This window comes from Acipenser ruthenus, chromosome 9 (assembly GCF_902713425.1).
Source record: "Acipenser ruthenus chromosome 9, fAciRut3.2 maternal haplotype, whole genome shotgun sequence".
NCBI lineage: Eukaryota > Metazoa > Chordata > Actinopteri > Acipenseriformes > Acipenseridae > Acipenser > Acipenser ruthenus.
Window position 1 is genome coordinate 21,571,941 of NC_081197.1, and position 144,179 is coordinate 21,716,119.

Sequence of the window (144,179 nt, forward strand, 5' to 3'; positions counted from 1 at the left end):
AACCTGGGGATAAGGTGTGGGTCTACTCACCACGCAGGATCAGGGGCAGGAGCCCAAAGCTCACCAGCGCCTGGGAGGGCCCCTGTGCCGTGCTGGAAAGGCTCTCAGACGTTGTCTACTGGGTGCAGCTTAAGGGAAGACGGCGAAAGGTCATCCTTCATCAGGAGGGGCTGGCACCCTATCGTCCTGGAGAGCCTAAAGAGAATGAGACGCAGGTGCCCCTGTCTGAGAGGGAAGATCCCCCTCTTGACCTGCCTGTCCTTTTCCAGGAGCCTGTCACTGTTCCTCTTTCTCCCAGGGCTACGGTTTCAGACCCGTGACCCCCACCCGGAGTGTACACCGAACACTGCTCCAGGGAAGGAGGCCAACGAACCAGACCTGCTGCCCACAACAGAAGAGTGGCCCCACTCTCCAGTGGGTGAGCCTCAACCGCCGAGGGTTCCTGCTGCCCCACACAGACCGAGGAGGGCCACAAGGGCCCACACGGACTGCCCATTCTGCTGTCGGCTGGGTTTCCCAGCCACCACGGTTACCCAGGACGAGGTTGACAACCTCAGCGGTGGAGGACCTGGGGAGTTAGGGGAAGTTGTCATTGTAAATAGTTAGGTTAAGACCAGGTGGATTCGGGAGTCACAGGGTGGTTTATTTTGGAGACCCCCCCTCTGGCTAGGGATGTCATTTTAACATATTCGGGGACGAATGTGTCTGAGAGGGGGGCAGTGTAACGTGCTATCACCTCCATTGTAGAAACAGGGGAAGCAGGATTAGGGACCGCCTGCCTATAGCACATTAGGGGGGTCTTGATTGACAAGTGGGGGTCCCATGAGTGTTTTTGCGGGTTTAATATGGGATTATGATAGGGGATTGACTCTCGTGGGCGGGATAAGAGAATGATTATATAGGGGTGTGCGGGGTTAGCCCCGGCGGAGTTGAGCTAATCGTAACTTTCCGGTACACTGTTAGAGTGGGCTGGCACAGTGTAAACAGTTAAAGGGCAATAAATATTTCTTTGTACCTGAACAATGTGGTCCGGAGTGCCTCTGTGGGGTCAGTCAATGGGGAACGCTACAATATATATATATATATATATATATATATATATATATATATATATATATATATATATACAGTGCCTTGCGAAAGTATTCGGCCCCCTTGAACTTTGCGACCTTTTGCCACATTTCAGGCTTCAAACATAAAGATATGAAACTGTAATTTTTTGTGAAGAATCAACAAGAAGTGGGACACAATCATGAAGTGGAACGAAATTTATTGGATATTTCAAACTTTTTTAACAAATAAAAAACTGAAAAATTGGGCGTGCAAAATTATTCAGCCCCCTTAAGTTAATACTTTGTAGCGCCACCTTTTGCTGCGATTACAGCTGTAAGTCGCTTGGGGTATGTCTCTATCAGTTTTGCACATCGAGAGACTGTAATTTTTGCCCATTCCTCCTTGCAAAACAGCTCGAGCTCAGTGAGGTTGGATGGAGAGCATTTGTGAACAGCAGTTTTCAGTTCTTTCCACAGATTCTCGATTGGATTCAGGTCTGGACTTTGACTTGGCCATTCTAACACCTGGATATGTTTATTTGTGAACCATTCCATTGTAGATTTTGCTTTATGTTTTGGATCATTGTCTTGTTGGAAGACAAATCTCCGTCCCAGTCTCAGGTCTTTTGCAGACTCCATCAGGTTTTCTTCCAGAATGGTCCTGTATTTGGCTCCATCCATCTTCCCACCAATTTTAACCATCTTCCCTGTCCCTGCTGAAGAAAAGCAGGCCCAAACCATGATGCTGCCACCACCATGTTTGACAGTGGGGATGGTGTGTTCAGGGTGATGAGCTGTGTTGCTTTTACGCCAAACATAACGTTTTGCATTGTTGCCAAAAAGTTCGATTTTGGTTTCATCTGACCAGAGCACCTTCTTCCACATGTTTGGTGTGTCTCCCAGGTGGCTTGTGGCAAACTGTAAACGACACTTTTTATGGATATCTTTAAGAAATGGCTTTCTTCTTGCCACTCTTCCATAAAGGCCAGATTTGTGCAGTATACGACTGATTGTTGTCCTATGGACAGAGTCTCCCACCTCAGCTGTAGATCTCTGCAGTTCATCCAGAGTGATCATGGGCCTCTTGGCTGCATCTCTGATCAGTCTTCTCCTTGTATGAGCTGAAAGTTTAGAGGGAAGGCCAGGTCTTGGTAGATTTGCAGTGGTCTGATACTCCTTCCATTTCAATATTATCGCTTGCACAGTGCTCCTTGGGATGTTTAAAGCTTAGGAAATCTTTTTGTATCCAAATCCGGCTTTAAACTTCTCCACAACAGTATCTCGGACCTGCCTGGTGTGTTCCTTGTTCTTCATGATGCTCTCTGCGCTTTAAACGGACCTCTGAGACTATCACAGTGCAGGTGCATTTATACGGAGACTTGATTACACACAGGTGGATTCTATTTATCATCATTAGTCATTTAGGTCAACATTGGATCATTCAGAGATCCTCACTGAACTTCTGGAGAGAGTTTGCTGCACTGAAAGTAAAGGGGCTGAATAATTTTGCACGCCCAATTTTTCAGTTTTTTATTTGTTAAAAAAGTTTGAAATATCCAATAAATTTCGTTCCACTTCATGATTGTGTCCCACTTGTTGTTGATTCTTCACAAAAAATTACAGTTTCATATCTTTATGTTTGAAGCCTGAAATGTGGCAAAAGGTCGCAAAGTTCAAGGGGGCCGAATACTTTCGCAAGGCACTGTATATATATATATATATATATATATATATATAAAGCAGCAAAGAGGAGCAGCAACTGGCTATGGTTGAGACAGAAAGATTCTGGTTGGGGATCTCATGCACAATAGAAAGAAACGCCGATGTACGGGTAAGTAAGCTGGGCTGACTTTAGTGGGGGACAGAGGGGGGTGATGCTGGGACGCCAGAATCACCGTCGAGCCCACTTGAGGTGTCGTGGGCTAGTCGACAAAATACCGAGGATGGAAGGTGCCCACTTGAAGACCCGAGCGATATACCCTACTTAGCTCAATCCAGACGGTTGTCATGCTGATGCGCTGGGGAAACCGCACTGTGGTTGATCCCCGGAGCCAGCATCACAGCCGTTGTGTGCGCTGATGCTCTAGGGAGGCAATAAGCTGATCCCTGGAGCCAGCATTACATTTCAGCCATCAACACCAGGCAGAAGGATATCTACATCATCATATGGAAGGAAATGCAAATAGATGGAGACACAGATGGATCACATTAGTTTACTGTAAAGCTGAGTCTTATTTGGTGCTTATCTTGGCGAGAGCCGAGTTCAAATCAGCATGAAGTTTTAACATCTACTCTCATGTAATGGAAATCATTATTTGGAACATACTGAGTTTTGGACATCACTGCTTGTATGCAGACAGTTTAATAAAATAAACTGCCTGTCCTTCCATTAAAAGTTAATTCTTCTATTTATGCAACTACCCTTTTTTACAATAGCAACGCCATGGGAACAGATATTTACGAGGGTTCTGATCACACGCTTATTTTTCTCCATGCGGTGCATAGGCTGCGGTATAGTACTCATGTCTTTACTGTAGTTTAAAATAAAGCATTAATTTTACGTAAAAATAAATCCTGTGTCAAAATGTTTAATAGTCAAAAGTTCCACTTTTCTACAGTAATTTTACAGTGAGCTTGCGTTTTTATTTTATAAACAATATTTGTGTTATGTTAGAAAACCAGTCATGCTTTGCCAGTGTACAACTTTTATTACCAAAACGAAACCATGAAAGTTAGAATCATATTGTTTAAAATCAGTACTTGACTTCCAAAGTACACAGTGCTCAGTCACAGTTCAGTGTCGCTTCCTGCTCAATGCAGAGCTGCTTCCTGCTTCACTGGGTCACGCACGATAATTATGATTATCGATAACTTTTCACGTGATAAATTTATGATTACTGATAGTATCGATTATTGTTCCAACCCTAATTGACAACATTTTTTAGAAAACGCTGAGTTTGCCGTCCTTGCTTGCAAAAAAAAGACCATCCAGAGTTCCTCGTTGGAAACCATTTGCAGTAATGTAGCTTGCCTGTACTGTACTTGTTTGCACTTTATTACATTCATAGGTTTAATACATTTTTTTCAGTGTCTTAATAAAAGATTTTTAACGGCATGCACGCTTGTTTGTTTTGATTACTGTGACCATATGAAATAGTAAAAGCAGTCTTTTACTGGTTTAAAAACTTGTTCCATTGCAATTGCAAATATGGGTAGGAGTCTGAGGTCTTTGTGCAGATTTCACATGGGTCATTCTAATGTTTTGTCCAACCCTTGAAAACCTTTAAGAGCAAGTAGTTTCATATGTTAATTTCCATTACTATTTGATGGTGTGTTAAACATGTGTGATTATTGGTTCTGGATAATAATGATTTAACACCAAATTACAATTTCCTCATCTTTCTTTAACCAATATTGGAGCAACAGAACCACTCAAAGGCTGAATACACCGTAAGCTAGGGGGATGTAAAAAAGCATTTAACATGGCATTCAAATAAAGAAGCATGGCTCTGGAATATTTATATAAAAAAAATTGCTGCAAAAACTTGTGGGCTCAAGTGCATTTTTATTGAACGAAAAAAGTTAAACTGCTAGTTTCTCAAGCTTGCTTTTAAAGATGCAATTTGTTTCTACAAATACAAAATAGCACAGTTTTAAATGATTACATTTAAATACATGAGAAGACAGACTTTATATATTCGGACAAAACAAAAGGGTTATGAAGTTCATTCTTGGTCTTCATCCCAGTCTTTCTTCGCTTGTGGTGCTTTGGGTCCTCCTGCTGGTTTTGCCATAATTATCTGTAAAAAAAAAAAAAAAAAAGACAAAATCATACAATAGTTCATATCTGGGACAATACACCTCCATGCGAACACATTGTGCACACACATTTTATTGATTTATGTAAACAATAAACTACTTTAGTCAACTTAATAAAATTTATAAACATGTTCTGCTTCCATTTTTCCCATGCATTTAACTGTCAATGAAAACAAGGGCACATGTTTTTAGAAATTCATTACAAAAATACAATTTAAACTAAATTGCAAAAAAAGGACTGATATGTGGCAGCAGCTACCGTTTTGCAGAAAAAAGTTGTGACGTTAAGTATACACAAAACATGCTGTCATAAACCAGTGGCTATGGATTAGCTGTAATAATTATTTGATTTCTATCAAAACACACACACACACATCCAGACCATTTTCAGAAATGACTGTAAACTTGTTTTACTCTCCGTCTCAATGTTAGTATCTATATGCAAACTGTGGTAAACAACCAAAGCTGGTGCTGGTTATTTTCATGCGGTTTTATTACTCCTGTTCATTATGGCACCTTAATAAATTAATAATGGCTGTCAAATTTATCAGGTTCATCCTCCCAACTGTCTTTATCCCAGTGTCCTTGTTGTTTAGGGGCTTTGGGTCCACCTGCTGGCTTAGCCATAATAATCTGACAGGGAAAGTTTAAAATCATGAACAAGCAGTAAAAGACAATGCCTTCACCAGTAGTGTATATTTACTAGTACATTTAATTCACATTATAAAATGTTGTAGAGCTACATTTAGCAAGGGTACATTTTTATACTTCATGCTGCAAAAAAAAAAAAAAAAAAATTAAATATGCATCTCTTATTCCTTACCTGATCAACTCGAAGTACCGTGACAGCAGAATTTGTGGCCAGTTTGATTCCCCAGTGTTTCACAAGGTATGGGTCTAAGATACCAGCTTCCAGCATGTCTTTCACAGCTGCACCTTCACCCTGTAACCAAAGCAGAAATTATTATAAAGCTTCAACACATTAGGAACTACTAGACCACAAAATAAGTTTACTTTAACCAGATACTGACAATTCAACCACTTCATTTGAAGTCTAAGTTAAAAGTAAAATTAAACATTGGTTTGTTTTTTAACTCTCTGCGGTCCTATGTCGGACCTGGTCCAACATTGCAATTATTCCCATCGGGACGCAAAAAACGTGTTTCTAGTCATTTTTTCTGCGGAAAAAGCCGAGAAAACCATTCAATGGCCGAGTGGGAGCGACAGGAGCCAAGACAAGCCGAAAAAAAAAAGAAAAAAAAATAGTTTCTCACGATTAGTCATACTTGCCCCTGGCATCAGATAACGGCGGCTATAAGGAAACAAGCTGGCTGTTACTGCATCAGCGCTCAGAGAATATCAGGGACATTTGCAGAGCTTTTTTCAGATGTTATAGTAATAAAATAATGACTTGGATTGCATTATTGAGGCATTTGGTGATAAAACGAGTGATCAGGAGATGATTGATCAGTATGTACGACTGTTATTATTATTTATTTATTAGCATATGTGAAAGCTATAGCGAACGAAAGGGTGGGGCGGGGCTGGAGATGCCTAGCGAGTGCTTTGTTGATATGCAGGGCCTTTTAAACCCGTTTGACTGTGGAAAAAACAGCACGTATAAAATTAACTGCGCGTGTGAAAATAAATTGGACCTGACGCGCCTGACACGCACTTAATAAATGGACTGCAAAGGGTTAAACAAATATATTTGTGTACATCTCTTTCCTCATTCTCACTAGTGTGGCAGTTAGTCAGGATTTACTTAGTTTTCAGAGGGCACATGCAGTTAACTTGTTAAAATTGTGAAAGTGTGTTGTGCTTATGCCTACCTCAATATCAAATCCAATATTTTTGTTCCCTTCTTGATGGACAGCATACAGTTTGGAGATAAGTTCATTGCCCTTGACACCAGAGTTCTCTGCAAGAGCACGTGGAATGGCTTCAAAAGCCTCTGCAAACTTCTTGATAGCATATTGTTCAAGACCTGGGCAAGACTAAAGCAAGACAGAGCAAAATGATACATTTCAATGCTGCAAACTGAAGGTAGTATTTCTAGATTTCAAGGTTTGTATGGCTTACCTCTCCATAAGAAGTAATGTGCTTAGCCAGTTCAATCTCAGTTGCACCAGCTCCAGGAAGAAGACGCTTGTCCTAGTTTAAAAAAAAGTTATTCAAATAAAGCATTACATTACTTTAAGCTTAACTATATATATATATATATATATATATATATATATATATATATTGTAATATAGCGGGTTGTGAGAGACGGCAGGGAGGGGGTTAAAACCTCCCTGCAAAAGAAAAAACATGTGGGAATGCACCTTTTTGTTTGATTTGTATTGCTTTATTGTTTCAATTGATTTGCTTATTGTTTAGTTTAATTGTTTTATTATTAATTATTATCCGCACCTGGGCGTTATTAAAAATTAGGCCCAGGTGCGGGGTTTAAAAGGAGAGCAGGCAGTCTGCTCGGGGCTGCTAAGGAGAAGGAGGCAGAAGGGAGTGCTCTGCTTCCTGGCAGTCCCGAGGAAAAAGGTATAGTGCAAACCTGTGTGGTTAAGTTTTGGGACAGGGAAATGGCGTAGCCGTCCTGTGGTAGTTAGGTTCCTGCGTGTGTAGTTAGTGCTCAGAAAGAGCTAGGTGTTTATTTTGTGTTTTGTTTTATTGTGTGTTATTAAAAAAATTGCGCGTCAGCGCTGAAAATCCAATTTCTGTGTGCTGGGTCAAGTTCTTAAAGGGGCAACGAACGCAAGTGAGTGCAATCGTTTCACAATATATATATATATACACACACATACATACATACATACATACATACATACATACATACATATATTTTAAACTTGAGGTATTGGACAGCTATTTTCCGCTTTACAAATTGTCACTCTACTGAATGGTACCACATTTGTAGGGACCTACCTAAATCGCGATTTCGCGGAAATCGTGAAATTGAGGGGTCACCGCGAAATTCACCTCTTAGGGGCCAATGCAAGTACGGAGAGGAGAAAAAAAAGAAAACTTGTTTAAATGAACTACTGCACAACGCAAGTGACGCAAACTACGTGTCTTCCTTCTGCAGATAGCCCTTTTTTATTCCTTTGCAGTCCCGTGAGCATTGCACTTAAGCAAAAAACAAACAAACCAAAAATGTCCACAAGTAACATTTACAAAATAAATTCTCCAAAGCAGTTAACGTTCTTGTTTACTATTCAAATGACAAAGTTTTAATCAGCCTATTTGAGTCTTTACTGCTTTTATGTGACCTGTTACGGACAAAGTTGGTGCTGCATTGTTTTGATTTAAGTTGCTAAAAATCTAGTTTTCAGCATTGGAGGTAAAATAGTAGAAATGGACGACAAAAAAAGCAAAGTATATTTCGGCTGATGATCGTTTTAAGATATTTCCTGAAGAAACTACATGCAGACTGAGGTCATTGTTTTCCATCTTAATGTGTATTTGGAGAAAATACGATCGATCGCTATTTAGCTTCAGAATCACACATTAAACAAAAGGCTACTACAGAGGCTGCTGAACAGAACTAAAATAAACAGCTTTCAGAAACCAAACTGGAAAGTCAGCCCAGACAAGTATTCCTGTCTGCAAGTTAAATCAGTACTAAACGATCCAGCACAGCCACCTCGCTTCAACCTGCTGCTTACAGTTGGAATTTTAGACCCGAATAGCCACGTCTTCTTTGTTTTGACTCAGTACTAATAAAATAAATTATTGGAAGGGACAAATAACATGACAACGAACGTGCTGCATACATTGACTTTATTAAAGTATGCCAAATGCCCTTGTGTAAATGAGTTTTTGGGCTGTTTCTAATCAATTTCCACATCTGTATAACTTGGCAAAGCTTTGCCTTAACCTCCAACCAATTCAGTGGATGCAAACGTGCAGTCTCAGTGTATGGGCAAGTCAACTGCAGGGGGATGCTGCATACTCGTCTTTAACAAATGACAGCACTCGGTTTTAGAAATGAAGCAAGTACCACTATTTTTATGCTTTATAGTGTTCTGAAATACTGTCTACTCAGGTTTATTTAATGTTTAAACATGTCTGCGAAATCCTAATTTTATTCCGCAACATACCCGTGAAAATTACGTAAATTTACCGCGATTTAAGTAGACCCCTACACATTTGCAATAAAAGGCAGGATAAACTGATTTTGAAATGCCTCGCTTAAACAGTTTCCAACTTGCTGGAAATGTTGTATAGTGATTTTTATATAGATTGTATACATTATATATATTTTGTTTAGACTTTGTTATGTGGAATGTAATAAACGAGAACCAAATCGGTGAGTTTTTCCCCTTCACTTTACAACACCATTTCCATGTTTGTTTTATTTGAAGTGTTTAAAGTTAAATTTCAGTTTTCATTTGCTTGTTCAGCTACAAAAAGGCACAAGTAAACCTCATGTTATTACTTTATGAAAACATGTCTATGGCCACTGTTTACTGCAAAGAAACGACAATGGCAAGGAATGAAAATAAATAAAACGTGGTGTCAACTTTATGTACTATTTCTTTTCGGGAATAAACAAAACAACATTTAACTTGAACTGCTATTTGGCATCCTTTGTTTTGTAGTTAATTCAGTGGGGTAAAGTAAGGCCTACACAACTTATTCTTTACTCCTGGGATATTTTTCTATTTTAACATGTTACATATTGCTATGCCCCCCTGCTCCTGCTGCTATGCTTGTGTCTGCCTGCGTTCTGAGCAATATAAAGGCTTTTATTACTTTTTGAAAACGAACGAATATTTAAATGATGAGTGAATATCCGAACATGAAAATCCTGTGTTTGTCCCAGCACTAATTAATAACCAACAAAGATAAACTTTTTATTAAAGCCAACATAAAAATGACACAAAAGGACTTTTCCTTCATTTTTATTATGCAAGTGAGAAATGTATCTTGTCATCTTAAGTCAAAATACAACCCTTTCAGGATTGGGTCGACCTCATCGGCTAGGGGTTAATGGACATTTTTAAAAACCCTACCCAGAAGCTATTTTGATAGTTTTATTTAAAAGCATAGGCTTGCAATGTATTTATTACCGCATTAATGTTTTATTTTATTTCCAAAGTAGCCTAGTTTGACACATTTCGGGCTACCCCGAGAATAATTCAAAGTAGTCTCACTTTGACACGACGGGCCGATTGGATCCTTCTAGTATCAGATCTTCTTCAGATCGGCTTTGGGTAAAGTGAATGTTCTGCAGTTCTGCATCGCGATGGGGCCATTCGCAAGACAATCCCAAGCCAAGTAGAAAAGATTTGGGGTTTCTAAAAATGTCAATTAACCCCAAGCCGATGGGGTCAACCCAATCCCGACTGTGTTGTTTTTCGGACTGGTGCAATAACATATTTGTGTTTGTCTCAAGAAACAATTCACAGAATAATCTAGATTTACTCTATCAAACACCGAAAACAAATTCAACCAGCTACTAGTGCGGTCACTAAAATGCAGCCGTGCCCAACATCAGATTGGAAACCTGCTCAATCGAAATCACGAATGCGTACAGGTGAATGAAACTATAGTCAGACTAAACTTTGAGCTGCTAAACAAAAATGAAATATTTATGCACAGTGGTTTAGACATAATACCATTAAATTAAAAATTCAATTCAAGATCGTTATTTTCTTTAACTTATTTTGGCAGTCGTCCTGTGTACCTCGTATGACCCTTAGAAGTACCCCCGGTTGAAAACCCCTGGTAGAGGACAAGGAAATCCTTGCATATCCTTACCCTTACAAGAACTTTGAATGTGTTTACTCCATCATCAACTGCCCTTTCAATGTCATCCATTAAGTTATTTGTAGACCCACGGATTACAAGTGTGGAAATTGCACCTTCCTCTTTTTCTGAGAAGAAAAAAAACACTTACACTTAGGTTGCTGTATATATTGCATTTATAAATACATTCCCTTTACCACCAAATCCCTACAAAATCCTACAACTTCTAATCATACATGAATTAAAATTAAATTACAAGTGTTAATAATGAAGTTCCTCTTAGCCAACCAATGCATAGGATTCCCCTTTAATTACATATCCCCCATGTCATCACATGAATGGAAAATAATTAACTGACAAATTCTAAGAAAGGACCAACCCATATATATATTTTTTTATTATTATTTTAAAAGAGTCAACCATAATAAAACATGCATTTCCTGCAAAATTTTTATGCAAGACATTCTTCTTGCTCTGCTTTATAGTGCTCCTGCTGACCCAGAGAACAGGTCAAACGTATCTATCTTCTGAAAGGCATTTATAGTTTATACACAGAAGTTTACCTTCTCAAATGGTTGTTAACCAGTCTATTCTAGTAACTACTTGGATATTGAAAAATAACTTACCATGCTTGAAGACCACCACTTGCGTGTCACCAACTTCTGTCAGGTAAACACTATCACAATGTCCCATCTCTTCTGGAGTAGGTGGTGTCTAAATAAACAGAATGACGTTAAGGTACAATCATGCACTGTTAAATGTCTCAGTGTTAGTACTTTATTTGTTAAGTTTACACACACATACAAAAGCACCACCCCAAAACTACAGGATATACAAAAAAATTCTTGAATTTGAACAAATACTACAACTTACCAGTCTGGGAAGAGCCACGGCACCCACTGTTTTGCATAACCTTCTTAAATCCCATTTGGAGTTCATCCTGTAGCAAAGACAACCAAATGCTAAATCAGGTTTACAAGGTAGATACTGCATGATTCATTAACTTCTATTACAACAGTTAGGATGGCCTGATAGCCCCTTGTTAGGTTCTCATTAGCAGTGACAACTGTGATATTAGATACTTCAATACTTAAATAAAGTAGGTTTTTTAAACCGTTATTTTTTACCTGACTACCATAAGTTGGTACTTATTGGCATAGTGAAGAGCCATATCAGCCACTTTGCCCCCTGTTACCACTACAGTTGCACCAGCATCTGCAATGGCTTTTACTTGAGATTCCATCATATTTTCCTCTCCCCTGCTGAAGCTCATCAGTTCCTCTGCATTCTTTATCAATACTGTCCCCTATGAGATACAAAAAATAATCGTTTTTAGTTAAAAACATCACTAATAAAATGTCCTTCTAAAAAATCTACTTGCCCTAATTACAAAACTATTTGTCCAATGGGCAATGTATAACAGCACATCTTGTTGTCTCGGGCATCAGGCGATATGAATTCCACACCCCTACAGTATACACAATGCTTCTTTTTATTGCCCATTAAATTGAAAATGCCAGTAAAAACAGAATTGACACCCAGAAAAGAATGTGCAGAATCCTTATAGTGGTATATCATCATTTTTGTTTTCAGAACAGTGGTAGTGTAACATCTTTAGCTGCATCTTTACCTTGGTCTCTGTTACCATGCAGTCAAATGGACAGGAAAACACAGCGATTTTTGCATCTTTGATAGAGGTGACATCTCCTTCAGTTTCTCTTTTAAAGACCATTCCATGCAACACTGAAGAAGCAGTCAGTCCAGAACCCTTCCAGGAAACACAATACAAGTTATTATACATAACTTTATATAAAAAACAAAAATTACTTTTTGTGATTCAAAAATACATACCACGATCTTACACACTCGGACTCCATCCACATTGAAATTACCAGATTCAGGGAAAATAGACACTAAAAGGAAAAACACACAGGTTAACAAAAAACACATTTAAGTCTAGGTAGCACATGCAGGCATTCTTGCATTAACTATTGAGCAAATGTTAACACCATCCACCATCACGTTGATGTAAATACCAAAATTACCCATTTTAAATAAAATACATCACTCTTTATTCCTGCTGAAAATGCAAATGACTGTTTAATACGTGTAAAGGTGGTGGATCGCTTTTAACAAGAACCACAAAAAGAAATACATCAGTGAGTGAAAATACACTTAACGTTACACTTTGCTTATGCTTAAAACAAACAAACAAACAAACAGCAAGCTTACCACAGGCCTGTGCAATGAGCTTGGACAGAAAATCTTCATTGCCATATTGTTTGCTCATTACTGCAGTGCGGATCAGAGAAGACGCCTCTTCAACATCAGAGAGGTTCTTTGCAGAAGAACACACACAGTCCGGGAGAATCTCCAGAGCTTTTTTGCAAGCCATTTCATAGCCTTCAATCACCTAGAAGAAATGCAACATGCAGTGTTATAAGTGTGACATACCGAAGGATACCTCCAGATACCCCTGCATTCTGATTCTGACTCAATAACCTGGGCTAAAGAATGTCCTAGTCAAGTTTAATTAATGTAAAATGTATGTGTGACATACATACAAAGACTGTCGGACACACAGACCACCTCCATAAAACAAGGAATACAATGCTATAAAAAACTAAAGACCAGACTGCTACAATATACTTTGGTTCCTCACCTCTGAGACGGAAAGCCCCATTCTAAGAAGCTCTTCTGCAAGTTCAAGAAGGGCTCCTGCAAACACCAGAACAAAGTTTGTTCCATCCCCAACCTCTTGTTCTTGCATGTGTGATGCCATAACGATCATTCTAGCTGCAGGGTGCTGAACCTGGAACACAAAAATATTTATCACTCAGCAACGATGATGAAGAGGATGTGGAGCCAAGAACAGTACAAACTGTACAAACAAAACAGCATGCAGCTACTTTACAGCTAAGCCAGCTACAAACGGGAAGCTGTTTGTGACGAAATACTATCATAACACAGCACTGGGTACAAGGCAATAAAGCAGGTGTCTGCAGCAGCCAGAGTAGCTGTGTACACGCATTTCAGACTATCCCTCCAACACAAGGGAAGCAGAGACCACAAAAAAGGTGCAGGGTCTGCTACGAAAATGTAAACAAAAAAAAGAACACAAGAAAAATGTGCAGTGGTTGTGAAGGCAACCCTGGGTTCTGTTGTATTGAACATTTCAATAAATGGCACAATGCAAGGTCGGTAATGTATTGTGTGGGAGGCGTTTTCTACTAAAATGAGTGCATGTGGCTAAAACGGTGAGCAGTCAGCGATTTCTATTGGACAACACTGTACTACAGTCGCAGACAAACAGTATCGGCGCTCTACACTTAATATAAGATCATTCAAGAAAACAAGTTCAATACAAGCATTTAGTGAACATTAGCCACTAATTCATTTGGCAAAGATTAAAATACACAATTACTGATAGTTTAACTGGAAAATAGACTTGAAAATTATGGCGAAATGTAAAAAAATGCCCGTGACCATAAGGATTTCGTTGTGGAAGACATCAAAGGAAAGAAAGTATAACTGAAATGTGCAAGTACTGTCAAGTTAATAGTATCACAGAAAAAATAAAAACGCTTACGAATTTTGGAATGTAATCGAAAACAATAATTTCAAACAGTACAGAAAAAGCTAAAAATAAGCGCCAAAAAATTAAATTAATAAAAAATGAAAAACAGACATCCTAATTATAAAGCAGCCATTATTTCCATCATCAATTGAAGATTGTTTTGGCAATACAGCAGATGATGGTCAAGACAAAGCACTTGTAGCAAATTACAAAAAGGGAAATGGTTACAGAACAGCATCAAAAGAAACGTGGAATACGAAAATCCCCAATCAGATCAGTAATCAGGAAGTACCACAGAACCAATTCCAATGAAACACTGAAAAGAAGTTGACGTCCATAGAAAATTACGGGTACAGCAGGTTAGAGAAACGTCTGAGCAGGAAAAAAAACAAAAAAATGACCAACAGCCAAGGATTTAGAAGCATCAGGCATAATAGGGCATGAAAGAACTGTACAAAGTCACCTGTACACAGAAGAGCTGCATGCATGTAGACCTTGCTGCAAAAAATTCATAAAACAAACCATCTAAAATTTGCCAAGAAATATGAACAGGAATCTGAAGCATTCAACAAAATGTATCTTCCAACATGACAACGACCCAAAGCATACAGCGAAGTCAACTCTGGAATTCTTGGAAGAAAACCCAGGTAAAAGTTCTGGAATGGCTTTCACCATCACCAACTCACAATCCAATAGAAGTGCTTTACACTGATCTGAAAAAGCTGTAGACAAGCTTTATGTAGCCAATCTGTCTGAGCTGACGGAAATATACAAGACAGAATTGGACCAGATTTCACCAACAAGATGCAACATACTGGTTAAGAATTATTTTAAACGTCAAAGACGTAATACAAGCAAAAGGAAGAAACACGAAATACTAAAGCAGGGGTGCCAATACCTGTCATGAACGAATACTTTAAATGTTTATTTTTTCTTGATAAAGATCACCTGTTAAATTCCAAGAAAGTGTATTTTGCTTTTTGTTTTATTAACACTAGAACTGCCACGGTAGTCATTTTGACGGTTTTCACTTTTAAAATTCAAAATACTCTGTGTGTGTTAAAGATATACTTGCCTTGGCATCAGAAATTTGGAACGACTTCACTCAAAACAGCATTGCCTGTTTCAAGCTAAACATAAAACACTACATGGACAAGCAGCTGTTTCCGACAAAAGCACGGTGTCGCTGGACAAACAAACCTGTCAAATTTGGGATCAAGTTTTGGCTGGCAGCGGACCCTACCCCTACCTGTGCAAAGATGAAACTCACCCCCCTGGTCAGAGACTGGTGTGTTGTCAAGTTGAAGAAAAAAAGAAAACAGCCAGGTTGCAACAGTAAACAAAGAAGAGCGTTTCCACCATCTGTGCAAAACGTAGTACTCAGTGAAAGCAATCACTGGTGTCCAGTTGCTGTATTTTACATTGTACTGGACATGGCAGCTATCAATTCCTTAGTTTTGTACAATGAATGCACCTGGGAAAATATCAGTAGGGGAGATCTCTTATGATGCTAGCCACGGAGCTCTGGCAGAAACATTTCGATCAGAAAACTGCAAAGCGGCAGGGAAATACAGCTCAACCTGGATACAGTGCGCATCAAGTGATACATGCAACAGAAAACATTGCCAGGTAACTAAATGCAGTAAAAATAAAACTTCTGATATCTGTGCCCAGTGTGAAAGAGCAGTATGTGGTAAATGCACACGACAAGTTGATAAGCGTTACATCTGTGTGGATTGTGCGAATATGGGGGCTACTTTGAAGTATGTTTCCCTGAATGAGCATTCCCGTTGCACAATGGGAACTGAGTTATTTTCTTTATGTTATTTTTTATAAATAATTATTTCGATTTTACAATTGTGTATGTAGGCCTACATATAACCAGTTTACAGCTGGTTACACACTATTTTGTTTTGAAATGTTTATTTTATTATAGGTTTTTCATTTTTTGAAGTCGTGCTATGCAGTAGAGTGATGTGAAAAAAGCCTTTTGTTATTTTTGTAAATAATGACTTCATTTTCACAATTTTATATGTATATATAGCAGTTTACACCTGTTTACACAATCTTCTTTTGAAATGTTTATTTTATTATAGCTTTTCATTTTTTTTCCTCATGCATTATATGCGCTAATTTTGAAAATAAAACCTTTTATATTTATCATTTAAATACGATGTTTCTGCTATGCAAATGTTAGATATGATGTTCATAAATAAAACTTGAGTTGTATCTGATAGTTTGTGTTTCATTTTTATATCAAAGCTGTTTAAAATGTTCCCGTCAAAATGACTACTGCTGGCGGTTCTAGGTAGTAACATAAACCCAGCGGTTCTAGTGTTAAAGTGGTAAAATGTTTACTAAATGCTTGTCCTTAATCTGTTACCTTGAACTAAGGTATAATAAACATAGGGTGCCAATACTTTTGTCTGCAACTGTAGATCAGTCATGTGTAGTGTATGCATCTTAGACATCAGTCATTTGAAGATATACAGTACGTTAATGTAGTTAAAATTATTTTTACATAACAGCCATTTTATGACAGTATTATTTTATGTATAAAACATTGATTGTGATTTATTTTTGGTTTAAGATTTTTTTAAAACACTTCACAGGAAATCCGCAGTGCTACACCAATGTAATGGTTATCTCGGTGTTAGACTGTGAAACTTAAAACATCTCACCTCCAATTCTCGTAGAATAGTGGCTGCATCATTTGTGACAAAGAGTTTTTCCAAGTGGTTGATGACCATTTTATTCATGCCTGAAAAAATAAATAAGATCATAAATCACTTTAGCACAGACAATTGAGTCCTTTAGACCATAAAAATCAGATCACATTTTGAGTGACCACTTTGGTTAACATGTATGACTACAAGCTAAGAGAACACCCCTCAGGAAGCTAGCAAAGTGTTCTCTTAGCCAAAGTATTCTTTAAGACAGAGTTGACCACAGACAATATGAAATCAATCAATAAATTACTTCATGGCATCAGTGCATCAACATAAGAAATGAACAGAATACATAACTTTCCCTTCACAGACATCGCTTATTTGTGCTGTTGTATCACCAAGGCTGTATTTTTTCATGGTGAGCATGGATTTCATGATTTCCATGAATTAGAACCAGTGCCATGTAATAATAATATCCAATTCTCAGTGAAAATCTCAATTTCAGAAAGAATACTATTTTTAGCATTTAAAAATGCATTGATTAAATGTTCGCTTCACCAGCGGACAACTTGTTATATGAAATCCAGTTGAATTTGCTTACCCTAAATTATGAAAATACATGGCATAGAGGGTTTTAAAAAAGCTTTAATTATAGGACACAGACAAGCGCTATATTTAACTCTTGTTAACAGGGTGAGACTAGTAAAAATACCCTGAATACTTATTTTTTGCCAAATTACGCTTGCATTTTTTTCATTATGAAAGTGTTTTTAAATTGGATATTTTTATACCATTTTATTTTTACAAACGTGACCTATTTTATTTTTGTAACAATTATTGTGTGAATCATCCAGAAAACATTGTTTTTTGTTTGTCTGAATTAACTTTTTATCAACATAATAGACATGAAATTGCCTTGATGCCCTTGGATTGGATTTGTATTTTGCCTTTCTGCCCTAGAACTACCTTGGTGCCCCTGAATTTTCATGCCCAATGAAGGCAACATTGCCTTGCCCTTCATGACCTTAACTTCATGCCCTGATAAACTAACAGAAAAACTAACGTTAATATTACTGTCAAACTAAATTAACACAGCACCCCTACACACGTTAGAAAATGCAACAGCAGCTCTAGGATTAATTATGAACACATGTACAGGAGCAGTATTCAAGACACACAATTACTTAACAGAATGGTGTATCAACTCACCAGAACGGGAAACTAATTATTGCTTGCAGACTTGTCCGATTCTATTTTTTTTTCCAAGAGCTCGAACAATTTCCAACTTTTCGTAGCAAGAGAAGCAGCGGCACGTTTCACCGTTTGTTTACATGTTATTTTACAGCGACGTGCAGTCGTGGATATCAGAATACACAACGAGCCAATGATAAATTGAAAGACTGAATTAACCAATCAGTGTTCCTCAAGACTCTCGCAATGACAAGTCAGTTTTGAAAAAATTGAATAAACCATTTTAATTTAAGTCTGATGATGTTGAGTTGTCAGGTTCTAAAACAGCACTTTATCAGTTGTGAACGAATAGCTATCAGTGCCAGAAGGTGTTCTTTACAGCAAGGTTCCTGTTCCTTTAGGTGGAGCATTTACAATGGGGAAAATCAATTTCGCCACAAGGTTGTTCTCTTAGCCGAAGTGTTCTCTTAGGAGTTCCTATACGCGGAGACTACTGTACAAGGAATTTTGCCATTGTTATAAATCCCTCTGTAGGAGTATTATTTCTACTACACTGAAAAGGATACTGGTTTTAGGCAAATGTTTACAGTTAAAATTAAGTAATTATCTGGAGTCATTGATCTGGATTCATTAATTTGCAATATAACAATATTTTACTTTATGGAGTTGGTTAGCAAAAAAAATGTCCTTTTAGCTTTTTAAATGATCACTGATCTAAAAAACACATACCATTTGGTCCATAGGCTGTGCGTGTGGTCTGGGCCAGTTCTTTACAGGCTTGGATATTTCTGAAGACTGCCTCTTCAAGTCCAGAGTAATGCTAGAACAAAAGTGAGAAACAGAATTAAGAAACATGACAGTCACTAAAATTGAATATCATATTTGTATTAATCCAGATACACATTTCCTTCCTGTATATGAGCACTAGGGTAAAATGTTTTGTCAGATGGATGTCATTAAGCAAAGCAATTTAAATCACATCAGCAACATCTTCTCATTCTAAATATTCTAAGTACATATGACTCTACCATTAGCCATACAGTATTTTTTAAATTTACTTGTAGCCAAGAACAAAAATGTTAAATCCATTCTTAGCATGCTCTAACTGACGTTATGTGAATTAATCTTGATCTTTAGATACAGTTTACCCCTTTACCATCACAAGTGCAACGGCTACTGCATTAGACCAGGTCACCGGCAGCCACAACCTTTAAGCATAAATCCTACCTAGATCTGTAGATTTATTTGTGTTTATTTTTGTATGTCAGACACTGTCATAATGGTTTTGTGCTGCCAACTAAGCACATTTTCGACAAATGAGAAAAATAAAAAGGTGCTGCAACCCTTATGCTTTAGGCATCTATAGTCAAAAAATATAAAAAAAAAGTATTTAAAGCATTTTAAATACTTGCTGGAATCTGCAACAATTATAGATTTTAATGAATCAGTGAAGAATAGCTCACAGTGTGATACTACTTTGTAATTTAATTAACATTTTAATTTAATAATTGGTGCATCCGTATCCTCACAAGTCGCTGCCGGGTTGACTACCGCCGTTCAAACTGACTGCAAGAAGCCCCGCCCTGTGGCTGTAAACACTAGAGTACCCAGGGCTCTAAAAAAAAAAAAAAACCATACCAATGGGATGAATCATAGAATTTTATAATAAAAGGTGACATTTACACAGTAATATTTTGTTCATTTTGGTGTTTTCACAAGGTTAAAAAAAACACACAATAAATACTGTTACGTCTTAAATTTCATAATCACAATCAGTTGTACTTTTTACTAGAGATGTCTTGCGTATATTCCCGATTGCCTATATATATATATATATATATATATATATATATATATATATATATATATATATTGTTTTGTTTTAACACAGGGTCTAACATAACATCCCCATATATGGAGAGCAACGGTTAAAGTGAATCAACAATGGATAGCACATGGGCACATCGCAATTAAGGGCGAAGTGAAAATATACACATATACGACCTTGGCTTTACTGGATACGAAACTGTGATTCCAGTTGAAGATAACAAGCGTACTAAACTAAACAGTGAGTTACGGAGTAAATGACCACGACTGAATTAATTCTGATTTGTGGCCTGTATCAGCCGGCTTTATTCTAGAAGCTTCCCGCATGACACAGCGTCTTGGTAATAATGGGTCTGTTTCTTTCCAGCTAAATTCGAATCTTCGCAGGTGTCGAGTACCAGTTTATCATTGTGCAAAACAAAACATAATTCTGGATCTTACCTTAGCGCCATCCTTTAACATTTGGGCAAACCCCGGTGCCTTAGGTACGTGAAGAGCCATGTCTGCGCTGTTTCTGCAACCCGGCGTGGAGAGGAAAGGGAATCAGCAGTCAATCGAGTGCAGAGCAAAGAAAAGACAGGCTGAATTAATCAACCACTGAATCATTGCTCTACAGCAGGAGAGATTGTCGATCACCGGCCCAAAATTCAGACTATTGCTGTTTTCAACTTTTCAGTAGCACGCTACATAAATTATTACATATACAAATGCTTATTATGATATATTTTGTATTTTTTATATAGAGGTGCAGCAGTAGGTTGTTTTTTTTAAGAAGGTAGTTAATTGATAGACAGGGGAAGCAGCATGTAACCCATGCATTTCACTACAGTATAAATGAAAAGCAGCAAGTAACCCATGCATTTCACTACAGTATTAATGAAAAGCAGCAAGAAGCCCATGTATTTCATTACAGTATTAACAAATAAGACATTGTGGCCCAGATATTCGAAGCGATGGGCAATCTCCTCGCAAAATTTGTGCTTAGCAAAAATTTGTGCCTTTGCACAAAATTTTATATTTTCCAACACGGCGCAAAACAGCGAAGTTGGAAAATAGCAGTTCCCTTTCAATTCAAAGATGACCACCAACAACATTATGGGATATGCCTGCCCATTGGGTAGGTCTCTATACCAGAGCTGCCGATAGGCCCCTTCCTGGGATGACGCACTCGGTCCCGCCCACCGAGGGATTAAAACCGTCATCCTGAGGGAGCCATTTTTCTTTTTCCTACTCAAGATGGTAAAGTAAGACCTCTGTGTTGAGCTGAGCGTGTTGAATTGAGTCAATTGTACTTCCCTTGCATTCATGCTGAAAGCTGGCTTGCCGCTTTCCCGGAATCAAATTGACACCGAAAAAGACAAGCCTTTCTGTCTTTCAGCGGCCTCCTTGCTTGTGTGGTAGGTTGCTCTTTGTTATCTCTCTGTCGTGTGTGAGCGACTGCCTGTGCAGTCACCCTCGTGAGTGGTTGTCTATTTCCTTCTTGAGAGTGCAGTTCCTCCACGGAGCTAGGCCTTGCCGCATCCCCTCTGTCGAGTGACTCCGCCCGCCATGCTCTCCTCCACGGCGCTAGGCCTTTCCGCATCCCCACTGTCGAGTAGTCACCGGTTGCGTAGGCCAGCCCACCTCAGTGAGTCGGGCCTTGTAGACAAAGTGTGCTCTCCCCTATCTATTCTACTACGGTTTTCTATATCCGCTCTGACTTGCCTACCGTGGCTTTGGCTCTTGTGTCCCCCTGGTGCATGCTATGCGCTGACCAGGTGTGTGACCGTGCAGTTAGGGTAGGCACAATTGCATAGCTGCCCCCTGGTGCTTCGGTACCACAGCGCACGCATAGCCCTTGGTACTTTGGTATCTTGGTGCGCAAGGTGCTCATTGCAGATGGCACACGGTGCCCAGCGCTACAGCGTCAGTGCGCAGACACGGTGCTGCACGGTACGCATGCGGTGCACACGGTGCTTGGTGCCCACTACTACAGCGCTAGTGCACAAACGCACAATACTCGGTATGCATGGTGCACACAGTGCTTGTTGCCCACGGCTACAGTGCTAGTGCAAGAGCGCATGGTGCTTGGTATGCTCGGTTTGCACGGTGCACACGGTGATCAGCCGATTGAGACAGCGTCAGTGCACGAACGCATGGTGCTGCACGGTACACGGTGCACACAGTGCCCACAGTACTCGGTGTGCAAGGTGCTCAGTACGCATAGTGTTAGGTGTCCTCCGTTACAACCAGTGCAAGCGGTGTTCGGTGCACAGCCGATGCAGAACACCAAACGCATGTTCTACCCCTGCACGGCCTGCAATGCAAAGATCCCGCAGGAGAATAAGCATACCCTGTGTGCTCGGTGCACCCCCCAGTGCTGTTAACAGTAGTCTAGTTAACTTAATTCACTTTACAAATTAAAGCACAGGTCATTCAATTTCAAAGTGTGGTGTCCTCTTTATTTTCTGTACCCCCAGTGTGTCTACATTACATTCCACCCCACTTTCATTGATGCACAATCTGTAGTTTTGTCAGGAGTGGGTCTTAAGTGTGCCCAGCACCTGAAAATGAAGGTAAAGTGGCTGTTTTAACTAGACACCTGACATAAAAAGTAGTGTTGCTATTACAGTGACTTACTTAAGTAGCTTTTATCATAACAACGGTGACAAAATAATGATGTGCAGATTTTGCAACTGTTGGCAGGAATGCGAGTCGAAAGATTCCGTCATTAAGCTGTTTATTCCTTTGGGGGAAAGTATGGCTGTTTGCTTGTATTTGTATGCTAATTCTTTATTTTATTTCAAGTGTTGCAAACTTTGCACTGGAGCAAATGCTGTTTTGGTTTTGAATGAATGAATCTGGTCTTCTAGTGTAAACAAAGGAGACTCGCACAGCAGCAACAACCTTTCTTATTACTATCAGCTATGTTGATTCACCAAACTGTTAAATTCTCCGCACTGCTGAGCACCATGTGATGTCTCTTCCGACTCAGCGAGCACTGATGAATTTAACAACGCACCCTACCTGTCTGGAAACGTATGGTATCCCGGGAAATGTAATTCAGGGTTCTATGATAACTTATATACTTGTATACCTAGGTTGTTTTTTTTTAATGGGAAGATTGCTGTATGTGCAATTATTATGACAGCCCCACAATAGTAGGGCTGTGTGTGTGTGTGTATATATTTTACAGGGCTCTGTTTATTTTCCATTTTCTTCAACAGCTTTCCAAGAACAGTAAGTAGGGAGCGGTTTATACACAGATTGTCTCTAAAAGTATTATTTAAGTGCACATAAGAGGGTGACAATACCCTTCCAAAGATCTCTCACATTTATAAATGAAATGACCCAGGAAGTGGATGTGCAAACATAACCAAAGAATAAGGTTTATAAACTGAGAGCTTCCTTTAACTTTTAGTACCAGATATGTTTTAAAATGAAAATGAGTGATATAACATTAGTTTTCTCAAAACTGCACATTTAAGACCTTTTGATTATTTTAAATGGTCAATTCACTTATTTAGAACCTGACTGAAACAAAGATACACTGGCATGGCCATGTCGTACAAGTAGAATACCTCAGGTATATGTTAACAGTTTCCTGTGCAAGGGTAAGAATCTTTTTTTGAGAATAAGCATAACCTTGATGAGGCAGCATGCCCCCTTTGGCTACTGCACAAACAAAACATTTTGAAGACAGCTGAAGAAGATTGTTAAAATGGCCTTGCATGATTTCCATTACACGAGAGTAGATGTTAAAACTTCATGCTGATTTGAACTCGGCTCTCGCCAAGATAAGCACACACCATAGGAGGCTGTGTGGTCCAGTGGTTAAAGAAAAGGGCTTGTAACCAGGAGGTCACCAGTTCAAATCCCACCTCAGCCACTGACTCATTGTGACCCTGAGCAAGTCACTTAACCTCCTTGTGCTCCATCTTTCGGGTGAGATGTAGTTGTAAGTGACTCTGCAGCTGATGCATAGTTCACACACCCTAGTCTCTGTAAGTCGCCTTGGATAAAGGCATCTGCTAAATAAACAAATAATAATAATAACTAAGACGTAGCTTTACAGTAAACGAATGTGATCCATTTGTGTCTCCATCCATTTGTGTTTCCTTCCATATGATGTAGTTATCCTTCTGCCTGGTGTTGATGGCTGAAGTGTAATGATGGCTCCAAGGATCAGCTTATTTGCCTCCCTAGCGCATCAGCACTCACAATGGCTGCGATGCTGGCTCCGGGGATCAACCACAGTGCGGTCCCCCCAGCGCATCAGCATGACAACCATCTGGATTAAGCTAAGTAGGGTACGTCTCTGGGGTCTTCAAGTGGGCACCTTCCATCCTCGGTGTTTCGTCGACTAGCCCACAACACCTCAAGAGGGCTCGACGGTGATTCTGGCATCCCAGCATCACCCCTCCATCCCCCACTCAACTCAGCCCAGCTTACTTACCCGTACATCACCGTTGCTTTCTTTCTATTGTGCTTGAGATCCCCAGCCAGAATCTTTCCGTCTCAACCACAGCCAGTTGCTGCTCCTCTGCTGCTTCAGATAAGTTCTTCACTGTGCGACGCAACTCCTGGCCACTGAATCCGACGTCTCGGAGAAACCGGGTTGTAGAGTGTGCCACAAATCCTCAACAACCCACCTTCATTGGGTAAACCCGGACTCTTCATCCTCGCTGTTCTGCTTCAGCGGCTAGTTGAGCATACCGCAGTTTCTTCCTCTCATACGCCTCATCTACAGCATCCTCCCATGGCAGTTAACTCTACCAGGTGAACAAGGCGTGCTGATCCAGACCACAAGACAATATCTTGTCGAAGGTTAGTGGTGGCAATCTCAGGTGGAAAAATAAGCCAGTCTCTAGCAGCATCCAGTTGTCCTGGGCGAGGCTTGATTTTAACACCTTGGTGGTTGCTCTCCTGGGTGGAGGAATGTTGTCTTTTGTGTGTAATGTTTTGATGGAACAGGTGGCAATTTATTGGTCATGTTACGCTTGTCTTCCAATGCTAAGGCCAAACATCGCAGCACCTGGTCATGGCGCCAAGTAAACCGTTCTTGGCTAAGAGCCACCTTACATCCTGTCAAAATGTGCTTTAATGTTGCAGGTGATGAACACAAAGGACATGAGGGATCCTCTCCTACCCAGAGGTTTAGGTTCTGTGGTGATGGGAGAGCATCATAAGTTGACCTGATGAGGAAACTGATCCTGAAACTTAAAAACACAACATTAAAAAAAAAAATTATAAAATATTAGAATTTGGGTGAACAGAGCAACACAACTGAATAATCATTTGGAGGATTTAAAAGTATGTTAACGTATACTTGTTTGTATAAAGATTAGTTTAAAGCAAATTATCAAAATAAAATAATGCTTGTTAGAACAGAAGTGGGATTTAAACCCATGCCTCTAGGGAAAACTATGACCTAAATGCAAATCCTTAGATCGTTGGTGAACAGAGAACCTCCAAATATGTTATCCCAGTCTTCATTAGATGGAACTACTGGAGCACACTGTTTCACTCAAGAATTGCTGGCTCTGCAAGAATGGTCTGCTGTTGCTGCATACCAAGTTTTATTGCTCCAATGCACCAAAATACTTTCACAGTACATAGTTATATCTCAGATGTCAATATCTGATGGCCTTTGTGAAAGGTGATTCTAAATTTAAAACAATAAGTAGGTAATTGGACATAAACACATTTCCACTGACATTCAAAATCTTTGGAACGCTGAGAAGGACATTCCCACTATAAGTCATAGCCCAGGATCTTAAAATCCAACCTTTCTCACCAAATAATTTTTCACTGTGTTGTATAGTACGTGCACTACTAAAGTTTACATTTGTTGTGCCTGGATGTTGGGTGCCAGCACACACCAAGTTAATAGCCAGTGGGTGGGTTTTGGGGTATTTGCTCTGAATGGTTTGTTATAAAAATCTGCTGCTGTGTCTGATTCATCCCCATCATTTAAAATGCTATATACAAATCTACAGATTATTCCAGTACGGTATAAAGAAGCTTTTATTTATATATATATATATATATATATATATATATATATATATATATATATATATATATATATGTATATATATATATATATATATATATATATATATATATATATATATATATATATGTATATATAATCTCTCTCCAAACATCCATACAAGAAAACCTATGAAAACTGTTTGTTACAACAATTGTAATAATCATGATAGATCCCCCATAAAAAAATGTAATGCAATGCTCAAACTCAAGAGTGCTTGCATAGCATCATGCCATCTCTCCCATGGGCAGAAAGAATATAAATATACACTATATATTGACATTCATTCACCAATAATATTATAAGTATTTATTACTTCCAACAGTACAAATCCTACCATGGAATCTTACATTGAGAAGTACAGAAACTTTTAGCCTGCATGCATTTTCTGTGATTTTTAATGAAAAATAATATAACTATACATTATACTGATAATACTGTAATGTTTCCCCAGGTGCTCGGGAGGAATGACTTGAACAAGAACATTGTGAGTAGAAGTATCTTTTTAATGCCTTATTGATTTTACATGCTGGCCTGCTCTAATAGCGTACTGTTACAATACATTATATTGACATATTAATAATAATATACTGAAGCATTCAATATTTACAGTAAACGTACCACCATGGAAGCCTACATTGTGAAGTACAGAAACTGTTCACGACCTACTCAAGATGACCATGTCATTTATTGCTAAGCCCCCACAAGGGGGCGCGTGTGAGTAATCACTTTAATGTTCCAAGTAGAAAAGAACATTTTCATACTGTGGTCTCCCTTTTTTAAAAATTCATTTTCCTGATGGTTTGGTTAATTTTGTATATTGCCGTGTACCTAACACCTCTCAAAATCAATATATAAACTGAATACTGTATTGCACTGAAATGTTAGATTATTATTTTACACATACATGCGCTACATTCAGCTATAACAAGGTGGAAAAAATTTTCACCATACAATTTACAAAGATTTTTTAATGAAATCAACAATAAATAGTTTTAACATTTTTAGCATATTAGTTTACTATATTTTGTATTTTATTGTGTGTTCAGTAGTTACTCTCTGGAGATTACTTTAAAACCCAAAGGCAAATGTGTTCAAAATGCTAAGGTGAACATTTTTTGGATGACACCTAGTGCTACAGATATAAGAACACAAAACTTGGTACCAAAATCACTTCACAGAGCAAATTCGGATTGTACCAAACCATTTATTTGGCCTTATTGTCTTGCGCTGTGATCAAAATTGAGCTCATCATTTTAAAATTAAATAACATTTGTGTCTGTTCAATGATTACCACCGCTTGTTGGTGCTATACTTAAAGGGTACATAAGGACCTTTTTATTGTATTGTGTTACATGTTCCCATGTGGTGCTACAACTGTTTACGTAAGGTCTGTATATTGTTTTCATTTGTTTTTTACATTTTGACCACTTTTTTTAACTTTTAAATTGCATTCCCTGTGTCAAGATGACTTCACATGTACCCGCATGGACCTCTCAGTACTACATTTCCCATCATTCTCCTGCTCACTGGTAAATCCATCTCAATTTAAAAGTTTAAAAAAGTGGTCAAAATGTAAAAAAATAAATAAAAAAATTAAAAAATAAAAACACAGCGCATCACCCAAAGAACTTCTTCCCTACTGTGAAGCATGGTGGTGGCAGCATCATGTTATGGGGATGTTTCTCATTGGCAGGGACTGTAACCCTTGTCAGGATAGATGGGAAAATGAATGGAGCAAAGTACAGAGAAGTCCTTGAGGAAAACCTGCTGCCCTCTGCAAGAAAAGCTGAAACTGGGACGGAAATTCACCTTTCAGCATGACAACGACCAAAGCACACAGCCAAATCTACACTGGAGTGGCTAAGGAACAAAAAGGTAAATGTCCTTGAGTGGTCCAGTCAGAGCCCCGACCTAAATCCAATTGAAAATTTGTGGCATGACTTGAAGACTGCTGTCCATCAAGGCTCCCCAAGGAACTTGACAGAGCTTGAACAGTTTTGTAAAGAAGAATGGTCAAATATTGCCAAATCTAGGTGTGCAAAGTTGGTAGAGACCTATCCCAACAGACTCACAGCTGTAATTGCTGCCAAAGGTGCTTCCACCAAGTGGGGGTGGAGACTTTTCCAATTATGATCTTTCAGTTTTGTATTTTTAATATATATTTTTTTTCAACTTAACAGTGTGGAGTATGGTGTGTAGATAAGTGGAAAAAAATCCTCATTTAAATGCATGAAACTCTGAGGCACTGACACAACAAAATGTGAAAAAAGTTCAAGGGGGTGTAGACTTTCTATAGGCACTGTAACTAACTCCCCCTATTGTACAGTACAAATCGGATGACATCAAGACCTGACCCAAGCATTACTTTTTCATGTTACTGATGGCTCTAAATTTGACTTACCAGCCGTGGTGGGGGATGAATGTCACTGATATCAGTATCCCATCTGGACGCACACTAATTTGAAGACAGTGGTTAATGGATTTTCTGAAAATACAATTCTACGAAACAACCCCCTTTTTACAAGTTCTAAGAAAGTTATTAAAATAGCAGATTCATTTTGCTACTATATGTTTTCTTTCTGTTTACTATGTTACCAGATAGTATTGCATTGCAAATCTTATTCTGTACCCAATCAAGTAACAGGGAGCCCCATTCTGGTAAACTGCATCATTTCATAGTTATTAGTTGCCTCCTGTCCAAGTTGGCTATGTCACTCTTAGCTGATTGGAGCTATAGACATTTTTGCTGCCTAGAGTCATGCTATCTGAGCCATTTAGCTGGAACCAACCGACAGGGTAATGCTCAAAACATCCCTCCGCTGTAAAGGACTGTTTGTATTGCATGCCGGCCTAATGTAAATATATTGCATGCTACTCTCTCCCTGTTGCTCTGGAGTTGCTATTATGACAAGAAACAAATTCCACACTTTCACAAAGGAGAAAGGAGTGAAAGAGTAAAAGTGACCCAAGAGAACTAAGGAGGAAATCCTGGGGAGTGTGGAGCCTATGGGAGGTGCAGGTAGCACCATGCTGTCCTAACAGCTGTTTCTGCTTCTCTACCACTGACAGCTTGTGGCTGTGCAGCAGGTGCAACCTTTTATTTAATCTTTTCTCTGTTAAAGGGTAGACAAGACAGAGGCTGGCCCTGGTTTTTACATGTGCAGAAGTTGAACTGCGTGAGGTAAGATAATGGATGTGAAAACATGGTCTATTATGCTCTTATTATGGTCTTATATTAAAATATATTATTTTAATGTCATCATGTCTCCATAAGAAACTTAAATAATAAATATATATTATGCATTCTAACTATCTTGGGTGTAAAATAGTTTTATTTGGTTAAATGAGTCTAAAGTGTATATGTAAATGTTTAAAAATAATGAAAAAAATACTCTAGATATGTACCTAATAAATGTTAATATGAATGAGCTTGAAAAAATAATTCCTAATAAGATGGGTTGATCTTCAACTTCCTAAATACACTTTTAAAGAAAATACTTAATTAAAGGAAACGTGACTATTTAAAAAGTGTAACATTTGATTTATAAAAGAGGCAAAATAAAAATCAGGTTGTAAAATATTTTTAAAACCCAGTACTGGTCACTAAATGGTATCAAGGGGATCCCAGAGTGGCTCACCTAGAAAAGCTCAACCACGTGGTGTGCAGGGTGTCGTGCAGTCAAGGGAGCACAGGTTTACATCCTAGCTGTGCCAACATGCCGATCTTTTCTGTTGTTTTTTTTTTTCTTCTCCAAAATAACCCTTGTTACCTTTAAGTGAATTCCAGAGAAGTTACATTGTTGGTTAACACTTTTACTGGGTGGAACGAACACGGTTACACCAGCAATGGTGTTAACCAAAACAGTGGGTATTCATTTATCATTTAAATAGGGTGTTAATTAGACTGGAGTTAATAAGTCCTGCTGCAGTTTAAATCAGGGCCAGTGTATATTACCACACAACCTGGTGTGTGAAAGAAAAACACACTTGTGGTATTTTTAATCTTAATCATTATAACCTTGGAACAATTATCATGGGGGAGCTAGTATGCTTCAATCGTTACTTTTAGGTCTGAGCACCTCTATTTATTATCTATTTTCATCAAATTCCTACAGTAGAACCAAAAGGGTCAGTCGCTACCTAGTTGGAGCAGCGAAATGTAACTCCAACACTTCAAAACTAAAGTGATAGATCTACTAATAATCGCCGAACAATGTAAAACATTTGGGAAAAACATTTAATTTAAGTGAAAGAGGTGTACACAGGTATGCACAGTTATACATTGATTGTATTACTCAAAGTACAGATCTTTTTTTTATAGCTTAGGTATAAATAGGCAGAATTAGTAAATTCATACCTAATATTATAACCATGTGCAAAAAACACTAAAGAGGCATATACATGCTTGATTTAATTAACAAAAGCATATTGTTTACACAATACTGTTTTTCTTTTTACATGTCATTCTTCATTATGCAGGAACAAATATTTGTATGAGCAATTTCTACTGTGATTTTTTTAAACAAAAGACAATAGAGGTTCTTATCTCAGTAGGTAGCAAAAAGACTAACATGGAGATAGATATGAGAGACTAAGATAAAGGAATATCTATTGAATTCTGAATGCAATTTACCATTATTTTAATTACAAATTTTAAATAAATACTATATAATATATAATGTATGTGTGTGTATATATATATATATATATATATATATATATATATATATATATATATATATATATATATATATATAACAAAAGATATTGCTTTGGTTTTAGGGGCCCACATGATCACCACAGCGAGGGTACCCGCTGATAAATCGGTCCAAATATCCTTTAGCCTCAATGATTCCACAGGTAGGCTTGAATCTTTTGTCATATACAATTATTCACTTTATGATTAAAGGTTCCTTATGCAGTAGGCCTCTTATGCAACCAGGCAATGTTAATACTAAACGCTTATCTCCTGGTTTCATGAGGTTGTTTTGCTCCCTACAATTAATGCTGAACATTTTTTTAAACTACTGAATGTATTTAATAAGAAAGTTGGTCTAATTATGCATTAAAAGTCTGAAGAAGCAGTATGGTAGATAATTGACTACAGGGACGGGTAGCACGTTACTGAGGATGCTAGCTTGCTTTACCGATTTACATAGTAATATTGTTCTCTGTAAAAGTACTTGCTGGATATTTGTTCTTAATTTTACTCCAGAATATGGTTTTCTGAAATGGTGACTACCAAAACTGGTATCAGTAAATATAAAACATGGTGTCTATCTATTTATCTTTTAAACATGGTATCTATCTATCTTTTGAACACAGTTTTTGATGCTAGTTTTCTCTATTTTGGTAAGCTTGGCTTTTTTTTAAATAATTTATTTTTGTTTATAGTTGGCAATTGTTTTTTATAATTTTCTCCCAATTTAGAATAGCCAATTATTTTTAGGCTCAGCTCACCGCTACCACCCCCACCCTCGGGAGCGGCAAAGACGAACACACGCTGTCCTCCGATGCGTGTGCCGTCAGCTAACCGCTTCTTTTCACACTGCAGACCCACCATGCAGCCACCTCAGAGCTACAGTGTCGGAGGACAACGCAGCTCTGGGCAGCTTACAGGCAAGCCCACAGGTGCCCGGCCAGACCACAGGGGTCGCTGGTGTGTGGTGAGCCGAGGACACCCTGGCCAACCTAAGCCTTCACCCCTCCCCCCCCCCCCCCCTCCCCCGCCCCGGGCGGCGCTCTGCCAATTGTGTGTCACCCCCTGGGAGCTCCCATCAACGGTCGGCAGTGGAATAGCCTGGACTTGAAGCGGCGACGTCCAGCCTATAGGGCGCATCCTGATGCGCCACTCGGGTGCCCCAAGTTTGGCATTTCAAAAACAAATATGAACTTAACTGCTCTCAGCGACCCTGATCTTGTATTTCTGTCAAAATGTTTTACCACTATTCAGCCAAATGTTTGGACAGCAGCTGTAGTGTTGACATGGCGGATGATTCATCCATCTACTTTTAGAACACTGGCCTATATTTAACTCCACTGTCTCACTTAAACATGGATACAACGCTACAGATCAGTTATGCTGTTAGCACAGACAATTAGGAATTTCAGCAAAATTGCAGATATGTATGTTCTGATAGGCTTTTGTTGACGAGTTTGTCTGCAGTTAAAAAGACAGATATTTAAGTTAAAGGCCTCTGATAGGCTTTTCCTGGATGGTTTGTCTGCAGCTGCTATAGCTAATATATTAAAAAAAGACTCCAACCACAGCGGTATGTTAGAAAATCTGCATTATGCAGGGTGACAAATACATAACGGACCATGGTATATTGTAAGATTTAATTTGAAATGTCTAGGGGTAAGTTAAATTAAAATACAGTTATAAGTATTTTAATCAATTATCATATTTTAATAAAAGCAGGATTTAAGGTTTAATGTAAATAAATGTAATTAAAATACAAAAATAAAAGTTTAACTTAGTAATAGGGCTGTCAAGCGATTAAAAAAATTAATCGTGATTTAATCTCGCGATTTAAAAAAAAATCTTAGTTAAGCTTGGTTTTACACTCATTGATACAATTACTGCATCCATCTCATTCTTTTGTTTTATTACTGATTCTATTTTTATTATTACTATTTCAAAACCTTACATGGTCTTGGACCTTCTTATCTTCAAGACCTGTTGACCCCACAGTGTCCCTGGTAGTTCCCTGGGATCGGAAAATGCTAATCTTCTGACAGTCCCTAAAATTCAACTTGCTCCCGATTCATATCAGGAATGCTAGCACAATTAGACGCCATAATATATATGGATTATATCTAGACACAGAATTTTGTATATTTCTTTTGTAAAGCGCCCTGGAATGCTTGCATGAAGAGCGCTATATAACTGAAATGTGTATTATTATTATTATTATTATTATTATTATTATTATTATTATTATTATTATTATTATTATTATTATTATTATCCAAAAAACAACCCAGCATAAAAAAAGTAAATGTTGTCCTATTTCTTTTTTATAGATTTATATATGTTTGAACAGAATTATACAGAAAAATTGCAGCGTTTGCTGATAAATTGTTTGAACCATCTGCTAAATCATAATGGAATCAGGTTATTACCCACCTTAATGCATTTTGAATTATACTATATATTTTATCAGTTTCATTTAATGTATACAGTATATGTATCATTGTTTATACAAAAATTATTTTATAAAAAAATTATAGTAGTCATTACACAGATCATAGGCATTGCTCCCTGTTTCATTTTGTTGTGCTGGCTTGCTGGCATATTATAGAACACTTTCTTTGGCAAATCTGTAAATGTTTTATATCAGTCTGTAATCAATCTGTAGGTATAAGCATTCAGTGTTTTAATGTAATTCAAACCACGTTAAAAACTGTGTGTGTATATATGTGTATATATATGTGTGTGTGTGTATATATATATATATATATATATATATATATATATATATATATATATATATATATATATATATATATATATATGCACATTTTTCGCATTGTATTTGGTCAGATTTTTTTGTGGGTTGTAGTAGTATATAGAGGGAGTCTGAGAGAAAGTGACACCAAAGTTTGGTGCTTCTTTAATTTGTTTGGTGTGCAAGGTAATCAAACATGCAATCTTCAGGTGTGAAAAAGTTATTGCCCCCCACCCAGTTAACTCAACCCAATTAAAGGGATAATTAAGGTCAGCTGTTTGAGTACTTTGGTTAACAACCAGGCCTGATTTGGGTCAGCCCTGCCCAATATAAATCTGACTAACTTAGGCCCTTACCATCAAAGTGAAGTTGTCCACACACAGGTTCTAGAGGCACATCATGCCACGAACAAAAGAAATTCCTGAAGACCTCCGGAAAAAAGTTGTTGATGCCTATCAGTCTGGAAAGGGTTACAAAGCCATTTCTAAGGCTCTGGGGCTCCACCGAACCACAGTCAGAGCCATATTGTCCAAATGGAGAAAGTTTGGGACAGTAATGAATCTTCCCAGAAGTGGCCGTCCTGCCAAAATCTCTCCAAGAGCAGAAAGACACTGGGCAAAAATGGGATTCATGGCAGAGTAGCAAGGCGGAAACCATTGCTCACTAAGAAGAACATGAATGCTCGTCTCAAGTTTGCCAAAAAGCACCTGGATGATCCTCAAGAGTTCTGGAACAATGTTCTATGGACAGATGAGTCAAAATTGGAACTTTTTGGCCGACATGGGCCCTGTTATGTCTGGCAAAAACCAAACACTGCATTCCACAGTAAGAACCTCATACCAACGGTAAAGCATGGTGGTGGTATTGTCATGGTTTGGGGATGCTTTGCTGCTTCAGGACCTGGATGCCTTGCCATCGGTGAAGGAACTATGAATTCTGCTCTGTATCAGAATTCTACAGGAGAATGTCAGGCCATCCATCCGTGAGCTGAAACATAGCTGGATCATGCAGCAAGACAATGATCCGAAACACACAAGCAAGTCTACATCAGAATGGCTGAAGAACAAGAAATTTAAAGTTTTGGAATGGCCTAGTCAAAGTCCACAGCTAAACCCCATTGAGATGTTGTGGCAGGACCTGAAACGAGCAGCTCATGTTGGAAAACCCACAAATGTCACTGAGTTGAAGCAGTTCTGCATGGAGGAGTGGGCCAGAATTCCTCCACGGCTCTGTGAGAGACTAATCAATAACTACAGGAAACGTTTGGTTGCAGTTATTGCTGCTAAAGGTGGCGTAACCAGTTATTGAATCTAAGGGGACAATTACTTTTTCACACAGGGGCATTGGGTGTTGCATAACTTTCTTTAATAAATAAATGAAATGTATCAATTATTTTTTTTTGTTATTTGTTCACTCAGGGTCCCTTTGATCTAATATTAGGTTTTGGTTGAAGATCTGATAACATTCAGTGTCATAAATCTGACAGGGGGCAAACAAATACTTTTCAGGCACTGTGTGTGTGTATATGTATGTGTGTATATATTTATACTATTAAACACACACATGTAAATTATTATACATAACTATTTATTCTGGTGTCACAGCATATGATAAGTTTTCAGGCCCCGGTAATGTATAGACTGTCCGCATTAATATACCAAAAACATTTTACATATCACTGATATGTAAATGTATACGTATGTATTTAAATAGGAGTCGAATTTCACTCATGAGAATTATATTCTGTATGAAACGGGCAACGCTACATTCAGTATGTTTCATCTGTTTGATCGCATATCACTGACTCACATCAGTTGTGAAAGAAAGACACACACTTTCCTGCCCCTCTGTTACCAAGGGAAAGTCAGGAAGCAATTGGTGCAGCACACAAACTAGATGCTGATAAAAGACCAGTGTATTAATACAGTTTAAAACAAGTGAACTTTCAGAATTAATAAAGACAAATGTGGCTTAATGTGCATTAAAAAATGAATCTCAAAAGAAATTAACACATTATTCACAGAAGTTAACTGCGATTAATTGACAGCCCTATTAATATATGTGTGACAGGATGGACCGAGGTTTGAGACTCAGAGACAGTTGAAAGTTCAAAAATAAAGTTTTTAATAAACAGAAATACAAAATAAACCAGCACAAGGGCCAAACAAAGAGATTTAAACACAAAATACAAACAAAAAACAAAAACTTACAAAATAAAGTTTCCAGGCTGGGCGTTGCCTTCGCTGGAACCAAAAACTTACAAAGACACAGCACAAACGAAACACTCTTCTGGAACTCTTTCTCCTACTCTCTCTCCCCAACCAGGGCCTCTCCCCTGGCTTTTATTCCCTGTGGCTGGAGCCCAATTAATCAATAATTGCTAATTAGTCAATTAGGGCTCCAGCCACATTCTCACATGTTTTCCTGGCAGGGAGGAATTTTAACCCCCTCCCTGCCAGTCCCAACCATGATCATAAAGACGGGGCAGTACCCCGTCACATATCCCCCCCCTTGTGCCAAACACAACATGGCCTAAATGGCCACCTCCCCCCTCAGTCTCAGTCCCGGAAGAGGGGGAAGCACAGTGTCCATGGGGGTGGCCATGGTGGGACGTCCGGCACCACCCAATTCTTCGTGGCCAGCAGCTCCCTCTTCCGGGGCTCCGGCCACACACCATCTTGCCGCGAAAGTGCAGCTGGGGGAGCTGGTCTCCTGACCTCCCTCCCCCTCTTCATGGTCAGCAACTCCCCTCCGTGGGGCTCCGACCACAGTGTAGCGACCCCAGGCGAAGCAGGATCCCCGAAGACCCCAAGCAGCAGCAGCAGCGGACCCTCGGGAGGCGACGGCAGCAGCAGCGGACCCTCGGGAGGCGACGGCAGCAGCAGCGGACCCTCGGGAGGCGACGGCAGCAGCAGCGGACCCTCGGGAGGCGACGGCAGCAGCAGCGGACCCTCGGGAGGCGACGGCAGGAACGACGGCCCGGCTCCCTCTGGTGGCGGAGACGGGAACGGCGGCCCGGCTCCCTCTGCTGGCGGAGACGGGAACGGCGGCCCGGCTCCCTCTGCTGGCGGAGACGGGAACGGCGGCCCGGCTCCCTCTGCTGGCGGAGACGGGAACGGCGGCCCGGCTCCCTCTGCTGGCGGAGACGGGAACGGCGGCCCGGCTCCCTCTGCTGGCGGAGACGGGAACGGCGGCCCGGCTCCCTCTGCTGGCGGAGACGGGAACGGCGGCCCGGCTCCCTCTGCTGGCGGAGACGGGAACGGCGGCCCGGCTCCCTCTGCTGGCGGAGAAGGGAACGGCGGCCCGGCTCCCTCTGCTGGCGGAGACGGGAATAGCAACTCGTCTCCCTCTGCTGGCGGAGGCGGGAACAGCAACTTGTCTCCCTCTGCTGGCGGAGGCGGGAACAGCAACTTGTCTCCCTCTGCTGGCGGAGGCGGAAACAGCAGCTCGTCTCCCTCTGCTGGCGGAGGCGGAAACAGCAGCTCGTCTCCCTCTGCTGGCGGTGGAGGGAGAAACAGCTCCGACTGTTGCCCCTCTGCTGGCGGTGGAGGGATAGACAGCTCCGACTGTTCCCCCTCTGCTGGCGGTGGAGGTGGGAACAGCCTGTATTCTTCCCCTGCGGGTCCCTTCAGCCCTGGGCCTGTGGGCTTCCCCTTCTCGGGCCGTGGACGCACCGACTCCTCCCGCTCGGGCCGTGGACGCACCGACTCCTCCCGCTCGGGCCGTGGACGCACCGACTCCTCCCGCTCGGGCCGTGGACGCACCGACTCCTCCCGCTCGGGCCGTGGACGCACCGACTCCTCCCGCTCGGGCCGTGGACGCACCGACTCCTCCCGCTCGGGCTCCTCCCCCTCGGGCTGTGGACGTTCGGGCTCCTCCCTCTCGGGCTGTGGACGTTCGGGCTCCTCCCTCTCGGGCTGTGGACGTTCGGGCTCCTCCCTCTCGGGCTGTGGACGTTCGGGCTCCCCCTCTCTGGGTGACGGCAGCTCCTCCCCTTCTGGCTCTCGGGACGGCGGCTCCTCCCCTTCTGGCTCTCGGGACGGCGGCTCCTCCCCTTCTGGCTCTCGGGACGGCGGCTCCTCCCCTTCTGGCTCTCGGGACGGCGGCTCCTCCCCTTCTGGCTCTCGGGACGGCAGCTCCTCCCCTTCTGGCTCTCGGGACGACAGCTCACCCCTCTCTGGCTCTCGGGACGACAGCTCACCCCTCTCTGGCTCTCGGGACGACAGCTCACCCCTCTCTGGCTCTCGGGACGACAGCTCACCCCTCTCTGGCTCTCGGGACGACAACTCCACCTTCTTTATTGGAACGACTGGGGCATTTCCCATATCTACCGCCAGGTAATTAACGACCATCAAGGCCAGCTCTGCGAAGGACGCCGGGTGATGCTGTTCCTCCCACTTTTCCCACCTCCCCCCATCTCGACGCCACAGCGTGTTGATAACTATGGGGAGGTCGTGGAAGAGGTCCGCCTCAGGGTGCATCAACCAGTCCCATATTTCCTGGGATGGTGGTGAAGGCGGTGATGTAGGAAGTGGTGGGGTGGCTGCCGAGGATGGGGTTTGCAGCTGCTCCTGGTCCCGATTGTGGGGGCATCCTGCCCAGTTGTGGCCATCCACCTCACAGTACCCACACCAGTCAGCTGGTAGCCCATCTGGACAGATCCTCCACCGATGATCCACCTTCCCGCACCAGGAGCACCAGGGGAAAAGACTGGCTGGGTCCTCCAGCTGGGGTGGCTGTTGTTGCAGCAGCCTACATTTCTTCGGCTGCTGCTTCTCCTGCCTTTGCCGCTGTCTGCTCTTCTTCCCCATTTAAATCAAGTTTCCAAAAAAAAACAAAACTCCCAAAATTCAAGAAAAAAAAAAAAAATACTGCTCTGAGCCTCCCGGTGGCGCTATCCCACTTCCTGACACCAACTGTGACAGGATGGACCGAGGTTTGAGACTCAGAGACAGTTGAAAGTTCAAAAATAAAGTTTTTAATAAACAGAAATACAAAATAAACCAGCACAAGGGCCAAACAAAGAGATTTAAACACAAAATACAAACAAAAAACAAAAACTTACAAAATAAAGTTTCCAGGCTGGGCGTTGCCTTCACTGGAACCAAAAACTTACAAAGACACAGCACAAACGAAACACTCTTCTGGAACTCTCTTTCTCCTACTCTCTCTCCCCAACCAGGGCCTCTCCCCTGGCTTTTATTCCCTGTGGCTGGAGCCCAATTAATCAATAATTGCTAATTAGTCAATTAGGGCTCCAGCCACATTCTCACATGTTTTCCTGGCAGGGAGGAATTTTACCACCCTCCCTGCCAGTCCCAACCATGATCATAAAGACGGGGCAGTACCCCGTCACAATATGTTTAATATAACTTTGTTTCATAGAAAATGCAATATATCACTGCAAGTACTAGACAAAACAGATTGAACAAGTCTTTAAAAGTAAAAATCACTTTTGTTTATTCAGGTGTTACAAAATTAATTGAAAATATCATATGAGCATTGTCAGAACTGGCATTCAAAGTATATTCAAAATATATTCAACACATTTCATCAGAAACATTTACACAGAATGAATTTCCTATTTTTGTGCACTGTTGAATTTAATAAACTGTATTTATCATACGCTCTGTAAGAGGAAAATTTGAACCAACATTTTTAGGTAAAAACAAATCCCACGAAGAACGTTGGAATATTTTGTCTTCCAGTAGATACATGATTCTTTTTCAAGTGATTTTTTTGTTCTAGTTTTAAGTTGCAATTTGTACTAATGCTAATTCAAATTCTTAGTTACCAAAGCAATTACCTCAGACTTGCTATTAAACACAGTTTTGATAAACCATGTCCTTGGATTAGTGGTATAAATGTTTTTTTTCTCAAAATGTTCAAATCGAAGTTGCTTTCAATTTGATTACATTTTTTGAATATCAGGCTGTCCTTCCAGTGCAGTCATAAGATACTTGGTAATTTTCCAGGAGATAGCGTCCGTAGACATTTTCAGGAGCAAAGTTTTTAGCAGTGAGACAGTTTTTATAAGAGAGTGCGCTAAGCAGTCCGTTTTTTTTTTTCTTTTTTAGCAGAGTTGAGTCCACCTCTAGGAAAGAAGGCAGGAAATCCCATACATCCAATTACACAAGGGATTACTAACATCCAATCAAAAGCAGTCTTTGTCCCACTGCCACTCACAGGGCGTATTCTTCCAAAATAAAATAAAAAAAACTGGCCCCTTATTACCATACTCTGAAATGATTGGTCAACAACCAACACAGGCAGAGTGTGTTCAATGAGCAGAGCGCCCCAGGGCGTTATGTGTCTTTTTCTATTGAATGGTGCGCACGCCGCGAGCACTTGTAACAGTAACGAGTCAAGCTCAGAGCTGCCTCACTGGAGGTTCAAAATTGCCGACCTGCATTATCAATGCGGTCGCTGCAAATTGATTTTTTCAAATATGGATCTATATCATATCAACATACATGTGGAGAGCACTCTGATATTGAATGTACCCCACGCCTAGTCTTTCACAGAAAAACGAATTCTCTCTGAAAGGAATATAATTAAGAAATTCCCTATCTTCACATACTACATATATGTCGGTGCATTTTATTCTTGAAGTTTAAAGATTTTATCTTTAAAACTTTGTAGTTTTATTAAATGTAAATTAGCTTATGCTGGTGAATCCAATAGTACTTTTCAACTTCCAAATTTACAATGTTTTTTAAATTTAGAAAATTACAAGAATATTCTTAATTTTAATGTGTTTTAACTGTGGATTCTTGGCTCACTACCTATTTTTTTTTTTTTTTTAACCAGTTCAACCCAAATTACACCTTCCATTAGAGGGTGCTGGTACTGCATTTGAATATTGATGAGCCATTAGCCACCCCCTCACAGTGCAGGAGACTGAAAGCCAGATTAAAGCCAGACCCTGTGTTTACAAAAGTATAAACAATTGCTTGTTTGAAGCTTGGTTGTTAATAGTCCATCTGTGAGGGTAATCCAGACATTATGTCTGCAGACAATGAGTGCTTTTGTCCTGTAAAATGGCAGAGTTTGTAATTCTTTGGGAGAGAAGAAATATATTTGAAATATATAAATCCTTTTAGAATGGGCATATTATATTTAAATATATTATAAATTGTTATTTCCTCAACAAATTATAGATAAGTTGTGTGGAAGCTCCCATTATAAACACAGAATTTAAGGTATAAATAACTTAAATTATATAACAACATATATAACAAATGGCTTATGCATATAAATGAAGTCATCCAGATTGTCTCTGAAACTGGAAAAGGGCTTAACACTCTGTTGTGTACTTTTTAAGTTCAAGGAGGTGCTTAATGTGTTACATTTCTGTTTCACCAGACCATTCTCTTGACCACCCATAGCTAAAAAAAACTGAGCTATAAACATGCCATTTGCAGACACGCTTCTAAACCAGGAATCGAGCCTTTTGGCTATCAAAGTGAAAAATTGTTAAATTAAAAGTGATATTAAGGTTTTACATTTATTTTTATCTGGGCATGCACAGTTCGTTCAAATCAACAACCCCCATATTAGAATGTTGTACTACTGACTTATGAAAATTCAAAAATCCAAAAGACCTTGTGTGACAGGCTAGCTGCAGGGATGACGTCAGGCCAGAAAGAATCACACAGACAGGCAGTACTGGGGTTGAAACTGAAAACGCAATGGCTGCACTCAGTAGGTTTAATAAACAAATAAAAGTTTTAAACAGAAAACCGGACACGGCACTTGAGACCAAATAAAACAGAAAAACAAAACAGATTAACACTAAACAAACAGTGGACGGACAGACAAGCAAAACACGGTGAGTCAAACAAACTTATATTTACTTTACTTTTTCCTTAGTTTTACTTTCTCTCCTCTCCACACCCGTTCTCCACTCACCAAACACACAACCCCGAGTGAGTAAAACATGCATCTATATATACTGTTGTGCCGGGATTCAATTACTAATTAATTATTCACTTGAATCCCAGCACATGAATTAATTATGTGCAACCCCGTGCTCACATATGAAATACTTTAAATGCATGTGACGTGCAATCCGCGTGCCTAAATACAATTATACATTTTAAATAACTCGTGCTGCACACACCCATTTATATCCCGTGCAGCCATATCTATACACCAACATTAACACACCACATGCAACATATAACACAGAAATGCACACAGGGGCAGGTTACATTGCCACACCTTGTCAATCATCAGTCTCTGAACTTTGTCATGTCTGTGGCTGTACATTTACGTACACATTATAAGTGAAGGATATAAAACGGTACAATAATGTATTAAAGCCAGCGCTCCAGATAAGGTTTTGGGTCACTAAGTAATTTACTCTCCAATTTAGACACAGTGGCAGGGTTTCCATGGAAAAATAAAAATAAGTCTCACCTTTTTCTCATGCTATTTTGGTAGTACTTTTCAGGTAATCTGGGTTTCCATGCAGTTTTCTATTAGGGAGAGAAATTCTCCTTCCAAATGCAAATGTCCTAATTAATATTGCTACTGGATGTCTTTCTTGTCCCATTAATCTGTCTGAGTTATAATTTGGCCTTGCGCGATTATTGGTATCTTGCAGCTTTCTTAAACTGAGTTTCCACTAAGTTTTTAGGTTGTGTTGAACAACCGCAAGTGCAGCCTGCCTCATTTTGCCCCCAAAAACATATTTTAAAAAAAGCACAGGATCCAAAACAAAAACCCAGACTTAGCGTTACACACACACACAAAAAAATGTAAAAATAAAAAATACCAACATTTCTTAAGAAAGCACTGTGTACTACCCATGTATTTACTAAAAAAAGTGGCTGCATATATAGAGATAATAAACCTATTATAAATGTACATATATAATATACAAGTTTACCTACAGAACTGTAGCTTCAGCAATTCTGATCCTTTAGGGTAGTCTGCAAACAGAGCTAATATCCAGCACTTTTGGTAAATTATATAAAAATTATCCCTAGTCAAAATGTTTAGTTCAGTACATTTTCAAAATATTGGTAGTAAATTTACAATAGGCTACCCTACTCACTCACATTTGCCACTAAATAAAATGATTATTATACTACTATGACTACTGTACCCTACAACAAATCGCCGGGCATTTACGGGCTGACTCTGGAGTTCTATAAGAAGTTCTGGGACTTGCTGGGGCCCGCCTTTGAGCGGGTCCTGGCGGAAGCCTATGAGACCGGGGCGATGCCCCTTTCGATGAGGCGGGCGGTGATAACGCTTCTGCCCAAGAAAGGGGATCTCCGCTGCCTTAAGAACTGGCGACCGGTCTCGTTGCTGTGCACGAACTATAAAATTGTGGCCAAGGCCGCCTCCCTGTGGCTCAAGTCCGTGCTGGCAGACGTGATCCACCCCGACCAGTCCTACATGGTCCCGAACTGGACGATCTTTGACAACATCTTCCTGGTTCGGGACCTCCTGCACTACTGCAGGAGGACCGGTCGGTCGCCTTCCTGCCTCTGGATCAGGAGAAAGGCGTTCGACCGGGTTGTTCACGAGTAACTCTTTGGAATCCTGCAAGCATTCGGTTTCAGGCCGCGCTTCATCTGCCTGTTCCGGATGCTCTACGCCTCTGCCAAGTGCCTTTTGAAGGTGAACTGGTCCCTGACCGCGCCCCTCGTGTCAGGGCTGCCCTCTGTCTGGACAACTGTATGCGCTATGCATCGAGCCCTTTACCTCCTTCGCAGGAGGCTCACGGGGTTGGCCCTCGGTGCGCCGGACGCAAGGGTGGTCCTGTCGGCCTACGCCGCAACATGCTCCTGGTGGCCTCCGATCCGGTTGACCTGGAGAGGATGCGGAGCTGCCACTTCCTCTGCCAGGATCAACTGGAACAAGTGCTCCAGGTTGTTGGTAGGCCCCTGGCAGATGGACTCCCTCCCTGTCGTGCTCCAGCAGTTCCGGTGGAGCACGGACAGTTTCAAATACCTGGGTGTCCACCTGAGCTCCGCGGAGACCTCGGTCGCAGCCAACTGGGTGGAGTTGGAGGATAAAGTTGCTGCTAGACTGAGGTCGTGGTCGGGTCTGTTGAAACTGCTTTCCTTCAGGGGCAGGGCTCTGGTGATCAACCAGCTGGTGGCGTCAATGCTCTGGCATCGGCTCACCGTCCTGAGCCCACCCCCTGAGTTTGTGGCCAGGGTCCAGAAGAAGCTGACTGACTTCTTCTGGGCCGGAAAGCACTGGGTCTCTGCAGGGGTTCTGCGCCTCCCTCTGGCCGAGGGAGGGCAAGGGTTGGTGTGCATCAGGAGCCAGAGATACTTGTACACAGACCCGGCCCCGCAGTGGTGCACGCTGGCGTCCCTCCTGTAGCGCCAGCTGCACGACCTGGGCTACGACCGGCAGCTCTTTTGGATCGACCTCCGGGGAATCCGTCTTCCCGAGCTGCCGGTCTTTTACCAGGACCTGCTCAGGACCCGGAGCATGTTTAACGTTGGCCGAGACGCCGTTCCGACCAAGGGTGAAGGACTCCTGCTGGAGCCCCTGCTGCACAACCCCCACCTGGGTGCGCAGGCGTTGGAGTCCCCCTCGGTGCGGCGCGCGCTGATCTCGGCCAAGGTGACCAGAGTCTGGGATCTCCTGGATCGCGAGCAGTCGGAGTGGCTGACCCCCGAGTTGCTCGTCGCCAGGGCGGCTCGGGCGACCGTTAGGACGGACGGCCGCGCGATCCGGGAGTGCAAAGCAGCGTTGCACCCAGACTCTGTCAGGTATCTCGAGGGAGTTCTCAGGACCGGGGAGCCATCTTCCATCCCCCCCCCTACCCCCGGCTCTCCGGTCCTGCTGATCGAACCCAAGGCCTGAGCCCCCCCCCCCCCCCCTCGGCCTTCCTTCGAGAACAACCTGAGCAGGATCTCGCAGTTCTCCTCGACGCCCCTCCAATCGGCGTCGAGGAGGACCCTGTACGCGATGACGCTCCACACCCTCCACTTCCTCAACCTCGTCTCCCGCCGAGACACCGCTTGGCGGGAGACCCTCCGACCACCGGAGGGCGTCGGTCCCCAGTGGGAGGCCCTGTACTCCCCGTCCCCGTCTCCAGGGGAGCTGGGGACTTGGGGTGGAGGGTGCTGCACGGAGCGCTCGCGTCAGGAGAGATCCTGCGTCACTTTACCGACTCGGACGCCGCATGCCCTTTCTGCGGTCAGTCCGAGTCGGTAAGTCACATTTATTTTCTTTGCACCAGGCTGCAGCAGTTTTTCCTGCTGCTGAGGAATCTGTTGCTGCAGTTCTGGCTGCATTTCTCCCCAACCCTCCTCATATTCGGGCACCCTGTTCATGGCTCCACAAAAAAAAGAGACCTCCTCGTGAATCTGCTCCTGGCTCTTGCTAGACTCTCCATCTACAAGACCAGGAAGCGTAAGATGATCGGGGAGGGTCTCTTTGACTGTGGGGCCATGTTCAGGGCCCTTGTCCGTTCAAGGGTTAAGTTAGAGCACGCCCACTCGGAGTCCGCTGGCGACATGCCATCATTTGTCGACCAGTGGGCTCTGGGGGGCGTGCTCTGTACCACCTCCCCTTTTGTTTTAAACATTTAATTTACAGTCCTTTTACCGGTTTTTTTGTTTATTAGTTATCGCCCAGTCTTGTTAGCACCCCTTTTACTGCCACTGGGCAGTCGGTGTAGTCCGCTCTCTGGGCAATAAATAGGACTACTACTACTAATTATTATTATTTTATTATTATTATAAGTCAAGAATCACAGTACAAGTATTAATACAATTAAGAGCAAGATAAAATACAATAACTTCCATTCTAGTAAGTATAAGTATATTACAAAATACGAATCAATATCAGAGCAGATAACAGTGTCAGTGATAATTATGTCAGGATACGATTAAATGCAAAATACTACAAATTGAATAACACTAGTGGAAGATGACAGTACAGTACTCTGTAAAGTACAGGATTAAATGCAGTAAAATAGGGAGCAGATAAGTGCAAGTAAAGCGCATTAAGGAAGAGTGATAAAGTGTCCAGAGGGAAAAGAGGAGTTCTACAGTTGCTGTCTGAAGAGGTGAGTCTTGAGGAGGCGCCGGAAAGTGATCAGGGACTGGGCAGTCCTGACACCTGTAGGAAGATCATTCCACCACTGCGGGGCAAGGGTGGAGAAGCAGCGGGCTCTGGAGGTAGGGGAGCATAGAGGAGGTACAGCGAGTCTTCTACTGCAGACGGAGCGGAGAGGTCGAGTGGGGGTGTAGGGAGAGATGAGGGTCTGGAGGTAGCTGGGTGCAGTCTTGTCAAGGCATCTGTAGGCGAGTACTGGATGCGAGTGGAGCAGTGGAGTTGCGTAAGAGAAGCGTGGCAGAGAGAACACCAGGTGAACAGCGGAGTTCTGGATGAGCTTTGAGCGGATGGGTAGCGGATGCAGGGAGGCCAGCCAGGATGGAGTTAAAGTAGTCTAGGCGGGAGAGTACCAGGGCCTGGACAAGGAGCTGGGTGGCGTAGTTGGTGAGGAAGGGTCAGATTCTTCGTATGTTGCTCAGGAAGAATCGGCAAGTGCGTGCCAGAGTGGAGATGTGCTGGGAATACGAGAGGCAGGGGTCCAGGTTGACTCCGAGGTTGTTAGCTGAGGAGGAGGGGAGAGAGTGTGGTAGATCGCAGAGGAATGGAGATAGAGAGATCAGAGGAGGAGGGATAGAAAAGGAGGTCAGATTTAGAGAGGTTGAGTTTGAGGTGATGCGAGTGCATCCAGGAGGAGATTGCAGACAGACAGGTAGAGATATGGGAGGGGATGGTGGAGTCAGAGGGGGTAAGGAGAGGAAAATCTGAGCATCATCAACATAGAAATGGTATGAGAAACCATAGGCTGCGATGAGGGGGCCCAGGGAGCGGGTGTAGAGAGAGAACAGGAGAGGACCCAAGACTGACCCTTGGGGGACTCCTGTTGAGAGAGGGCGAGGTGTGAGGTTGCTCCACGCCAGGTTACCTGGTAAGTGCGGTTGGAGAGGTAGGAGGAGAACCAGGCCAAAGCAGTGCCAGAGATTCCCAGGTCAGCAAGAGAGGATAGTAGAATAGAGTGAGCACTGAGGTAGAGGAGAATTAGGACAGAGGAGAGAGAGGCAGCTCGGGCAGAGTTTAGTGAGTTAGTGACAGACAGGGTGGTTTCAGTGGAGTGAGCAGAGAGGACGCCAGATTGGAGAGGGTCGAGCAGAGTGGTTGGACAGGAAAGCAGAGCTGGCAGTGTACTGCCCGCTCAAGGGTTTTTGTAGAGGAAGGGTAGTAGGGAGACAGGGAGAGAGAGCAGAGGTTACGGCGAGAGGTGACAATGGGGGTAGGAGGAGCAGGGAGAGATGGGTGAGACAGAGAAAATAGTGATCAGAGAGGTCCAGGGGGGTGACAGAGAGGGTAGAGGGGTAGCAGGCCCTGGAAAAGGTGAGGTCCAGTTGACGGCCAGCTTTGTGGGTAGGAGGGGATGGAGAGAGACAGAAGTTGAAGGCGTGAAGGAGAGGGAGGAATCCGGCAGAGTGACTGGGGTTGGAGAGATGGATATTGAAATCCAGTAGAATGTGGTTATATATTTTTGTTGTTGTTGTTGTTGTTATTGGGGATCCAGTACTGGTAGTCCATACAAGTTCAACACATTTCTCAGTAGGTGCTAATCCACACAGGCATTTTTATAATGTAAGTCTTGCAGCACGCTGATGTTAAGCCCCGTATTTGTCTTTTGCACAAATTCGTGAAACCACATGTTTTTTTTCATGTTTTTGTTTTGTAACCATTAAATGTGCTTCGGGGGTCAGGAGCAGGGACTCCTCCTTAGTTCATCCATCCAATGTATACATTAACCTCCCTATTTAAGCCCTGGGTTGAACACTTGTTTTTGTATTGTCACGCAGCACTGCAGAACCCACTTGTCGTTTTTATTTCTGCCTTCTGTGCTTCCCTATACATCGCCAGGCTTTCGGTTACATTGTTACAGTTTTCGGTGCTTTGGTTGTGAAAAACTTTAATAGGAGCGGTTCGCCCCAGTTTATTTTATATGTGTTTGTTTGGTGGGCTCTGCCATACTTGTGTCGGCTTCATGGCCCCACTTATGCTCTGCTCTGTTTTGTTGTGCTTTTTACTTGTTTGTAGAATTCTGAGCCTGCCGCCTCGGCCCGGCTGACTCATTCAGGCTCCAGAATTAGTAACAACACATTCATTCTTACCAAAATATTTCATTACTGCCATGCCCCTTACGCTCATGACTGCGTTCGTTCTGTCTACATTCATTATGGCAGCATGGATTCACAGCATCTTCTCGTTCTGGCATACTATATATACTTCCCTATACAATTTTGGCAATAAATTATAAATTATATATATTTTTCTTTTAATGTATTTTCCCCCAATTTGAAATGCCTAATTATGTTTTTCTCCTTACCACAGCAAGTCCCCACACAGCACAGAGGTTCTGAGGGCGTGTGAGCGTCCTCCAATCTCACAAGCCTAAAGCCAGAATTGCTTTTACAGCAAGCAAACCAGAGAAGAGATGGGTGGGCTACTGATCCCAGAGAACAGAGATCAGCCCTGCTTTTTATGCACTCTGAATGTGCTCTGTGTCTGACCAGTAGGATTCGCTGTTGCATGATGTGGAGAAGCAGTAGCTACCGGTTTCCCATCCCCCATACTGGGAGCGTTAGAGCCAATGTGACGCCCCTTTTGGAGTCCCAGCAAAGTTTTACCTCTTTGCACAGCCCGGATGTGAACTGGCGCCGTCCAAGCTGTATGACTCATCTTGCCCATTATACCTAAAAGCCCCAGGAGCAGTCACATTGACGCCCACACAGAAAACAATTGTATTTTGATTATACAGAACAGTATTCTACTTTATTAGTTTTATTTACAAGTCTGCAATGTGTTTAGCTGTAATCAGATTAGTCTCTACTCTCTGCCTGAGTGAATGACTGACAGTCTATTTGTTCTGTTCTCCTTGCACGTAACACTGTACAATTTAACAGGCAGCTAAACTCCTTCTTTCACCACTACACAAAGAGACGTGAAGAACATTTGAATGCCGATGTTTATTGTTGAGACACTCCTGCAGCAGTAAAAAATGGTGTGAAACTAAGAAAGAAAGAAGTACAGTACTTAATCATAATTGCAGATGTTCCTCACAAAGTGTACATACAGTGCAATATAACTACATAACACCATCCTTATTGGACATATTTTCATAATATACAAAGTGTACCTATTTCCAGTCTTACATAGTACTTACATAACAAATAAGTACAGTATATACTAAACATGTAACTATATCGCGATAAATCTCAGCATATACACACATCAATCCCAGTTTGTATATCGCATAACACTAAACCTGACTTATAATTAAACAAACATAAAATCCTGCTGGCTATCAGTCCGCTAATGCTGTTTATTTACACAGCCTCTGGAAACTAACTGAACTTGGAAATAGCGAAATAAAGCACATCATCAATATAATAATCATGTCAAAATCACAATATATATATATATTCAACAGATACTTACAAACAGTGCTTTCCAAGGCAGCAACGTTTACAGATGCAAACAAATTGAGTGTACTGAACCTACAATGTGCTGAGGCAATGGAGACTTTTACTTCTGGTCATGTGATGCCTCCAAACCAATCAAGAAATTAAGAGCAGAACATGACACTTAGGAATATATAAAAGGTGACCACTAGGGGGCAACACAAAACTAACTAACCAGTCACAGAACACTGTTGTTTTCAATAAGCCGTTTAAAGACTGGCACCTGCTTCCCAGCTGCACTGCTTTGGTCAGTCAATTAGCATCGGGACTAGTGAAAATAAATACCAGAGACCGTGGAGTTTTACAATGCAACAAAATATGAAATTGATGTTTGGATCAGATGACATGGAAGTATTCCGTGAAAGCTGACTCCCGGCGGCGGTCTGTTCAGGTGTTTTACAATGCATTGGACCTAGCAGCCATCAACTCCTGGGTACTTTACAAAGAATGCACGGAGAAGCATTTACCAAGGAGAGAATATATTTTACAGTTAGCACAGGAACGTCGCAAGAAGCATTTGGAACAGAGGGAGACTGCCAAGCGTGTACCCACAGCTGAAGCTGGCAACCCCGCTGAGAGCCGCAAGAGACGCCAATGCAGGTTGGCAAGTGCAATAAAAATAAAACTTCGAACAGCTGTTACCTGTAGTAGTAGTGTTAGGGAGTAGTGGTTAGGGCTCTGGAATCTTGACTGGAGGGTTGTGGGTTCAATCCCAGGAGGGGGACACTGCTGCTGTTCCCTTGAGCAAGGTACTTTACCTAGATTGCTCCAGTAAAAACCCAACTGTATGAATGGGTAATTGTAAGTAAAAAATAATGTGATATTTTGTAACAATTGTAAGTCGCCCTGGATAAGGGCATCTGCTAAGAAATAAATAATAATAAAAGGTAAAGGAATACCCTTTTGTCAAGAAAAATAAATTAGACTTTTATAACTTTTATAACTTCTTGTATTGTGCGTTTCTGTAAAGTTTCTTCTAAGTTTATTTATCCACGTTGTTCCGTTGCTTTTGTGCATCTGATAATAAACCGATTGCCGTTGAAAAGTTAAAAATGTATTGCTGTCGTATCAGTTTTATAAATAGGTATGTTGTAACCCAATGTCTGTTCAGATGTTTATTTATTTACATGTTCTTGTTTAGATTTTTTTTTATTGAGTACGTCACAAACATCTGAACAACCGAAGCATCTATCTATCTATCTATCTATAGCTATATATATATATATATATATATATATATATATATATACATATATACATACATATATATATATATATATATAGTAACGTGCTGAGTCTGTGGTGCAGTATGTTGGTGCAATAAACACAGACTGGCAACTTCAGATATGGTGTAACAACATTCACGATGCCCTTTATTTTGGAGGCAGGTTGCAAAAATAAAGAAAACACAAACAGAAGAATACAAACAAAAACCTATCTTCATAAAGAAAATGCTAACTATACTTTATAGGCCGGAGGCCCTACCTACCACCTGTGACAGCTAAGCTGTTTACCCAGTGCAGTTAAACAGAAAACAAAAAAAACACCCAACTTCACAGAGTTCCCTTCTCTTTTGATTTCCAAGAATCTCACTCCTCACAGTACCACACCCAGTCTTCTTCTCCCAGCTGGGTAAAACCTGTCCCATTTATAGGGCTCACAAATTTTTTTTTTTTTTTTTTTTAATGCATTTTTATTGAAATAAACAAAGAATGTACAGAAAGTAGAAAAAAAAAACAGAATAGTGAACATATTATAATGGAAGCCAGGGGGTGGGCTTAATATAATTACAAAAAAATATTAAATAGGTTACATACATGAAGTGTCTTCAAAGCTTTTTTTATTATTGGACATCTTAATAACCTTAATGTACTGTTCCATTTCTTTTACAAAAAGAAAAAAGAAAGGTTTCTGATTAGAGAATTTACACTTGTGAATATGAAATTTGGCCATTAGAATAATCAAGTTTATAATGTAATACTTGTTATTTTCACTGGTCTTATAGTTAGTGAAACCAAACAGTACATTACCAATATGAAATTTAAGGTTTTTTTTCTTTTTTAATATTATTGTTGGTGAAAGAAATTAAATCTTTCCAAAAAAATCTGGAGTATCTGCAATTCCAAAATAAATGCAACATTGTTTCAGTGGAGTCCTTACAGAATGAGCAGCTCAGGTCGATACCATGTTTCAGTTTCTTTAAATAGTTTTTAACAGGATAACATTTATGTATTATTTTATAAGAAACTTCTTTAACTTTGTTAGTTAATAAGTACTTGTTGGATAAAATCCAAACTTTTTTCCAGTCAATACCTTCAATAAACCCGTCCCAATATGAAATAACGTAAGGGATGGATACTAGATCATTTTGGAAAAGAGATCTTGTACGCTTATTATTTTTAGAATGATCTATTAAACAATATTTTCCAATTAAAGTTTCACAAGGGTCTATGGAAGGTGGAGGGCAAGATAATACTTTCAAATCATTTTTCAGTAAAGTGATCACTCCTCTAGGGAGAGCATCAAAAATAATGGCAAACTCCTTTGCTGTAATAGGTAATTTAAAGGTGGACAAGAATTCTGTATAGTTAAGAAGATTACCATTACATTTAAACAATTGAGTAACTAATATGATGCCATTATTAAACCAATTGGGGAAAAATAAGGACTTATGCTTATAGCAAATATCCTTATTATTCCAAATGAAATATTTGTGTGGAGAAAAGTTATGTTTATAAATTAAAGACCAAGAAAGAAGCATTTGTTTATAAAAATTTGATAACTTGATGGGAATTTTTTCAATATTGTAATTACACATTAATAGAAAGCTTAGACCACCAAGATTATTAAAAATATATGCAGTAATAAAGTTCCAAATTGAAGATGGATTTTTAATAAACTGTTTAATCCAATTTATTTTAAAGGTATTGTTTAAGGTAGAAAAATCAAGAAAGTTAAGTCCTCCAGATTCATGATTGTTCATTATTACTGATTTTCTAATATAATGAGTTTTGTTCTTCCAGATAAAGTTAAATAAGATTATATCAACCATACTACTGATGTCTTTTGATACATCCAGAGAAAGAGCTGCATAAGTCAGCCTAGAAATACCTTCAGCCTTAGTAAGCAAAATCCGACCTTTCAGAGACGAATCTCTTTGCAACCATAGATTTAATTTATGTTGTGTCTTTTCAATAAGAGGATTAAAATTTAGAGAGCACCTAGTTTTTTTTATCTTTATTTATAATAATTCCTAAATAGTTTATTTAGTTTTTAATTGGAATTTCTGATATAAACGAATCAGTACAATTTTTGATAGGTAATAATTCACATTTTTTTTATATTTAAGTATAAACCTGAGGCTTTTGAGAATGAATTAATTATGTTAATAGCTATTGGTATCTGAGATTTATTTTTCAGAAAAAGAGTTGTATCATCTGCCAATTGACTTATAATTATTTGTTTCTCTGCGATGGAAATACCCTGCAAACCACTATTAATGGACTGCCAGGAGCTGCATTGCAAGTAGAAACAAATAAGGTGAAATAGGGCAACCCTGTCGGATGCCACGTTGTATAGTAAATCTTTGCGAGGTACCATGACCTAATTTAATTGAGCTATTATTATTTTTATAAAGAGTTTTAATTACTTTAATAAAAAAAACTCCAAAGCCAAATTTTTCAAGAGCGTTAACGATGAAAAGGTGTTCAACTGTGTCGAAAGCCTTGTAAAAATCAAGAAAAAGAATAAAACTTTCTTCCAATACCAAGTCGGAATAATCTAAGATATCTAATACTAATCTAATATTATTTGCAATATGTCTATTTTTCATAAAACCTGATTGTGTTTCATCTATTATTGTGTTAAGAGCTATTTTTATTCTTTTGGCAAAAATCAAAGCTAAAATTTTATAATCGTTGTTGAGAAGACTTATGGGCCTCCAATTATCAAGTAAGAGAAGGTCTTTTTTAGGTTTAGGTATTAAGGTAATTAGTCCCTGGTTCATGGTTTGTGGTAGAGATTCTACATTTATACTTTCTAAATATACCTTGTATAAAAAAATGGATACCTGTTTTACAAACATTTTATAAAATTCAGCGGTAATACCATCATTTCCTAGTGATTTATTATTTTTAAGATTTGCAATGGAGTCAACAATTTCTTGTATAAGAATTGGCCCATCACAAAAACTTTTTTCATCTGCATTAATAGTTTTAACATTACCTATTAATTTAAAAAAATCTCTAGTAGAATCTTCACAGACATTAGACTTATATAAGTTCTGATAGAAATTTGCACAATGTGCAGCTATTTCCTTTGGGTTATTTGTGATACTGCCATCCACAACAAGTTGAGTAATCGAGTTGCTCTGGAAGTGATGTTTCCATTCTAAAGAAAAAAGAAGAATTTGTTTCTCCTTCTTCTAACCATTTTTGTCTTGACCTAATGAAAGCCCCTTTTGCCCTGAATTTATATAGCATCTAATTTATTCTGTAGTTCGTTCATTTTAAGTCTCTCTTCATCAGAATCATGCTCAGAAGTTTTTTTTTGAAAGAGCAATAATGTTAGCTATTACCTCCTCTTCTTCCTTTTGTCTCATTTTAGCTTGTTTACCACCAAGTTTCATAACAAGTTTTCTAATTTCAAATTTTAGGAGCTCCCAATTCTTCCCAAAGATATTCTCATGTAAGGCTTTATTCCAATAAACGTCAATTAAATTACTTATATCTTTCTTAACCTTTTCATTTTCTAATAAAGAGATATTTAGTTTCCAATATGAAGCTTTGATATTTTTTGTTTTGAGTTGTTGAAAAATCTAAATGTATATATATTGTTTTGTGATCAGTTAAGAGGGTTGGAAGAATTTCTACCTTAATGCTATTCTCATTTATAGATCTTGAGACTAACCAATAATCAATGCGTGACTGTTGTGAACATGCTTTGTTACTCCAGGTAAACATTTTATCAATAGGGAATTTTTTCCTCCAAATATCAATTATATCAAATTTTTCAGTGAAAAGAACAAAAGTGTTATTGATGTTAGGAGATCTTTTTGGTGGCCATCTATCCAAAGTATCATCTTGGGTTACATTAAAATCCCCTCCAATAATAAGTTTAGAATTTGGATATTTTGTTTGGCAAAGAGAAATTTTATCTTCTAAAGTTTCAAACAGAAAATCGTTTTTAGTTTGAGAATTGTAACCATAGATATTAATTAATACTAAAATATGATCGTTGAGTTTAACAGTGAGAATAATATAGCGACCATTAAGATCACTTTCTGATTTAAGAATCTTCCCATCAAATTTATATTTCAAAATAGCAACTCCAGCGGAATGACCCGAACCGTGTGATAACCAGATATCATGACCCCACTGAGATCTCCAGAACCTCTTGTCATCCTCACAAGTGGATGAAAACAGAAATCAGCGTTACATTTTTTTGCGTAAAGAAATAAAGCTTTGCGTTTAACATTGTCTCTTAACCCCCTGGCATTAAAAGAAATAATAGATAATGATGAGATTTTAAACTTGTAAAGATTTAAATGTTACTATCAGAAATAGTAATTTTCACTAATTAAAGAGTATTGCTCATCATAAACTGAGAACATCTGACCTTTTTATAAATTCAGAACATACACATATACATATGTATTTGTACATTAAATATACCTATACACAAATGTATACATATATACATACATATAGACTAAATACACATATAACGTTAAGTGTGAGAGAAGCAACTAAATAGAAACTAGCAGTTCCATAACTATAGCTTAGAACGACAAATTACCTTGTAGACGTTGTTATTACCTAACATATTTATATATTTAATTCGTACAACACTAAACTTGAATCATGTACCACAGACCTGCGTAGAGATTCTTCAGGTTGTGTTAAAAGGTGATCGAACTTCAACCCCATCTATAAATGCTCGAGCCCCGACAAAGTATGCGCGTTTTCCTTCGTTGCGCGCCTTCTCAATGGTAGGCCAGAGCTGACGTCGGGTTTCTCTGTCTGCCGGAGACAAATCTTCTGCAAAACGGTATCCTTGTTCCTTTAGAAATGTTGACTTTTTGGCAGCTTTCCAGATCATATCCCTGTAGTGTCGCAGAGAGAACTGTAAAATAATCCCTCTGGGACGGATGTTGAGCAACTGTTTTTTCCCCAAGTCTATGAACAGTGTCAATGACATCGGGTATTTTCATTTTGGCATCCGGAATGAGACTTTGACAAATCTGAATAACTTCCAATCTTATGTTTTCGTTATCGTTTTCTGGTACACCATATAGTTTCAGGTCCCAACGCCTTTTGTATCTTTCAACTTCGGATATTTTGCTTTCGCATACATCCAGCCTTCCTTCTGTTTTGTTTATGCGACGTTCAACTTGCTTAATTTTGTTTTGCATTTCCTTGACTTCAGCACATACAAAGTCTACAGTTTTTTTAAGGCCTTCAATTTTTATTGCTTTTTCTCCGATCAGTTTTTCAAGAATATCCGCCCTATCGTTAATAACTCATTTTAATTCAGTAATAATATTAATTTCCATGTTAGGACCGGAGTCTGGTTGAGTGTCAATCCTACCTCGTTTAGGAGCAGGACTCTTGATAGGGGTACCCGGTAGAATATCAAATCCAGAAAGTTCCTCAACTTCAGTCACTTCATTGTTAGAATCTCCAGAAGAACACGTGTAGTCATGAGCAGTTAAAGCAACGGTAACATTAGCTCCTTCTTCTATCAGTATTGTATTTTCAAAATCCAAATTCGGTTTAGATCCATTTTTTTTGTCTTTGTACATGACAGCCTGTCGTAATTTACTTTTTCTGTTTGATTTCTTCCTTTTGCCTTCTTTGGACATGTGTACATTCAGAAGTCAGGCATTAAAGTTTGAAATAAATTCAGGTGTGGCTTGTTTTCCTTCAGGCGGAATGCTAATTATAAATTTAGTTTCTAATTTTGTTTTGTACTTGTTCTAAATGTTTCGAAGTGATTTTATCTTTCCATAGAGTACTTCAGAATATATGTTTCAGTTCCAGTGTCGTATTATAGTGTGTATTTATTTATTTAAATTCCGGTCAGACGGAGCTCAGCAAAGTTATGTCCTTCTACGCCGCCATCTTGGCCCGTCCCCCTATAGGGCTCACAATTATCAAACTACCAGCAGGTGTCAACAGTAATTCAATCTAATAAGCATTACCTCATCCTATAATGTTGAGAGCACCCTCTACTGGCTCTGATAATGCTTCACAGCAGATAGATAGATAGATGCTTTGGTTGTTCAGATTTTTGTGACGTACTCAATAAAAGAAAAAAAAACTAATTACATCCGACTGTTTCTCCTTTCATTATACTATTTACAGTGTTTTGAATACAGCTGTCAGAAAGACTGCTGCGGGGCTTCTAGGTATGAGTATATCTCTGGTCCTACTAGTGTTAATGTCACACTGCCTTTCTGTCCCTGTAGTCTACACTACTGAACACACATGGAAAAAAAAAGGTCCTGCACAAGAATCTCTGGACAGTCCGCCACGCCTTTGAGCAGGACAGCCAGCTTGGTATCCTTTTGATCAGCTTGCTGGGCTTTCCAATAGCTTTAAAAAACATTATATCATCACCCGAATAGATGACTCCTCTATACTACTGCGTAACACTAACTGAGAGAGTTAAATTAACTTAATATTCTTCTTAGGAGTCATTTATTTGCCTGGCACTGGTAGGGTACCACTCATCTAACTTTTTTTTTTCAGTAAATTCGGCATCCTGGGGGGGGCTTGCCCTCCCCTGCGGATGCCCATGCCCTTCTCTACAGTCGGCGTTCAACCCCCTCAATTTTGTCGGAATAACCTTCTCCTCCTCTCTATGGCATCTCCTCCGCCAACTCGTCTGGATTTCTGTTACCAATAATTTCTGTCACCTTCCAGGTGTAACTAACTCTGCCGATTCTCTTTCTCGTCTACAGATCTCCCGATCAGACCTGGTTCCCTCAGCTCATCTTTTCCCCCTGTCAGTTCCTCTATTCAGTAATCTGATATTCAATTAAATTCTTCCCTTTGTAATCTCCTTGTTTCGCACAAGATTATATGGCCGTCGCCCTCACTCCATCCTCCTGCTTCTCTTAAGCAACTGGCTGGTCCTCCTTCACTCCCTTCTGCAAGCAAAATCAGGGATCCTCTTCTCCCTTCAACCAGGAAGTCATTCTATTGTTCCTCATTCATGTAAAAGACAAGCTGCTGCTCTCCCTGGGAACTCAAATCTATCCCTCCATTCCTTTGTGTAGGCACAGAAAACACCGCAGCCAAAGTAAACGTTAACCAGTACCTTATCAGATATCAGTCACTCTCTATCTATTCAGCCAAACAGAATATTGCCCGGTGGACCACCAGAGGTTCCTCCCACAAGGTGGGGGTTGCTTTCCGCTGAGCGGTGAACATAAGAACATAAGAACATAAGAAAGTTTACAAACGAGAGGAGGCCATTCAGCCCATCTTGCTCGTTTGGTTGTTAGTAGCTTATTGATCCCAGAATCTCATCAAGCAGCTTCAACAACATTACTGGGAAGTTGGTTCCGGACCCTCACAATTCTCTGTGTAAAAAAGTGCCCCCTATTTTCTGTTCTGAATGCCCCTTTATCTAATCTCCATTTGTGACCCCTGGTCCTTGTTTCTTTTTTCAGGTCAAAAAAGTCCCCTGGGTTGACACTGTCAATACCTTTTAGGATTTTGAATGTTTGAATCAGATCTCCGCGTAATCTTCTTTGTTCAAGACTGAATAGATTCAGTTCTTTTAGCCTGTCTGCATACGACATGCCTTTTAAACCCGGGATAATTCTGGTTGCTCTTCTTTGCACTCTTTCTAGAGCAGCAATATCCTTTTTGTAACGAGGTGACCAGAACTGAACACAATATTCTAGGTGAGGTCTTACTAATGCATTGTAAAGTTTTAACATTACTTCCCTTGATTTAAATTCAACACTTCTCACAATATATCCGAGCATCTTGTTGGCCTTTTTTATAGCTTCCCCACATAGCTGTTATAGCTAGGTCTTTTTCATAGTTCCCTTCTTCAATTTCAGTATCTCCCATATGATATTTATAATGCACATTTTTATTTCCTGCATGCAATACTTTACACTTTTCTCTATTAAATTTCATTTGCCATGTATCTGCCCAGTTCTGAATGCTGTCTAGATCATTTTGAATGACCTTTGCTGCTGCAACAGTGTTTGCCACCTTTTTTTGTGTCGTCTGCAAATTTAACATGTTTGCTTACTATACCAGAATCTAAATTATTAATGTAGATTAGGAATAGCAGCGGACCTAATACTGATCCCTGTGGTTACCTCGCTCAATTTTGAGGTTTCTCCTCTAATCAGTACTTTCTGTTTTCTAACTGTTAACCACTCCCTAATGCATGTGCATGCATTTCCTTGAATCCATACTGCGTTCAGTTTGGGAATTAATCTTATGTGCGGGACTTTGTCAAAAGCTTTCTGGAAATCTAAATAAACCAACCGGGGGTCCTGTTTTGGGGGCAAGTGACGTTCACTTCCCAACAGGCCCAGCCGAGCTGGCCTCAACCTCCAAGAGGAAGGTTCTCCAAGAGCCAGAGGGGACCCCCGTCCAAATCTGTCGTAACAATCTCTCTATCATTCCAGGTTCCCATTGGGGGCAGTATACATGCTCCCAGCCTTGTAGGCCAATCAGTTCAGTCTTATCTCCGAGAGGGCGGCTCTCCCTGAGCCAGGGGGAAACCCTGTATTCTTTACTAACAACTTGCTTTCATCTATGCCAGTGTTCTTCTCTGGTCCCTTCTTTGCATGTTCATTTCCTCCTCTCTTTCAGAATTCCTGTTGCCCCATGTGGATCTGTCTTGGAGGTCTGGCTGCACTGATCTCACTAAGCGTAGGCATTCCTTGTTAGTCGGGCTGACTTCTAGTCTTCTTAAATGTATCCACTATCCTTCTTTTCATTTTCCCCTTGGGGGAAGTAACACTTGATTCCCAGCTGTAGAGGCCGATCGGTTCGGTCTCACGTCCGTGAGGGCGGCTCTCCACGAGCCCTCAAGTCACAATTACAGAATTCCTATTTCAAGTCCCAGGGCTTACTCCTTGTAGCCCTTGCTCCTGTCCCATGAACTTCTAAAACAAATCTTGCTCAATTAGGTTTAAGAGATTGTACTTCAACTCTATAGGTGGTCGCTAAAACTTGGTGCTGTAGGTAGCCTGTAGCAATAATACAGTTATGCTAATTTAATACATTTTAGGGTACAAAAGTGACTTTTTTGTCCTTAGTAGGTACCCATGATAGATGCTACTTAAGGCTAATGTACAATGAATTGCATCTTATTGCTAAGGGACAAAACTTAAAAGCAATCAGCTATCCGGTGACGAACATGAAGAGAAGAAAAGAGTAAAGGATGAAAAAAATACATATTTATGTACTTTGCACTTTATTGTACTTTATTTATTTATTTATTGCAAAGGACTACATATTTGTTTTATTTGAGCAACTTTAGTATTTTTTTCTTTAAATCTTGCTTAAACAACTAAACTATAAAGCACTATCATTTTATGGGTCATGGCAATAATTTGAAACTTGAATAAATCATGTCATACATTTTTTTTTTTAAACCACTGAATGAGGAGGTCTCTAAACCTCTCATACTTTATGCTTATGTTTTCCTATTTGGTCAAAGAAACTTTCCAGGGCTACTTCCAGCAGCTCTCTGTTGTTAATAAAAAAAATTGCTTGGTACAAACTTTAGTTATAGCAGAAAGTCACAAACGGGATCTTCACTGCTGTAGTCTCTTGAACATAAGGTTTATTTTGTCACTTTGCTCAACTTTTTAGTGTGAAAGGCTATCAGCAGTGCTTGGCATGCTGATCATAGAAAACAGCAAGTGGAGCACTCTGCTTCCCTGACAGAGTCAAGGGAAAACACTGCCTATATTCACAAGTGAATTACAGGACTCACAGCTGTATCCAAATCAAGAAATATGTTTATTTTGTCCATGTTTTTAAAGATATTGGGGAAATTTGAAAAAGATTAAGTTTTGCATGTGGTGTATACATTACATACTGTACATAAATCACTGATTTAAAGCTGATTATTACACATGCGGCTACCGGGGGAGACTCCACACTCTCCTTATCTATGCCTAGATAGAACATGTCTCAGTTAAGATTGCTGTAATGTAAAACCCAGTATTGTGGCTTTGTGTCACAAACTTAACATTATCTTAAGAAACATTTTTTCAGGTTTGCATGGTAAACACAAACACATACAGCATTGACAAACATGTGGGTTTAATGGTTATGTGTGCAAACCATGAGCAAAGTGCTGTGTGTTATTACAGTCATTAATAATAAAAACATTTTTTAAAATCTACAGGTAAATAGATTTGTAAAAATTGGTAATTTGCTCCATTGCATCCACTGTAGGAAAAATAATAACACAAGAGATTATTATTTTATGCATTCATAATAAATCTGGTTTTAAAATGAATTTATTTTTTCAGAGTTGAACGATCCTGACAACTCATTTCCATTGGCTTTTCCAGACCTTGACCAGCAATTACAGGTAGAATTGAGACCATTTTTTTCTTATCAGAAAAAAGAAATGTTGATGAACCTTTTATATAACCATTTAGACCTAAAAAGCCAGCTATGTAAAATGTTCTGTTATCTTGTTATTTTATATATGGTTATATTTCCTTGTATTATTATTATTTGACTGTTTATTAACATGAAACTGAACTTCAGTGAATGGTAACTACTTGTTATGGCGAATACTACATATGCCACACAAAAGGAGTTTGGCTTCATAGCATAATGTCAGATTGAAAAATTGTTTTCATTTGGCTTCACGTTAGGGTTTTATGGCCAAGGAAATATAAACAGCACAGACAGAGGGCTTGCAGGTGTTAAATGAGCTCTTATTTGACTGGATGTAGTAATAAAGGGATTTTAAACCTCAGAAGTTAAGGGGCCCTCGAATGTCTTCAGTAACCTGTTCTTCTGCAGCGCTCTGCCCCCATGGCATATAAGGATGTAATGATTGAAACAGAAAATGATATACAATGTGAAACACAAAGAAAAATGGATTGGTTAAGACAACTGTTATAATCGGTCCATATTAAGTTGCTCGCTAAAGCTTGATCTCCTGGTTGCAAGTCAATTGCAGTCACAATGGGCTAATACAGGGGTTCACCTGGGGACCCCCTGCGTCTGCTGGTTTTCATTCCAACTGAGCTCTCAATCACTTAACTAAATCCTTAATTGAACTGATCCTTTGTTTAATTAGACATTTTTACTTGTTTTCAGCTCTTAAACAGTTGCAGAGTTCAAGTTACTTATAAAATGTTATAGCTAACTTGAAATCTGCAACTGTTCAAGAGCGGAAAACAAGTAAAAAGGTGTAATTAAACAAATTATGAGTTCAATTAACTGTATAGTTAAGTAACTGAGAGCTCAGTTGGAATGAAAACCAGCAGACACAGGGGGTCCTCAGGACCGAGTTTGAGAAGCCCTGGGAAAATAGCTTCCACGCAGTGGGCAGGGGCCTTTTCAGGTGTAAAGTACTGTACTGTACCAAAAATATTAACTTTAGGACAGCCTGCTTGGGGTCAGGTCATATACAGATCCTGTCACTAGTTCAATATTTAACTTAACTAAAAAAAAAATGATTTCATTAAAATCAAACAAGCCTATTTATGCACTATGTATTCTGGTCACTTTGAAATGTATTGACACTTTAAATCATTTACAATATACTGTGGAATTTGTTTTCAGAATATAATACGTTTTAATTTATAATAATTTTAAAATACAGTACAATGACACTAACAATTTTTACTGTTTTTTAATTGGTGAATTCACAGCCCCAACATAAAAATACATCAGCACTGGTGTTTAAAGTCATTTCATGCAAGATGATCCAATAATATTTCAAAAACAAGGTTTTCCAGCCTTCCTTATTATATTCCATGTCAACACTGGGTAAGCAAGACAGTGCCCACTAGGCTGTCTCATGATACATGCAACACTGAAATCACCTGTTTCTTCATTTGAACCAATTTGTAACAATGACAACAGTGCTGGTAATTCTCAGTACTGAATTCAAAATTACAAGTGTGTATATTAACCTATAGTTATTGCACAAGAACACACATAAGAGGATCCCAGTTCAGACACTCGGTAAAAGCATTTATTACAACAAATGGAAAATGTAGGACGTTGGCAATTCCCCCATGTTTTTTTGGACCTAATTTCTGCTTTTATATGAGGAACAGCAGAAATGTTAAAAATAATCATTTCCATTGAGGCTAGTTTAATGCCTAGTTTCAGTGTCTCTATAGTCTCATTCGCAGGTCATGTACAAAATGCTGCACTGACAGAGCATGGCTAGTATCTGGACTGCTAATTTGGTCAATCAGACTTGATGCTTGCTAGTTGTGCCCCTTCACACTTCCTACAGGGAGACATAGGAATGAAAGGTACATGTTTACAGTGTCTGTAGACATGTACCATTGTTGATTTTTTTTTTTTTTTTTTTAAATCAAAATACAAACTCAGTAAATTCAAATTAATAGGATATTCAGAAATCATAATCAATTCTTTAGCAATCTGTTGTTTAATTATATATCCCTTAATTAGAATCCATGGCACTTAAACTTAACACTCATTATATTTGTTCTTATTCATTCTATATTTATTCTAGCACCAATTTCAATAAAGTAGATTGCTTCAATTATTTTCACTCTGTCTGACTTACATTTTTTCCATCAGCTATTACCCAGCCCCTGGTTTATTCAGTACAGAGACACCTTGTTATCCTTTATAACTCTCTCTCTCTCTCTCTCTCTCTCTCTCTCTCTCTCTCTCTCTCTCTCTCTCTCTCTCTCTCTCTCTCTCTCTCTCTCTCTCTCTCTCTGCCAATACATTATTACATTCCCACAAATTTATTTTAGTCGAACTGGGAATACTTGCTGAATACTTGCAGAATCGATGCAGGGTATGATTCAGTCGTCTGTGGTTCAACTTGCAGAAGAGTTTGTCTATTTTTCTGTACTTAATTGAAATAATAATTAGCTTAATTAGACCTTTAATTGTTCTCAGCTCCTAAAAAGTTGCAGATTTGAAGTTATTTATCAAATGTTATAGTTAAGTTGAAATCTCCATCTGTTTAAGAGCAGAAAATAATTAAAAAGGCCTAATTTAGCTAATTACTAGTTCAATTAAGGGTTTAGTTAAGTAATTGAGAGCTCAGCTGGAATGAAAATCAGAAGACACAGGGGTCCCCAAGGATTGGGGTTGAAAACCACTGCTGTATAGCAAGGGACTCCTGTACTAAAAGGTGCTGGACGCGAGGTTAAGAACCTACATTCACTCCCCAGTAACTTGCATTATTAAAATAAAACATACTTGTCAGATCAGCTGTTTTGAAATACAAGGTTCTGTGGCAGGAGATATGGCAGCTGATGGGGTTAATGTGGCTGGTCCTGTAAAAAGGGAGGTCATGCACTGCCAGAAGCACTGGCAAGATGAACGACAGATTGTAAACAAAACTGCAGGGTCTTCTCACTCTTCTGGATCATGTTCCACGATATCTCCCTCCTCTTCATGTACAGTCAACACAAGCACACCCAAGCTTGGCATTTTAGAGCAACGAATAGGCTACAGATATGATTGATATGTTTTCCAGCTGGTAAGCAGTCTTTTCTGTTCAGACGACTTAACAATGCAATTTAATGTATTATTATTATTTGTTTATTTAGGAGATGGCTTTTATCAAAGGTGACTTACAGAGACTAGGATGTGTGAACTATGCATCAGCTGCAGAGTCACTTACAACAACGTCTCACCCGAAAGACAGAGCACAAGGAGGTTAAGTGACTTGCTCAGGGTTACATAGTGAGAGCTGGGATTTGAACCAGGGACCTCCTGGTTACAAGCCCTTTTTGTAACCACTGGACCACACAGCCTATGCGATACAAATAACAAAATACTTAAATATGTAATTATTGGATAAACATATTTTTTTTGGTCTGAGGCACGTGTTATGCTGTCGGTAAGGGCCAATTAACAGCACAATACAGATTTATGAATCAGACAAATAATATATTAATGAGAAAATTGGTCTCTAAGGGCACGTTATTCTAACATCACGATGAGTGATGTTTTTTGACAGTAAATGCCGTTTATGCATCTGTGGCAATGTGCCCCGCCCCTGTGTGCATATTATGTGTTGTATGTTGCGTGCGTGTGTTAATGTTGGTGTATAGATTGGTACACGGGATATAAACGGGTCTGTGTTTCACGTGTGATTTAAAAAAGTGTAGATTTGTATTTAGGCACGAGGAGGGCACAAATCACTTCACGTGCTGGTTAAATGTAATATGTAAGCACGGGGTTGCACATAATTAATTCACGTGCTGGGATTCAAGTGAATAATTAATTAGTAATTGAATCCCAGCACAACAGTATATATAGATGCACATTTCATTCAGTCAGGGTTGGGTGTTCGGTGAGTGGAGAACGGGAGAGAGAGAAGGAGTAACTAAAAGTGAAGTAAGAACGTAAATATAAGTGTTATCTGCTCACCGTGTTTGTTTGTCTGTCTAGTCCGTTTTGTTCGTCTATTTATTTTGGCCTCAAGTGCCGTGCCCTGTGTTTTGTCTGTTCCAACCTTTTATTTTCTGTTCTGTTTATTAAATGCTGAGCGAAAGCATTCACTCAGCTTCACCAAACCACACCTCTCTGTTTGTTTATTTCCTGCTTCTGGTCTGACGCCACCCACTCCGGCCGTCTTTGTGAAAAAAAAAAAAGGCAGAAGACGCCATCAAAGTGCGGAACTGGATCCTGGAAAATGCTGGGCTGGAGGCCCAGTCTATACCAGTAGCCGTCCGGTTCCTGCGGTTGATGGACAGCAAGCGATGGGAGGCGTATGCAAGGGAACAGACCGTAAGCACCTGGGAGGAAGGTGTGGAGTTGGTCTTCAGCTACCTGGAGGCGGTCATAACTACAACAGCCCAGGTAGCAGGTCCACCACCACCTGAGTGGGAGGAGCCCGAACGTCCTACGCCTGAGTGGGGGGAGCCCGAACGTCCACAGCCCAAGAGGGGGGAGTCTGTGCGTCCACAGCCCAAAAGGGAGGAGTCGGTGTGTCCACAGCCCAAAAGGGAGGAGTCGGTGCGTCCACAGCCCAAAAGGGAGGAGTCGGTGCGTCCACAGCCCAAAGAGAGGGAAGTCTGGGCTTCCACAGCCCTAGGACCCAAGCTGCCAGCAGAGGGAGAATACCTGCTGGTTCCACCTCCACCAGCAGAAGAACAATGCCTGCTGTCCCCATCTACACCAGCAGAGGAAGCATGCCTGTTGGTTCACCTGCTGCTGCCATCCCGAGAGCTAAAGGGGGAGGAGCCATCGCTGCCGTCCCAAGAGCCAGAAGGGGAGGAATTACAGGCTCAACCCCCTGAATTTTTCTGGGGGGGAGAAGGGCAGGATGCTGGTGTCCCCCAGCAGCCTCTATTTATGCTGCTGAAGGGAGCACGGCGCACACCAGCCCAGCCGCCACAGCAGAGGGAGCCAGCACCGCCACAGCCTCCCTCTGAGTGGCCAGCATCAGCCCCATGGCCTCTGCCTCCACCGCAAGGAGCAGAGCAGCAGGAGCTGCCTCTGCCTCTGCCACCTCCACCGCTTCCTCCACTAGGAGCAGAGGAGCAGGAGCTGCCTCTGCCTCCACCACCGCCACCGCCAGGAACAGAGGAGCAGGAGCTGCCTCTGCCTCCACCACCGCCAGGAGCAGAGGAGCAGGAGCTGCCTCTGCCTCCGCCACTGCCAGAAGCAGAACAGCAGGAGCTGTCTCTGCTTCCCGTACCTCCACCACAGGGAGTAGGTGGCCGGAGCCCCAGAAAGGGGAGCTGTCGGCCACGAACAAGGGGGAGGAGGTCTGGAGACCACCAACCCCAGCAGCAGTTTCACTGCCGGAGATCGTGGGGGAGGTCAGGAGACCTGCTCCCACTGCAGCAGTTTCGCTGCCGGAGATCGTGGGGGAGGTCCGGAGACCTGCTCCCACTGCACCAGTTTCGCTGCCGGAGATTGTGGGGGAGGTCCGGAGACCTGCTCCCACTGCAGCTTCTTTGCTGCCGGAAGTACTGTGGCCAGAGCCCCGGAAGAGGGAGCGGCCAGCTACGAAGAAGAGGGGAGGTCAGGAGACCATTCCCCAAGCAGCCTTTCCGCTGCCAGGACTGCCTCGGCTGAAGGAGTCAGTCTGGGAGCTGTCAGCACGTCTGCTGACAGCATGGCCAGCCATGGGCCCACTGAAGCCTCCCTTCCCAGCCCGAGACTTTGTCCTGGACTGCTGGATTTTTAAGGGGGGAGGTGGCCGTTGAGGCCATGTGTGCTTTGCACAGGGGGGGTATATGTGGCAATGTGCCCCGCCCCTGTGTGCATATTATGTGTTGTATGTTGCGTGCATGTGTTAATGTTGGTGTATAGATTGGTACACGGGATATAAACGGGTCTGTGTTTCACGTGTGATTTAAAAAAAGTGTAGATTTGTATTTAGGCACGAGGAGGGCACAAATCACTTCACGTGCTGGTTAAATGTAATATGTAAGCACGGGGTTGCACATAATTAATTCACGTGCTGGGATTCAAGTGAATAATTAATTAGTAATTGAATCCCAGCACAACAGTATATATAGATGCACATTTCATTCAGTCAGGGTTGGGTGTTCGGTGAGTGGAGAACGGGAGAGAGAGAAGGAGTAACTAAAAGTGAAGTAAGAGCGTAAATATAAGTGTTATCTGCTCACCGTGTTTGTTTGTCTGTCTAGTCCGTTTTGTTCGTCTATTTATTTTGGCCTCAAGTGCCGTGCCCTGTGTTTTGTCTGTTCCAACCTTTTATTTTCTGTTCTGTTTATTAAATGCTGAGCGAAAGCATTCGCTCAGCTTCACCAAACCACACCTCTCTGTCTGTTTATTTCCTGCTTCTGGTCTGACGCCACCCACTCCGGCCGTCTTTGTGACAGCATCACCCGATGAAATACTGTCCATGTTAAACACTGTTACTGGCATGATAAAGAGACCGTAAGTTTTATGAATATGGGCCAGAGAGTGGTGAGGGTATGGAATGGGTTAATGTGGCAAAGTGGTTGCTGATTATGTACAGGTGCAGAGGTGATGCAGTGCAGGAATAAACAGAGATTTGTAATCCGGTATGGAAAAATATACGTTTTATTTTAGTTATAATCCAGGTCTGGTGACCAAATAATAAACTCCGGTTATACACAGTGATGCGTAAAAACACGGAGAACAGTAACAGGGATTGCAGCCCTAAACAATAAACACAGTATCTCTCCCACAATATACAACCACGGTCACCAGTCCTGGGTGCGTGCTGTAGTGCTCGTTGTGGGTGGTACAGTTTAAAGAGTGACAAGTAATGCAGTGCTATTCAGTGCACTACTTGTTCAGTGGTTCAGTGCTGGCTCTTAGCGACAGCTCCGGAATGTGTTAGCCATCTATAAACACACAAGTAACAATTATAGACAAGACAAACAAAACAAACAGTCACAATACTTTTAATACAAAGTGCACAGGTCCTTCCAGGTTTATTTCAAAACCAAAAAGCGAAGGACAAGATTTACAATTCTCCGGCCCCTTTATGCGATTATGCATGCACCCCTTGGTAAACGATTTCAGCTGACTCAATTGCCTGCAGCTGCTACCTCGTTTACCTTCCAGGTCAATACGTTCCTGCACCGGCGTCTCGCCTTTTTCCAGGCTGACTGACTTCCCGACCCAGGGAATGAAGTGTTAGGACAACCTGTCCAAAGCCTTTCCCTTAGTACCCTCAGAGGTCGAGAGGGAGATTTACAACCAGAACTCATATTTTTGTCACATATCCCACCGCTCAGAGTGGAGCCGAAGGAACACTCGGCTGAATTTATCTTTCCCATATGCGTTTCATTTTAAAAATAGAGCCTTTGTTTAATTTTCCATTTAAATACGGTGTTTCTGCAATTCAAATGTTAGATATGATGTTCATGAATAAAACTTTTCAGTTGTATCCGATAGTATGTCTTTAATTTTCATAACGAAGCATTTTAAAAATGTATGTGTCACAGTGACCTGAGTGTTGGTTGTAGGTAGTTCGAAAATCCGCCGGCTCTAGTGTTAATTCTTTATATTTTGGCCAGTCTCGGCCCAGAATAATTGGGTGTGGCAACCTTTCCGCCACCCCTACTACCAGGTGACGTTTTATCGGTTCTACCGATAAGTAGACTTTTAATGTGGGGTATGCTGCCGTGTCTCCTTGGATACAGGGGATGGCCACCTGACCTCATGGCCGCCACGACACACCCGAGAGCTGTTCTAATCAAGGTTTGCTCACACCCTGTGTCCACTAATGCATGGGTTTTCACATTTCCTAAAACCACATCAATCATACAAGGCCCCTCCCGACCATTTTTCCCGCGCTTACCTATCTCAGGTGCCCAGTTACACGTGGCCACATCACACTCCATGGCAGTGGGGCATGACCTGGCCAGATGTCCCGGTTGGTTACACCTAAAACAAGTTGGGGGGACAGAGAGGGCAGTGGATATCTGTCCCATTGCTGGTATGGCAACAGGGCAGGGGCAGCACCTCTACCCCAGCTGGGGCCAACCTTCGTCTCCATGAAGGGGAGGCAAGGGGGCCCATTGGGGTCGGCGGTCTCAGAGGTCTGGGTCCCGGGGCTGATGATGGTGGTGGAGGAGAGAGAGGAGGGGCTCGGCTGCTCCGAAGGGTGGGAACCGACAGTGTCCCATTCTGGGAGGAGACTAGGAAGTCCTCAAAATCCTCGGCCAGTTTAATGGCGTCTTCCAGGGTGTCGGGGTTGTGACCACATGGCAGAATTGATCCACAACCATCGCCTCCCCCATTTGCAGGTTGGTTTTCTTCTCAGTGGGTCAGCCAGTGTACCATGTGGTCACACAACCACTCCGCTACCACTCTGGGGCGTGTCTCCAGGGATCTTCAGTACTCCCTGAACCGTACCTGGTGAGTCTCTGCCGTAATGTTGAGGCGGAGGTGGTAGCCAGCCACTCAAGCGTGACCAGGTACGCCTCTGGGTCATCCTCCGGCGACATCTTCATCGCCCGAGCCTTCGGTGCCGACATTGCTGGTGTTCCTGTAGGGGCTGGTGCTGTGGAAAGTGCCAGCCCTACCCGTTCAATGAGCGCAGTGTAGAGTTCCTCCCTCCTTCTCTCTTCTGTCTCCCGTCTGCTGTCCAGAGCCTCCAGCAGCTCCACCAATGCGTGACGATCCATGTCCCATGTCTGACACCACGGGTGGCAAAGTGGTTGAGTGGAAACAGGTGCAGGAGTGATGCAGTGCGGTAATTAAACAGAGCTTTGTAATCCAGTTTGGAAAGTGCGCTTTATTTTTATCCAGGTCTGGTGACCAGTAACAATAATCCACCGGCAATGCACAGCGATGTGTACTGCACGGGGTAAGCAATAACGGGCTTGCAGACCCAAACAATAAACAATACGTATCCGTCCCACAATAATACCAACACGGTCACCAGTCCTGGGTGCGTGCAGTAGTGCTCGTGGTGGGTGATACAGTTTATTTTGTGACAGTGGTGCAGTGCTGTTCCGGCTTAGTGCTGGCCCTCGGTAACAGCTCTAGAATCATGTTAACCATCTAGTGATTCTCAAACAAGACGAATTACACAAAGACTAACAAAGATAACACTCACGATACTGAAACAGTGGTTATGGGATCTCTCACAGTCCTTCTGGGTTTATTCCCTCAAAACCAATGCAGAGGAACAGATTACGATTCTCCATCCCCATTTATGCTGTCACACGTGACACCCTCTCCAATCTACAGCTGCCACGTCATTCCCTTCCGGGTCAATGCGTTATTACAACGGAGTCTTGCCCCCTTCCTAGCTGGCCGACTTCCCTTGAACCCTGGGAAAGAACTGTCAGGCCAGTCCGTCCAGGGAACTCTGTTCTCGCTGCTTAGCACCCTCACAGGTCGGGAGGGAGATTTACAACCAAGAATCATTGTATTTCTGTCACAGTGAGTCATGGAAGTGTTGTGCAAATACTGTTCACGGCATGTTGATCTTTAGGGATCCACAGTGCTGCATTGGACTATGTCATTACATTACATTATGACATTTCCCTCATAAATAACAGTGAAACAAATATACAGTAAAACCTGCCTTCACGATCACCTGAACCAAGTGTTTAACTTGTCATACCAGCCAGTAAACCCCAGAAAGGAATTATTATATAAAAAAGAAGAAAAAAAAGAATTAAGTAAATGATATCTAGGCACTTTGAGTAGCCATCTAGGCAGCCACAATGTCTCTTTGGCGACATTGGCTTGGTTTACCTACAGTTTAGAAACTCCAAATTGTCTCTCCACTGTTGTGTGTGAGTAATATAGCACGCACATCCACGCACATTCCTCATGATATAGAAAGTACAAGGCCAAAAAATAGTAGTGGTAAAGGGTGGGCAAATCACCTTCTCACGCTAAAAAGCATGGCATGGCAACAAGTTTGAAAGCCATTCCATATGTTCACGAGACTTCAGCAGTTAAAATCTTGTTTGTGAATTACCATCTACTGAGGAATGTGTTGAATTTGCATGGGCTACCGGTATACTGGATCCCTAATAACAAAAAATATAACAGCATTCTATTGGTGAAAGCCTTGCACTGTCACAGTGGAATTGAGGTATTTATTATTATTATTATTATTATTATTATTATTATTATTATGATGTAGTGGGATATGTGGGTGAGTAGTACAATAGGAGTAGCCTATTGTAGATTTACTACCAGTATTCTGAAAATGTACCGAACTAAACATGTACTCTACATAAGGATCAGAATTGCTGAAGCTAACCTTCTGTGGGAAACCATGTATATATTATATATGTATATGCATAATATGCATATCAATATACAATATATGCAGTCACAGATGTTCCAACAAATAATCCACGAATAGTGCAAAGCACTCTTATAAATTATTGTTTTTTTGTTTTTTTTGGTATTTGTGTAATGCTATGTCTGGGTTTTTGTTTTGTGTCCCTCTTTTTCTTATTACATTTTTTTGGTTGCCAAACAAGGCAGGCTGCACTTGCGGTTCTTCAACACGGCCTAAAAAGTCCTTGAAGAAATCTGCACGAAAGCAGTACAGAGGTGCATTTTTTTTTTTAAATTGGTGCTAAACTGTTTTGAAAGTAGTGCTAAATTATCAAACCCTGCCCTAATATTGGTAGTTTAACTGTTATGTATAGAATGCCAGACATGCCTGTTATGTGCTAGGATATCTTGAATAAAGAGTCAGAAACTATTTAAATGGCAAGTAATGATGACACAGATAACCTCACAAGCCGTTTCACACCCTTGCAAGATATTGTTGTGCAACTGCTTCTAAACATGTTTTCTTATCTCTACACACACACAGTATTTATTTTATATTTTATTTAGCCATTGCCTCCATGTCATGCTTCCATGGAATCTGTGCAAGTCTTCAAGGACCACTGCAAAATGGCCAAAGAATTCTGTGACGTTAAAAAAGAAATGGCTTTACTGGAAGAACGAAAGTAAGTAATTACATTACAGCCTCCTACAATATAGCACTACCAAAGACAGTAAGCAGCACAGGTGTGTACGGTGAGACAAATAATCAAATTCGTAATTGATCATTGAAATTGAGTAAAAAACCTTTTTTAATTTTACCACAACAACTAATACTAACCATAGGATGCGCAGTCAAAGTAGCAAGATTCTTCTGATGATGTTTCTGTTATGCTTCCAATAATATGACTCATTGAATTTGTGATTGAGTCCTTGCATAAGAGGAGTGGGGGTTTGTCAAATCTAGTGATTGTTTTGTTTTGTTTTTATTTAATAAAAAAAAATTACTCTCTACATTTATGTACACATATGCCATGAAGCTAGATAATCTCTATCATATCGGTATATATATAATGATATATATATATATATATATATATATATATATATATATATATATATATATATATATATATATATATATATATATATCATATTGAACCATGTAATGTCAGGCAAATAAAAAATGCAACAATACAGTTGCAATTAAAGTGGAAATACTTGAAATAGTTGTATTAGAAAACTTGAAATTAGGTCTCAACTATGATCCATTGTTTTCAACTGTAGAATTACAAGATTTATTGTGGTGGCCATTCCTATAAGGCGTGGGAGAACAAAACAAAGCTAACTCTCAGATCAGCTCTAATTAGTCCTTCATTCAGCAGAAACAGACAAATAAACAGGACATTAGCACAATGAGAATGCAAAACTGATGCAACTGATGCAGATAATCTTCAGGGGTTGGGATGACAAAGCAGGAGTATGCATTGTCACTGCACGTACTGTTCCTGACGTTAACAAACTACTGTCGTCTGAACCTTTACTGCCACTTAGAAATAGCCTGTAACCATTGCAAAATAAAAAAGAAATACAAATCAAATCATTAATTTCAATGTTTGGACAGGAAAACACCACAGACACAATGCATATTGCTTGTCACACTTCCTTTTGGGAGTGGACGGCGTGCACATTAAAAAACTAAAACCACATACCAGTTAGAATTATATTTACATTGTTGTTTAGTTACATTGCTGGATAGTATCATGGTCTGTTATTATGGAGCAGTGTCAGTGTGTGAAAACAAACACAGTAAATCTCCCCATTTTGTTTTGCTATTAGTTTTAACCAGGACTTGGAGCTTGCTGATTCATGTCTGTCTTATACAATTCTGCATGCTCTGATAACAGCCAAGGTTAACAAAGCAGTTGTCTTATCAGGAATGATATTCACACATTAAAAAAACGCAAACAACATTGAATTAAACTTCACTGACTTGACACAAGCTCCTTAAAATTAAGAATGATGGTTGGATAGCCACCATGTACACCCCTGGGGCAGATTTGATGTGCATATAGACTATGACATCACACACACAGTGGTGACACTGATTATAGAAACATATCTTCCTTCAAAGCAGATCTCCCATTATATGAGGTTATGAAAAGACAACAGCTTTGGTATATTGGTAACATCAATACTATATAGAACCATAGCTCTGAGTTCAAAACGCTCTCTTTTTTTATTATTTTTTAAAAATACATATTAAAAAAATGGACAACAGTATAGGCTACAGAGTATTGCATGTTTTCTCATGTACTCTAAATATATTTATGACCTCAGATGTTTCATGATTTTTTATACATAGAGAATCAATGCTTTAATTATCCAAAATGTGAATTTTTTATAAATACATTTAGTGTACATTAGGAAACAATCAACAGCATACATGATCTGTATTAAAATTGCCTTTATTAAAACAAAGCAGGACTTTTTGTATGGCTTTAAAAAGTAGTTACGTTATCACTGTACTAGGGCTTTTGCCTTTTCAAAATGCATAGAATGGGAGATCTGCCTTAAGTGTCACCCCTGTGTGATGACAGTCTGTGTACAAAACAATGGATACTGTACGTGGCTTGTAGATAAAGTACCACACCACAATAGCCACTTTGATAAGAAAAGTAAAATAGTACAGTATCTTATGTGATAATGTTCTCACAGTTGTATATTATACTCTGGACTTAAATGCTTGTTTCATTGTAGCCTACATCCAGATGTTCAGCACACATTGAATATTAACAGTGAAGTGTTCTCTTTGTGGTTTAACACTTATCGTGGGTGTAAACAAGTTTTGCCGATAATCATGTTAGCTTCTTAGCAAATAGAAAAACATGAAATGTTTGCTGGCAAGAAATATTCAATAACTCTGCAAAATTGAGATGCCACAAAATGAACATAATTACTCAATTCAGTTAATAAACAGTGTGGGTATAGTTTTGTTTGTTTCTGTAAATATGTCTGCAGTGAGACATCCACAAAATGAAGTTACCACAGATATTTCCTGTTTACAGTATTTATTCTTTCGTACAAAGTTTTTATAAATCAACAACGTTTTTAGAAGAATAAATATGTGTAAACTACACATTTCCTGTGTGATTTCAGCAGCCATGGATTGCAAGAGCCTTTAATAATGCAACACGAGTAAACATGAGTAACAGAGCACACCCTTGCCAAACAAAGCTCCTGTTCTTGTTAGGTGTTTGTAACTAAGCACACAGTTTAGCCCATTTTACAAACTCTGCCTAATACACCTTATGCAACATGTGCAGATTCCTGGCAAAAAAATGAAAAACAACCTTTTTTGATAATTGAACTGTTTCACAAGATTTGAAACAGTTTGTCCTTATAAAAGGTTTCAAATGGTAACGTAAATAGTAAAAGCATAGCAAAGTGTAATAAAGCACAGTGAAGGCACTGTAAACTATAATGCTGGTAAAGTATATTTCAAAACATGGATAACATGCTAAATCTGTACCTGCCTCTATCAAAGTCTGTAAGATCTGCTGTATTTCCCATCACAACTGAAACTAAATTGCAACAGGAAGATAATGCAGTTTTTTTTATATATTGCAGCATACATGTCAGTCAGGAATTCCATATGCTAAACAAAGGCCTAAAAAAGCATATGCTAGATATTGCATTCATATGCAGAACTATTAGTTACACTTTCTCCAATGTAATGCAAGAGGTTTTTAGATATAGACATAATATATACTTCCCACTTACTTGCTGGTGTATTACTAAGATATGCTTGAGTATATGTGACATGAAGTCCAGAAATACTAGATACATCATGACTTTGCATTTAAACTGAGAAACATACACTGAGAGACTGCACATGCACACTGCAATGACATCATAACAAATCTCCAGTGAAAATTCAATTGTATACCCATGTGACATACTGTTAGCAGAAAGTGTTCTTTAATGTTGTAAACATTAAAGAACTCTTGTGTGTCCTAAGCCTTTTAGGACACACAAGACACACACACTTTTTTTTACACAAAAAAACACTGAGAACAGAGATAAGCCTTGTGTATCACTCCTTTAAACTTCATTGTATGTGATTTCTGCTTGGCTTAGAAAGCTTTTTCATGATATAGAGAACAACAGAATTTACCATCTACTAATATTCAACAAAATTGTATTTTATAGTCAGGAGAGTGGTGTTTCTGTGTACTGGGTACTGTATGTGCTTATGATTGGGTCAGTATCTCTTGATGTCACAAAAAAACAGTGTTTGTAAACATTAATTTAGGCTATATATATTTTAGGATAGACTATGCTTTACTCTGTTATATGTATTTGTTTTTGTAAGTATTGTGCATTCTGATGTTTTTATTGTTTCCTTTAGGAAAAAGCTGATGGCTGAGCTGGATGATGATGAAAAGGAGAACCTGGATGCTGCTCGACTGGAAAGGGAGTTCAGGGAGCTGGCTGAAGAGAATCAGACTCTTATTTCATGCCACAATCACTACAGTGAACAGCTTGAGATACTCAGAGTACAGAATCAAAAACGACAGGGCTCATCTTAACCTGCTGCTCCATCAATTTAAATGTTAAGCTTCAGTCTTGATCAGCCTGAACCATGCATGTCCTTAAATGCTTTTACAATTCAGCATATGATGTGAATTGTCTTTTCACTGCTATTCCAGTTCCATGACACTGCAGTGAACATGGGAACGAGCTGACATGGTGCTTAAAATAAGAGATGTTTGATAAATGGGACTCTGTCCCACATTCTTCTTATCCAGCCTTTTTTTTCAAAACTACTGGCAATATTTTAAAATACAGGAAACTAATGTTTTAGCGTACGCAGTTGTCAGATTGGGATGATGGTTTTTACTAGTTAAAGAGAACCAATCAAGTATAGTCTCAAACTTAACTAAAGCTATCTGCTTGTTTCTAATGGAGAGCTGGTTTAAAAAAGTATGACATGAAGTTAATAAACACTGTTTCAGACAGCAAAGACAATTACTGCAATGAATTTGTAGTACAAATTCGCATACTAAGGGGTTATGTTATCAAATACAGGTTTCTTTACTTTTTAACTAATTTTCTATCAGGTTAAGGTTTCAATACTGTAACCTACAGTACTATATTTGTATAGTTTTATTTAATGGCTAGCAAGAAAATGTTGTACATGGGTCAGTAGAATTTAGATGCATTGTGTTAGTTATTTAGATATCCTTCTGAAATCTCAGTGACTGCCTAAATTATTTTTGGTTTTCGTAGTGTGACAGTAAAATCAATTGCTGCAGTCAAAGATGCAAAATAAGTTTTTAAGTCTTGGCATATATTTGTTAAATATAGTTTCATAATTCTTGCAACATTGCTGTTTTGATTGTTTTCAGTTCTACTTAAATGTTGAAGAACCCTGTGATGGTCAAATGGTGCATCTTGGTGTGTCGCTCGTGGACATTTCTCCTTTGCATATCATCCTCTGTGTACCCTCCAGTTTTCTTGATTCTCTGACAATGTTGTGTGAATTATGACTCGCCCTGTATACAAATCCTAAATGATTAATTGTTATGCAAATTAGACAAAATAGCATTTAATCATTCTCATGCGCATTTCTCCAGTATTATGTAAACATATATATTTTTCAAATGTCTATTACCTTAGGTTAAAATAAATAAAAAAACAGTTTTGTTCATGTGTTTTGACAAGTCCTTAAATCAAACAGCATACAGTGTATCTACAGAAACCCATCTCCCATCCCCAGCACCACAAACCTGCACAGGTTTTCCATTTTTTGGTAGGCCATATAATATAATACATTGGTAGACAGTAATTGGGTATTTTTTTAAATAAGATATACTGTATGTACAGATACCAACATGTTTAATTCTCTTTGGAAAACATAATACTCAGAATGATAGAAAATCAACACAAGCACAGTGTTCTACAAACGTGCCCATGTACCTTAGATTTTTAAACAGTTCTCATTGGTATGCTTTGATTTAAAATTAAAATAAAAAGGTGAACAGTTATCTATTTAGAAAAAAGCTAAATTAAGTTTACATTAGAACATAAGAAAGTTTACACATGAGAGGAGGCCATTCGGCCCATCTTACATTATTAGTTTAGTCTACTGTACACAAACCTTTTTTTTGTAGAAAGCAAACTTTATTAAGCATTCTGTAAGGATATCTGTGCCATAATTACAATTGAATCGTCGGGCTAGTTCACTTAGACAAACAGTAGTGTACTGTTCTGTAGGTTATACTGAACATTACATATTCAAGCCTCAGAATATGCCCACCTGGGATCAAATCTTACTCCATTGGATCAAAAACAGATGGAACCTTAATTCAATGACTTGTGAAGTGTAGTTTCTTTGAATTCCCAAATCACTCATATACTGTATACTAACAAAAGCAAATGTTCAGTCTGTTTGTACCTTACAGAAGCTCCGATAAAACAATAAGCTACATGCATAGTTTCTTGCTGACTCACTGTATATTTCCTTATGAAAAATTGCACGACAGTTTCTTGATATAATAAAGAAGGTAATGCACAAATTGTACCATTGTTGTGGAAGCTGGTAATACAGTACAGATGAGAGCACAGGTAGATTATATATAGCTGTTTGTTTGTGGTATATTGCTGTAAGTTCATTAATAATAAGGAGGCTGTGTGGTCCAGTGGTCAAAGAAAAGGGCTTGTAACCAGGAGGTCCCCGGTTCAAATCCCACCTCAGCCACTGACTCATTGTGTAACCCTGAGCAAGTCACTTAACCTCACTTAACCTCCTTGTGCTCCGTCTTTCGGGTGAGACGTAGTTGTAAGTGACTCTGCAGCTGATGCATAGTTCACACACCCTAGTCTCTGTAAGTCACCTTGGATAAAGGAGTCTGCTAAATAAACTAATAATAATAAGATGGTGTCTCTTTACGACCCAGGTGGGAGTTTAGTTATGGTTACATGATGTATACCCATCAGCCTGTTAGTTCTGTAATTGCAATAGTATTATTTTCACACATTGTTGTTATCACATAAATACATTATATTACTTAAGCAGTAGAACCCTGGTTACCAGACTGTAGACAAAAGGTGTGCACTTAACAGAAACAGTCAACTACAGCAGAAATGGTCCATTGCAGAGTTGGGATAGAAAAGCAACAGTACCTTTTTTTTAATTTGTCAGAAGTGTCAAATACCATACAATTAGGTAGTGCCCTCTAACAGAGATTCCTGGGTAGTGGGTGTCTTCTGGGAATACTGTTACAATGCACTTCCTAGGTAATTCCTGTCAGAACCACACATTACAGACCTACAGTATATAGTGAATAGATGTGCATGTCATGCAGAATGTGTGGGACTGTTTAGTTTGCTACAAGCACTGCAGTTTTTTGAAAGGAGAAAGCACCATGTTAATGTATTAAAACTAAGAAACAAACATCTTGAGTGCTTATGAGTGAAAATCAATTAACCATACTGCTTACATCCCCCGTTTGTCTGGTTACTAGAAGCTGCACTTTATTTGGTTCTAGTTTTGTAAAGTTACAAAGAAAATAAAGACTGAAGTAACTGGTTTGAAAATACAGTCCAATGTATCTTACTGTAGCTTCCGCATTGAAGTTATGAGGTATCAATAGTTTACATAAAACATAAATAACCACTGGTGCCACTGCATTTTCCTAGAAACAAAACAGCTCTTTACATATGGTGCTCTCCATTGTGGTCTTATGATCACTGATAATTTTATGTAAATGTAATATACATAAATTACATTTTAGAAGTACTAAAGAAATTAAAATGATATGACAAAAGGTTTGATTTAAAGTATTTTTCAGTGTCTTCAAGTTTATATTTTATTTATTCAGCCTTTGAGAAACATAATTCTCATTTACAAATGATCTCTGGTTTTAATGGGTTATTCAGTACATTGTTTTTCTATTACTTGTGTACAATTGAAATTAGCACCCTTCTGAATGCTAAATAATATACTATTGAAAACAGCAAGCACCCTTTCCAAAAAGTGCTAGATTATATATCATTGACAACAGCACCATTCTAAGAAGAGCTAGATAGTATACTATCTCAGGCCAGTCAGTGCACCAACACTGCACCGAATGCACTGTACCGTCACAGTGTACTTAGCACTAGCAGATAAAACTGCATATTGCAAACATAAACATGCACAGTATCACCAAGCAGCAAGACAAATCATACTGGCTTTTACACTATATGTTAGTGTGCAGCATACACTAGTAATTTCAGTGTGGCTGCAACCCTTTATTGTGGGACTTGTAAGACTGTACTGTTTGCTCCATTAAAACCCTTTCACTTCTGAGAGAAGATTTTTCTGTTTTGACTTTGTACTTAAGAACCATTGTGACTCACAGAAATTCTGTTTAACTGCTCTTCAAAAAATTAGCATATCTAATGCTTTCTCCACCTGATTCCTCTCTAGGTATGTAAATTCTGTAAAGTCACGCTGGAAAAAAAAAAAACACCAAAAAACGCTAGTGTATGTAACCACAGAACAGGACACCTCCCCTCACAATTATATGATTCAGCTCAACAAGCGGAAGTAGTGCTTGAAAAAAAAATAGATACACTTGACAGCAACTGGAACCAATAACATCTAAGGGATGCTTGCTGAGGGAGGGAATAGAAATGTTTGTTTAGTGTCACATGACTGCTGTCTGAAAGAAAACGAAGGTTTGAGGCTGACAGAGGAGATTACTAAAATATAATGGAAGAATGTTTGGAAAGAAAATAGAATCGCTGGGGTAAGAAGTCGAAACATAACTTACAGTTGACAACAACGGGTATGTTACCGGTGAGTTATTAAGACGATTGTTCATTTTAGTCTTTTGGTTCAATCTTGAGCTACTTATTGCAAATATGCATTAAATTAATTTCGTTATGCCGTAGCGAAATCTCAGAGTTATCCAATTGTTAGTACGGTTTTTGAGGTACTTGAACGCGTACATTTTTGCTAACACATTATTATTTATGCCATAGCTAAACCGAGATATTTTAAATTTGGAATACAGTATTACATGTATGATTATACAGTATCATATGTACCTCATACCAACAGAAGCGTGGCAGTCAGACATTATTTTTGGGTTGTGAAATACTGTAACAAACAACTTGGAAGATCCAGGGATAGCCCACGTGTTTTCCTAGCTGTTGAGTCAAATTAATACAAACACGAATTTACCGCAGGTAAAGAATGTTTCAAACATCGCAAATCGCAATACAAACGTCATTATGTTTTACGTTATGTACAAAACATAGTTAAGTGGCCAGAAGGTGGTTGTTCCTAAAGGAGTCTTTTTAAATTAGCATGTCACATAGTATTCATTGTGTTTTACAAAACCATGTTATCAGAATGTTGTTAACTATGTACATACATTTTGCATTTTATTTCTTAATCTTATTGTTTGAAACATGCCGTTTAAAAAGTACTTCCCACTTCCTTAAAAAAAGAAACGAGCTTGTCATCAGAGAAATAAGGAAGCGCACGCCTGTAACTTCAACTTTATTCTCGAAAATTGTGTAATAGTGGAAAAAAATGGAGCAGAGATTTAGTTCCTGAAATAATGTAACTTGAAACGTTTTTTTTTTTTTGTTTTTTTTTTTTTAAGTAAAGACATATGATCCAAATTAGTAACAGACTGAAAAAAATGCAAATTATATTACGTAAATGTAGGGCTTTGGAAAAAGAGAACATCATTGTAATGTTGTACTGGAGTATATATATATATATATATATATATATATATATATATATATATATATATATATATATATATATATATATTAATTATTTATTATAATGCAGTAGTTGGTTTTATATTTACACGGTTTCAGTCAGCCTAGTAATAGTAGTCCAGAACAACACGCACTTTTTTTTTTGTTACGTTTGTTGACATGCTATTAAAATATTCCTATAAAACAACTTAATTGTTCGTAAATAAACAACCCAATTTATAAATATCTGCTATTTCTAGTTTCATCGCTTTGAAATGTGTTTTTTCTCCTTTTAAAAATAGAGTAATTTACTTAGCTGCAGTGTAAATTGACAATAATTATATATCACGATGGCTAGACTGACGCTGTGTCTAGTAATAAGTACATTAATAGACGCTGTTTCAATTAGATAACTGTGTAGTGGTTGGTTTGGGGGGGGGGGGGGAGTAATAAAGGAGGAGAATCAGGAAAGTGCTTGCTCATCCTTTGTCAGCACAAGTGTGTGAGTCAGCACCCTACCACATAACCACAGTAACGGTGCTGACCAACTATTTTGTATTATCACATAGCATCCTGTGTTTAAATAAAATAGTGTGTGTGTGTCATATATACACACACGTAGATATTCACTTTATCTGCAAAAACAAGTTATTGATAATGGTTTTTTGTTAAATGTTAATATTTTTGCAATCTTAAAGTAAAAAAAAAAGCACAGCAAATCAACAGAAAGTATTTATTTAGAGAGAAGCCAGTAACAGTGGTAATTCCATAAAATGTAGATTAAAGCATAGTGGTTTTTGTTTTTAAATGTCACATTTAGATAAAATACAGTTTTATATACAGTAGGTATAACATGTGTGTAATGTAGGCTACATTATACGTTAAGTAATCTTTATTGTAAAGATAAAATAGGGCTTATATTATCAGAATGCAAGTGTCTTTCTCTGAGAATTGGGCATATTTTAATAACTTGTATGGATGGGTCTGGTAGATGGGTCTTGCAGCTTCATACAGATGCAAGTCATTCTAGCTCTGTTATTGGTGGATATTTGAAGATTCCTGTTTTTTGTAGATAAATCATCATAGTTTTTCTGATTACATTCCTGTCGTCTGTCAATAATGAACAGCTTTATTACCTTGCACTCAAGGAAGGAAGCATGCTGAAAATTAAAAAATAAAAATAATAATAATCCAAAAAAGGGTTAGTACTGTTCAGGTAGCTGTGCAGATTGGTTATCAGGTGCGTTGTTCAGTGTCTCTAACTGTGGAAAATATTAGAGTATTACAATTGCAAATACTGCTTCCTGTAACAGACTTTGGTTACCTCTCAGTTTAGTCAGAAAAACAAGTTTGTCCAGGATAACAAGGTATCCATGTAATTGGAAAAATGCTTATTTAACATAATCTAAACGTAACAAACAATGTGCTGCATTCATCATTTTAATACATGTAAAACACCGAGGAGTTCCCGTACAGCATGGTAACAATACACCACTCATACAGGACAGCTGCCAGTTGTTATGTTGTCGTGCCAGTTGTTATGTTGTGGTGTTTTACTGTAGTTCAAATTTCAATGAGAGAGAAATTACTTTTAGGTAACAAATGAAATACTTCCAACCAGCACATTCTTTCTGTATAAATTATCTTTACATTGTTACTTACAGTAAATAGTTTTATCATTCTGATTATGTGCTGTCAGATTACTTTGAAATCCATATCCCACTGGACCAATGTCATTTGACTTTTTTTTTTTTTTTTTTTTTGGGTGGAAGCTGATCAGCATAGGTTTTCCAATTCCGGTTGAATGAAATACATTTTGGGGTACCTTCAGATGTTTCCTTGAAGGTTTCTATCAATTTAGATAATGAATAGAAATAGTAACAGTTGTATGTTTGGCAGTCATTTTTTTGTAAAATTATGTGTTAAATGCAGATTATTGTTTTCTGAAGTGTGTTTAATGTTATGCATCCATTTTATATGATTGTTCAACTCCATAAAGAAAAGTCTTCACTCTTAAAATTAAATATCTTGTTTATGTTCTGTGCAGGTGTCATAAGATTTTTTATAAGTAGGGAAAAAAAAATGGACCTTTTTTCATTGACAAAATGTAATACTTAATACAAATGTTAATGTTAATGGAATGAATTTTTACATTATATATATATATATATATAATATATATATATAATATAAATGTGTTATGTTTGACACTTTTTGTTTCCTTAGGTGTTAAACAGAATGTCTTTAAATAATACCAGGGGTTCAGTTTACACCTACCAGTCTTCAGTCCACAGTTCACACGTTCTTCTTTGTCTGAATGAGCAAAGACAGCGTGATGTACTTTGTGATGTGACTATTGTGGTAGAAGACAGGAGGTTTCGTGCACACCGGTCTTTGGTTGCTGCCTGCAGTGATTATTTTCATTCAAGAGTTACAGGTCAGTCGGAAGCTGACCTTGTTATTACACTCCCTACAGAGGTAAGTCATATCACTGGTTTCATTATTCATTGGTATTTATTAAAAACAAACAGGGTTGGTACTTTTTCATTTCTAAGTTAAATGTAGTCTTAGGCTGTGTTCACACTGGGTCTGTTTAGAGGGTTTGGTCTGCACTCTGTACGGTTCGCTACGTTTAGTGTGAAGTGTGAACAACAAAGTCCGCTTGGGTGGTCTCAAAGTCATCATTCCATTCAATGTGAGCCGCCAGTAAGATTAGGAAACCATGTCCTACAATTATCAACATTTCAGTCAAAGCGTCCTCCTACCCGGCAATGGACAGTACACTCATAGACTGCTCCTGATCAAATCAATACATTTTGCAGCAGCTTCAGAGCAATGCATTCTTCATTCTCTCAGATTCTGCAGCGGCCTCAGATCTATGCAAATGTTTCCAACGCTCCAGCTTTCCTCCAATACTCAGATCATGGCAGCCATTTCCGCAGTCAAGGCTAACGCTAATCTCCATCTAATAAATAAAAAAAAAAATATATATATATATATATATATACTATTGTTTTTATTTTCTTTTATTAAGTACAAAACTGCATCCGTGTACTCTAGAAGTTAATAGCAGAGTAATATATCCGGTTGTGTTATCGCCATTCAAAAATAAAATAAACAATTCTATGGATTTATTTGTTTAATCATTCTCATGATTAATCATGTATACCATATGTTCATAGCTGATAGCTGATCTGTTTTTTAAATTTGGCTTTTTGTACATTTAATAGGTGTTGACTAGATTACAATATAAAGAAAATAATAATGAAAATAATGAGCTGTTATGATCTGCAGTAAATTTACCCAATGTTAAATTTTTAAACCATTATTGTGTCATACTGTTATTTTAAAGGCTTCAGAGTTGCTACGGCATCAGTGAATTGAAAGAATAAAGTCATTTTATCACTCTGGAAATCATACTTGAAACACGTCTCATTTTGGAGTGATTTTGAGGATCTAAAAATGATATTTAGAATGTCAGTAGGCCTATGAATGCTTCTGTACAGATAGCCAGGTAGGTCTTCTGTAGAATTCATGCAAAATAAAGTACCACCGCTTTAGTATTTCTGTGTTGCCGGGGGCGTTAAAATTGAAAAATTGTACAATTGTCAAATTCCTGAGTGATTTTAATTGCATGTTCCTTCTTAAGTTGAAGAGATACACTTTCAAATTGCTTAGGTGTGCTCATACTTCAACTGACTATCTGTATGCAGCTCTGCTACTGTCTACCTACTTCACTGTCTGATTTATTGACCCCACAAAAAGGCTTCAGGATGAAAGTTTAAAAAATGGCCCCATCTTTGAAGGACTGAAACCCCTTGTCGGACATGAGTTAACAAACTGACCTTTAGTGGGCTTATACTAAAGCGGTGGTACTTCTTTTGCATGAATTCTACAGAAGACCTCCCTGGCTATCGGTACAGAACCATTCATAGGGCTACTGACATTCTAAGTATCATTTTAAAATCCTCAAAATCATAGTTGAAACATGTTTCATTTTGGAGTGACTCCCCATCCCCCCCCCACACACACAAAAATGGGCGTATCTCGACAAATCTTCATCATTGAGCTTAAATATTTGGTCTGGTTTCATACCTGACTTGTATCTTCCACTACACAAAATCAAAATGTGGAGGTAGAGCGCTCTGGTTGAGTTGACATTGAATGACCCTATATTAAAAACCGGAGCAATAAATCAATAGCTGCCATGTTTCAATATGCCTTGCAGGATATTGTAAACATCCGGTTCACACACCATATAAACGAACCGAGTTCACTTGGAAACTGCATTGTGAACACAAACGGACTAAGTCCTGAAAAAAAAGGAAAAGGACCAAAAAAAAAAAACTTTAGTTTGCATACATACGAGCTCGGTCCCTTTGCTCGCAGATACGTGTGAACAACAAGCACATTGATACATTGTTTCAAACTAAATGAACCAGACCGAGTCCATTAGAAACGGATCCAGTGTGAATGCAGCCTTACAGTAAATTATGTAAATGCTACAGTATATGGTAGAACCCAGTTACCTAAAAGTGAAAGCAGTTCCTGAAGTTTGGGGTGTTAACAGGAAAAACAAAATTTAAATATTTAATTGTTTGTGTTATACTGTATGTGAAAACAATGTTTACGAAAGTATGAATACATGGATTAAAGCCTATAGTGTACTTTTTATTCAACAAAGATATGATGCCCACTCTTAACACGTGATGCAGTTTGATTGTGGCTGGTTCTCAAACTGCTTGGAGTAGGAGGAAAACGTCTGTTAGCAAGTGAATGCTTTGGCTTATTTGTCTAATTGTGAGGGATTCTTTATAAATTAAGACATTTTGTTTAGGTTAAGTCACTTGAAAATAGACACAGTAGTCTTAGGGACATGCCAGGGTTTACTGATAGTGAAATATAGCTGGCTTGCAGAGGTAAGCGTGCTTTGCAGGACAAACCGTTATGGACACGTGGTCCTGTGAAGGCAGGCACATTGACAGACCCTAAATATATTATTTTAAATGATGTTATTTTCTGCAATCTGTGTCATTTTTTTGTAATGGAATCAAAAGCAAAGTAATAGACTAAGCAGCAGTACAGTTAGGTATTATGAATTAAAATGTATACAAATCAAAGGTAATTTTAAAATACCTACTAAACACTTCAATTGACAAGAAATCTGCATGAAGGGCTTACAGTAGCCAATACAGTGTTCTTATTCATTCTTGCTGTTTTGATGTCACTGGGTGGCACTTGAACTTGAGGTAGGAGTGTACATTTGTAATGCACTAAGGAATGTTCTGACAATTATCAATAATACTTTTTTTTTTTTTTTTTTTTTTTTTTTTTTTCTTAGGTAACAGTAAAAGGATTTGACCCATTGCTTGAGTTTGCATATACTGCCAAACTTTTATTAACCAAAGAAAATGTTCTAGAGGTCTGTAGTTGTGCAGAGATTTTGGGTTTCCACAACTTGGAAAAAACATGCTTTAATTTTATTATAGCAAAGTTCTTTGAAAGTAGGACAGACCCACAGGATAGTCCCAGGAAACTGTGCTGCAAAACGAAATGCTGGAAGTCAAAGCCCCAAGCCATCCAGGAAGATTCTTTAAGTTTAAACATAGATGATGTTGGAGTTGAGTTCTTGGACTATGTATCTCAAAGGAGCATTGTTTCTCTACCAAAATCAGAGAAAGATCCAAGTTGCAGCCCAAACTGTTCCGAGAGGGACGGACAGGCAGATTATTCATCTTTATGCCCCAAATACAGGAAGTTTCAGCTTGCTTGTGGGAAAGATGAGTGCAACCCCTCGCTACAGGATATTCAGACTCAGCAGTTTCTCCAAACACAAAATGAAACATGCAACCTTACAGATGGAAACACTGATGAAGGAAAGGGAAATCCCACCGGCAATATTGACACCGAATCCAAAATGGGAGAACATTGCGAGAGTGAAACTTGCCACCCTTGTGTCCCACATGTTTTGGAGGATCCTAGTGTTTTTTGTGTCTTGCAGCCCAGCTTAATTTGTAGTCAGTCTCATGGGTCAACACTTAACACATCAGATCACTGCAGTTTAAATGCTCTTGAAATGTATGGTGTCGCAGGTTCTGTAGAAGGTAGTGCTCCAGAGAGTGATGGTAATGAAAAAACAATAGAAACAGTCCTACCTAAGCCTTCAATCTCAAATTGTGGTTTTGAAGTTCAGGATGTTAACCAAACTGCCTGTACTGGAAGAAGCAGTGTCGAGAGAGAGGTCGCTGAACATCTAGCAAAGGGATTTTGGAGAGAACTTAACACCAGACAAGAAGGTTCTTTTGACACAGTGCCAGGTTCTCTGCAGCAGTCATCGGAGAAAACTCCTGAGTGTCCTTGGTTATCAATAAGTATAAGTGAAATGTATGAACCTCGGTCTGATTTTGCTGTAGGCGCTACAGATTGCCCCTTCTTGAGCAACCTTGAAAGTGATGGTTGCTGTGGAAGGTTTGAGGAACAGAGAACTGAATGTGACCAAGGATCGCAGCAGGAGAAAAGCCCTTGCATCTCTTCAGTCAACTCAGGAGACGAATCTGACTTTGACACAGAGGGAGACAGTGAATCTTACACCAGAGAGCGAGCACGTGAGGTTAGTAACTTTGATATAAGCAAACTGTTTTGTATTATACTTTGTAACTATGAAATTACAATATCAATCAATCAATCAATTTTTTGCTTCTGAGCCACCCCACTATAAAAAATTCCACGGCCCACCATGATTTCCATTACACGAGAGTAGATGTTAAAACTTCATGCTGATTTGAACTCGGCTCTCGCCAAGATAAGCACCAACTAAGACGTAGCTTTACAGTAAACTAATGTGATCCATATGCATCTCCATCCATTTACGTTTCCTTCCATATGATGATGTAGATATCCTTCTGTCTGGTGTTAATGGCTGAAGTGTAATGCTGGCTCCAGGGATCAGCTTATTTTGCCTCCCTGGCGCATCAGCACACACAACGGCTGCGATGCTGGCTCCGGGGATCAACCAAAGTGCGGCCTCCCCAGCGCATCAGCATGACAACCGTCTGGATTGAGCTAAGTAGGGTACATCTCTGGGGTTTTCAAGTGGGCACCTTCCATCCTCAGTGTTTCGTCGACTAGCCCACGACACCTCAAGAGGGCTCGACGGTGATTCTGGCGTCCCAGAATCACCCCCCTCCGTCCCCCACTCAACTCAGCCCAGCTTACTTACCTGTCCCCAGCCAGAATCTTTCCGTCTCAACCACAGCCAGTTGCTGCTCCTCTCTGCTGCTTCAGATAAGTTCTTCACTGTGCGACGCAACTCTTGGCCACTGAATCCGACGTCTCTGAGAAACCGGGTTGTAGAGTGTGCCACAAATCCTCGACAACCCACTTCCACTGGGTAAACCCGAACTCTCCATCCTCGCTGTTCCGCTTCAGTGGCTAGTTGAGCATACCGCATTTTCATCCTCTCATACGCCTCATCTACAGCGTCCTCCCATGGCACTGTTAACTCTACTAGGTGAACAAGGCGTGCTGATCTAGACCACAAGACAATATCTGGTCGAAGGTTAGTGGTGGCAATCTCAGGTGGAAAAATAAGCCGTTGACCAACATCTGCCAGCATATTCCAGTCTCTAGCAGCTTCCAGTTGTCCTGGGCGAGGATTGGTTTTAACACCTTTTCTTGGTGGTTGCTCTCCTGGGCGGAGGAATGTTGTCTTTTGTGTGTAATGTTTTGATGGAACAGGTGGCAACTTATTGGTCATGTTACGCTTGTCTTCCAATGCTAAGGCCAAACATCGCAGCACCTGGTCATGGCGCCAAGTAAACCGTCCTTGGCTAAGAGCCACCTTACATCCTGTCAAAATGTGCCTTAATGTTGCAGGTGATGAACACAAAGGACATGAGGGATCCTCTCCAACCCAGAGGTTTAGGTTCTGTGGTGATGGGAGAACATCATATGTTGACCTGATGAGGAAACTGATCCTGCTCTGTTCCATTGACCATAGGTCTTGCCAGCCAATCTTGCGTTGTTCCACACTCTCCCATCTCATCCATTCTCCCTGTTTGGCCTGGGAAATGGCCTTTATACACCTCATCCTCTCCTCCTGCTTTTGCACCTCGTTGACTACCAGCTTCCTTCTTTGAGCTGGGGCCGCCTTGTGCCATGTAGGAGGAGTTGAACTGAAACCAAGACCCCCTCTTCCATGCTGAACTTGCCCCATGATATCACCAATTCGAAGGGCAGCCTTTGCATCTTCCACAGCTTTCTTTGCCGCCCACTTTCTTCCAGTTTTCAACACAGGTGCTGCCTCCCTTACGCATTTATCGCGTGACTCTACTAATGTCATTTCCAGTCTGACCTTGGCGCACTTAAACTCCTCGGTTAGAGCAGAGACTGGTAGCTGCAGTATTCCTTTACCATAAAGTCCCACTCTGCTGAGGCAGCGTGGAACTCCCAACCATTTCCTGATGTATGAACTGATTAAAGCTTCCAGCTTCTCTACTGTTGTCAAAGAAACCTCGTACACAGTCAGTGGCCACAGCAACCTCGGCAGTAGACCAAACTGAAAGCACCAGAGTTTTAGTTTACCTGGTAGAGCGCAGCTGTCTATGCTCTTCAACCCTTCCACTGCTTGTTGTCTAACTTCTCCCACACGAACTGTGTCCTTTAGATCCCCGTCGTACCATCTCCCAAGACTCTTCACTGGCTTCTCAGACACTGTTGGTATTGCCTCACCATTAATGAAGAATGTTTTATCTACTACTTTGCCTTTAATTATAGAGATGCTCCTTGATTTAGTGGGCTTGAATTGCATTCGTGCCCATTCAATGTTATTGGTTAATTTGCCCAATAATCGATTAGTGCAGGCTACTGTTGTAGTCATGGTTGTCATGTCATCCATGTATGCTCGAATTGGTGGTAGTCGCATTCCAGAAGCCAAGCGCTCTCCTCCTACTACCCATTTTGATGCCCTAATGATTACTTCCATTGCCATGGTAAAAGCCAGTGGAGAAATGGTGCATCCTGCCATTATTCCAACCTCTAGGCATTGCCATGTAGTGCTGAATTCTGAAGTTGAAAAACTGAATTGCAAATCTCCAAAATAGGCTTTCACTAAATTTGTTATTGTCATCGGTACACTGAAAAAATCAAATGCTGCCCAAAGTAGTTCATGTGGCACTGAACCATATGCATTAGCCAAATCCAGGAATGTCACATGGAGCTCCTTCCTCTCCTTTTTAGCTGATTGAATTTGTTGCCAGATCACATTGATGTGTTCTAAGCAACCTGGGAAACCTGGAATGCCCGCTTTTTGTATTGAAGTGTCAATGAAGCAGTTCTTTAATAGGTAAGCTGACAATCTCTGAGCAATAATGCTGAAGAAAATCTTGCCTTCTACGTTTAATAGGGAAATGGGACGAAACTGACTGATGCTTGTAGAATCTTTTTCTTTAGGTATAAAGACTCCACCTGCTCGGCGCCATGCTCTTGGTACAACCTGTTTTTCCCATGCCACTTTCATCAATTTCCACAGAATTCGTAGAACTCCTGAAGCACTCTTGTACACTCTGTACGGAACTCCATTAGGCCCTGGAGATGATGAAGCCCTTGCTTTTTTCACAGCTTGCTCTATTTCTTTCCACTTAGGTGCACAGTCCTCCATTTGGTATTCTGGTGGATTGATAGGTGGGATGTCTGACGGAATTGACATAGGCTCCTGCCTTTTTGAATCTGTATGTGTTTCCTCCAAATATCTCTCCAGCTCAACCTTAGATGCTTTTAGTGTGCCATTCTTCTCACTGGTGAATAACTTCTTTACAAATTTGAATGGGTCTTTATAAAAGTTAGCTCTCGCACGCTCCTTCTTTCTGTAGCGTTTCCGTAGGCGCTCAGCTCTGCGCAATGTTGCAAGCTTATCTTTTATGACCCTTTGTAAGAGATTGAGTCCCTCCTTCTGACTTTGTTCTGCTCTTCTCCATTGGTTCCTCAGCTGTCTCCTTTCTCTAACTAAGCGTTCAATCTCCTGCTGCCGTCTAGACTTTCCAGGAATAGTTTGTACTTTTTCCTTCCTTTTTTCAACTCCAAACCTCTCACTTCCATATGCGTAGATGATGTCCCCAAATTTATCCAGCTTCTTTTCAACTGTTCCACTTAATCTTTCCAATGCAACGCAGAGATCTGTGTTTACTGTGTCCCATGCAGTTTTCTCACAAGCTCTTGGCCATTTAACTCCAGGCTTGTGCCCGTTGAGGTTCTTTTCTCTCTTATGCTGGTTTGTCTGACCGGGTTCACAAGGATCATTAGGTTCATCACTAACTGTGTCCATGCAAGTCCTCCTCACATCTATGACAGGGGTGCTGATATCCTGCGAACTGTGGTTTGCTTCCTGTCGCTGGATTTCATTCGACTGACTTGACTGACTTCGTAAGAAGTACTGATCAATGCGAGGCCCTTGTCCCTTCTCCCTCAAGCATTTCATTCTCCCTTGATGAATCTTCAAACCCCTGACCGTTGTCGCCTTGCTCCAGCCGCAGACACAAACCTGGAGTTCCATGTCTTTGTTAACTGCAGATCTTGAACTAGTCTTTTGTGAAGTACTCTCCATACTCATATCCGTTTCCGTTCCTAAGTCGTTAACCGTGTTGTCCAACGTTGAGTCATCTTCCGCCCCCGCTCTCGCAGACTCTAGGGGTATTTTTCTCTTTAATTTCTTAGAAGCCTTGGGCGGGTGTCTCCAGCATCCTGTAAACACAGAGCTGGATACTGCCGACAAGGGTAGCTAACCCTTACCAGCCCCAATGGGGTATATATAATACAATTTTTTCTTACTTACTCAATGTGAAACTTGTTGCTAGTGCTGAGCAACAGTTCTGTCAAGACGTGGAGGTATCTTCACCAAGCACACACACATGTCATGATCAGTGTTCACCCTGGCTCGGTACTTTGTTTTCAAATCCAGTTTCGCATAAGTAGGTTGTACTGAATGGGACCAACACTTCAGTGCTGCAGAAGAAGCAGTGCTGTATTCATCAGAGCACTCGCACCAAAATGTCTTCAGCAGCATTTCACTGAACGTTCTGAGGGAGCTGTCTGATGAAATGTCAATGAGCTCTTCAAACAGCTTTGATGGGACAGAGGGTGGCAGTTTAGCTTCAATATTCTCACTAATGGGGTTTGTAGGTGTGTACCCACAGGTGTGTAGCGGCTTGTTCCGTCGTGAGTTCAGGAAAGTAAGTATTACATTTGTTGAGTAGACCAGACAGATGCGCTGCCAGCTGTGGTTTCATTACGTCAATGTTTTGTTCCTGAATGAAAGAATGTTGGAGTTCAAACATATCAGTAATCCCCCCCACAGACACAAACTTTCCAGAGTTGTAGTTTCCTTTTGAATGCGTCGCACCTTGTATAGTTTTATTCAGCTTATTCATTTCACTGAATATGTCTGCGAGGTCACCCAGTTTTGCCAGCCACATGTCATCTTTCAGCACTTTGGCAAGTTCGGGTTTCTTATCAGAAACAAAGTACGTAACTCTTCCTTGAGATAGCCATCTCACCTGTGTATGCATGAGCAAGGAATGGTGCTCTGCGCCCACTTCCTCACAAAGTGCAGCAAAACACCTGAAGTTTGTTGCTCTGGATTTAATAAATTTAACGAGTGTTACCGCTTTGTTCAGAACACTATGAAGACCTGGGTCAATGTCTTTCGCAGCAAGCGTCTCTTGATGTAAAAAGCAATGTGTCCAAATAGCGTGAGGTACAACAGCTTTTATTTTTTACACAACACCAGAATGCTTTCCGGTCATTGCTGCGCAGCCGATCAGTACACTGCGAAACTATGTCTTCTGACATAAGAGATGTGTTTGTTGACAGTGTCCATTGGTATTTTTGCCAGTTCCTTGGCCTTCTGCTCTCCAGGCGTTTCCTTTACAAGTTCAATGGCACACAGCATTATCAACTCCTCAGCAATCGTATACATTTTTATTATTTGTTTTGCTTTAGCAATTCTGTGCCACTATGTACGATGACATTACAAGCTTTTTATCCACTGTAGTCATGGATTTCATTACAGCTTTAGTACCGAGCAGTTCCTTAGGTTTTCGCTCAAAAAATGAATGTTGCTTGTTTTTATCTATTTCATACTTGGTGATTAATATCTCAATTTTGAGGGTTTCAAATATTCATTGGACAGTACTTGTGCACAAATTACACACTGTGGTTGAAGTATATCTCCACTTCTAGTACAAATAAAAACGAAATTCAAGCAGCTGTATTTCCTTAATTTTACAAGGTTAATAACGGCTTTATGTTTTTTACTCACAGCACCACCTCCTCTCTGTTCTTCAGCCCTTCCAGTTGAACTTTTGTATCATAATTCTGTGGGTTTTGTGATGCTCATGGTTGAATTTAAAATGTATCCATATCTGGTATTTATTGTGTGTGTTTCCAACGATTTGTCCTCTGCTTTGTAATCTGTTGTGCTCCCGCTAGCTCTGTTACACCATATGTAACCCGAGAACGTGTTACGTAACCTGAGAACGCGTTAATTTCTGTGCATGCTTATGACATGCTGAAGCTAATAGGTTTCCACGTGTCATAAGCATGCAGGGAAAATAACACATTCTCTGGTTTATTTTTGGAGGACCCCTTGAAACCTCCTCAAGGCCCCCTAGGGGGCTGCGGACCCCCAGTTGAGAACCCCTAAATTTTTGTACAGAATCGGAGCCTCTCACAAATAGTGGCAGTGAGTTCCAAGAGCAGAAGCACAAGAAGAGAAGCTTCGACCTCCCAATGTAGCGCATGTAGTTGACGGAACAGCCAGGAGCCCCGCTCCTGAGGAGTGTAGCCGACACCCAGGGACATAAAAATGCAATAAGTCCATCAAATATGAAGGACCAGTTCACTGGACAGCCTTGAAGGTCAGCAAGAGGATCTTAAAAACAAAACAAAAAAACCAACGGAAGCCAGTGTAGTGATTTTAGGACGGGGGTAATGTGTTCCATTTTATTTTTGCCTGTCAATATTCTTGCAGCAGCATTCTGGACTAACTGTAACTGATGTACCAGTTTAGAAGATAACCCCCACAACAGTGCATTGCAATAATCAGTTTCAGATGTTACAAAGGCATGAATCAGAATCTCAGTCTTTTTGTGAAAGGTGAGAACAGATTTTGGCAATATTACATAGATGGTAAAAAGGTGATTTAACCACGATGAGACTTGAGCCTCAAAACTAAGTCTAAAACAACTTGCAGGTTTCCGGCTGAGGTTGATACAGCAATATCACAGCCACAAGACGTCAAAGATAGTGATGTAGTTTGGAGTTGTTTGCTAGTGCCTATCAAAAGAAACTTGTTAAAATTCAGCTGTAGGAAGTTGTTAGTCAACCAAGCAGGCCGATAACCTAGATGAATAATATATAGTTCCCTTTTTTTTTGTTTTTTTTTAAATAAAAAATTGTCACATGCCTTCCCAAAACAGTACTACAGATAACAGCGATGTCACTTTTGTCAAGTATTTTATATTATTTTGTTTTTGGTTGCGAAAAAGGCTCCTCTTGGAACATGTTTCATTCACACAGCGCACAGGGAGCAAAGAATTTAAAAGGCAATGGAGAGTCAACAAGCTCAGCTAATTGTTCTTAGTGTTGTGTGTGTTTAAAACTTTCTGATGAAATGTGTTTATGGACACTTGGTTTATTGTACTGTTTTACCTGACGACACACGATTTTTTTTTTTATCCATAATTACTGTGTGTAATCCTTTTGTTTTGTACTTAATTAATTTGGTAGTTGTCGGACTGTGAGTGGTGCAGGAATGACGGGAAGTCCAGATAGAGGGCTGTGTACAACACTGTATTTTCAGTGACACACACACACAATAATCCAGAGTGCCAAGGAAAATGGCAAGTGCTCCCAGTGAAGTCTTGAATGGTGTTTGCTGCTTGGGGTGATATCCAGGGTTTTAGTTGGCTTCAGCTCCCAAGTATTCGTCGTCTACAAAAACACAACACTCCCGGCTCGATTTATATTTTCAGCGCAAGGGCCGTATTCCTGTAGCTGCGTCCCCTTTGTACTGCCAAACTCCTTCCCACGGTCAGCACAGAGCCGTGTGTTATCCAATAGAGTTGTTTAGCAGTCTTACAGCTACGCCTTTTCACCAAGATGGGCGACTTCTGGTTCCGTCCTACCATTGTGTAGGGCCATCGCTGTGAAGGCAGACCACCAACCTTATTTAGCGCCCTTCCTGGTCAGGAGGTCGATTTACAGCGCATATTCATTCTCTCCTGTTCACAGTATCGTAAGGCCTTTACAACCATTTATTAATTCTGTGACATTTTTTTTAACTTTTAATATGTGTTACATGTAATGGCATTGATGATGGTTTTGCAAATTAACAAATATTCGAATACTTGAATCTTGAACGGATATCCGAACTTTGAAAATTCCATGTGCATATTTTATTATAGCCTGTTACTATATTTTATATATGACATATGATTAAGTATGCCCTTTTATAATTTGAATTCAGTCAATGTACCAATAGAATAGAATGCATCAAAAGTATTTGGACCAATGACCCTAATTTCATGTCTCCAATACAGGCATAGTAAATGAAACTGCCTTGATTTAATAAAAATAAACTGACCTGCTCACACAACCATTGAATTTACTGTATAGCAGCTTCCAGATACTTGCACTAAGACTCCAAGTGGTAGGCTGCAACACCCCATGAATCTGGGTGCTAATTTTAACTCATTTTGGAACTGGGTACTAAGCATCTTCTTCCTCAAATTACTTTCAGGTTGTTTTTGGGTGGGTTGCCCATGCCCGTTGCATCCCTTTTACTTGTTCCGCAGACCTCAGCTAACATTTTATTTGCTTACTGTAGAATTAATTACTGTAATTCTTGTTATGTATTTTTGTATACAACTGCAAGTCGCCCTGGGTAAGGGCGTGTGCTAAGAAATGAATAATAATAACAACAAACCAATGGCATATACTTTTTTTAAAAGGTGTTTTTGTGTTGGCATTTCTGTCTTTTTTAAATTTATTTTTTAATCTTCCTTGTTGATTTATTTAGTACCCGGTGCCTTGTTTAATGTTGTACAGTAGTACACATAGACAACACCTAATAAGCTATGTGTCTGTAAAATAACTACTAATCATCCATCCATTAACTATGTAACACAATTTTTGTTCCTGGGTAGTAAGTGTTATTTCCTAATTGCTTATGCCTCAAAAGTATAGAAAATGGCTATTATTCCCCACAAACTTTGCTTTTGTGACCAGGACAGTGATATTTTGTTTAATTTACCTATTTCCAATGAGAAAACGGGCGCATTTGTGTGTCTTCGTTCACATAAAATCAGAAAAAAACAACATATGAATCCAAATTAACATGTATTTATACTAAAGTAATACAAAAATGACTACAAAAGATTTAGAAGTGAGTAGTTTTTCGAGATTTACGATTATACTGTAAATCACTTTCACGAATCAGCCCCCAAATGTAGTCTCCCATCATGTTCTCGTTATACTGTCCTTGGTAGCGGCGTTCAAAGTCCAGTATATCCTGGTGGAAGCGCTCGCCTTGCTCCTACGGGTACGCTCCCATGTTCTCCTTGAATTTATCAAGATGAGCATCAAGGATATGGACTTTGAGGGACATCCTACAGCCCATTGTGCCGTAGTTCTTCACCAGAGTCTCAACCAGCTCCACATAGTTTTCGGCCTTGTGATTGCCCAGGAAGCCCCAAACCACTGCGACAAAGCTGTTCCAAGCCGCTTTCTCCTTACTAGTGAGCTTCTTGGGGAATTCTTTGTACTCCAGGATCTTCTTTATCTGTGGTCCGACGAAGACACCGGCTTTGACCTTTGCCTCAGACAGCTTAGGGAAGAAGTCTTGAAGGTACTTGAAGGCTGCTGACTCCTTATCTAGAGCTCTGACAAATTGTTTCATAAGGCCCAATTTGATGTGCACTGGTGGCATCAGCACCTTCCGGGGGTCTACCAGTGGCTCCCACTTGACGTTGTTCCTCCCCACAGAGATTCTCGCAACATTTTTCATATATGATATATTTTTTCAATAACATTGAAAATTGTAAAACATTTTAAAATTAAAAACTTTTACAATTTAAAAAATTAACAAATTTTATAACATAAAATTCTGAGCAACAATTGTCCATCTTACCTTCCAGAGTTTTTTTGCAGTGCTCGCAGGTGAAATGAGGTGCCCAGGGTTTGTCTTGATCCCCGACAGGCATGCCGAAATATGCCTTGTAGGCCTCGCACATCTTAGCAGATGCTTCCACGGAGTACTTTTTCGCTCTTGTCTTGATAAATTGGCCGCAGACATAGCAAAATGCGTCTGCCGGATGCTTGTAGCCTCTTGATGCCATCTCAGAAAAATGCAGATATGTATCCACTTAGGCAGCTGGAACTAAACTAAACTGGTGGGCTTAAGGCCCCTGTATTTATACTACTATTTATATTACTGGAAACTTCTAGAAAGTTCTAGAAGTTACTCCAAGTTTACTCAGCACTGAATCTATCTGGAATGTTCTGGAAAATAGGTAAATTTCAAAATATCACTGTCCTGGTCACAAAAGCAAAGTTTGTGGGGAATAATAGCCATTTTCTATACTTTTGAAGCATAAGCAATTAGGAAATAACACTTACTACCCAGGAACCAAAAAAAAATAAAAATTGTTACACAGTGTTATCTGTAATCGCTTAATCCTGTAGAGGGTCGTGGTGAGCCGGAGCCTAACCCGGCAGACATAGGGTGCAAGGCGGGACTACACCCTGGACGGGACACCAGTCCATCGCAGATAACTACTAACTACTAATTTTACTTTGCACACACAAACTATTGGTGTTTTTTTTTTTTTTTATTTCAAACATTTTAATGTACCTCATCTGTGTATGTCAGTTTAAAAAAATATATAATAATGGGACAGCCAAGAGACAACTATTTGACTTTATAAATCATATAGTTCTGTGACCAGAGAAAGAATGAATCTTGGTTATAAATCTCCCTCTCGACCTGTGAGGGCACTGTGTGTAAAGGGAACAGAGTGCCCCAGACTGGATAGTCAGACAATTAATTCCAAGGGTTAGGTGGAAGTTGGCCATCTAGAAAGGGGATGTAGCTACGGTACACCATGTCATCGCCCCAGAAGGGAAGCAATGTGGCAACCATGGATTGGAGGAGAAACGGTTGCACTCACTAACCAAGGGGACGTGACTGATGGTACAAAAGGGGACGAGGCTAGGTGATCTGTTCCTTTTGTTATGGTTAAGAGCGAACTGAGAAAGGAGAACTGTAAAGTAACCGTTAGTGGTTTGTTTGTCGTGTCTAATTCAACTGTTTGTTATTATTAGACAGCTAACATGATCCGGAGCTGTCGCTTAAGGCCAGCACAAAACCCGGAAATCACTATTATTTGCGGTCGCCAGACCAGTATTACAAAATAAACGTATTGTTTGGACCGTGAACTTTGTTGTCCGTCTTCTGTTTTGTAATCACATCACCACTACACCTGCACACTGCAAACCACTTTGCCACAAGTCCTCATTAGCTAATCTGAGTGCTTCATTTTGTTGTGCAAGATAACTTTTATTTCTGTGTACAGATGCTTTTGACAAATAATGCTTTTCAATAAATATTATTGGGACTAAAGTATGTATCAAATCATCAAAAAGTGAAATAAAGAAAGACTTATTAGAAAGTGACACAAAGCTAGTTTGAGAGCTGATTATTTAACCATAAATTTATTTATTTATTTATTTATTTATTTATTTTTGTATATTTGTTCAAAACATAAGTTTTATCTGCTTTAATTCTCAGGTGAAATTACCATTTTCAGTGGAAAAAATTGCATCATTGACAAGAAATGATTTCCAACAAATGCTAAAAAACCACAACCTAACTCAAGAACAACTGGACTTTATACATGATGTCCGACGGCGAAGCAAGAATCGAATAGCAGCCCAGCGATGTCGCAAAAGAAAACTGGACTGCATTCAGAATTTGGAATGTGAAATTGATAAACTGGTAAGTAATGAGGGCCAGACTTGTTTCTTTACAAGCATCACAAAAATGTTGATATGCTTTTGTTGTGTAATGTAGGTGGTGTTATATTAATTGCACTGTTACATTATGCACAGATTTTTACGACAAGAAGTTTGCCTAAAGTTATACTGTAATCTGTGTTTTTCGGGTTTACATCCACCACATTTAACAAATGAAAAATCAATAAATATTCTTTTTTTTTAAAAATCCATTCTTATTGAGGTAGTTTTTTTTTTTTTTTGCAAAAAGCCGTTTGCAACATGGAAACGCTGAATTTCCCCAAAACTGAAAAGATGAAGCAAATGCATCTCGCCCTTTTTAATATACAAGTATTAACTAAAAAACAGATATGAAGCCCTGTTTTGTTGTCTTAGTGCTCTCTTGTGCTTGTTCACTCGGGACTCAATTTCGTTCATACATTAATGAAAACCTGTTTTACGGATGAACTACGTAATGTATCGCAGGATCCACTTGATGCAAGTTATGGATGGCTGTTATTATATTCCAGTTATGTGTGTTTTTCAAGTTGCCTTTAATATATAGCTATACATTTATTTATTAGGCTTAAATAATTAATTTAAAACCTGGAAGGCTTTAAAAATTAACAGCCCCTATCGGATTGTAATAACGTTCTTATTATATTCGGCTTGCCGAGTGGTAGAAATATTGTATATTGTAGTTTTAACATAACTCCTTTTAAACTGTTTTTGCAGAGAAATGAAAAGGACAAGTTAATGCATGAGAAAAACAAGTTAAAGATGAGCAAGGATGAGACATGGCAGAATCTCTCCAGTCTGTATCAGAAGGTATGTAGTGAGGCTGCTCTTAGGCCTGAACAACTCCAGGTACTTGTGAAATATTCCTCCCTCGACTGTCCTCTTTCATTACTAATGGGCCAGAAAGAAAACACAAACAACCCAGAGCCTGGAGCTCAGGCCTTGCCTTCCATGGGCTTCTCAGCCGAGACTTCTATTGTAGGACCTGCAGAAGAGACTGAAGTCTGTCAACCAAGTCAAGTGTACACAGCAGGGAATTAACAAGAGCCAGTGGAAACTTTTCAGGTATTCCTAAGGACTGTAAAGAACACATCATCTACTGAACATTGTTGCCAGTGTTACAACAGGTTTTTTTGTCAAGAAATGACAAATAAGTGATCCGTTTACATTTCCAGAAAACACTGGCTCTAATTCTTGGTAAACCCATGGTCATGTATTTTATTTGCTGTCTTTACACTCTGTCACTACTTTTCAACCACACCATATTGTACTTATTTCACATTTAAAACGTGGTTTTTATCCACCACAATAAGAAGATGGTATTTACTAAAGTTATAAATACTATGACAATTTCTATAGAAATTACTGTTTAATCTAATAAGTAATATATTTGATTCATTGATTCTAATGTACAACAATGTGTGTGTGTGTGTGTTATATATATTATATATATATAAATGGTTATGTATTTTGCCTAAAAAATGAAATACATTAGGCAGTCCATGACAACAGTTGTTTGCTTTTAGGTGTTTCTGCACTTTTTATTATTTTTAAATACAAATGTCTTACCTTTTTGTCCTTTTAATTTTTACTAAAAATAAATAAATAAAAAAAACGTAGTTGGTGCTTCAGTCATGTTTTAGTAGGCGGGAATTTATTTCATTGGTGCTTGAGACATTTTTTTTTATTGTAAAGTTTTCCAACAGACACTGTAGTTCAGGAGGCCACAGCTGCATTTTTTCAAGGCTTTCACAACACTGGTGAATCATCTTGGATTGCTTCTGTTTCCAGGGTTAATCCTGGGAACACATAGGTGGTGAATGCAATCCGGGGTGATTCTCCAGTGGAAAGTGATGTAATAAAAGCCAGCTGTGACTTTTCGGTGGGGTAGAGGTTGACCAAATTGACACCTTGGTATCTTATACAGTATTTTTACCTCAGAATTGGTGCTTGTGGTGATTTTATTGTAGTGACGCATACAATTATGCGAGGCAAAAAAAAGAGATCTGTTCTTTGTATAGTTTTTCATCATGATACTCTCCCATGCTTTAACTGTAACTCATAAGCTACTGATATTTGTACTCGTTCTGTTATCCTCATTTCTGCACCAACTTATGACTGCTGGCAGACATGTATCATTAGAGATGCCCTTTTTGGTCTGTGCATGAGGACCATATGATGTTAAACAAAAAGGAAAATGTGTGGGCCGAGTGTTTGTTTATCAGTCCGCACATTTGGTATTTTTGCGTACAAAGCATCAGTTTCTGTAACTTCAGTCCGTTCTGTTACTGTCTTCTTAATAAGTAGAAGTGTAAAGTAATAAATGATATGACATCGCAGAGAAACTGTCTTGTTGCCGTCTGCTTAGACATTGGTGGACATTTACTTATTGCCATGTATGATGCAGAAAACTAAGAACCAAGTCACATAAGCATGCAATTACTTATCAGATATCAGAAGTTATTCTCGACACTTATTGAAGACCCCTCATATAATTCCATATGATTACATGCCTACCTCATTCAATTCAATTTATAGGATGTTCTCACTAATTCAGTGAAGAAAACTACTAAATAAGCAAAAAAGATGTTCATTTTTCAATAAATGTATGTGTCTGCTGTATTATCATTTGGAGTAGATGGCCTTATCAAACTTGTCTCGTCTAAGCACCTAAAATGTAAGTGGTAAACAAACTGGGCAAATAAGTTAGAAACAACATAACCAGGTGCATTTTTAAACATGAAAACCAGGGGAATAAAAACTGCTGTATATAATCATGTCATGTCTGCTCATGTCGTAACCACATTGAAACAATACCAAACAGGGTGTTCTTTTATATTTTCACCAGTAGATGGCAGATTGTTACCATGAAATAAAAGCATTTGTATCCCAGAAAAAAACTGCAAGCAGGAATAGTACATTTAAAAATGCTGGCAATAAAACCATGAATTTAATAATAATCCAAAAATTGAACGAAAGGAACATAATTCTATTTAAATGTACTTTAATTTTGAAAACAAAAAATTTCTGCTTTATGAAAGACATGCAGTCCAGGTTTATAGAAAAAAAAAAGTTTTGAAATTGATAGGAAATTTTATTTTTATGTTATCAAAAGGATTAAACACTTCTGACTACAGTACAAAGTTAAGTAACTGTACTAATGGGGTTAAGCAGTCTAATTAGCCTATTTTTTTATTTACATATTCCCCCAAAGGAACAAGGCCGCAAGACCAAAAAACGAATGTATGCTCTGCCTACTTTTTGAAGCACGAAACTGCCAGTTATGAACCTTTGTAGCTGGGTCATTCTATGCTAATGGGATACATTCTGCCCTAATGATACAACAGATAACATATGTTTTGAATGTATAGATGTCCCTGTATAAGTAAATGTATGCATATAATTGTTACCTTTTTTTTTTTTGTTACAGATTTACTAAATTTAGAATTACAGAAAAATAATATCTAAAAATATAGTTATGTATATAAATTATGTCCAGCATTTCTTATAGTGGTAAATGGGACATTCTGGTGGAGTGATTTTCAGTTTAACATTACAAAATCCTGTTTCTCTTGATGAATAATGATTTATATGCAATAAAGTGGATAACTTGTGTCTTTTGTTTTGATGTTTGTTGTCCACTTTTTTTCAGTAAATATTCTGTCTTAAAAATGTAATTTAGTACGTAACCATGTCTGTCAAAAATGTTACATATGTTACCAGACAATTAATCATTATTTATAGACATTAACCCTTTGCAGTCCATTTATTAACTGCGCGTCAGGCACGCCAGGTCTAATTAATTTTCACACGCGCAGTTAATTTTATATGCGCTGTTTAAAAGTGTTTTTTTTCACAGTCAAACGGGTTTAAATGGCCCTGCATATCAACAAAGCATTCACTAGGCATCTCCAGCCCCGCCCCACCCTTTCGTTTGCTATAGCGTTCACCTATGTAAGAAATAAATAATAATAATAATAATAGTCGTACATACCGATCGATCATCTCCGGATCACTCGTTTTATCACCAAACTCCTCAATAATGCGATCCAAGTCATTATTTTATTACTATAACATCTCAAAAAAGCTCTGCAAATGTCTGTGTTTTCTGTGCGCTGATTCAGTCAGCCAACTTGTTTACTTCAGACCGCCCCCGTTATCTGATACCTGATACCATGTATGACTATTCATGAGATACCCCCCCCCCCCCCCCGACTTGTCTCGGCTCTTGTCGCTCCCACTGGGCAATTGAATGTTTTTCTCAGCTTTTTCCGGAGAAAAAACGACTAGACACCCGTTTATTGCGTTGCCATAATGATGTCGGACCCAGTCCGATAAAGGACCTGTGAGGAATAATTGCAATGTTGGACCCGGTCCGACAATGGACCGCAAAGGGTTAAACCCGTTTGACTGTGGGGAAAAAAAATACTTTTAAACAGCGCGTCTAAAATTAACTGCGCGTGTGAAAATAAATTGGACCTGACGCGCACTTAATAAATTGACTGCAAAGGGTTAAGAGGATGGCGAAGAGTGACTCTCCTTCCTGTCTCCCCATCACTACTGATATTCTCAATGCTCCTAATTCACTGTCCCCTCCTTTCAGTTTTTCATCTCTGGGCCTTTGTTCCTGCGACCTCTTTCTAGTCCCTGTTTCACACAATCTCCTTTTTCTTCATATCACCAAAACAGACAAGCTCTGCCCGTGTCAATTCATGTTCCTCGGTAAACTCAACTCTCCGCTTTGTCCTTATTCCTTCCTATCCCACTATCTTTCCTGCCGCAACCCTTCTGATCCTGTCTTTATCAATGCTAACTGTGACATCATAACACAAAACTGTTTTTCTTCTACTCTCTGATTTCTAGAGCTGGTCTGCCCCCTCAATTCTATTCCCCTCATTCCTTTCATATGGTTGTGGCAACCTTGGCACCTAAAGTTAATGTTAAGCACTTCCTCATCAAAAAAATGGGGCGCTGGGCTTCCAGATGTTCACTTCCCAACCTTAGGCCCAGCCGAACTGGCCCAAAGGAGACCCTTGGCCAAATCTATTTTAACAATCTCTCTCGTTTCAGGTTCCCCCTGGGTGCAGAATACATGCTTCCACCCTTGGAGGCCGATCGGTACATGCATATTACAATGCTAATACATTAACTACAGGCATATTACATTAAATACAGAGCTAGGATGTGAATTCTAAATATTGTGGATGCGGGTGTCATACAGAATCATACAGATAAGATGGAGTGAAAAACCTGAAATTGACAACGGCTATTAACAGACATCGGGCTTAAAGAGCATTGAAAGCAAGAGAGAACAAGTGGGTCTTGAGAGTTGATATGAAGCAAGCGACTGGGAGCTGCAAATATTGCATAGACTTTTCAAATATGTATTGTAATGTAGCTGATACATTTCTTATTTTCCTGCCCTTGATCAAAATTAAAATAAGTAGTTTAACCCATATTTTATTATAAAACAATTAGACGCTTAAAACAATAAAACAACAATATTGCAATTTCAAATTTTAGATTTCTGTCCATGTTGCATATGTTTTTATAAAATCATCATGGTGTTCAACCAGCTCTGATGATGAAATGCAGAAGGAATCTTTTAACTGTTAAATACAGAAAATAGACACTATATAGATTACTATGATAGTTTTATTTTCCCTGTTTTTGAATTTTTTTTTTTTTTGGTCCTGCCTCACTTTTTGTACTCCTTTACCATTGAATGACCCAGCTTTCAAAACCGAAATTAACATCCAAAACAAAATATGTTTATTGGGACCATACATGTTTTCGTGATGTGGTAGATAGCCATCTGGAGACTTGACTGTACTGTAACTGAATAATGATAAATGACAACCCTGCATAAAATAACACTTTATTTAGTTATTTGTTTTTTCTAGTTATATGTACTAGCTTTTAATTTATTTAAGTTTAAATGCAAGAACTATTTTTTGTCTACCAAGGCTATGCATTAAAATAAGTGTTGCTTTAATACAGCTAACATTAGTGTTACTGAACAGGCTGTGTTGTGTTTTAAGCCTTACAGCCTGTTCTGTAACACTAGTAAAACACCATTAGTTTACTGTATCCAATAATAAATGTTGTTTTAAAAGCACCTTTTTTAGTAATAAAAAGATCAAATTATTTTAGTGTGTATTTTTTTCAGCTACAGGATGGCAAACTGGAAAAATTGTTTGTAGTGCTTTTTAACATTGGTGTGTGTGTGTGTGTGTGTGTGTGTAATTATATATATATATATATAATAAAATGATGAATTCCTTTCAACCATATTTGCCAGGATCTTCATAAAATGCCTTGTTAAATTCTGTAAAGCTTTATTTTTTTTACATGACTTTAAACCTTTGTATTCAAATGTACACATCCTTCTGTACTATGAATTGAACCATACATTTATTAACAGCAATAACTTAATATACTTTGAATTAATTTGAATTAGAATGTGAATAAATTCATTGTAAGATAATTAATGCTTGAGAAAAAAAATAAACACACAGCTTTTTAACTCTTTTTGATGTGCTGTTTAATGTAGAGTCTGAATAAATCATTAAAAGTAAAGTCTCAGAATGGTATTTTGTAATACTAATGCATGGGGTAGGGGGATAAAAACATGTTTAGGTAAACTTTACAATCTGCAGATTTATTTCTGCTGCCAATCCTGGCTTCAGCTGTCTCAGTTTATGTTGAATATGGGCTCCTACTTTTTACCAATATTATTATTATTATTATTATTATTATTATTATTATTATTATTATTATTATTTTAATACAAGACATGGAACATGTATACACTTGGTATCAGGTTGGCCGTTTCGCATAGTATATGAAGATGCCTAGGCAGGTGTTGATCCAACAACTGTCAGTTCCTGCTATTTGCCATAGTGTTGTCTCTTACATCACAGTTGTCCTTCCACTCACTCAGCCGTGTGCTACAGCCACTGAGCGCAGTCTCTGGTTCTCCTCTGTTTACTGTAATCTCGCTTCCTTGCTGTTTTCTCTCCAGCTTGTCTCCTCATCTCGGTGGCAGCAGCAGCATGCCCCCAGTGCACCAGCCACTAATCCCAAGCAGACACGGCTTCCCGCTCTCGATCCCCTGAAGTTGCAATATCTCGTCCCTTGATTCTGTCAACAATGTTGCAACTGCGGACACTCGCGCAGCAAGCCAAGCCCCTGATTGGTGGGGATTCTCCCGTCTCTGACATCCCGGAACACCTGCTGCACGGAACTGTTAAACCTAGACCAGAACCTTCATGAATGTGGTTACAGCAGACCCAGGGTTCGTACACAGCTCCCCCCCTTAAAGTCCCTCATCCTCGAGGGGACCAACAAAGTCCCGAAAACGACATGGGGGTCTGCGTTAGCGTTGGGGTCTTGGCTGCCCAGGTGACCCAGGACTCCCTGCATCTGCAGGTGGCAGTCTGTCAAGTCCTAGTGGAGGGGGATTATCGGGCAGGACCAGGGCTAAAGGCCGGCAAAGTAGGACTGCCAGGTAAGGGGAAGTCGGGTGCTGCTGGGTTGGGCTGAACAAGGTAGGGGGCGAGCTGATCGCAGTGGAGCACCACCTGCCGTTCTCTGGGTGGTAACTGAACCCTGCAGACCATCTCGCCGATGCACTCCAGTACTTCAATGGCAATGGCCCCGCTTGCGACGGGGACTGAAGATCCACACAAGCTCCCCAGCTGTGATGTGCCTTCCCCGTGTCCAGACATTGTAGCTGCGTTTTTGGTGGCAGCTCACGACTTGTAGTGTCTCCGGGCAAAGTCATGGGCTGTCTCCAGGAGATCTTGTAGTTGATGGCAGTACTCCAGCCCTGGTGTCTCGGTGGCGTACGGAGCTCCCTTCCCAGCATGAGGAGTGCCGGGGTGCAAACAGTCGACTCCTGTACAGCGGAGCAGCATGCAAGGATGACCAGCGGCAGTTGGGCGTCCCAGTCCTGTTGGTGAGCAGCAGTGGTGATTGCTAACTGGGCTGCAGCTCTGCGGGTGAAGGGGGGTGGTGTGAGTTTTGTTAGTTTCCAGTCCTTGGTACATCTCCACGAAGATCCACGACTCAAAGTTCCGGCCTTGATCACCCCGAACTGACTGAAGAACCCCTCCAACAGAGCTTCAGCCACCGTCTCCTAGTTGGGCAGGGCATATTCCTCCGGCCATTTGGTAAAATAGGATAAAACAATTCCCCCTGTCGGAGCAGGGGAATGGCACCAAGATGTTGCCCACCCCCCACCCCCTCCATTGGTGCCCTGACAGAAAACTGTTGGGAGGGGAGAGTGCGACCAGTCCCTTTCACACAGTGCATTCATCACTCCACCGGCTGTAGTCCTCCTCATCTCTCCTGCAGAGTCCCCATTAGAACCCTTGCTGGACTCGATGCAGGGTTTTCATTACTCCAAAATGTCCAGTTCCGGGGGTGCCGTGGTGTGCCTCCAGCATGACGTTCCCAAGCCCGTTGGGGACCACTAGCTGCCACCTCTCGTGGCTGGCTCACTCCACTGTCACTGAAAGATGCCATCCCAGACTCTGAATTCAGCCCAATGGGACCACAGTGCCTTCATGGCCATCGATTTCAAGGCCACCTGGTCCACCGTCCAATGCAGCACCGGCCGCAAGTCAGTGTCCTCCTGCTGACCCCTCCACTCTTTGGCTCCCACCGTGGTCAGTCCCCTGCTAGCAACCATCTCTGACCTCACTGGGACCTCCTCCTGGCCCCACTCCTGGTCGGGGTCTTCTCCGGGCCCAGCCAATGTCAGCTCTCTTTCTAGCTTCGGGCAGTGGGTACAGTCGTCCTTAATGCAGGGGCGGCAGTACAAGGCGCTGTGTTGGAGTGGCGAGCTCCAGCCCTGTGCTGGATGGTGTACTGAAAGGGCAGGCGACCTGTTGCTCCAGCTCCCTGAAGGTCAGGGCAGCGTGGTCCACCCGGACAGTAAAGGGGAGGTCTTACAGGTAGTGCTTGAAGTGCCGGACCGACACTACAACTGCCGGAAGCGCCCGTCGGGTCACACAGTATCTTTCAGATTTACTGAGTGACCGGCTGTAGTATGCCTCCACCCGCTCAGACGGGTCCATGCTGAGCCAGCACAGCTCTGATGCCCTCATTACTCACATCTGTGTCTAGGAGGAATGGCAGGTTGAGGTCTGGGGAGAGAGTACCGGGGCCTGAGTCGGAGCCTTCTGGATGGTCTGGAAAGCGACCTGCCGCTCCTCCGTCCATACAGAGGGCTCTCCTTTCTTTAGTAGTCGATGTAGGGGTGCTGCTATGCTAGCCCAAGAAGCGGCACTTCTCCGGTGTCCAGGGCAGACTGGAAGGATGGCCCGTGCACCAGCAGGTCATTGAGGTACACCAAGCACTCCTGGGAGGGGACGCCGGCTAGCACTTTCTCCATGACCCGCTCGAACATTGCGGGAGCATTACAAAGTCTGAACGGAATTGCCAGTCCCCTACCCGTGGAGAAGTCCGTCTTTGGCATTAATGCTGGAGCAAGGGCCACCTGCCTTCCAGCTCCACTTTCCAGTCGTGTCGGTACGTTCCAGCGTTCACCTGTTGGAATCTGATGGGCTTCGCGGGTCAGTTTCCGTGGGGCGCACTGGTCTCCTGGGCTTGTCACCCACGGAGATTGGGCCTCTTTTTAGTCTTTGGCCAAACCCTCGATGGGGCACCCTGGGGGGGGGGTTGGCTGGTTCTCCCGTGGGGGCCATGACAAGGGTCGGCCCCCTCTAGAAGCACAGGACCCCGGTCCGGAGGTGCAGCTGGCTCCCAGTGGCTCGGAGGAAGTCCATGCCCAGGATGCAGGAGTCCTGCACTGTGGCTACCCACACAGGGTGATGTACCATCCAGCTGCCCGTTTGGATCTTCATAATGCCCTTTCCTCTCATGGGTTCCAGTTCCCTGGTCACTGTGCGTAGCTGGACAGTTGTGCACTACAGGTGGACCTGTCCCCGAATCATTTCGGGCTGCACCATTGTCACCCTCGACCCTGTGTCTACCAGGGTGGTGCAGGGGACCCCTTCGATATGGACCCGGATGTGGCAGAAATCCCACCACCATACTCCCAATGACCATGGCCTGCCCTGGTGGGTTATAATACTGTCAGCTGCTTCCCACATCCTCACTCATTAGTCCAACACTCCCTATCTCTGATTGATTGGTAGTGTCAGACCTGCTCCCACCCCCCTCAGTGACGCACTCACACACAGACAGTCTTTAAGCTCTAAGTCACACAAGCACTAAAAAACACACAGAGAACGCCAACAGATCTGAACAAGTATAACACAGTTTACAAACACATGATATTTACAGAGTACTCCCATCCCCTTCCCCAGTCAGGTCCATTCCCAAATTGTCCCCAGCTTTTTTGTTTGCTGACTGACAGAGTTCCAAGCATGCTTTAGCATGCACATAACATCTAACAGAGACATTTTATTTACACTGAAATTTCGTGCTGATGCTCATCGCTTTTCTCTTTCCAGCCATGCTTGTTTGTGGGTGCTGTTTATTCAAACTGTAAACCCGACACTGCGTACAGGGATTAAATAGCCAAGGTACAGTACAGGGGTAATCGCTCAGTAACGAGGTGCAAACAGCTGATTGATTGATCTGTCAAGCTTTTACTACAATAAAGTGCTGCCTTTTGTATTGAAATCTTTGTGAATGGCAAGGTAACAAGGTCAAAACAGTGTTTGTTATTTTAAATCTATGTGAATGGCACATAACGAGATCCAAACAGCTGAGTTTGCCCGAAATATACGGCGTGCTTAACACAGTATAAACGATGCCTTTGTTATTGAAATCAATGGGAATGGCAAACGGCACACACTATTTGTCCGATCTAAACGGCTGCCTGAAATAACCCTGTATGGTGTAAGTGGTGGATACTGTACATACCTATAATCGCTCCATATCTAAATCTGCATAATGTCCTTGTCCCAGTCCCATTCCCCTTCTTTGGGTGTAGCTGGTACTTGGCTCAGGCTGCTGACTGCTGCTGGATGGCTTCATTGTTTAAAAGAGTAGGCTGCCGATGTCCCTGTTAGTTTTGTAACAGTGTCAGGGGGATTGTAAGTGGAGCATGATTCGCCAAAGAGTTTTAGCCCAGTTTTCACAGTCAGTATAGCGTTTAGTGTGCTTATACCCAGACAGTTATGAAGCTTTGACTTGACAAAGCTTTGACGTACCACGGGGATCAGTATTAGGTCCTCTGCTCTTCCTAATCTACATTAATGATTTAGATTCTGGTATAGTAAGCACACTTGTTATATTTGCAGATGACACAAAATAGGAGGAGTGGCAAACACTTTTGCAGCAGCAAAGGTCATTCAAAATGATCTAGACAGCATTCAGAACTGGGCAGACACATGGCAAATGACATTTAATAGAGAAAAGTGTAAAGTACTGCACGCAGGCAATAAAAATGTGCATTATAAATATCATATGGGAGATACTGAAATTGAAGAAGGAATCTAGAAAAAGACCTAGGAGTTTATGTTGACCCAGAAATGTCTTCATCTAGACAATGTGGGGAATCTATAAAAAAGGCCAACAAGCTCGGACATATTGTGAGAAGTGTTGAATTTTTAACCCTTTGCGGTCCATTTATTCAGCGCGTGTCAGGCGCGTCAGGTCCGATTTATTTTCACACGCGCAGTTTATTTTAGACGCGCTGTTTTAAAAATATTTTTTCACAGTAAAACAGGTTTAAAAGGCAATCCATATCAACAGGACACTCAGTACTGCATCTCCAGCACCGCCCCACCCCTTGTTCGCTATATTTTTCAAATAACTCGTAATAATAGTACATACCGATAAATCATCTCTTGATCACTCGTTTTATCACCAAACTCCTCAATAATGCGATCCAATTCGTTATTTTATTACTATAACATCTCAAAAAGCTCTGCAAATGTCCGTGATATTCTTTGAGCGCTGGATGCGGAAGCAGCTATCTTGTTTGTTTCTGTCGGTGTTATGTCTGTGGTGAAGGGACTATGTGTATTGCTCTGTGTTTTATGTATATTTCCACATCAACTCTGAAAGTTCTACAAAATATAGTACTCCGTTATAACAACGTCACCTTCTCTATAAAATGACTGTACAAAACATTATGTTACCGATTTTATTTTTCCTAATGGCCTGCAAGTATAACAGATATTTCTATCGCACAGATTGGTTGGATCCTGTCCGGTTTACGGATAAAGCTAGAAAGCTGACGGATTCTTCAGACATTTAATTATATATTTCTCCAGTGACTTGGTGGGTAGTTTAAATCATTGGGGTACTCATACATTTAATGATCATATTTTGATATGTTGTAAATAAAATGACTCCTACGTGTTTTATTGCAGTATGGTGCTTTCCACTTTTGACAGATGGTTTACAATAAGAAACAGTGTCTTTAGAGCAGGGGTGGGCAATCCTGGTCCTGGAGGGCCGGTGTCCCTCCTGGCTTTTGTTCCAACTGTGCTCTAAATTACTTAATTAGACCAATAATTGGTAATAATCAGTACAATTAAGTAATTTAGAGCACAGTTGGAACAGAAGCCAGGAGGGACACCGGCCCTCCAGGACCAGGATTGCCCACCCCTGCTTTAGAGGCATATATTCTACAACCAAATCAGCAATTTACTATTTTAACAAAACAATGCAGCACATGTTCACGTTTTTATTTGAATTATGTAATTTTAATATCATTATTTTTTTTTTTTTTTACTATTGAAACTTGAAGTTAGTTCAGTGTGCACTGTAAATCCAAGATGGACTTCCGGTTAAATAATTAGCTGGGTTTTTTTTTGTTTTTTTTTTTAGCATAAAAGACTTTTTTTGTTGTTTTGTTTTTGTTTCAGATATCTTTAAAGACTAAGTAATGAGGTGTTGCTACAACTGTTTAAATAACGTACCTATAGTTTTTATTTTCATTATAACATCCTGACAACTTTTTACACTTATAACTTTAAAGTCTGTTTCAATGCTCTTTTCAAAATGGCCGCTCTAGTGCACTGATAGTGTAAGGATCATTGCCCACATTGTCAAATAAATATCACAGCAATAATGATCCATGATGTGGTACGGAACAGAAAAGCGAGGGCACTTGTTATTATGTCAGGATATTAACAATGAAAAGAGAAATTACAGGTTCATTATTGTAACATATCGTGGTCAAGTGGCTTTTGCAGGTTGCAGGTTGCAAGAAATAGTCCGAAGTCAGGTTTAAAATGCCACAAGTAAGTTTTTATTGAAGCCCCTGCTGAAGAAATGGTTGTTTCAATGCGATATCACAGTTAACATCCCCACCAAATGGAAGAGTTCCCCCACATTGCCTGTCATTGAGCGCGCTCTGGTCTATAACTACTAGCTCCCCAAGATGGCGATACCCAAAGTCACCCCAACTTTCCAGTAAGTTTGCAAACCAAAACATGTTTTAAAAATATTCACAAAACATTCTGAATGCCAAACTTCATCCTCCACCTAGCAACCCACAATAACATTGCAAAGAAAATGTGCACCTATTCAATACAAAGTATTAATTGTAGCCGCGTTCGACTCAAACAAAGTTTAACTTTTCCGTTTTGTCTTTACAAAGGAGAGCGTCAACGACAAAGCACAGTTTCGTCTCCTAAGTAAATTACAGATTTGTCTTTCCATTTTCACAGTGTCTGTTATTCTTTTATATGTTTACATGATTTATTTGAAACAGACAATAATAAACGGAATGTCTTTTATATTTGAAGACAGGGTGAAAATCATAATTTCTCTCGCTTGCAATCCAGCGTTGGACAGTTACTGTATTACGGTACTGAGGATGCAGTGATTGGTGTATATTTGTGTGGTGCCTGCCTTTCTGCATATTCTAGGCAACATTGTTGCTAGGTAATTCACTCCCATTGGCTCTAGCCTATGCCATACACCGCGATAATTAAAGATGTTTTGTTCTCCTTTGTTAGGGTGAAGATAAAAGGCAGGCAGATTTGCTGGAAGTTTTGACAAATATTTCTCTAGTGATGCTACTGGACACAAGCGATTTCCGGGCTCATCAAACATGAATCAGCAGTGACATTGTTCCGTTCGTAGGGATTTTTGTGATTTCTTTTGTACTTTTGTTAAAGGTCATGGTGGCATACCTAACTCTCTTTTCATTTGTTTTTATAACAAAAGAATCTGCCAGTAGTTGTCTGTTTCCTTCTTTTCCCCTGCGTCCAAAATGGAACTGGACGTCAAACAAAACTTTACTCGCAAGACCAACAGCTGTGTTAGGGTTCAGGGGGGTCATTTAAATGTCTGTTCAGTCCAGCACGGAGCCCAACATAGCTGCTGATTCCGTATTGCTCGCCTTTACAGTTTCAGACTGTGCCATAACAGTCTCTAAGGATATTATTTAGCTCTTCTTTTGTTAGTTGTGTGAATTCAATATGTATTTTTTTTTCAGACAGTTAGTCATTAATGCATTTAACAGCCAAACTGGTTTGTTTGGTGTTATTAATTTAATTTTTAGTTTTTTCTAGCACATCTATGTTAGAGTTCTGTACCTCAGCGTGATGGTTTAACTTTTTCTTTTCTTCGCTTTTGGCAAATATGAGCCGATGCAGCTTCTATTTCTACCCATTTATTGATTGTCATCGGTGCAAACAGCTCAAAAGTGATGCCTTCAGTGGAATATTCCATGACTGCTGGTATTTTGACAGGTGTTTTATTTTTTTTTATTACCGTTATTTCAATAGGTGCAGTGATACAATAGTGCCACGGGTCTAGTGATTTACCCAACAGTTAATATACCAGGGATTATATCACATCTTAGAACCACTGATTGGCCAATCAGCATACGGCATTATAAAAATCAGTTTTATAAACAGGGATTATATCCCTCTTCAGCCAATCAATGCAGAGAATAGTTCCATTGAAGTGTGTGTGTGTGTGTGTGTGTATAATATATATATATATATATATATATATATATATATATATATATATATATATATATACAGTGCCTTGCGAAAGTATTCGGCCCCCTTGAATTTTGCGACCTTTTGCCACATTTCAGGCTTCAAACATAAAGATATGAAACTGTAATTTTTTGTGAAGAATCAACAACAAGTGGGACACAATCATGAAGTGGAACGAAATGTATTGGATATTTCAAACTTTTTTAACAAATAAAAAACTGAAAAATTGGGCGTGCAAAATTATTCAGCCCCTTTACTTTCAGTGCAGCAAACTCTCTCCAGAAGTTCAGTGAGGATCTCTGAATGATCCAATGTTGACCTAAATGACTAATGATGATAAATAGAATCCACCTGTGTGTAATCAAGTCTCCGTATAAATGCACCTGCACTGTGATAGTCTCAGAGGTCCGTTTAAAGCGCAGAGAGCATCATGAAGAACAAGGAACACACCAGGCAGGTCCGAGATACTGTTGTGGAGAAGTTTAAAGCCGGATTTGGATACAAAAAGATTTCCCAAGCTTTAAACATCCCAAGGAGCACTGTGCAAGCGATAATATTGAAATGGAAGGAGTATCAGACCACTGCAAATCTACCAAGACCTGGCCGTCCCTCCAAACTTTCAGCTCATACAAGGAGAAGACTGATCAGAGATGCAGCCAAGAGGCCCATGATCACTCTGGATGAACTGCAGAGATCTACAGCTGAGGTGGGAGACTCTGTCCATAGGACAACAATCAGTCGTATACTGCACAAATCTGGCCTTTATGGAAGAGTGGCAAGAAGAAAGCCATTTCTTAAAGATATCCATAAAAAGTGTCGTTTACAGTTTGCCACAAGCCACCTGGGAGACACACCAAACATGTGGAAGAAGGTGCTCTGGTCAGATGAAACCAAAATCGAACTTTTTGGCAACAATGCAAAACGTTATGTTTGGCGTAAAAGCAACACAGCTCATCACCCTGAACACACCATCCCCACTGTCAAACATGGTGGTGGCAGCATCATGGTTTGGGCCTGCTTTTCTTCAGCAGGGACAGGGAAGATGGTTAAAATTGATGGGAAGATGGATGGAGCCAAATACAGGACCATTCTGGAAGAAAACCTGATGGAGTCTGCAAAAGACCTGAGACTGGGACGGAGATTTGTCTTCCAACAAGACAATGATCCAAAACATAAAGCAAAATCTACAATGGAATGGTTCACAAATAAACATATCCAGGTGTTAGAATGGCCAAGTCAAAGTCCAGACCTGAATCCAATCGAGAATCTGTGGAAAGAACTGAAAACTGCTGTTCACAAATGCTCTCCATCCAACCTCACTGAGCTCGAGCTGTTTTGCAAGGAGGAATGGGCAAAAATTTCAGTCTCTCGATGTGCAAAACTGATAGAGACATACCCCAAGCGACTTACAGCTGTAATCGCAGCAAAAGGTGGCGCTACAAAGTATTAACTTAAGGGGGCTGAATAATTTTGCACGCCCAATTTTTCAGTTTTTTATTTGTTAAAAAAGTTTGAAATATCCAATAAATTTCGTTCCACTTCATGATTGTGTCCCACTTGTTGTTGATTCTTCACAAAAAATTACAGTTTCATATCTTTATGTTTGAAGCCTGAAATGTGGCAAAAGGTCGCAAAGTTCAAGGGGGCCGAATACTTTCGCAAGGCACTGTATATATATATATATATATATATATATATATATATATATATATATATATATACATGGATGAAGGCTATATTTGCATCCTGAGCCATTCAAAAAAGGCATAATACCACAGTAGTGACGTCAAAAAGTGATAATTCCTCTAGGAGAAAATATACTTGAACTTTGATCCATTCGACTCCTCAAGACCATCACTTTCAATTCAAACACAAAATGTCTCATTCTCAATCACTCGACAACACCCACAGTATAGAAATATCCATTAATAATCAACAAAATGAGAATACGCTGTAAAAAAATTATGCAAAGCTGGTACATTCGTATCTCAGAGAAATTGGAGAGGAACGGAAAATTAAAACATAAAGCTGAAGGACGAACAGATAACAACATAGAACGTCTGTACAGCACTGAAACACTACGTTTAAAAAAACCCAGATGAACTCATCTTCTTTAATATTAGAATCACAAGGGTATCCATGTATTATAAAAAATAATAGATGGGCCTCTTCAGTGAGTTACAGGAAAACAATTCCATCTCGGGTTTCTGTGACAGTTTATAAACGACTCGACCTTCAGTCTCGTAATTTATGACGTCACAGAAACCCTGGATGGAATTATTTTCATGTAACTCACTGAAGCCCAGCTATTTTATATATTATACAGGCAACTTACGACACAATTGGTTCCTGAAAGTCGCACTGTAAGTCGCAGCATCATAAGTCGTAGCACATTTTCCCATAAGAACAATGTCTTATGGGAAAATGCAAAACAGGGCCAATCTATATGCAGTCAAATATTAACATAACCCCTCTGCTACCATTGTTCGCATATAGGCAAAAAAGTTGTTGATGCAGAGAAATGAATAACACCTACATTTACTTAACAAGGTGCAAATTTACTGAAATGTATGTATTAACACAGTTTATATTTTCCGTACGCTCTCTACCTGAACAAAAGGGGCCTTTTACATTGTTGCATTATTATTATTATTATTATTATTATTATTATTATTATTATTATTATTATTATTGTATTTAAAGTACCTTGTTCTATGTGTGAAGAACAGGACAGCTACAGTACATACTGTACAACCTCCAGAAAAAAGTCTCAGCCTTACAAATCATTCAACCATGACATCTTTACTGTAGCGGTTCACTGACAGGTGACAGTATTTAGAAACCTAATATTTTGTGGTAATCAATCATTGACGTAGAAATATATGAAACAAAGTTTAGTTCATTTCACATGCAATGACCCGTGAAGGTTTATTACATCCAAGTTTTGGTGTATTAAGTGTCAGAATTAGTAATAAACTTAGCAAGGCAAAAAAAGAAAAACAATACTAAGGACAGACTGTGCTGCTAGTGAAGATTATTAGAATTCTGTTCAAACAAATGTAAGTCACTTCTGGAATAGTATGCCACAGATTTACATACTTTACATTACAGTGTAAATATCACTCCATCCATGTGACTGGCTGTCTGTTTCAGGATGTCTCTTGTTTCTAGGAAATGGAGATAACCGTTAGCTAAATCTGCAAGGGGCTTAGTGGAACACCAACTTTTAATGCTTTATTTGACAAGCACAATTTTTTTTCATGTTTTATTACTGTTGCATGGCATATTTTTGAAGCATAAGATTTAAATATTGTAGCTTTAATAAATAAATATTTCCTACAAAATCAAGTCTTTTGTGATATTTTCAGTAACAGATATTGTGAAGTCGTGGTAGATGATGACGATAATAAATACAAATATACATATTTTTGTGTAACATAAAGTCCACATTTGGGTCCATTACAAATACCATGAATTACAGTTTTAGGAGATGCAAGATGGTGGGACATTAGGGGACTATTTATATATATATATATATTCTAGAGCAGTGTTTCTCACTCTGGTCCTGGGGGCCCACTGTGTCTGCTGGTTTTCATTCCAACTGACCTTTCAATTACTTAACTGGACCCTTAATTGAAATGAGAATTTGCTTAATTAGACCATTAATTGTTTCCAGATGTTAAACAGTTGCAGAGTTCAAGTTACTTTTAAAATGTTATAGCTAACTTTAAATCAGAAAACAATTAAAAAAGGCTCAATTAAGGGTCTAGTTAAGTAATTGAGAGCTCAGTTGGAATGAAAACCAGCAGAGACAGTGGGCCTCCAGGACCTGGGTGAGAAACACAGCTCTAGAGGATGTGGCCAGTTTGTGGATGATGAGTGATGGTCTCCATTCATAAAAAACAAAAAAACAAAACAATATTCTTTATCCAAAAATATATGATCCCTATAAAACCTGGAGGACTCCGGACCGTGAAGACCCTGCCATTAATCTTACCTGTTGTTCACTGCGCTACACAGGACACACGTTATAAATGTATTTCTATTTTAAAATATGATATCTTGCACCACACTAGGTTAAAGCAGGCTATCAGTTGCTTACCCTACTTTCACAGTCTGTTACTGTTTCTCTTCCTCAATCATTTTACCTATGAATTTTCTTCAGGCCCAAATAATGTTAGTGGCTGCAACGCATGTTAGTTAATAAGGGAAGCAGCTAGTTAATGTCAGGAAAGAAGAGGTGGGGACCATTTCAATTCCAGGGTTCATCCCAGACATGTTCAATTGGATCGAGATCCAGGGATGTGGTGGCCATGCAAGATGCTTGAAGTCCCTTTCACTCCTCAAACTATTCACACACAATTCTGGCATGGGGGATGAGTGCATTATCTTCTCGAAAGTAGCCATCGTCATCAGTGTAGCATTATTGGCTGAAGTAAATTACGACAATTGGCCTTCCAGAGCAATCAAGGGACCAAGGATTTACCAGCAGAACATGCCCTGGACCAGCGCAGATCCACTTGGGTAGATGGGTTCTAATAAAGTGACTCTTTTTGCCTGCATTTGTGTAGATTTTTTGCATTATATGGCAAATGCACCTAAAACATATATGCTGTATAAATCAATAATTATCTTTTTATTCAATATTGGAATATTTGCTCCTTTATATTAAACCTGTATTCCCGTTTGCAGTAAAAAAAATAATGCTACAAAATGTTAGCACATCTAACACATGTCTACTATTACATGGGTTTCTTTGTCAAGGATGCACATAGGAGACCTACATAGTATTGTTACTTACTTGAGCAGTTTACTATGGGTGCAACACTTTCTATCCCTGTATAAACTGAGGTGTGTGGTGGTAGATATCAAATTGAGATTTTGTGTGGCAATTAAGGGACTTCACAAACACCATCCATTATGCAATTACTAGATTATCATGTTCACCTTAAATTGAAGGATATATTATGTTGCACCACATTCTCAATAAGGATTTGAGATTGCTTGGATATCTTATTCTATATACCAGCCAAAAACAGAATATCCAGAGCATCTTAAAAAACAGGAAAAAAAAAAAACATAATTTGAAAAGGAAGCAGCTGTGCAGGGTCAAAGGTTCTTAATCGTCTGAGCAATTCCTAGATTAAGGACCTGCTCTGAGTTTTGATTAAGAATGCAGGGTTAAAAGATTAAATAACACAAAACCAAATGAAGGCTGTTTAAATCCAATCCCAGAATTCATCAAACTACCAATAACTTAAGATGTCATTACAACATGGGATTAGTTTAAAGCTCTCTTGAACTCTTAGCTGATGTTTCACAATGGTACCATTCCCACATGCTCTACTTTCACATGGAAATGGTATTTTATAATCATTTTAACAATGAAATCTCGCCATTCTGCTTTAAGTGTGAGAGTGTGTGTGTTAGATGAAGAAAAAAAAAATCTGTGTAAAAATAACCCACAATTTTATTCGGCGCAACAGTGTCTGGAATTTTCAGGTGAAAATAAGAACGAATTGTCTTACATTTTTTGTAAGAAAGAATACTCAGCTGGTAAAAGCATGTGTGCAGGGGTTTGCAGGGTGAGATACAGAGTCAGGGGAGCACAAGTCTGCTTCCTGACTGTGCAAATTTGCTGGTCTTTGCTAGGAATACCAGAAGAATTGTACATTTTAAGTGCTGAAGACTGTCAGGTTAGGGGGCAGCTATATAACACAAAAAGCACACGAGTGAAGGCAAGTACATATTCTGTGCTGCTTCTACTGGCTTTCAGGTGTAAATCATACCTGTTGTACATTGACATCAGCTTCCTTGTTATAACTGTTGCATTATAAAGTGGCATACTGACATAATCCTCTTGTATATTATTCTGCCATTTAATGTAAACAGACAATCATCCTTTTTCATTGCTTCTATGAATCAAGTTCCCTTTGTCTTCTTCCTATTGTAGCTTCAGAGGAAAGGGACACAGGATTTTAATCCTTCTTTACCCTAAGAATACATACTAGATTCTCAATATTGTCTTAGGCTTATAACAAAGAATTTGGTTACACCAGTTCTCTACAGTAGATTCTGTATCCCCTCTATTAGTATGTGATTCATGTGTCCCACAGTTTCAGTGAAACAGGTCATGGCAGCATGTGCTGCAATGAGATTCCCTCAGTCCACCAAAGAAAGCACAGGGTTCTCCAAATGAACCGTGTGGAAAAGGGAGGCTAGAGGTAGGAATAGCAGAGACAGGAGATGCAGTTCAGTGCTGGTTGAACACGTTTATATTTAAAATTAAATGAAATCAAATAAATAAAGCCCACACACAGACTTTACAAACAGACTTTATTCACCCAAACTAAAGCTATTATGGTGAACAGGCTCAAAAGCACAGTTCCTGAGCTGAACTGTGAACATGTGGTCAAGCTAGGGTTGCCACCTTTTCCACAGACCAAACCCAGACATATTTCTCAGTCAGCCTAGGTCTATCAAAACTGCAGTATACTGTAATACAGTTTAACAGTACCACCAGATCTCGGTACAAAGCAATAATCATGCAGTATACACAGTATTGTACTCTTGATATTTCTCGCACTCAAACTTGCAAGCCAGCCAAATAGTAGCTATATCATGGTAGGTTAGAGGCTAATCTTACCTGAGACAAGTAGCTGTGGTGATGAGTAACGCTGTAGCAAATCAATGCAATTTCTGAAGCGACAAGCTTGTCCACCTGCTTTTTTTTTTTTTAAACAAATAATTTTTCCAGACAGTCACTGGGTTTCTGAGCCTAAGCCCATGTGTGACACATAATAAATACACACAAACATTATTAATAGACGTTAAAAACTACGGCACTATTGATTGTGTGTCGGTAAAAAAAAGCCACATATGCATATATATGGTTTAATTACCATTATATATCGTAAGTAAACCATATTTTACTGCAAAGGTTATGTATTTAATCACACGCAGATCAATGTAATGTAAAACATTATTCAAATGCTGGGGGCACAGTAGAATGTACAGATCAGTGCTAAACAGTACATTTCTAATAAGATAGTGGAAATCCTTTAAGCAACTAATGTACCGTATAATGGGAAATTTTGGCTGGTATTAAATTCGTGGATTTGCTACCTTGGTAAATTTTGACAGTTCTTGAATTGGCATTTATCACTTAGCACGTTCACAAAGAAAAATGCCACAGTTTTGTATTTCTACTCTTAATTTAAAAAACATTCAAATACATGTTTACTTAATGAAATGTGTCTGCTAATACAGTACCTCATTTACAGTAACTGCACATTTTGTCACTGCAGCCACTTGGAGAACAACAAAGAAGGCCTTCTAAAAATGAGTTACAATATGTATCATTGTTATGTGGTCCTTACATTTTAAGATACAAGAAATTAGAAAGGATTACTAACTGCAGTACTCTTAATGATAGGATTTAACTCTCAGTTTTAACATAAACAACTGCAATAAAGATAACTTTTTTTTGCATTTTACACAGTGTTAGCTTTAAATCTGGTAATTTTCTTAAAGCATACCAGTGCCATAATTAAAATTTCATCCCAGGGTCAGTATGACAGCGATGTTGAGATATATTGGACAAATCATTTAACTTTTTGTCCATTTAGTTTAACAGGGAACAACAGGGTTTTATAACCCCTCCTCCCACTATATATCCTAGATACTTGACCTTGGTTAAACCTACAAAACATTTCTCAGGGTTTGCTGTAAGGCCCGTCTCTCTAAGAGCGTGTAACACTTTTCTAACCTGGGGCAAGTGTTCGTCCCACCCTTCTGAAAAGATTATGATGTCATCAATATAGGTGGATGCGTACTCACTGTGAGGTCGTAGTACTTTGTCCATCAAATGTTGGAAGTACGCTGGGGCTCCGTGCAATCCAAAGGGCATCACCTGTATTGATATAAACCTCTGGAACTTTGAGAGAGAGGAATTTTCCAATATCCTTTTGTGAGATCTAATGTAGTTAGGTATTTGGTGTTTCCTAGTCTTTCAATTAATTCATCTACCCAAGGCATTGGGTAGGAATCGAATTTGGAAACTAGTTTAAGTTGTCGGAAGTCATTGCAGAACCTCCAGCTTCCATCAGGTTTGGTCACCATTATTATGGGACTATTCAAGGGGCTGGAGGATTCTTCAGTGACATCCAACTGTAATATTTTTTTGAGCTCTTTGATTACGTCTATCTTATTTGCCTCAGGCAGACGATATGGCCTCTCACTCGTACACTGGGTAGGTGGGTGGGGGGTGTTCGATACTGTGCTGAATAACTGAAGTACAACCTGGGATGTTAGAGAACCTGTCTCTATTTTCTGCAACTAACATGTGTACTTCTTTCTTCTATATTTAAATTAGGACCTATATTTACACTTTGTTCCTTCATCCTGAACACATGCCCTAGTTCCAATGTTCACTTCTGTTGGCGGAGTATAGTCTACCCAGGGTTTTAACAGATTTATGTGATAGATTTGGATCTCCTTATGTCGGCCCGGCGGGTACACCTTATAATTAACTGGACCCACAGCTTCAATAATCTTGTATGGACCCTGCCATTGAGTAAAAAGTTTGCTAGTCTTTACAGTTTTATTATAATGGCGTGCCTGTCTGGTTTGGGCTTTCTCTAGATGCTCTTGGACTATGGAAGTTACCCTTTCTATCCTGTCTTGCATCTGTATTATATAATCTACCATATTCTGACTGCAGGAAGTGTGGCTTTCCCAGGTCTCTTTGGTAATATCTAGGATTCCACAGAGTTGTCTCCCATACAATAGCTCAAAGGGGGAAAATCCTGTGGAAGCCTGGGGCACTTCATGTATTATGAACATTAAATATGGAAGAAGGAGGTCCCAATCTTTCCCGTCTTTTCCGATCACCTTCCTAAGTATGCTTTTTAAGGTTTTATTAAATCTCTCGACTAGCCCATCGGTTTGGGGGTGGTAAACTGATGTTCTAATGGAGTGGATTTGTAAAGTTGTACATACATTTTTCATTATGCGACTAAAAAACAGAGTTCCTTGATCCATCAGGATCTCTTTGGTAATACCTACCCTTGAAAAAGCTTGCACTAACTCTTTCACAATGGTTTTTAGGCTACATTTCGAAGTGGAATTGCTTCAGGATATCGAGTGGCAGAATCTAAGATTACCAAAAGATATTCATGTCCTCTGGCAGACCTAAGTCCATTGCAATTCGGTCAAACGGGATGTCTATTATTGGCATAGGTTGTAAGGGGGCTCATAAATGGGGTCTGGGACTAGCTCTTTGACATGTGGGACAGGACTTACAAAAATATTCCACAGTCTTTTGAATCCCTAGCCAATAAAATCTTTGGATAATGCGATTCAACGTTTTATCCGTGGCTAAATGAGTTCCAAAGAGGTGACTATGCACTAATTTTAAAACATGGTGTTAAAGGCAGGAGGAACTAATAATTGTTCCACTGGACTGCCGTTAATCACCGTCCCTCTATATAACAAATCGTTCTTTTGAAAAAAGTATTCCCCAGGGTTAATCACTACTCCCTCTATGGGTACCCCGTCTATGGACGCTAATCTCGTGAGGATATGGACTAGTGATGTATCCTGTTCTTGTTCCCTGGCAAATTGCACTCTTAATGGGAAAAATCTATCCTGCCAGGTTTCTTCTACCCTGTCTGGGTCCATACTCAATTCCTCTCCTCCTGTCTCGTTTAAAATATCTGTTTCGTTACACTGTATACCGACACCCTGCTGTGTGCATTTCCCTGGTTCCCCCACTAAAGTAACCTCAATAGGTGGTCCTCTATCTCTTGCTAGGCATCACTCTTTGAGGGTTTTCCTGGGCTTAGGGCTTGTTTTAGTGTATGGTAACTCATGCTTGGCAGAAGGTAATACAGTAACCAGGCTCTCTGGTGACCCCAATTGGGTCTCTATTTTGTTCAGGGGTCTCTCCAATTCCCATTTTATATTCACCAGACTAGAAAAGATGGGAAAATCTCGGCCGGGGATTACCTAGTGGGGCAACCGGGAGACGACTCCTATCCTCATCTTGTGACCGACATTATTATATGTTAGCGTCACTATAGTGGTAGGATAGTATATGACGTCTCCGTGGATGCAGGTAATTCCTGTCTGGAGATTATAATCCAATTTGTCCTGCTCACAATATTCAGGCACTAGAAGTGTAATTGAACTTCCCGAATCAATAAGAGCCTCGGTACTTACATTTTTTATTTATTTTATTTCTTAGCCGACGCCCTTATCCAGGGCGACTTACAATTGTTACAAGACATCACATTATTTTTACATACAATTACCCATTTATACAGTAGGGTTTTTTTTTTTTACTGGAGCAATCTAGGTAAAGTACCTTGTTCAAGGGTACAGCAGCAGTGTCCCCCGGCTGAGATTGAACCCACGACCCTCCGGTCAAGAGTCCAGAGCCCTAACCACTACTCCACACTGCTGCCCCAGCTGATTTACAGCAGCGTCCATATAATGTGCTTCACCAGCACCTGCACCTCCGCCATATACGGATATCAACCCTCAGATACTCCAGCAACCACTATACTGCCAAGTTTTTCTCTACGTCACACTGCATGGGTTCTGAGCCTTCCAGGCAATTTTTAGTGATCTGTCCAATCTTCAGACATTTGTAGCATCTATAAGTGGAGTGATCTATAGGGTTTCTGCTTCGGAATGGTCTTCCCTTAAAAACTCGATTTTGGTCTTCTTTGTGACATTCCACCTCTGGTTTCTTGTCAGTCATCTGGAGTTTTCTTGGTTTCCATACATTAGTAGTCTCCTTAAAACTTCCAGTCTGGGAACTTCGGGCTAACTCTTCGGCAGCCAGTTGTCTCTCAACTAAGGCCACAAAAGTATCAATAGTACTTGGATCGTTTTGGCCTATCCACTTCTTTAATGAGGCTGGCAAATCCCTCATGTAGCGATCCATCACGATCAACTCCACAATACGGTATCCATTATTGACCTCTGGTCCCAACCACCATTGTGCTAAATGTATTAAATCAAACATTTGTGCTCGCACTGCCGTGGTCACACCTGCCCTTGCCAGGATTTCTGCCTTCAGCTTTTCATAGTTTTCAAGCTCCTTTGCTGGAAGGTCATGATAAGTCTTTTTTAGTGTGTCCCATATTAAAAATGGTGCGAAGATCCCAGCCCACCTATCCCTGTTCCATGCTTCCCGTGTTGTATTCTGCAGATGACCTTGTGCCAAATATCTCATAATGGCCACTATCTCTTCCCGCATTTCCCTGAGTAAGGCTTCATGTTGCCGGTTCGTCTCCTGTTGGGTGGCCATAGCCGAAACCAAGGCTTGAATCAGTGTGTCTGCCATATTGTCCGTCTCTCTTGGGAAAGGTCGGGTACTGTAGCTGTGATTAGGCTTAAGTTTGGCATCCCACTCTGCCACCATGTGTGAACTATGAGTTCAGTAATTGTTGTGGTAGCCAAGATTTGCCTTTGCAGAGAGGAGATGGAACAGCAGGACTACTGAATCAAAAACGTACATTTTTTATTTGAAAGAAAATTAAACAAAATAATAAACAAAAGAAAACCTGCCTTCTGTGCTCTAACTTCACTTTTGTTTTTTTCCCTATCTAATTCTGCTGAAGCTTGCCTTCAGACAAGTAGAAACAATATTTTTCTTTTATATACTGCAGGGCCAAAGTCCAGTATCTGGGTGCACGGTATGGTTCACAAGACCTCAGGGTTCATAGGGCTGTACAGTCCAAGTCTGTCCGTTGTATTCCCCTTGATGTCCTGGTAACTGGTTGCTTTGTATTTCCTTCCACAGGTAGATCGTCTGGTGCTGTCACGGTAAGTTCACAGGGTGGACTCTGTTCCTTCTGGAGTCCTGCAAAGGAAGCGCTTCACAAGACTGGGTAAGTATAACAGGTTATGGGTGATATTTCACTTTAATATGTTTCCTCACTATCTGTTTCTTTGTCTCCAGGCAGACATCCTCTTGTTGATTTCCCATGTACAGTCATGACCACACTGGGCCTACTACAAATGTAATTAAATAAATAGTGGTTTTATTCTTCTGAGTTGGTGCAATTATTTCTGTCTGCAGTGTCCCTTTTATTGCAGGTAAAATATCACAGTCCTTGCAGACTCTTATAGCCAGCCTTTCAACACAATATAAAAGTATAATATTTCTCTGAATGCAAGCACAGTACAATGTATCTTTTAAATTAAATACAACTAATAAGGCCTTTTGCAAACACATACTAAACACAGGCAATGCGCTGCTCCATGCAGCTTAAAACAAACACTAGGCCCGATTGTTTACATATGCAGCAGGAAGTCCAATGCTGCCGAGTCTGAGTAACACAGTCCATAAATTAAACAGTCTTTGTTCCACGAAGAAGAAGACACGGTAAGTACACCTGCACCTTTTGTTTATACATGGTATATTTTTAAATAACTCAAATGATAAAAGATTGTTGTACTCACACTAGCTCTGTGTTGTTCTCTGCATTCCAGAATCGCTCCAACGCGATGTATTTGAAATTGACACAGTTTTAATTCCAGTTGTTTAGTGATCCAAAGATAGGAAATGCTTCACTCTGTTCCAGTTGGATCCACTGATGTTTCTTCTGTCTCTTAGCATTTGACTCCACACACTAGGAATACTAAGCACACTTAAAAAAGATTTACTTGCAAAGACAATCTTCTCTGTCCCTTCACTTGGAGGTTGAAATTGAAACAAGTTTCTTTGGTAAGTATCACTTAGGTTGGTACAGCCCAAACTTCCTCCAAGCTTCTACACCCAACTTGTCTTTCTGTACTGCTCCCTTTTTATACCTGCCTTCAGGCTAATTGGCTCCTCTACCTTCCTGGTTCTGAGTGGCTTATGGAAGTTGTAGTTTTTTCTCTTTCTTATTCTTTTGTTCTGTGTAAGGGATTCATTATCTGAGGACATTTTATCAGGAGCCCCACACTCCTGATATCCTTTCCTCACCCACCATGGTTTCCACCCTCACAGGACATTATTACAAAAAAAAAATGCTTACCACAATTTTCCCATTGAAGTACAATCAAATGGTACTCTTCTTGCAAGTATATAGAAAAGTACGATTAACTGGGGTCTATTCAATCACTAGGGTCTATTCAATAGATCTAAATAATGGTAGATCTATATACATCCACTGGGAACATTAGGATGTGTGCACCATGGTTTTGAAAATCAAACATCTAGCAGTGCTGTGATTTTCTCTAGTGTTCTGTAGAAACATGCAAAATGCCACCAGAGAGCCTTTAATGAAAAAGAATGGTGGTTTTTAGGTCCATCAACATTTAGATCAATTGAATTGACCACAATGACTTTTCACATAGCCAAGTAGCAACCCATCAAGAAAGCATTTCACAATTAGGAATCAACTTGCAATTACAATTCTGCAACACTGCTCACAAGATGTATTCATATAGATCTTTGCTGTTATGCAACAGTAAACAGCTGCTATTTCAAAGCAGTGACACATGGGGGGTAGGGATAATGAAAAACAAATCCTTTGCAATAATCTTGTAAAGTATTACACTTCATTTACTAGAAGATTGAGTGTGGTTCTTTTGAGGTACTAGCAACATCTTTGAGTCCTTAATAATTTATAATTACTACAAAATATTATTTATATAAAAAAAATCATTCAAGATGGCCTTTGAATGGTTCACTACTTTTTCAGCTTTAACCCTTTGCAGTCCATTTATTAAGTGCGTGTCAGGCGCGTCAGGTCCAATTTATTTTCACACACGCAGTTAATTTTAGACATGCTATTTAAAAGTATTTTTTTTCACAGTAAAACAGGTTTAAAAGGCACTGCATATCAACAGGACACTGGATGCGGAAGCAGCTATCTTGTTTGTTTATGTCCGTGTTATCTATGTGGTGTCGGGTCTATCAGTATTCATGAGATACGCCCATTTTTTTCGGCTTCTCTCGGCTCCTATCGGTCTCACTCGGACATTGAATGGTTTTCTCTGCTTTTTCTGGAGAAAAAATGACTAGAGACCTGTTTTTTGCGTCTTTTTAATGATGTCGGACAGAGTCCGACATTGGACCGGAAAGGGAAAATTATGATTTCGGACCAGGTCCGACATAGGACCGCAAAGGGTTAACTGGATGAGCCACTCGGGGACGTCTACTTGTCAATGTACTATTGTAGGGTATAAATAAATACAATTGAAGTGCCATTTGTGTTTGTAGTTGTTAGCTATACCATGTATGTAACATTTCATTATATACTATTAAGCCTTTAAAATGACGATAGAACTCCCTATTGCAAATCACCTGTAAGGAAACTTTAATGTAATAGTATGCCGTTTCCTATACCAAGATTTCCTTATTTAATCTTAGGTTTTTATTTGTATAATTCAAATAAAATCTACAGTAGAGGTCAGCTGTCATATAATGTACGTATCCAGAGTTCAGATAGGCTACAGTTGCATTGATAATTTCTTGGTAGTAACATTACACTGGGTGCAAATAACAGTATATCATTTTAGCAATACAAAAAACATTCCATAAGATTACAAACAGTTAAAAAAAAGTGAATATATCTAATTCATAACCACAAGTATAGAAAAGGCTAAAATATTTTCATAACTACAAATATTGAATTATCTAGGTAGTCTTACAATACTGACCTACTAACATACCATCTAGTGTATTGGGTCACTGAAATGATTAAACACAGTGGATTGTATCAAAATGTCAGAGTCATGACAGGAGCCAGGGAAATTTGCACATCAGTTCCAGGTGTTATAGGATGCATCGCAAATCACCTGAACGTTTAGTGAATGTTGGAACCCTTCCTGTTCACATACGCATGGTGCTGTGGTGATTTGAGTGCAACGTGTGTGGAATCGATGGCTTCCATTACTCTGAGAAATCCAGCAATGTCATAAAACTCCCTTTTAATATTTTGTAGCTGCTCTTGATCATGTGGGATACTGATATAATCGTTAACTCTCTTTATCAAGTCACCCGTGACCCTTTGAAATGACCCAGAGACATAGAAGGACAATGCTGCCAAGCCAACACCTTCATATGCGGAGGTACGGCACGGCCCCTTTTCATAGACAATTCAAGGTCCCCCCCAGAGTCTGACAGAGGTCGACAATAGCTGCCCTATACAGACGCAATCAAGTTTTTAGATCATCATCTGGTAAATCTAATACATGAACCCTGGTCCTGTACACCCTCTCTCTGTATCGTCTACGTTGCAGTTGGGGGTGTCAGTCTCAGGCTCGCACTCAGGCTCTAAAATTAAATTTTCTGCTACTGCTGCTGTGACTGCTGCCACTCCCGCAATTTTGTTTATTCCATTTTTTTTTTAGTACCAAATAACTTAAATACTGTTTCAAGGTGAGTTATATACTTTTTATGTTAGCTTGCGAGGTTCAGGGGGCGTGGAGCTGGGGGGCCGCTAATCTCTAATCTTTCAATTTTCTAATCTCCAGTTAATTAGTTCTATTTACTATTTAAGACCTGATCACCTGCACCTTTTCTGTCTAGTGTTTCGTTTTTTGAATCCTGACTCGTAGTGTTTCGCATTACTCCCGAAAAAAAAAAAAAAAAAAAAAAACATCGCAAGATTAATACGCGCAGTCTTACCTGCTTCCAAATGGAAAAGCTTTCAGTTTACGCATTCCCTTCCGACTCAGACGAGTTCCTGCCTCCGACCCCTCCACCGGTCCGTCTTTGTCAGGCATTTCGTTCCTCGTCCCGGTCCGCGACCGCGCCAGCCCCGTCAGCCAACCTTGCTTCCACCCGGCGTTCAGCTAGGCAAGAGCGGGGCCCAAAGCGCGGTTCCGCTAGCCAGCCCCTACCGCAGCTCCACTACAAAGATTGGACGACACCTAAACTGCTGAAAGTACTCTTTGAAAAGTCCATTCCTATTCCCGTCGGCGGAGATCGCATGTCCCTTTTTGTTACCTATTGTGAAGCCTTGTCAGCCGAGCCGATTTTCCCCCCCCGCTTGCAAGCCTCAGCCGTCAGGCCCTCCTCTTCTGCTCCTGTTCCTGCTGCGCATACGCAAGACTCTGCTTTCGCAGCTCAGCTCCCCCCGGCGGCGCAGTCAACGCAGCCACAGCATCTGCCGCAATCACTCACCCCGCCCATCCCCTCCTCCAGCAGCGCCCCTCAAGTCACTTTTAATCAGCTGCAAACTCTGCTCCAGCCCATTATAGACTCTCAGCTAGCTCTCAGCGCCCGTCTTGACAAACTGGAAAATCCTGCTTTGGCTCCACCCGCCTTCAGTTCCGGCACTCCTGCTTATACCCTTGGTACGTCTTTTTCAGTACCCCCCGTTCCTCCTCCAGAGTTCAATCTCTCCTCAGCCACTGTAGCAAGTTCCTCTTCTCCCCGTGCTATTACCAGCCATTCTATTTCACCAAAAATTAGAAAGCAAATAATCGAAGGCAAGGATGTTAATCTTGTCTCTATTCTCATTGCTTCTTCTGAGTTTTTAGATCACAGAGTGGTTGACTGTGGAGACGTTTCGGTCACTCTAAAATCCCGCGACCCACGTCTTCAAAAAAGCCTTTCCGTGGGAGAATTCGTCCTCGCTTTCTCCATTTATCGCGATATTCTCTGTTCTGTTTATCCGCACAGATTACAAGAGTTAAATCAGTATCTCTTTTTGGTTGTCGAATTGGCCGTGCGCTACGGAGGCGCTTTGTTCTATCAATACCACCGTGCTTTCTCAGCCAAAGCTGCTGCCACCCTCTCAGCCGACAACCGTATTATTGATTGGTCCCGTTCCGACACAGATCTTTTCACCCGGATCTTCAGTGGAATTCGTCCCAACGCCTGCAGCGCATGTGCCTCCACAGCGCACTCCTCTTATCTATGCCCTAAGACAGCAGCTAGTTCTCTTCAACCCATTCATCATCCCTTGCCTTCTCTTCTCAGTTCAAGACATTTTGCCCCTGCTTCCATCCATGCTTCAGCTCCTCCCACCAGATCTCAAGCCAGAGATATCTATGGCCGTCCCATCAAGTTCACAGGTGGCAGGCAATTATGCAATAACTTTAATACTTCTGCCTGCTTCAGCAAAACCTGCAAGTACCTGCATGCCTGTAGCTTCTGCAACGACGCCCACTCACGCTCCATATGTCCTCTTACAGCGAAGTGACAATCAAAGTTACTTCAAGTTTCTACTCCTATCAACGTCCAGGCTCTCGCTAATGCGCTACAAAATCATCCAGATAAGCTGTTCGTTTCTTATCTAATTAGCGGACTTACAAATGGCTTTTTCACTGGCATTTCTCACATTCCTTCGGAGTCTCATATCTGTCAAAATCTCCGCTCTGCCATTTCTGAGCCACAAGTCGTCAGTTCCCTTCTCCAAGCCGAAGTCAGCAAAGGCTTCATGGTCGGCCCCTTTTCAGCACCCCCCTTCACTACCTTTCGTATTAATCCCATAGGCATCGCTACTCGTAAGTATTCCGGCAAGAAACGCCTTATTATTGACTTATCCGCTCCTCGGGGCGCTTACACACGCAGCATTAACTCCCTCATTTCAAGCGAGGAGTTCTCTCTTCACTACATTAAGCTCTCAGATGCCATTCATTTCATCAAAATTGCAGGTCACGGAGCCTGGCTCGCCAAAGCCGATATCTCCGATGCATTCAAGGTCATGCCTATTCACCCTTCCCTCCGTCACCTTTTCGGAGTCTGTTGGGCAGACAAGTTCTATTTCTCCACTCAGCTCACTTTCGGCTGCCGCAGTAGCCCAAAAATATTCGATTCCTTGTCAGAAGCCCTCTGCTGGATTCTGCTCAACTCCTATCATGTCCCCTTCCTCCTCCATCTAATGGATGACTTTCTGCTTATTTCCCCCCCGTCAGATCCTCCAGCCCAAGCAATTAATCAGCTAAAGACCCTCTTTTCCTCAGTCGGTGTCCCTCTTTCTCAAGAGAAAACCATCGGCCCTGTTAACTCCCTGGAATTCCTCGGCATCACACTCAATACAGTGAAATTCGAAGCCAGCCTGCCTCTTGCCAAACTCCAACGCTTACTTGCACTCATTAACAATTTTCAGATCTCCTCTTTCATTAAGAAGAGGGACCTCCTGTCTCTCCTTGGCCATTTCAATTTCGCCATTCGCATCATTCCCCAGGGCAGAACATTTATTTCACGTCTCCTAGCCCTCTCATCAACGGGCAAGAATATGAATTCTCACGTGAAAATTTCAGCCGAAGCCAGGAAAGACATAAAGATGTGGATCAGTCTCCTTACTAACTGGAATGGCCTCTCTCTATTTTACGACGATTTCATTTCAGCCCCCCACGACCTTGCCCTTTTCACTGACGCCTCATCCATCGGATTCGGCGGGTTCCTTGTTCCTGAATGGTTCTCTAGCACTTGGCCCCCTGAAATTCAGCTCCTTCCCCCTCAAGAGAAATCTACGGCACTTCTAGAGATTTATCCAATCGCGGTGGCCGCTGCCCTCTGGGGTCACCAATGGTCAAGAAAATCAATTCTTTTCTTCAGCGATAACAAACCCACAGTGCACATCATCAACAGAGGACGTTCTTCATCCCCCCTCATTATGCGCCTGCTCCGCCGTCTCATATGGTCGTCTGTATCTCTCAACTTCCTAATACAAGCTCGTCATCTTCCGGGTACCCATAATAATGCTGCGGATGCTCTTTCTCGCCTACAGGTAGCCAAGTTCCGTCAGCTGGTTCCATCTGCCTCCCCAAACCCCCTCCAGACCCCACAGTTTCATCAGCTACTTCTGGACTGAACCCTACCCTCCGCAACCTCCTTCAATCCGCTCAAAACTACATGTCTACAGCCCTCGCCCCTTCTTCAAGAGCTTCTTATTCTACGGCCTGGTCAGCATTCCTAACCTTCTGTGCTCAGAATCATATCCACCCTATTCCCTTCAATCAAGATTGGATCCTGGCCTTCATCGTCCATGCTAAGGAATCTCTCCATCTTTCCCCAGCATCCATCAAATCTTACATTTCAGGAATACAATATCACTACCGCATCATGTCCGTGCCTTCACCCACCATCCTCTCCATACCAGTTGTTCGTCTGACTCTCCGCGGAATCTTCAAAAGCTCCCCCCCTGCTGCACCTTCCCGCCTGCCTATATCAACAGATATCCTCCATTCCCTCATCTCCACTCTTCGGAAAGGTTGCTTTTCCCCATACGAAGATCTCCTAATGGAAACCATCTGCCTCACAGCCTTCTTCGGCTTCCTCAGATGCTCAGAATTCGCAGTTCCTTCAGCTTCAAGCTTCCCTGCAACGGGTATTCGTCTCTGCGATCTCTCCTGTATTAGCAACTCCTATTTCATAATCCGGCTGCGTATCTCAAAGACAGATCAACTCCGGCGTGGTCAGTTCATCCAGCTTTCAAGGATCGAATCCTCTATCTGCCCTTTCTCTGCAATGGCAAAATATCTCTCCATCAGGAAATCCCATCCCCCCCTGGACCCTCTATTTATCGATTCCTCTCACTCTATTGTCACTCGTCACTGGTTCTCAGCCCACCTCTCCTCCCTCCTTTCTAGAACAGGCCTCCCTCCTCAGCTGTATTCTCCCCATTCATTTCGTATAGGTGCAGCTACCTCCGCTGCAAGAGCCAGCATCAATCACAGTCTGATCAAGACCATGGGCCGCTGGTCCTCTTCTGCAGTAGACTATTACGTCCATTCATCTCCCCTCGATATAGCAGCAGCCCATTTTAAAATTGCTAGCATGCCCGGAGTGGGGGCTACCTGTTCGCCGGGGCCACCTGAGGTTTTCCCCTAAATTCGCTTCGAGGGGTTTTTTCCTCTCCACTGAGCGACAGGTATACACATAGTCAGGTATACACAGTCACATCCCATTAACAAATTTACTAATTCCCCTTTGTTCGTCCTTCTGGTCTTTTGTTTGTTTATTTATGTTATGCGTTGGCATGTTCTGTCTTGTTTGTCTCACGGTGTGGGAATTTTCGTAGGTGCCGGGGGTCCATCCTTTGGGGGGCAAGTGAGGCTCACTTCCCCGACCTCAGGGCTAGGCAGCCGCCTCCCTTACCTTCAGGGGTTCTCACCGCGTGAGTCAGAGCGGACCCCCGGCCAAACTCTGTCCTGTCGCAGCTCCTGCGCTCATCTCACTCGAGGCTCTCTTCTATTCTGCCTCCCTTCAGGACGTGGTCACTCGTGCCGAGTCCTATACTAACCTCAATGCTCTGTCCTTATTTTCAGGTCCCAGGCAGCGTGACGTCTCGGCCAATCAGGGGTTTTACGAGCGCCCCTTACATAAGCCTCAAATGCTGGGTACCTCTCTCATCTCCTCCCGAGGGGTGGCTTTTCAAGTCTAACCCTCATATGTGTTTTCAGGTTGCCGGGTCCTCCGCCCCTGGGATGTCGACAGCGTCGGCCCCAGTCGACGACCTCTTTTCTATCCCGTTTCCGGTTGCCGGGTCCTCCGCCCCTGGGATGTCGACAGCGTCGGCCCCAGTCGACGACCTCTTTTCTATCCTTTCCGGTTGCCGGGTCCTCCGCCCCTGGGATGTCGACAGCGTCGGCCCCAGTCGGTGACCACATTCTGTCCTACTAACTGCTCCTTGCTGCTTCTTCTGCCTTATCTTTCCCCCCAGCTCACGCCCAGTGAACATTAATTAAAACCCTCTTTTTCCAAGTGCAAATTAACTCCTGATAAATGATGACAATTAACACAGATTTCCTTTGATATTCCCAAGCAAAAGAAATAGTCACAAGAAGCACTGCTCGTTAAGATATTAGCATTATTTTGTAAATCAACATAATTTCGGAAATCACATTAGCACAATTATTTAATAATGAAATAGGCATAATGAAAATGCCAAAATCAATGCTACATACAAATTTATTCATTGACACTGGAGTTATCAATTACAAACGTTTGAACCCCCCCCCCCATGAATATGGTAATAAGCATACGGTTATGAAATTAATACATGAAAGCAGTAGTGTAATGAATTATTAATATGCAAAATTAGGGGTGCTTTACAAACTTAATTTGTGAAATCTTGTTTGCATTTGCCCTACTCAATACTCTAGATATACAGTAACACAATGTCACAATCTTCTAAACAGCAACACTGCCTTATAACTTATAAACTTGCTGTTCATTTGACAGAAAACACACACTATTTGCTAAATCGTTTAATCAAACCTTTCTACCTGCTAACATTGGGTAAAGTTAGGAATAAGGTTCAGAGACTGCTTAAAACAATGGACAGACAGAAAAATGAAATTTCTACCACACAAGATTATTTACATTCCTAAATCTTTCATATTGCCATCTCAATCAAACCAATTAGATCACACTTCTGACACTGAATTGTGTTATTGTGCTTGTTGCCTGGTTACCTGCTTTCAATAAGGTGCGAAAGCTTTTAAAATGTGTTTTACTGGACTATTCAAAGGAATTAACAAAAGTCCCTTATATATCATACTTAATACAATAAAACTTTTAAAGGAAACTGAATTTGAACCATGTGGTAGAACGAGGTGACTGTCTGGATTTGTGGGTTGCAGCAGTTTTATGCCACACATGAGGAATGACTTGGGTAGTTATTTGGTCATTGTTCATCATTTGTGGCATAAGACTGGCATAGAACCATTTCCAATAAATTGTAGCATACATACAAATGTAGATCAATAGTCTCCATGCAAAAACTACTGTGCTTGAATGGATAGTTTCAGATAGCACATTATTTAATATGTAATTAAAATAATATTCATTATTAACAGCTCATATCAATATTAATGTCACCATAGGTTGAAAGTATGATTTCAGCAAACACATACCTAAATCAATTTATATCAAACAGTACAATGTTTATTATCTACCAGTTAACTAGTAATATGACACAGTTCAAAAGTCTAAATCATTGAGATTTAACTATAATTCACTGAATGCTACTATCATTTCACACATTTAAGACTTTAATGGCACAATTATGATATTGCCTATTGGTAGCTAAGTGGCCACAATAACATGCAGACATGTCAAGTCTCAAGGTTTACACTTGAAAGTCACAGTTTTTCACAATTTTAAGGGTCTCGTGTCCGTGCAATGGATTCTTATGGTTTTTGTTGTCTTTCAGTCTGTTAAAGGGCTATGCACACTGGATGCAAGCGTGCAAATAAAAAATTATTAAAACTATTGATTTAAATGGAGTAATGGAGAAAATGTGTTTTATTTCTATTCGCGCTACACGCTGTTCGTGTCGCAATGAACCAATCAGAAATAAGGTCAAAGGGAGTGGCTGTCAGACTCACTGTCTTGCTCGCGCAGAGATTACCACAGAAATAAGAAAAATGGACATCAATGACAATTTAATTATTAAACTCGAAAAATATAATGCTTTTTATGATGCCAGTGTCAGTGAGTATAAAGACAATAAAAAGGATGCCATATGGTAAGAAATAACAGAAGAATTGGAAATTGATGGTATGTCTATCTCTTTATTTCACCTTATTTTTAGTCAAAGTGACGGGGAGCACCACACACTGGTTTCGTATTTCTGTAAAATGACACTTCTTTGTTTTAATAATGTTGACCAATAATAATAATCACATTCACACACTAGGTGAAGATTGTATTAAAACTGAAAATCAATAAAAGGATGTTATATTAAACTCATTTTCTCAGTGTTTACAAAGAAATATGTGTAGATGTATTGTTTTTGAATAATTTACATGTTAAACCAGATCACATATAAACATTCACTGTTAAATGTCCTTTCTTTTTAGTGGGTGGTGTACACATACTCTGTTTATTTATTTTAATTATTTTAGTTTCGTCTCCACAAAAGGAGACAGTATTTTATTTTCATGACTAGCTACAGTTGTAATTTTTTATGCACTCATGCTGTATTAGTGTTGTTCACTTTGCTCCCATGTGCATACTTTATATGCCTCGAATTTGCTCACTCGAGTTGTCTGTGTCCGGTGTGCAGAGGCCTTAAGTCTAGGTCAGCGGTGTAACTAGGGGGTGGTTTTAGGTGTTTGAATTACGTTTGATAAAAAAAATGTCAGCCATGTGCAAAAGTCTCGATCCATCGGAAGCCCACCCTCCTCTAGCCCCCCTTAGAAACGAAATCGTGGGATCTGGCACCAATCCCCCCACCCACCCCCCACCCTGAAATTAAATCTAATGGTCTAGGTTTAAGGTTTGTCATCAAACCCTAAGGTTTTTCAGTAGGGGTCTCACTAGTGTGAGCCCTTAGAGGTTGACATGTCTGAACATGTTGACTGGAGCAATTCAAAACTACACACTGAGCAGGTCTAAACGCAATTTAAGGATGTCTGCAACCAACTGAATACACTTTAAAACAGGAAACTCAATTGGAACAATAGGAGACAATGGATTGAAAACTAACATAAAAATAAAGTTAAAACAATTCCTTATTTATTTTAATGAAAAAAAGAAAGAACCTTTCTGGTACCAGTAATAGCCTACTGGTATAATGAAACAGTGTCAATTAGACTTGTTATTAACTCCTTCGACACAAAGTAACTCATACCTAGGATAACTGATTTAATAGTTTCAGTACCGTACACCGCGTGACATGTTAGTATATTAGATCTGTTTACTGATTTGCTGTTTTTAGTCATGTTAAACTTTACTGTTGAGCTGCCTACAGTTGTGGGTGGAATTGTCTTTGGAGTAATAACATAAAAGCTGTTTATTTAAGCTTTGTTATGTAAATAGTCTCAATAACATCATTTTTTAGTACCATAGAACAGTATTATCGTAGATTTTCTAGGCATTTTTGCGGGGCCCTTAAAAGGGATGAGCGTCTAATACACCAGTGCAATGTATGTGCCGGTGTGTCTAATATTAAACTACTGTACCAGTGCCACAATGGAGTTACTACAGCCACGGTTATGTCTCACACAAACTTAACTGTCAACAGCCTGATTTATTTGTTCTGGATCTACAGCATTCAGGTCATGTTGCTTGGTAGAAACACAAAACCACCGTTCTAATTACAAGTTGTAATTTGTTACTCTCAATACCCTTAATCATTTTAAATGTTAAACGCAAGCTTTCAGGCTCTTGACTGACTGCCTCTCAAACTTCACAGCTACACTGCTTCACTTATACCACTTTCAACACAAATGCCGCTACTGAGCAGTTAAAAAAATTATTTAAAATATCCATTCACACAGCACAAAATTGCGCAATCTATGCTGGTATAATGCCATCACAACCCTTTCACACAGCCAAAGGGATCATGTGAGTTTAACTTTCAAACCTATCAGTCAACAGATCATTTTCATGGCAACGTCCACAGAAACAAAACAAGTAAATAAATAAATAAATAAATAAATAAGCTGAATAATGTGGGTAAGCTATTAAAAAAAGTGTTACATATACAATTTCTTATTTTTTCATGAATGGCGCTGGAGAACTATAGTGTACTGTGCTGTGCTTGTGTTGTCCTCTCTATTAATAATATATATGTATATATGTGGAAAATTTAAATTTACACATTTACATTCAGTCATGTGATACCAACTGCAGTGTATTAAAAGTTGTAGGTTTGTCGATCATCAAAAAAAAAGTTCTACCTATTGCATATACTGTCAACAGTTACAAAAAACTGCAGATACGTTGTTTTCTTTATATATATATATATTTTAACAGCCTGTTGCTCGCTTTGAGTTTCCTCTGCATTCTCGAGAAATCCCCTGATCACATTAACTGGATTTGCGCAGGGTCTGTGCCCCCAAATTCTATGCACAGTTCAAAGTGCCACATCTGTTTAATAGCTGCCACTTCTAGAATTGTAACGTTAACAATTCCTTAACTTCTTCCGGTCTCCAATTACTACCACGTTCTTGATCAGCCATTGTATTTGAAAAAAAATAAAAGTGTGTAACGCCAACGACAAAACTACCCAGTATACGTCCGGTATACAGTCACATGGATGTTGACTTTGAATCCACTGCCACTGCAGTAATTCAGTGCTGGCCTGGAATAGCCTTTCACACAGGAGTTGAGATGGTTGATGACGGCTGTGTGATGGTATAGGCAATTCACACAGACAATTACATTTATATATTATAATTATATAGCTGTAGCATTGCAGCACAAGTGTTAGCAACAGATCCGTTTTATGGAGCAGTTTCAATTCAAAATACTGTGTTCGTTCATTACCTCACGATGCTTTATAACTTTAAACACCATAGTAACCATGACCCTATCTACACAGTGTAAGGAGTTATAAGCGAATTTTACATTTAACTTTAAGGAGAGGTCAAAGGTCACAATCAAGGTAATTGTATTTTCTACCTTGTAATCTGGGTGTTTTATCGGTCTTAACCGCACTTAAACTCTACCCTGTATTAAAATCGTGTGTCTGCCCCATCTCTTACCCATTGCACTGAGAATTATTAACTTAACTTAATTAGTCTATTCTATTGGTATGGTTCTAAGATCGCTAACTGCCCTGTTTTACTTAATTGTGTATTAATAAACTGTTTGCCCTGAGTTGCTGTTCCTGGTTTCTTTGTGACATGACTTCACACACTCTCCTCCTTTATACAAAAAATACATCAATACATCATACTACTGAACCCCCTGGTTAAACAGAGGTGGTGGCAGCGGCATGCTATCATATAATTAATCCAGTTGCTGTGAACAAGAAGGTTCATTACACTGGTGGTAGGCGTGGGATATTCAGTCTAATTATTTAATTGGGTTATATTGATAGTAAATGATGGAGAGTGGTGAACCTCATGCCTCAAATGCTACTCGTGATAGTCGAGTAGACTGACCCCTATATATGCCTGACACTTTCTCCAGCAATGGAAAGATTGGGCTGATCAATCTGAGCTTGCAGCCAAAGTCAATCAGTGGGATAATGCCCTAAGGCTCAAGTTTATGACATTGTTACTTTCCGGCCATGCCTGAGAAATTTATTGGGGACTTCCCTCAGATGCATGTAATGATTATAAAAAACTAAAGAAAGCTATGGGTAAATATTTGGTGTTGGATGAAAGTTAATCTTGGTATACAGCTAAGTTTAATAATCATAAATGAAAGGATAATGAATCTATTCGATTTTTTTGGAATGCGGTGTGCAGATTGGTAATTAAAGCATATCCAGATATAGGCTCCACTACCCAAGATATACTTGCCCGGGATCATTTTATTACACATGTGGGGAAAGAGGACTTACGAATACAAATGCATTGTGCTAAACCTGAAAGTTTAGAAGGGACTATCGGGCTAGCAGCTGAATTGGAAATGATTCAGGGATTAGAACGGGAAAAACCAAGTACTGATGCCTGAGTTAGGGGTGTTGATTTGTCCACTACTGAGCCTATGTCTTCTGAGAGAATTCATGCTGTAGAAGCTCTTAGAGACGAGGTTCGGCAGTTGAAAAGCTTTTCAGGCGATAACATGAATACTCGGGTCTCGAGTTTTAGGAGACCGCCCCCTAGTGGCCCAAACCCATATAGCTCAAATTTCAACCCTGCAATTTCAGAAAGATCTCAGGCTAGAATTTGTTGGGATACATTTTGTCAGTTCTTGTTGGATATGAAAGCCCAGGTATCCCTAGTCAATGTACAATTTTGGGAACAGTTGTGCGCTGACCAGAAAGGCAAATTACAGCGGGGGTCAGATACAGACAGCTAATGGGGGCTTTTTAGAGGTTTTGGGGTAAGTGATTTGGTTTGCAATTTTGATAGGTTGGTTTTGTCCTTTAAATTTTTAGCAGCCCGTGATCTCATCCAGACAGTATTACTTGGGATGGACTTTTTAGTGCAATATGGTGCTGTTACCGATTTAAAAAGTAAGAGCTGCCAACTTGTGGGGCGAAGATTTAATTTATTATTATTAGTTTATTTAGCAGTCGCCTTTATCCAAAGCGACTTACAGAGACTAGGGTGTGTGAACTATGCATCAGCTGCAGAGTCACTTGCAACTACGTCTCACCTGAAAGACGGAGCACAAGGAGGTGAAGTGACTTGCTCAGGGTCACACAATGAGTCAGTGACTGAGGTAGGATTTGAACCGGGGACCTCCTGGTTACAAGCCCCTTTTCTTTAACCACTGGACCACACAGCTTCCTAGTATGGAATATTGGGGGAAAAACTGAACTACATTCATAAGCAGACATTGACAGCTTGTTTGCAGCAATCCTGCTATGACATTTTTGAAAGTAACAACCCAAAACTAAGTCTTTTGGGGTAAGTATGTACTAGCTTTGCACACAGTGTCGGAGTGATTTTGGCCTATTCTTCTTGGCAGATTTGCTCCAGGTTGTTCAGGTTGGTTGGACGACGCTTGTGGACCGCAATTTTCAAATAGTGCCACAGATTCTCAATGGGATTGAGATCAGGACTTTGACTGGGCCACTGTAGGACATTCACCTTTTTGTTCTTGAGTCACTCCAATGTTGATTTGGCCTTGTGCTTGGGATCATTGTCCTGCTGAAAGGTGAATTTCCTCCCAAGCTTCAGTTTTTTAGCGGACTGAAGCAGGTTCTCTTGCAGTATTTCCCTGTATTTTGCGCCATCCATTCTTCCTTCAATTTTAACAAGATGCCCAGTCCCTGCTGATGAGAAGCATCCCCACAGCATGATGCTGCCACCACCATACTTCACTGTAGGGATGGTGTGTCTTGAGGCATGGGCAGTGTTAGGTTTGCGCCACACATAGCGCTTTGAGTTTTGGCCAAAAAGCTCTATCTTGGTCTCATCTGACCACAAAACCTTTTCTCACATCGCAGCTGGGTCACTCTCATGCTTTCTGGCAAACTCCAGACGTGCTTTCAGATGGTACTTTGAGTAACGGCTTCTTTCTTGCCACCCTCCCATACAGGCCATTATGTTATGCAGAGCAGGCCATTATGCATGCAACATCAAATTATTGATATAATCAAAAATAACATAGGGAAACAACTTTCAAATATTTGTACAACGATGAAATGGAGACATGCCATTGACATATATTTACATGGTTTCAAGAAGCTCCTATTTAAATCATCATATATATACATTTATGTAATGGATTCAGCCAACTGAAAACTAAGCACAACACAAAATGTGTCTGGGGGGGTGATCTTAGGGCTATGCAGTTTAACCCATTATATCCACATCAGAATATGTCTCTAAATAATGTATTGTTTATGTGCAGGTCCAAATTTAAAGAACAAACTATTTATCGAATTGCAATGATTAACGTTAAATAAATACATATATCTGTTAGTCCATCTTAAGAAAGCCCATGTTAAGCAATGCTCTAGCACAGCTATTAAAACTGAGAATGCAGTAGATACATTTGTGCAGCAATTGAGTAAAGAAACTGTTCAACTGGCTGAGTGGTGACACGTCAGACCCGGAAGAAACAGACAAACACAGTGAGGTTGTTGAAGCTGAGCACTTGGTTGTGCTCAGCATTTAATAAACAAAACAAGAGAACACAAAAACAGAGCACAGCACTTGCGGCCAAAATAAACAGGTAAACAAAACGAACAGACACTAACAAACAGGGACGAACACTAAACAAATACGTACTGTGCTGGTCCTCCAGCACCACGCAGCAATTGCTCACTTTCACTTTCTCTTTCTCTTCTTACTTTCTCTCCTCACTCTCTACTGTTCTTTCACCCTGAACACACAACCCGAGTGAATGAAACGTGCATCTATTTATACTGTTGTGCTGGGATTCAATTATTAATTATTCACTTGAATCCCAGCATTGTGAATTAATTATGTGCAACCTCGTGCGCGCATATTACTTACTTTAAATGCACGTGCAGTGATGTGCAATCCCGTGCCTAAATACAATTATACATTTTTAAATCACTCGTGTTACACAGACCCATTTATATCCCGTGTACCAATGACTATACACCAACATTTACACACGCAACATACAACATATAACACACAACACAGAAACCCACACAAGGGCAGGGCACATTGCCACAAGCATTCACTAAGGATGTAATGATCCTTTTTGTAATATGCCGATCTGTAATTCGTCAGAGGAAATAATACCTGCCATCAGAACAGTAAAAAAAGAAAAATGCACAACACAGAGACTTGTCATTGTCCCAGATGGCCCTGTACAGTACACAATGTCTCATGCAACAATGTCATGCCTGCTGGGAAAGGAAATAAAGAGGATTAATAATGACCTGACTGAATTGCAAAGGAATACTGATGTTGCCTAGACAGGAAACTAGGATAACTAGATTATATAGCAGGTTCCATATTTTTTTCCTTAAATGAACGCTAAGCCAAATAAAAGAATAATGAATCCAATTTTTACTCCAAAAATAACTCCATCACTCTAAAAAGATTAGTTGATATTGAGTGCCTATGAATGTCTAGCATCGGATGTCTCGGATATCTGCCCTCTCTCACAACTGTAGGGAAAGTAAGTGTGACCATTCTTGTCCTCTGTTGCGCACAAAACTCAAAGTACAAAGAAAGGAGATTTGTAAAAGGCTTGTATAGTAAATGATTTTTTTTTTCTCATTTAAAGTAAAATTGTATTTCAAATTGATTACACAGTCTTTTTGCCTGATTACCAGCATTGGTCAATAAGATTTATCCATGTTTACAAGCAACCCTAAGAGCTGTAGAGCACAGCTGTAATCATGCTGCGTACACTCTGTTTAAGATACTAATTAACACTGTTCATTAGACAAATGCACGCAGCTAAGCTTTTTGTGTAATACTAAAAGCGATCCTGCACTCACAGTTTTTCATATGAAGTACCCTGGGAGTTTAAACCTTTTATCAGATTTCCATAAAGACCATCATATTTCAATTGACTGTTACTTCTGTTGATGAGGTTAGTTTATCAACCACAAAATGATAATAAATAGCCCAGGCCATAATAATGAAATAGCCCACTAATTGCAGTAATGTACTAATTAAATAACCTGGTACTTGTAGTTCTGTGCAACATTATGCCGAGTTGTTTTAGTGTGATGTGGAATACAATGATGGCCAAGATGATATCCCCAAAAACCATTTATTAATTTCAAGAAATAACTAATCAGCAACAACCAAAAAAACTCATATGCGCAGCCAGGTGGAGTAGACCAGTGGTTCAGTTTTTTTTTCCTACCCGTAAACATTTAAAAAATGTTGATAATTTGAGTGACAGTGAATACATACTTTAAAAACATACACATATCGGTACACAATGTGTTTTATAATGCAAAAAAAGCCTTAAAAAATAACTGATAAAATTTAACCAATTCACCATAAAACAAAGAAGCTGAAAATACTGAAAGCTTTGTACCCCTTGCATGTATCACTCAGTCAAGTGTAACACTTAAGTTAAACCTTCAATAAGTACTGTATTAGGAACTAACTGCTGTAAGGGAGAGTTTTATTTCAAAATATCCTAAAAAAAAGGGATGATGCTATGAAGAAATGGTATAAAAACAACTGTGCTGTGAAAAAAGTATGCAAAAGGTCAAACAATGCATAATAGGGGCTGAAATACCCCTCTAATTTATTAGTAAGACACTGCACTACCCATGCTACATTAAGTTTAGGATGATCGAT

At 40.1% G+C, this 144,179-nt stretch overlaps 4 protein-coding genes across 11 annotated transcripts; 3 read left to right on the forward strand and 1 right to left on the reverse strand.

Annotated features, from left to right (window-relative positions):
* Positions 1-4,597: 4,597 nt before the first annotated feature.
* LOC117405869 (T-complex protein 1 subunit theta-like) lies at positions 4,598-20,467 on the reverse strand. 2 transcript variants are annotated; one of them, XM_034009323.3, is made up of 16 exons: positions 20,328-20,467; positions 18,789-18,879; positions 16,881-16,960; positions 13,285-13,434; positions 12,855-13,035; positions 12,474-12,535; positions 12,253-12,390; positions 11,750-11,928; positions 11,496-11,562; positions 11,249-11,336; positions 10,635-10,750; positions 6,954-7,025; positions 6,704-6,868; positions 5,695-5,814; positions 5,388-5,504; positions 4,598-4,852 (listed from the first exon to the last, which is right to left on the reverse strand). In XM_034009323.3, exons 1-15 carry the CDS (start codon positions 20,385-20,387, stop codon positions 5,397-5,399), a joined length of 1,677 nt encoding a protein of 558 aa, XP_033865214.1. In that variant the 5' UTR covers positions 20,388-20,467; the 3' UTR covers positions 4,598-4,852; positions 5,388-5,396. The 2 variants fall into 2 exon arrangements, with proteins under 2 accessions (XP_033865214.1, XP_033865217.1); XM_034009326.3 differs by lacking the exon at positions 5,388-5,504.
* Positions 20,468-27,600: 7,133 nt separating this feature from the next.
* Positions 27,601-77,785, forward strand: LOC117405874 (MAP3K7 C-terminal-like protein). Of its 5 annotated transcripts, XM_059029690.1 has the most exons (6): positions 27,601-27,798; positions 29,046-29,104; positions 30,706-30,783; positions 60,426-60,487; positions 71,410-71,525; positions 75,251-77,783. In XM_059029690.1, exons 3-6 carry the CDS (start codon positions 30,714-30,716, stop codon positions 75,429-75,431), a joined length of 429 nt encoding a protein of 142 aa, XP_058885673.1. In that variant the 5' UTR covers positions 27,601-27,798; positions 29,046-29,104; positions 30,706-30,713; the 3' UTR covers positions 75,432-77,783. The 5 variants fall into 5 exon arrangements, with proteins under 5 accessions (XP_058885673.1, XP_058885675.1, XP_033865221.1 ...); XM_059029692.1 differs by lacking the exons at positions 27,601-27,798; positions 30,706-30,783 and adding an exon at positions 71,046-71,118 and having other exon boundaries at positions 28,711-29,104; positions 75,251-77,785; XM_034009330.3 differs by lacking the exon at positions 27,601-27,798 and having other exon boundaries at positions 28,711-29,104.
* A 1,734-nt stretch (positions 77,786-79,519) lies between these two features.
* LOC117406237 (transcription regulator protein BACH1-like) lies at positions 79,520-102,284 on the forward strand. 3 transcript variants are annotated; one of them, XM_059029693.1, is made up of 5 exons: positions 79,520-79,676; positions 82,834-83,085; positions 85,949-87,217; positions 98,450-98,656; positions 99,388-102,284. In XM_059029693.1, the coding sequence occupies exons 2-5, from the start codon at positions 82,846-82,848 to the stop codon at positions 99,709-99,711; spliced, it is 2,040 nt and encodes a 679-aa protein (XP_058885676.1). In that variant the 5' UTR covers positions 79,520-79,676; positions 82,834-82,845; the 3' UTR covers positions 99,712-102,284. The 3 variants fall into 3 exon arrangements, with proteins under 3 accessions (XP_058885676.1, XP_033866065.2, XP_058885677.1); XM_034010174.3 differs by having other exon boundaries at positions 79,522-79,687; XM_059029694.1 differs by having other exon boundaries at positions 79,525-79,637.
* Positions 102,285-131,011: 28,727 nt separating this feature from the next.
* On the forward strand, positions 131,012-132,512 carry LOC131738012 (uncharacterized). The gene has a single exon (XM_059030583.1). It carries the CDS (start codon positions 131,012-131,014, stop codon positions 132,389-132,391), a length of 1,380 nt encoding a protein of 459 aa, XP_058886566.1. The 3' UTR covers positions 132,392-132,512.
* Positions 132,513-144,179: the final 11,667 nt, after the last annotated feature.

Bases quoted from the DNA above. Each gene is read 5' to 3' on its own strand.
- LOC117405874 (XM_059029690.1), top strand. From the start codon at position 30,714: ATGATCACCACAGCGAGGGTACCCGCTGATAAATCGGTCCAAATATCC. The intron at 30,784-60,425 runs GTAGGCTTGAAT...TTATTTTTTCAG, and splicing joins TAGCCTCAATGATTCCACAG to AGTTGAACGATCCTGACAAC. The intron at 71,526-75,250 runs GTAAGTAATTAC...TGTTTCCTTTAG, and splicing joins GCTTTACTGGAAGAACGAAA to GAAAAAGCTGATGGCTGAGC.
- LOC131738012 (XM_059030583.1), top strand. From the start codon at position 131,012: ATGGTCGGCCCCTTTTCAGCACCCCCCTTCACTACCTTTCGTATTAAT.
- LOC117406237 (XM_034010174.3), top strand. The intron at 87,218-98,449 runs GTTAGTAACTTT...TTTAATTCTCAG, and splicing joins CCAGAGAGCGAGCACGTGAG to GTGAAATTACCATTTTCAGT. The intron at 98,657-99,387 runs GTAAGTAATGAG...CTGTTTTTGCAG, and splicing joins AATGTGAAATTGATAAACTG to AGAAATGAAAAGGACAAGTT.
- LOC117405869 (XM_034009323.3), bottom strand. From the start codon at position 20,387: ATGGCTCTTCACGTACCTAAGGCACCGGGGTTTGCCCAAATGTTAAAG. The intron at 12,536-12,854 runs GTAAGCTTGCTG...TTTTCCTTTTAG, and splicing joins GCTCATTGCACAGGCCTGTG to TGTCTATTTTCCCTGAATCT. The intron at 6,869-6,953 runs GTAAGCCATACA...GTCTTGCTTTAG, and splicing joins ACATTACTTCTTATGGAGAG to TCTTGCCCAGGTCTTGAACA.